Source organism: Centroberyx affinis, unplaced genomic scaffold (genome assembly GCF_046629955.1).
Source record: "Centroberyx affinis isolate AG114_WGS23_722 - 3 ecotype Tasmania unplaced genomic scaffold, CSIRO-AGI_Caff_v1 ptg002220l_1, whole genome shotgun sequence".
Classification (NCBI taxonomy): Eukaryota; Metazoa; Chordata; class Actinopteri; order Beryciformes; family Berycidae; genus Centroberyx; species Centroberyx affinis.
In genome coordinates, this window is record NW_027280520.1 from 1 (window position 1) to 142,500 (window position 142,500).

The window sequence follows — 142,500 nt, forward strand, 5'->3', positions numbered from 1 at the left end:
CACACTGTCACTACTGCTACTCCAGCTCAAACACACACGAAGACAGCAAATATGTTCTGCACACACATATACCTATACCGTTACTGTACATATATACACACACATATAATATATATATACATATACATAAACATGTAGGCTACAGTATACATATACATACTGTATAACCTACAAATACATATAGGGTATCTCTCTCTCTCTCTCTCTCTGTCTCTCTCTCTCACACACACACACACACACACACAATCCTTTTTTGTATGTGTGTGTGTGTGTGTGTGTGTGTGTGTGTGTGTGCCGGGTCTTAACCCTCTATTTTCCTGACAGAGGTTGAACACAGGTAGCCTTGTGGGCGACTCAGAGGTAGATGAGGTGGGACCAGGCAGGTCCTTGTAGCACCATTCAGTCGCTCATCTTTCGCCCATTTCGAGGACCCCGGTCATGCTAATTAAATCACTTATACCTCTTAACTGGGGCAATTATGAGATTTAATTAGTTAGTGAATGCTTGATTAAGGTGGTTAACCAATGCTTGATTAAAAAAGCATTAAGGCATTGTGTGGAGCTGAATGTCTTATGTGCTCAGAGGGCTTGGGGGAGGGGCAGGCCTTTGCTTTGGCATGAAGGAAGCTAAGTAAGATCTTCTTACCAAAGAAACACTGCAGGGTTATGTGTGTATGTAAGATTGAAAGAAAATGATAGGGTGTGTTCCTCTCTGCATTTGTCACTGTGTCTCCGTCAAATGTGTAGTGTACAAATGGGGTTTTCTCTAATCTTTCATTTTGCCGCTGACAGCAGAGACAAATGAAGGAAGAAAGCTTGGCCACCACACAAAGGCGAGGCCCGAGGGACGGAGCTGAGAAATATCTGAGTGTTTCCCCTCTTGACCAAGCTGTTTTGCTTGCGGAGCATTTCCATATTCCTGAGATTGTATTGAACAAATATCCCTCTGCTAAATGCATGGCATGCATGATTAATCATACTTCCAAACGTACAGGTCCGTGGAGTCAATTGCTATTTTCACAAACCCCCACTGAGTATATGTGTGAGCTTGCAGACTTCTCTTTACAGGCATACAGGCCACGGAATAGAGTGCCATATGTTTGCTGGTGGAAGCCGTGTGGGCTGTTAATGTAAACATGACATATAGCAAAGAGAGGTCCTTGGAGAGGATCGCCCCAGGGGAGAAAACCAGCATTGCAGTACAATGGTTACACTGCACTGACTAGGCCTCCCGTTGCCAAGGAAACAATACAGAGGTTATTGACATCATTTCAGAGAGTTCCTAGGGATCCTACTTTTGCATAATATTGTCATATTTCCTTGATGCCTCTATGGAAGAGCAGCAGGAAGCAAAAGCACCTGACACTATATCCGCCCTGTGGACATTATGTTCTGTCATGCAGCATGACATATGGCAGCGAATGAAAATCTCTTGGTTGAGAGTAGAGGTCTGTTTCTCAATTATTCATGTTTTCATATTTTCTTTCTATGTCTGTCTGACAGATCAGTGAAATCTGCAACATACAGGTCTACGTGTCTGTATCAAAAAAACACAATTACAGCTAATTACTAGTTCCCCATCAGCCCCACTGGGTTACTTACCTGACAGACAGACGTATTTATGTGTGCATCCTTTCTATGTGCGCAAAAGTGTGTCTCCGTCTGTCTGACCTTGTCAGCAGTATAGAGTCTTGTTAATTGCCACGTTAATTAGCTTCATCATCAAAGACAACCTCTGTGTCTGCAGATCTGCTGACTGGTGGAGGAGGAATGGGAAGCAGGACTATTTCTGTGGCTACTGTCTGAGCTTAGGGAGGGTGGAGCAGAGAGGCTTCATCATCTGTTACCCATCTGCTGTCAATGATTTATCACTTTGTTTTCCTTTCCTAAAAGCACAAGAACACTACATCGATGTGGTACTGCATCAAGATTATGGGGATCGCCAGATAGTACGCTGGATGTTTATCCTGTTCTGATAGGGGGGAAAGTATTTCCATGGGGGTGTATGTTGGGAGAGCGCGCTTGTGGTTGTTGAGCTATTGACAGGGAGTATTGCAAGATACATGCCTCTGTGAGGGGGAGGATGTGAGCAGTGTTTGTGCATGGCTTTGGGGGATGGTGGAGGGGGGGTGGCTGTGTGAGTGCATGTGTCTCTGCTTGTGTGAGTTTGTGTCTAAGCGGGTGTTTTGCAGTCTGATCTGATGTGATGGATCTGTCTGGAGAGACAGCCCTCAAAGTCTTTAATTGAAAATTGAGACAGTGTTGAGATGATATTATTGATTTTCACACTCTCCCCAGCAACACATGGAAGCCCGTGCCATTGCGGGAAATGGGAGGAGAGGGAACAAGAGCGGGGTCAGCGAAGGACAGAGAGTGCAGCATGGGGGAGGAGGAACAGCGGAGGAGGCCAGAGGAGAAAGGAGGTTGATGAGGCTGGGGCAGGCAGCAGACCAGGCAGTAAAGTGGGGTTGAGAGGTGGATTATGGTGCCTCTATAAAGGTAGATGATGGGCTGGGGAAAGACAGTCGGTCTGAGCTGCCGACCCACCCTTTGTGGCCTTGTACACGTTAAGAGCCTAACCCTAAACCTTTGGCTGTCATAAAGCCAGCGGATGCTCACATCTGAGGGAACATCCTTTCTGGCCTGTGTCTTTTCTTCACAGCATCGATCAGACCGGAGCAAACCAGTCCCCAGGCTGCTTATAAGTCAACATAAACCCATAAACCCTCCAACCAGTGCACCAGTAATCAATAGAGGTGGGAAACATGTTTACTCCTGTGTTTCATGGCCTTTGAAATGTCTCACACGCAGGGACTCATACTCTCCTGCTTTCTCTCTCTCTCTGTCTCTCTCTCTCTCTCTCTCAAACACACACAGAAACACAAACATGCAGACACACACACAAACAGTACTGTATGTCATTTGGTCTCTGGTGAGCTAGTAAAGATGGTTTGTAGACCAAAACAAGTACACAACGATCAATATCTCGCCTCTATCTCTTGCCTCTTATTGTGCGTTCTGTATAGTCCACCCCCCCTCCCCCGCCCTCTTGAGCAACCCTTCTATTCCAATCCGATGCTCCCTAGAAGTAATGACAATCTGGTTTGATCCAGCGTGAGAGGATGCAAACGCTTTATGCAAATGGTGTGAATGCCCCAGGCTCCCCTGTTTACCAGAATGGCAGAGGCTCCTGAATGCGGCTAATGGGAACTTTTTGTTCCACTCGGCAGACTGGTCACCCTTAGGTACACCCAAACAACACCTGCTGCTGCTGGTACATGGAAACTTCCCTCCAGGAGCAAATACACCAGAGAATATAGTTTGGATATTTAAACAGCATGTGGTGTAACGGCGTAAGGACAAACAAGGTGAAGTTTTTCGCCCTGTGCTCACATGGGCTCACCATCACCTGCAGGTGGTCCTCTGTAAGTGGAACACATGACCCAATTGTGACACCCAATGATTCAAGGAATGTTCCTCGCTGTTCTCTGCCATTACACTGAGTGGTGTCATGTCACCAGGCCTGTCACCACCTCCATCATCGTCTTCAACCTCGTTCATGGGCCAAAATGGCTTGCTTCTGGACCATCTATCCTAAACACACACACACACACACACACACAAATATATATAGATACATGCTTGGGCGCAAACGGCTTCCTAAAGTAGCCCTGAGGGAGTGATGAAGACTGAAGAGAATCAAGAGATAGGGAGGATATATGGCAAAGGTGACCACCATCCAATGCCCAGAATGGGAAATTGAAAGAAAGAGGTTGTGTGTGTGATTCAGGACTTATTGGCTCAGAATCAGGGGGCAGTTTGGGGCAAATTACCCCCCTGGTCGTCTACCTTCTCCTTCCAGCCCTTTCTGCGTAATGGTGGACCTGTCAACCTTGACTAAATGACAGTATGGCCCCACTGCCACTTATGATACTGGGAGTAAATCAGGAAACCGCCCCCCTACAGTGGTGGCTTGGGTTTAGAGCAATGGTGAACACTGGCAGGGGGCACTTCAGTGTCTGTGTGGATCTTTAGAAAAGGGATTTTTGTAACTAATAGGCTGATCGTCAAAGCTTGGTGTCGCCTTATTGGGAACAGAATGTCAAACAGCTGTGTTGAATGGCAGTATTGTGGTCAAGTACAGGTGAGGGGACAAAACCAGTAAGTTTTTTATTAGATATGGGCTTGTGTTCCCCTTTCTGCTTCAATGCCTGTGTCTGCTGCTACTGACTGACTGAGATGTATATAGTAAGTGGTTGGACATTCACTGTTATTGTTTATGCATGCATGCACATATACGTTTGTTTTCCTAGCAGTGGGCTGTAGAGAGAAAAGAGCAAAAAAGGTTTATTGATTTGTCCAGGGACTTCGTGCTTGTTCACCCTTGCCCACATGTCCACACAGTTCACCTGAATCTTCAACCTCTTCTCCATCTCCTTCTCTCTTTTTCTCTCTCCAGAGTATATCAAATAAATCATCCTCCAAACCTCTTAACCTGACCACTTAACTCCCTCTTTTCCAGTGTCTCTTCTCTCAGGACTGTGAGTCCTGGAGCTAAACACCTGGGTGCGTATTAGTCAGCACCCTTTGTAAGCAACTGTTTACAATGACACACACTCACACATAAACCTCAAACAGACTCCCACATTCTGAGGTGAAGCACTCCGATGACTACTGCCCGTGGGAAACATTCCTCTAATTTACTATTGTTGATCTGGTTTGTGAAACCACCGCAGGTGAAATATCTGGCAGGGCACCCTCTTATCCTGAGAAATGTCACATCACCCTGGCTGACAGTATCGGGCCCTGCGACCATAGTGCAATACCTCAACACAGACTCTACACGGAAATGCAACTTAATATGTGTGTGTATGTAGCAACCACTGCCTTCCATTGTCTGTATGTGTGTTTGTTTGCACACCCAATTGCTCATAGGTGACCAATGAAACCATTTGTTTTTCCCATTTGCCTCTTCACCACTCTTGTCTTCCAGGCATTCTCTACCTGAGCATAGCAAATTAGCCATAAAGGCCTGTTTACTCTCCCAGCTCTTGCTACTCTGGCCCAATAAGGACCTGACCTTACACAACCTAGCTGTACTTCATACTAAGACAGTGTCATCAACCCTATGATAAGACTGTGGGTGTGATTTTCTGCAGCCTTTGATGTTGATTGAATGGGTTGAAACAGAGGCTTAAGTTCCCGTGAAGCAATGAAGTGCTACTTGATTTGACATGACGAGAGATGGCAGCCTGTGCCCCTGAAGACGTTACCCCAGACAACCCGAAAAACCACATATCACCTGTGCTGCCATGTCCCAGCATGCTAATCTCTCCGGCTTCACAGCCGGAGACTCGGACTTCTGTCTCGCTCGGCTCCATTCTGCTCATAACAATGTACAATGTTCTCTTCATTAGAAAGGCTTTGTGCATAATGTCTCTGTTAGCAAATACGCAGAGACACAAAGCGTTACACACAGTGTTATTATTACACCGCAGTCCTGGCATTGGCACATACACCCCCCCCCCCCCCACACACACACACACACACACACACCAGAAGACTGGCATTGACACAATTGTGCTTTATTGCTGTACAGGTACTTATAAAACATTGGGAACATAATAATTATGAAACAACACATACAATCTTTTTTTCTTTCCACAAACACATATGTATGCAGGTAAAATATACTGTATGTCATGTACAAAAGAAAGAATACAATAAAAAACAACAACAACTATGAAAGGCAGTGAGAGACCCATGTTTTAGGTGCTAAAATATTCAGTGTCTCACTGGACTACTATACATGGACTGGGAACAGTAAAATGCCCATTCTGCACTGGCTGTAGCACCAGAGAGCTGATCTCAGAACAGAGGATTGATAGATTCCTGACTAACAATGATGACTGGCAGTAATTTGTTTGCCGGAGTTTGGTGTTCCTGTAACACACTGGGGCTAGGTCATCAGGGCGTGTGTGCGAATGACTTGGTGCGCAAATGTGCAAGGGCCGGTCCAGTAAAAGGTGGATGTGTAAGGATGACAAGCATTTAGATGAGAGATGGCAGTGGGGGACAGTGCAGTGATTCACAGTGCAGTGGGAAGCAGTTCTTCACATTAGAAAGCCTTTTATATCTTCTGAGCATGAGCAGTTTATAAAGGGTCAGACCCAACGTATGGTCATGCAGGGTAAAAAGCACTGACATCCTCTTTAAAACACAATAAAAACGAATAATCTCTTTTCATGACTTAAGTAAACATGTGATAAATAAGCAAACCATAGCAACACACATGGTTAACCAGAACCCTGTTTTGATAGGAGGACCAATAGACGGGGTATAAACTCTGTGACACTGGGAAAGATGAGTGGCTTGATGTTGGTTCCTGTCAACGTATTTGATCATAACGCACACTGCAGTTGGATAACTGTATTTTAAATCCTTGTGTGAATGAGCTGAACCATACCATGACAAAAACGTTTGACAGCTCTGCATTGCAACAGTACTCATGCAACCCCAGTCACAGCGCAAGGTGCGATGCATTGACCAAAACATTACCTTATCAGAAATGTTGCATTATCATTAGCTTGCTTGATAAAAATGATAGACCGCATACATAATTTCTACAGACAATAATCAGAGTAAGCAGTCAGGTACACTGTTTAGATACAGGCGCATGTTGCAGTAATAAGCTACACAGGGTTTCCACTGATGTGTGCAGGCAGTGAAATAAATTTGTTTGACATTTGCATTTATACATTCACAGTCATTCAGCCAGTTAGTCCAATATGCAGCTCAGCTGACTTGCTGTCTCTGTTGTGCATTTCACTGGCCTCCCTTCTTATTCCTGTTGATTGTAGTGCTCCTCCAGGCACCACCAGCAACTAAGGTCGATGCTGTGATGGTGCTGCTAATTCCTAAGGCCGGATCAATCAGACATATAGTGGGTGATCAGTGGGAATGATAAATCAATCAGAGCTATTGATACTTTGTGGCTGTTACAATTCAGACCAATCTTGAGAGATCAAACATCTTGTCGAGACACACCCAGCCCATTACAGAAGTCAACACCACACCACATATCAACATTGTGCAATGTAAAATCCACAAACCATCCCATATACAGTGAAAACATCTGCCTTGCATCATAGGAACAGAACAGTAGCAGACCTACATATGGGGCCCAGTGATGAAAAACAAATAATGTTAAATAGAGTATAAAGAATTCCATATCCATAGACAATCATTCTGGAAAAAAAGATATTCACATTATAAAATAAACCTCTTCTCTTTGCCTTAGTCATTGCATCTAACCCAAGACATTCGTAAATCTCTTTTGCTTCACCTTCATAGACAATATTATCTACGCTCTTCTTCGTCTTTCAATCTCTGTGCTTTTCTGTCATAGTAAAAGTTAAAACATACAACGCTGGTCACTATTTACAGGGTGGTTACCATGGAAACACCCGTAGAGCCGGTCTTGTCCATTGGGAAAGGGGGGGAAGGGTGGAAGGGCAAGTGGGGAAAGGGGTGGGGTGTTGGGGTTAAGCAGGGAGAGGTGGGGAGGGGAGGAGAGTGCAGACATGGAAGCTATAGGGCGTATCTGAGGACGTACATATGGCGGTGAAATCTGTACAATAATTGAGTTCATCTGTGCGTGAGTTTGGTTCCTCCTGAGCTCTGCACAGTCTCCTAAACACTGAACACATGACACTGTTTAAGGTGTCGATGAGACACAATGACAGTTGAGCCGTTATCTTTAAAATGTTTTTTCATCAACAAGATGTTCTTTTGTTTAATCTATTTAGAAAGGGTTCAATGGATCACCGCTGAACCAATAACTATGATTTGGTCATTTATATTGTTCAGTCTGTATATATGGGAGTATATGGGAACTACTGTATACATCAATATGTTTGGATAACTATACATGTTAGGTTTAGCCGTGTCTTACTGACATTGTGTCACTTTGGCACAGTGTTTCATGTTCAGAACATGAGCTTCATACCTGTCGGCTAAAGCTGTTTTAAGCTTTGTCTTTACAGTACAACCCGAAGCAGGTTTGGTTGGATCCCCATCTCGTGGTAAAGGTAAGTGCAGTAGTGTGCATTTGCCCAGAGGGGTTTGTCCATGCTGTGTCTTTGTGCTGAACTGAAAGGCTGGTGGTAGCAAGCAGTGGGGAATAGAAGTGCACCTTGGGATTTTTCTGAGGTTACCCTGACCCCTGGCCCCTTGTTGCCAGGGCTACAGTAGCACTTGGAGCCCAGCAGTGAGAGGCTGAGTGGGGGCTGTATACCTGAAAAGGTCCCATGACCAAGCCAGAACATTGACACTAAAGACAGGAGGTGTACAAAGGCGTTGGCTGACTTGTAAACTTCAGAGAGGTCTGAGACACGGGGCACACACAAGCACTCATGGGAACATCACGGAACAGCACGCAAAGTATAGTCAGCACCATGTTTTGGGGCGGAGCTCATTTGTGCACAGTAATACAACATGATAGGTGAGCATACAGAGAGACTAAGAAAGCCACTTCATACCTGGCTACCATGGAAAGACTACTACTCTGCTCATTAATCCACCATCAACAACAGCTCCCCACAGGCCTCTACTGTGTCCGCCTTCCACTCATTCTTCGTGGATAATGGTTGTCAATGTCACATGGTGGTAGGTCTGTAAGCCCCTATTGTATGGGTTGGGGCTTTGGAATAGGTTTGTGGAGGACGTCCTTCACAGCCCAGGGCAAAGGCGGACAGGCAGGACATGCAGCCCAGGGATCAGGCTCACGCTCTGGGGACTGGAGCTTGGGCCTAGCCCCTGGACTTGCAAGTTACTTGGTCCACTTTGATTGTGTTTAAAAAAAAAAGCATGTGAGAGTGTGGTTGAGAGGAACGAGGGAGGAACTTTAAAGACTGGACGACACATCCTTCCGTCTGGAACCTCGGTCATGGAGAGGCCTTCCTGTTGGTCCAAAGCAGCGTGGGGGGCAGGGGTGGGGACTGAGGCGGGCGGTGCTTCCAGTCACCCCGCCCCTCACACTGCGCTCGCCGCCATCGGAGCAGCTCCCCCAGGGCGGCGCTCTCATCCCCGCCACACACGCGTAGCCGCTGGAGCACCTGGGGCAGAGACGCAGGGCCAGCCAGGAGAGGGGGAGAGAAAATTGAGAGGAAAGATTATAGAGTGTTCACATTCAAATCACTCACTGGATAATCATTTTCTCCTGGATAGACCAACAAGAAGGCGGCAGAGAGCTGAAATGTCCAGGCAATGATTGGAGGTGACTGGGAGAGGGGTGTTTGGATGACAAGCAGTGGTTTTATGCACGGAGGCGGGAAAAATATCAAAATAATTCACAAGTCAATCTGATCTCATCGGCTTTGCAAACACACCCTAAAAAGAGGTGAATAAAGTTGAAATATATTCCGATCATTATCTGTCTGCATTAGAGCATGACACTAGCGGTGCAAGAAAAATAGGCCACGTTTCTGCCTGATCCATCATCTTGAAAGAAGCAATAATCATTGGGCTGAGTTTCTCTCCTCTCGGTGGGCCAGTTTCTCTCCTGCATCATTCTAATGGAAGGAGAGGAGATGAATCTGGGGCCAGTGCTGAGCTGTCCCATGAGACACTGGGGACAGCAGGAACCAGCGAGGGGAATCCCTTCTCTGACTGGCAGCTTTAACGATACCTCATTTCCATATTCTGTCTCCAAACCCTCAATATATCAACTATAAGAAGGGCAGGAGAGGAGAGGGCAAATGTGTTTGTGAATTAGGGAGCGGATCTAACACTTCCATGTAGGGAGGACTGTCTCACTCTCTCACAGACACTGAGGGCAGATATACACACATTTGCACGCATACACACACACGCACACACACACACACGCACGCACGCACATGCACCGCACGTCAGTCTGTGTAGGGGATGTCATCAGTCATACACCAGTCAATACCCAGGCAAATCAATCAGACAGGAATTCCAATCTCCCTCAGCCAGTAATGCCAGTGATAGGACTGAGCCTGGTGAACCACACCAGATTATGAGCTGGAGGTTTAAATGGTGGGGGATGATGGGCTGCTAAAGAGCACAGGATCTCTTCCCTCACGCTCAGAGATGGGTTTTAACATCATCATGAACAGGGATTAAAACTCGATTTAGGATACGGGACGGGATTTTATTTTCATCATTCCTTTTCTGCAACAATTATTTTTTCAGTGGAACATTCCAACCATAAATGTCGGTGTGAACCCCTGCAAACCACCCACACGTCCACACAGACACACACACTCACACAAACACACACACTGGTTGCGATTTGATGGTGTTTCCCTCCTCTGTTTTCCATCTCTGTTGGAGTTGGAGCACAGAGCTAAATAAAGCCAGTGGGACTCATACTGCAACATTTTCCCTGCATATTGCCAAGCATACAGTACACTTAGTGATGCATTCCAGGAATCCAGGCCACACAGTCACACAGACACTGCCACATAGTCACATGCACACACACACCCAGTCACACAGACAAATATACACACTGCTAACACAGCCAACCAGCTGCGCACACACACACACACACACACACACACCTATGTATGCACACATTACATACATAGACACACACACATACAGACTGGCTTGCGTGCACACATATGGGCAAGAGCACACATGTGAGTGTGCACCCACCCAGCCACACACACCCCCACCAACACACGCACGCACGCACGCACGCACGCACGCACGCACGCACGCACGCACGCACACACGCACGCACACACGCACACACACACACACACACACACACATAGATTGATTGCCTGTACAAGCACAATGCTCAGCGACCTAATCCATAATTTACACCTCCCTGCCAGGCTATTCTCTGCACTGACGCCAGCCAGGAACACCAGCTACTGGAACAGCAGACATGCAGGAACACTGTGTCCTTCTGCAGTGCATGCACATGCATGCCTAGACACACACACACACACACACACACACACACACATAACAGCAAGTGAGCGCCAGATACAATATTGCCACAATACTTGGGCAACAATAACATTGTGATTCTCGATGTTTTGCACTCCAGTAAGTATTGGATACTGTGATATACTTTTCTATTGAAGGCAGGATAAAGCTGAAATAATATAACTTATTCTCCAGTAAATGTGAAATTCAAGGCCCTTCAAACTTTAAAGCACTCAATCAGTGTTTTGGTTTCATTTTCAGTAACATCATCTGATTCATATTTTGTGGGCTTAACTTAAAGTCTTGAAAGTATCAGCACAATATTGTGGGGGAAGGTCGAGGTATTACTGTGTTTAGCACTTATTTTTAATAATAATACTCTGAAGAATTCTGAGTCACAGCTGTACCTGAAGACAGATGCTAAGGCCTTTTTGCCCGGCGGATGAAGTGTCTTTCTCACTCAACAGTGACATCACCCATGTCTCAACTCTGGACTATGATGATGTCACTTATTTACTCCTTCACCTGTCTTCAATCAGCACACACTGTTGATGGAATATAAAGTGACTTTTCTCTTTAGCAATTCAAATGAGAAACATCAAGCAGTTTAATTCACACACACACACACACACACACACACACACACACACACACACACACACACACACACACAAGTGACACCAAGCGTGCCAAAATTGAAAACAACAAGAGATGTATGAACGCACACACACACACTCATATGCACGACCACAAAGGCAATAACCAGGACTCTTAAATGCCTCCTCCCTGGGGAAGAGCCGATATCAAAATCAATATGTTAATGCTATGGTAATGTTATGGTAATGCCACGATAATCTAGGATGACTAGTGGTCATTCCAAACTGTCACTCAGATACTAGGGGTGACCTGAGGCTGTACAGTAAGACGACCTCTGAGCTTCTCCACACAACACACACACACACACACACACAAACACACCTTCCAACCCCCAACAACTACACACATGCTTGCACGCACACACACAGATTGACAAATGTCAGATGGGTGAAACATTTGGTTTCCTGATTGATCCTATCCATCAGCACATGCACATCATATACCTCAGTATGCATAACTAAATTACAGCATAACAGTCCCCCCTGGTAAACTAGACGCCCAATCTCCATCTCATTTACACAAATACTAACACAGGAAAAAAATCAATAACCCTGTCCTAGGTCATCCTCAAAGATGCTGAGACAGAAAGGGCTTTAAATAGCATGTATTTAGTGTCTAAGCCCCCTAGGATAGTTCATTACTACTCCAGCTTAGGGTAGTATGTCATGCAATAGAAGGGTGTAGCCTCAAAGTGCTTTTGCATGAAGTCCAAACTGTGGAGGACAAGGCCTGGTTCATTTCACACCAAGGAGAAACGCTGTAGGAAACAGACAAATATAGTATAGAATGTTCAAAATCATAAGGACCATTTTACACACACAGGTGGATGGGAGGAGAGAAAGAGAGGAAAAGAGTGTGTATGTGTGTGTGTGGGGCCGGGAGGGCTATTGATGACCTGGATGAGCAGCTTCCCTGGCCGTTTCACAGGAAAAGCTTAGTGACATGGGGAGATTTCAGAGAAACCAGCATGATACTCTCATTCCCACATACACTTTAAATCTGGCAGTGAGAACAGGGGACATTCACACATAGACACTAAGGCATAGACACACAAAAACACACACACACACACACACACACACACACACACACATACACACACACACATACTCTCTCTCTCTCTCTGCTAAGGTTGTAATTATTCTGAGTAGCATACATGTAGCATTGTCCCCTGTCCCTCCCCCACCTAAAAGGTCATCCACAACCAAGCCTGGACTAGTCTCTGTCACAAGGGATAAAAATAATTGCTGCACCATCAAACCAAACAGTGGGAAAGTGCAAACAGACAGCCCATCTATTCTTCATATGATTAGTCTAGACTGCCGTTGACTAATGTCTACAGATACCAAAACAAGCCAGTCCATTCATTCCTAACTGAGCTATCCATCCCCCTCTTCTTCATTCATCCTTCCCTTTTCGTCTATCCCCTTAGATCTGCTAATCCTACATCAACACAGTTTGGAATGCAGCTAATTGAATGGCATTCTGGGTCGCAGATTTGTTCCCATCTCTTCAATAAACTCATGGTAATAGAACTGTTCCAGACAACACACCAGATTAGTGAGGTAAGGACCCAAAATGAAAGCGGCCCTCGCCCCTCGTTTCGACGGTAAACAGTGAGCGTACGCAGTTTCTCTCCCATAGTCTCACTGACCAGCTCTAGCACAGAGAGAACAATTAGATGTGTGTGTAGATGCTGGAGGTAAGTTTTGAGGATGTGGAAAGACTAATTTAATCATTGAACAATAATTTCAGTCAGACATAGGACAGGAACAGGAACGACAAAGGCAATATTGGCAAAACAAAAAGGTCTGAGGAAGGTTTAAAAAGGGGATTGTGTGATGGATTCAGCAACATAAAATCCCAGCAGATGAATATACAGCATTAAAAACTGCAGCTCTCCTGTGTTGAAAAGATTCACCCTAACTTCCAACACTCTGTTAGTGAGCGAGAGTGTTGTTTTCGGGAGTGTCCATTAGCACAAACATTCATATGGTATCTGCACGCATGTACCTGTGTGTTAAACTGTGTTAATCCAAAGGCAGTGTCCAAGGACATCTTACAATAAGGCTGGAAATAAGGATGTCCACTGTCCACCCAAACATGCGATTAACATTACCCAAACAGGCCTGCCTTGGAGTGGAGCCTGTGATTAGACACCCCTTCTCCACTCTGGCTAAGCCTCTTACACTGGGGTTAACCTAGGGTCACAGTGCTCGACCACAAACTCTCACTGATCAACTCTTATCTCACAAGAACCCACTTCCCTGCATGGAGATACACTGAATAGATCCACTGAAACCTATCAGCATCTAAGGAATCAAGTTAATGAATAGCAACTGATCCTGAGAGCCTAAAAGAAGAAGAGAGTCAAGCTCAACCCCAAGAGCTGCAGTTTTCAACCAAGAAATGAGGGAAACAAAAGAAGGAAGGTTGAAAGTTATCTAATGTCACTGATTCCAGGATCAGACTTTTTCCATCACTCTGACAAAACGAGGAGTGATGGCAGATATCTAATCTGATTCCAGACCAGTGTTTAAAAGGACAGCAAGCGCAGGGGAGCAGGTAAAGGTGAGACGATGTGCTGAGAAAGCAGTGGTTTTCAAGCTTTTCTCCAGGGACCCACATTTTCAGATTTGTATCTTGGGACCAAACTGATTTTGCAGGCTAGTATGGAGGCTCACAGAACAGAATTCACCTTATTTTTAGGCTATTTATTTACCAGACAGAGCAATTTCATTCAACCTGACAATGCAATGATTTTGGACTACGATGGTGATATAACCTAGCTTTATACACAAATTCTAACTTGTGTTAGAAACCATCAGTTGCCCAGCATTAAATAGGGACCTGGTTCAATATTCCTATGACCTAACATTGGGTCCTGTCCCAGTCTCTGAAAAACACTGCCGTTGAGCCGTTGGTGGAGAGCAGCGAGCATGGGACACACTCACCACATCCCCACATGTGAAGGGGGGTTCCAGCGACCCCCCACCCCCTGCTGTTTTAGAGGCAGCCCCCGCACCGAACGGAGAGAAGTTGAGATGACCCCTCTGGAAGATAAGACAGGCAGTGAAAGCAATAGCCCAACTCAATAGAATCAAGAGAGAGAGAGAGAGAGAGAGAGAGAAAGAGAGAGAGAGAGAGACAGAGAGAGAGAGAGAGAGAGAGAGAGAGAGAGAGAGAGAGAGAGACAGGGAGCAGTGTAACTCACATTTAGGTAAAAGAGAAGAGCTTAATAGCTTGACATATGCCATTATGCTTTGCAGTGTGAAGTGCTAAAGGAAATAAAAAACCATGAAAGAGTCAGAAAAGAAACAGCCACAAAATCGAGGTTTACATATTCTGAGAAAAACCTTGGATGTACTTCGTCAAAGAATGTAAGAAAAACGAGGCCGGTCTTGAACAGGGTGTACTAGCACATCAGTCTTTCACACCGCACACTGAGAGGTGCTTCAAAGATCTATACAGTGAGCTAAACCCAGCTGTCTCTCCATTGTACACTAAACTCAGAGATTTTCAAGAAAAATCTCCCCCTCTCTCTCTCTCTCTCTATCTCACTGTAATGGTGAAAGTGGGGATACTCCATTAGCAAACCCGGGGAGCGGGAAGGCAGCGTGCCTTCTCATCTCTTGTGGGAATATCCTGTGAATGCCATGTCCTGAGCTGCTCTGAAACTGGATCACCACGTACTTGCTTGTTCTTGTGCTCTGTGCATCGCAGACATTGCCACTCAATCACTATAAAATGCAAGACCGATACAATCAGTGATGAATTCCACATGGTGAGGTTTTCTTTTTGGTGTGAGCGGACCGATGAGGACAGGCTCTATCCTGGAATATCCTGACCATGAACCCTGAGAGGGGATACTGGGGGAATCAGATGCACCGTGGCAGCTATTGAATGATTTCCAGGCTAAATAATTTTAGGGGTGGAGCAGCAGTGCAGCAGCAGCACAAAAACCACATTGGCTACATCTGTAGATGGAGATCAGTTATTGTTATGACCGCTGACCCCCGTATTAAACAGTCATTTCCTGTTGTCAGGGTTCATGAGTTCAGTGCTAAGTCTGTAGACTTGATCTTGGCTACAGGAGACAGGGATCTACGCTGAGAAGGAGAAATTAATTTGTGTGTGTGTGTGCTGCTACGGAAATGCTTCCACTGGAAACGTGTGAATGTGTTTGTCTGTGTGTGTATGTGTGTGTCTTAAGAAGAGAATTATAACTGCAAACACTTATGGGAGACTGAGCAGTTGTGACTAGTTTGCTGTCAAGGTGTTATTTGTGTTGAGATCATCTCTCGCAGTGAGGGGTGATTCTGTCCCGCTGAATAATTAATAACAGGTCTAAATTATTTACGTTTTCTAACGCAGGTGTGTGTTTATTAGTTTGTGTGTGTGTGCATGTGTGTGTCTTAATTTTTCAAAAAGGCCCTCTTTGTTCGTCAAGACACTCAAGATGGATTCCACTTGGCCATCAGACTTTTATCAATCTCACATGATGTAGCTATGGGGCTACACAAGTGTGTGTGCACGCGCGCGTGTGTGTGTGTGTGTGTGTGCGGACAGGACATTAAATTCAATCCTGTAACCATAGACCTGTCTTCAGAGCCAGGGAAAGCTCACATGTCATGAGTGATACATTTTGTTCAATGGAGGCCACTTTCCGGCCTACTCAAAAATGACAACAAAACCCAAAACAAAATACAGGCCGTATATATGTTCTGCTTTCAGTGTGTGTATGTGTGTGTGTGTGAGTGAGCGCGCACGTGAAATGAGACACAGGATTTAGAAGAGCTGACAGGTCAGTTTCACTTTTCATAGAAAGGAGGGCAACATTGAAATGCCAGTACATTCACAGAGAAGGTCCTTGTGATTACCTGCCCTTTCTCTCTCCCCTCCCATCTCTCTCTCACTCTGTCTCACCCCCACCCCTCTCTCTCACTCTCTCTCTCTCTCTCTGAGGGGGAAGTTACGTAAGGTGTTAGAAAGTAAAGTTACACAAGGCAAAGGGAAAGGGCGCGTATTGCCATCAGTACAGTGCATCTGACATTTCAATCTTCTATTGAAATGATTACTGCACTAATATTACTTATGGGGAATGTGTGCGTGTGTGTGTATGTGCATGCGGCTGTCAGTGTGCGTGTGAGTTAAAGTGGCTGCATGTGTGTGTTTACCTGAGTATGATGGCTGTCCATGTGTCTGTGCAGAGAGGTGGAGCTGGAGGAGTTTGACTTGCTGTGACTCTCATCCTCCAACGACCCTGAACACACAATAACAGCATTTAAAAAAAACAAAAAAACTAGAAGGGCACTTGGAGAGCGCAGACCTCCACCAAGGCCAATTGCTTGTTCATGAGGCTTGTTCGTGAGTCGGATCCGGATCCGCTCCAAAATTTAATGGGTTCTTCCTTGGCCCATGCTACACCCTTCCATGAAATTTCATGAAAATCGGGCCAGTAGTTTTTCTGTAATCCTGCTGACAAACAGACAAACAAACAAACAAACGGCACCGAATACATAACCTCCTTGGCGGAGGTAATAAAAAGCAAGAGCATCTGACTGGAGGCCTTCCCATACACAAGACACGTATAGACTGAAGGATATTTCTCTCTTCAAGCACTCAAACGCAATGTGGAGGGGGGTTGAAAAATCATTTGTCATGTGCAGAGGGAAACATAAATGAGAGATACTGTAGGCTGGTTGTCAATCTCTCCGAGCTTTTACAGGAACACTGTAATCACTCTCTCGTTGCAGCTGAAAGCTTCAGGATCTACTTTTATGATATCTCTCTGTACGCCCTCCTCCCCTCCCTCCTGCCTATCTTGCCCTGTCTGTGCAGTGCTGTTCGATCAGGCTTCTCCAAGCTAAATTTGAGTGATCATGTGGCTATGGAGCTGGGTTGAACCCGGGTAGGGAGTATCGATGGGACGATATATCGAAATTCTATATATCGCAATACAACAAGATCGCAATACAACAAGATCACAATACGTATCATGGGGCAGGAAAATGAATCGCGAGTAGTAATCAGAATTGAGACAATTTCACAAGCTCTCCACTGAAATTATATTATTTACACTTTGTAATGACATTCTTAAATTGTTGTTTACATTCTAGCAAGCCAATAACATTGCTAGAAAGTGAGATAAACATATCGTCCCATCTCTAGTAGGGAGTGGTACCTTCCTCCGCCTGGCCAAGCTGTTCTGACATGGGCAAAGGAGATAAAGGGGGAAGAACAGCTTGGCCAGGCCTGGCAGACCTACTCTCTTGCCTCCAGAGTTAGGGTCAGTGGTCTAAGCCTCTTTGTAGGACCTCCCCATTGACTACAACAACATCCCATTCTATATTCACAAGCACACTGCCTTTTGGTTCCTTTCAGGTACATTATAAAAAGCCTGACATCCATCATTCTTTCACTTTTTTCCCCTTTAACAGTTAATTTTTTGGTATGGCATGCACTGTCTATGTTCACCTTATGTGGCAACAATCCACTTGGACAACATAGTGGCAGACATTATGAAAAAAAAAAGTGATTCAGATTGTGATTCTAAATGTAGAATACACGTTGTGTTACCGTTGGAGATCTGGTTGCCGTTCTCTACGGGGGCGGGGCTCGGGGAGTGGGGCGAGTGGTTGTTGGCGTTCTTGTCCTGTAGCTGGGGAGATGGGGAGGTGGGGGCGGAGCCACAGTCTTCCCGCCCTGGCAAGTTGATATTTGAATTGAACCCTGGGGAGAAGAAGAAAACACATTACTCGTCAGTGCATATATGATATACAGTAGACATACTGATGAGTATACATCACACACAGTCGACCTACTGTACATTGAATACAGGATATATCCTCTGAACTATCAGTGTGATTACACTACTTGCAGGGTATAGCTAACTCAATAGCGATGCTACCAGTCACTGGTTATGCCTGTTATTAATATTACAAAATAATTAATTGTTGCTATTTCACAGTTTTACAGTAGAGAAAGTCAAACCAAAAATGCAAAACAGATGTTTAGGTTTGGTACACCAATATGTATGGGTGGGAATACATGAAGGGGAACATGTGTACCCTACTATTGTGCTTTTTCCTATATTTTTTCCCCACTTAGTCCCACCTCTCCCTGTGCATCTATCCAAGCCTGGTGTTATACAGAATTCATTCAGCCCTGTTTGGTAAGAAGGTGCCTCCACATGATCTGCCTCTACCCCTGCAGTTACCCCTCAGGGCTCGCATAGCTCTCACACAGGATGCGCGAGTGTGTTTATGTGCACGCATGCTTGTGGGTGCATGTGTGTCTGGGTGTGTGGATGGGAATTCATCAGCTGCCATCCCATGTCGAGAATGTGTGACTCCTGGTCCCCCCATGGTTACAAGAAACCTAAATATAGCCGTACCGCCCTCTACTACAGGTCCCACGGGGTAGGTGGGTGTTTGTGTGAGAGAAAAGGCCTGCTAGTGGGAGAGAGTCAATGCGAGGATTGTATGCTTGAGAAAAGATGAGTGACAATGAGTATTCGGATGTGTCGAATTAAAACTGCAACGAGGAAAGATTGGCCAGCGCATTTGTGTGCTGATGTGGCGGTTAGAGGTGTCTTGTGGCAGCGATTTCTCAAAGCCTGCCAAGACCACCTGCCCTCTTCCCCTGGCGTTCCTGTGGTTTTCCCGTTCCCTGAGGAGGAGGAAGAGGAGGAGGAGGAGGGAAAGGCAGCTGCTCTTCACAGAGATGACTGGGATAGCAATTGTAACCCCTGGCCACCCCCACAGCGTCAGGTATCACACACAGTCATTTAACAGCCGAGAGAGAACGGAAGTAGACCATCCTGTTAAGCCCATCGGCATCCCCCAGCGCTCTGATCTCAGCGCACCGCCCCGCCTTGTCCACTCAAAATAACAGCAAGGTTGCTAACCCCAGTGCCGAGTTCCCCTGTCACACGCACTGTTTCCATGACGCCAGCGCTTTTCCTGCGCAGGTAGGGGTGCTGACGAAGAGTCGACCATAAGAGGTCACGTGAGGCAGATGCATCAGCAAGTGTGCATTTGCTCCCATACCCTCGCTTATAAGGAGTTCACCCACTTGCCCCTTGACCCTGTCCCCGTTATAGCTACATGACACAACTGTGTCCAATACAAAACTATCAGGACCACATTAATACGACCCTGTGGGAAGAGCGAAGAGCAAATACATTCACTTGATCATAATGCTTCCTAGATCTCTAACTTGTCTCCTGTGATTGTCAGGTGTAGCCTGGTGAGCTCTGCTGGGCAGTCTCATTGTCTTCTGTAGAACATGAGCGAGCTGTTAAATATTTCATACTCATCCTCATCATTCTACTGCTCATGTATTATTAACCCAGCCACTACTAATAGACTTCGAGGAAACAGAGAGTTAGACAGAGGAAAACACAGTGGGACAACACGGTTTCTACCTGCTCCTGATGTGCCTGTGCTTTGTCAGGCTGAATTGTCAATGGAAAATTTGAACATTAAACACTTTCCTAAAAGCCTCACAATGTGCTAGAGTAATCTCTCTGTGCACTGGAGACCTCTGACCTAAGACCCTCCCAACTCATCCACTATGTGTGATAAATACCCTTGCCCTCCTTTTGCAAAGGTCAACCTTTGCATCAAAGTCACAGAGTCTGTATGTGCTGTGCATGCAGCGCACTGGGGATACACACCAACACAGCTAGATCATACTTACAGTGCAGCGTGACGCTAAGTGGGCTACGCCAGCTAGCTCATTAGCTAACATGTTAGAAGTCAGCTGCAGTAGCCAAAGGGCACCACACAGGAGACTGTAACGAATGGGCTGCCTCAAGTGGGCCAAAGAGGGTGGCTGGCTACAAGAGCTATATTAATGACAGAAGTTTCTAGGTGTAAAGAATGAGGATTTATGAGAGAGGTCGGTGGGTGCTTCTGCATCTCCCCACCCCCTGGTCAAACTCAGATCATCTGTGCAAACCCACATGCACACACATCCGCACCCACACGCCCAGAAACAGTGGGATATTACTTACTTACAGCCCTATACTCCTTCTGTCCGATAGAAGGTAATCACACAATACCCAATAAATCATCTGGCACAGACCTGGCCGAGACTTTGATCATGAACTCATCACAGTAGATAGAACACGTAATGGGGCTCAGAGTGTGCCTGCACACACACACACACACACACACAAACTAGATCAGGTGGATTGTATGGGACGGTGTGTGAGAAATTACAGCAAAGGTTAACTCCCCACCCACTACACACACACCCACACACTAACAGGCTCACACAACAGTGGTGGGGCCGGGCGTGGCCAGGCTTATCCCCACTGTGTTAATAAATCCTAGTGATGGACTAAGCACACACCAAAGCAACTTTAATTAAAAACAATGTTTAGGGGAAAGGGGAAAGAAGGAAGGAAAAAGGCAGTTTTAGCCTCTGGTGTAATGTGGGACAAGCAGTACATGTGCTCCTTACTGTGTCAGTTTGTGTGAATGTGTGACTCTGTGTGTGTGTGTGTGTGTGTGTGTGTGTGTGTGAGCATGTAACACTGACCTCCGTCTCTCATCTTGCGGCCAGAGGTGGACTTCCTCAGCAGGCTCCGTCCGGAGCTGAACAGAGTGTTGAGCTCATCCAGGGGGCTGGTAAGGGGTCTCCCGTTGGCTGGGTTGAACAGCAGGGGCGAGGAGGAGCACGAGTGGGCTCTCCGAGGCTCAGGACGGGACGTCTTCACCGGAGAGTACGGAGGGGGCTTCCCCAGCGGCTCTCCACCAGCCCTATGTGAAGATGAGGGTTTGGGAGAGTCTGAGCCGCCTGTGACGGACGCCGCTCGTGTCAGAGCCAGGAAGTTGGCCTCAGGAGGGAAGGGGAAGTGGGAAGGGGGCCTGTAGGGGGGAGGCGGGGCATTGGGAGGGGGGGGAGGAGGTGGTGGCGTGAGCGGCGGTGTGGACTTTTCTGGCATGAGGATGGTGAGGCTAGGGGAAGAGTCGGCCCTCTGGCGGGCGTACTGCGGGGAGAGGGGGCTGTCTGGCCCGGCGGCATAGTTCAGGTTGGTCTCAAACACTGGCAGCTTCTTCACCTCCAGGGGGGTGAGTGGCGACTCGTCCGAGGCTGGGGAGCAGGTGACGGGGGAGGGGGGGAACACCAGGAGAGGTGGGCGGTGGGGGAGCAGGTTGGGGAAGGGGGCGGGGATGTCACAGCCTCCATCTTTCCCATGCTGAGTAGTGGTGGCGTTCTGGGAGTGGGGGATGTCCATTGCGGCAGTCACCCCGGCCGCCACCCGTTTGGTCTCCCCACCCAGAGGAGGAGAGGCCACCAACCCCACCAGGCCCAACCCCAGAGCCTCAAGTTTGGCTGCCTTGGTAACCACTGTGGCAGGAAGCCCGCCGTCCTCAGGAAGGAAATACTTCATCTCCTCATAGACGGCTTCTGAGTCAGCCTGCTCTGGGCTGTCAGGGGGCTCCTGGAGGCTCCGAGCCCGGGGCTGGGAGCCCAGCATCTCTATGTACACGTCCTCCTCATCTTGGCCCTGGAACAGGCTCAGCACTGCCCCCTGTGGAGCGTCGACAGAGGCTGCTTTCTGCATCAGGCCACCGAGCCCCCCCAGCCCCCCGGCCCGAGACAGCAGGGCCAGCTTGACGTCAGCGGGGCGCAGCTGGTGGAGGTGGGGGGCTGCGGCGTTGATCTCCTCGTATGAGCCTGTCAGCTTGGTGTTGGGGCTACGCTTAGGTTTGGGGGGCGGCACCTTCCTCATGGTGGTGTAGTCATCACTGTGGGGGCGGGGCTTTGACAAGGCTGAGGAAATGACAAACGGCAATAGTAAGATAAAGACACTGTCAAATCAACATGTACCAGTGTTGAGATACCATAACACCACCATCAACTGGGGAATCTAAATCTTCTAAAGGCCATTACTGTATATACCTGCAGGGTCTGTGGGGGACAGCTGGGTTTTGGGGGGGCTTCCAGCAGGGGAACCGTAGCCCTCTGGAGTCGGGCTCTCTTTGGGCCCCAGCGTCAGCCCCGCGCTGACTGCTTCATACGATGCACTCAGACGAGTGTTGGGGTCCCTCTTTGGTTTGGGAGGAGGCTGCTTTCGAGGAGAGGAGAGACCTCCCCCGCCTGCCCCGTCCTCTGTGGTATGGGCTGCCTGCTGCAGGGCGGGTTTGATGGATGGACTGGCAGCGGAATGGACCATGTTCTCCATGGCGAGGGGGATGGGTACCGAGCTAGAACGAAAGTGGCGAATAATCCGGCTTCCCCCACTGACAGGGCCCTCATGGGCTTTTCCACTTTTCTCCACAACCCTAGAAATGAGGGTGGGACAGACAGAAATACATGTCTAGATAGAAAAGAAAAAAATTACTATTCAGATTCCTTTCTGTATTTGACTATTTAAATTATGTTAGTCCCAATCCTCTCTCCATAGATCATTGCATTATTTTCATTTTCATTTTTATTCTTAAAAATAAAGAAAAAACCCCCCAACACATTCGTATTCCTGTCTACTTATGGAGCGCATGGTTTCAACCGTGCTTTTATAAAAAAGAAGCGTACAAGCTAAAGCCATTGGTGTAATTATTTTCCATCAAATAATCATCTGATCCAGATTAATTTAATTGTATCATTTAGATCATCAGTACGCTTGACTTGAATGTATGCCTGCATCATCTGTCAAGCTGCAAATGTGTGCTAAAGAGGCCAATCAGAGGATAAAGACCAAAAACCAATGGATTATGCCTGCCATTAAGTGAAGTCTAATCTCCTTGCAGTAATTTGATAACATGATATCTCCAGTTTGATATTTCCTTCCCTAATCTGGCCAAGCCATCTGTTGGTTCCACTGATGTAGGCAGGGGGCTGGCCGAGTGTGTGTGTAGTTGATGGGGGAAGGTATTTTAACTACTTGCTGAGAAATGAGGTGTGTGTGTGTGTGTGTGTGTGTGTGTGTGTGTGTGTGCGTGCGCGCGCGCGTGCACACGCCTACAAATCTCCTCTACAATATAGCCACCATGATTCCTCTCCCAGTCCTCCTACCGATGCCCCTCCTCCTGTTCAAAGCCCCCCTGTGCTCCTGTCTCCTGTCCCAGCAGCATATGTCACACAAGGACACATAGAGGATACCAGAATGGTGTGTGTGGGCGCGTGTGTGTGTGTGTTTCTTCTTTTCATCTTTCAGCAGAGAGTGCTTTCTTTCCAATGTTAAACTGCATCTCTCAAAGAAAAAAAAACAAAACATGAATTGATAATTAAATAGAATTGAATGGTGTGGTGTCTCTTTTTTGTCAAAACACTGACACTACTATTGACATTGTTTATTAAATGATTCATTGGAATTAATTCATTGCTTTCACTTTACAGGGGCTGGCAGTATGTGTCAGCAAAACATGAGCATTTTCTTGTCCATTATAGCTGCAAAAGGTTTAAGTTGACATGCTTTGAAGTAAAACATCTGTATTTTGAATTACAGTATGAAAACTACATTATGAAAGTTGCACAAAAGCTTATTTTCCATGTACAATCTTCAAAAATCAATGTCTAGTATACATAAACCTATTAGGGCCAAAAAAATCTGCAGCGGGGCTTTAACACATCTGTCACCAAGCATTACACGCCTGAATAGAAAGTCATTGCTACCATGGCAATAATCAACACAAACACAAATGGCACAATATCCTATGTAATCCTATATAGGAGGAAAGACGCTATGAAAAATTAAAATGCATTTATTATGCTCGCACACTTACAAGGACCAGGACTTTCACAGTTTTATTAGTGCTGAAATGCACAAGTGTGCTCTTTTTTAAACATTATTGGTAGTATGCCACCAAAAGGAAGGCCTTCATTTCTCAAACATTAGCAAAAGTGCCTTTTTTTTTTATCTAGGTCTTTCATTCAGCACCCCCTCTAATGAGCTTCCTCTAGCCTTTTCTTACCCCTCCTAATTCAGGGCTCCAGTCTATTGCAATTTTCTGAAAGCATTATATGTTGCATTGGAATGAGGTGAAGCGGAGATAAGGATACCATTCCATAGGCGCAACACAATACTAATACAATCTGATAGCTCAGCTCATTATCTCACTATCCATCATGATAGTTGCAATTAAAAGCCTCCGGCCCACATGGATACAATGACATCATTAATCACAAATCACATGCCGCACAGTCATATGCACACTTGCACACGTGCATACACACACACACACACACACACACACTTACACAGATATACACACACACACACACACACACTTACACAGATACACACACACACACACACACACACACTTATGAAGGCAATGATTCTTTCATGCAATCATAAATCCTGTGAATGACACTAACTGCTGATTGTTTGTTATTTTCCAGCCTGAGTAATGTTACAGTCACAAAGAAGGCCATCACATTTAAAATTATTCATTATACTGTGGTATACTATTTCACTCAGGCAGGTTTGGATTGGCTGCATTAGTGCGCCATTATCAGCAGTACAGTGGAAACAGCAGTCCATCATCCAAACTACAGTGGAACTTTTTGCTATTAAAGTTAACTAACATTATTTTTAGCAGGCATGAGGAAAAATGACACCAGGAATGGGTTGTGTGCTGTTGATTACTGGGACAAAATCAATAAGGATGACATAAAGGGCTATAACACACCAATATAGGATGAGAAATTACAGTTGGCTAGAATAGAGTTTTTGTTTCAAAATGAGATATCCGCCATTTGAAAAAATGGTAGATATCTTGGATTAAATGGTGGATATATGGTGACTCTTACAAAACCATTGATATCATAATAATAATGTATGGTGCTTTCCCATGGGTGGTAGGCAACTCAAGTCCTTGGTTGGCAAAATAAGAACAGTTTTGTAGAATGGAGCCACTGTATTTCAAATATACTGAACTTCAGGTAATGATGTTCTTCCAAAATGGAAACTCTATCTTCAGAATTGCCCACCTACATTGCTTGAAAATACTGCCCATGTATCATGGCCTTCAGAACTGTATGCAGGGACGTGTGGAGGTCTTCAGTCACTTACCTCCTGGCAGGCTGATCCTCCTCCTTGCCCACTGGTTCAGGCCTCTCACCAAGGGGCGGGCTGTTGCCAAGGCTGTTGCCATGGCAGCGCAGGCGGTCGCTCTCGCGGGCGATGTCGGAGGCATTCTGGATGACCAGCTGGTCGTAGGTTCGCAGCCCCATGTCCTCTGCCCCCTGCAGGAAACGCTGCACACTGCACTCCTCTGTCTGCTGCAAGGACAGCCTGTGATGAACACGCCGCCTGGCCAGCCAGCCACGCACCACTGAAGACAGGAGAGGGAGAGTGAGAGAGAGAGAGAGAGAGTGAGAGAGAGTGAGAGAGAGAGAGAGAGAGAGAGAGAGAGAAAGACAGATGAACCCTAACACCCAGACTTGCCCACTCACACATACCAATCGTATGGTAAAGGGACATTTGTTTGCTGCGGAGGATATTACCTTTCTGACAGGTGATGATCTTTTTATGGAGCTGGTAGCAGCGGTCGTTGAGCTGGTCAGCCTGCCAGTACCTCAGGAACACTTTACTGCTGCCCATCTACACACACACACACACACACACACACACAAAGACACAAATGACCAAATCTGTAAACAAAAGCATTGATTTTTACTACATTCCTTTCTATGTTTATATTTGTTTCTATCTACTTTTTCATCCTCCCTTCTTTCAAGTTAAGGTAATCATCATAATCATCCTACTCTTCATCATCACCACCGTCATCCTACTCATCCATCAATTCCAGGGAACAGCCGGCAGACCTGATGAAGCTGTTTCCCCGACAGAAATCTCAGAAGAGTGTGACTTACTAGTTGAGAGATGTGAAAGCAGTGATGTAGCAATGATGTATGATAATGGGAGGGTGTGGAGTGTGTGCAGACTGTGAGTTTGCATGTTGACACGGCTTTCACTTCCTAAATTGAGGGCGTTTGGGGGCTGACAGAGGTCACGCTGTCCCAGGTGCACAGGGCCATGAGGCTGACATGCTGCCACAGACAGACACTATTCATTCCTATACACGCCACTTGTAAGAGTAGTGTGTGTGTGTGTGTGTGTGTGGAACCCGGGGCTGTGTGAGAAAGTGTCTGCAGGGCATTGTGAAGGAGCGTGTATGCGTGTGTGAGGCAGGAGCTGATGCGACCTCTGAGGTCACACACTCTCAGACACAACAGCAGTCTGGTAGACGAGATAGAGAGGGGTGGAGGGGTCCAGGCTGCTGTGTGTGTGTGTGTGTGTGTGTGTGTGTGTGAGAGGAATGATGATGAGGAGGGACAGCTGGAACGAGTTGACTAAGATTCCATGGGATCTTCAAGATAGAGGGTCAGGGATTAAGTCGTTTGGCATATCTTTTGTTATTGATGGAGACAGAAAGAGCGGCAAGAGACAGAGATTCTGGAGAAGCATATACACACACACACACACACACACACACACACACACCCACACACACACACACCTGCCATCCTTGGAGTTTGGACTGCTGCAGAACAGAGCGACATTTCTCCTCCGGCGACAGTTTCTTCTTGTCTCCCAGAGTGGTGTCCACCAGGTCTTTGTACCTGAGACACACACACACACAGAAAAATGGTACACATCAGAGCAGAGGAGACAAAGATCTTGAAACACTGAATTTAAACATTCAAATGTGTTACTTAGACACATCTAGTAGCCCTGCCCCCTCCTCCTCCTTTTAGAAACAATGGGTTCAAAGGTCACTGGGGTCATAAGGCGGACCAGCCAAACAGCATTTGTTCCTATTGGTGTTGCCCTGGGCAACCGTTGCTACGAGTGGTCAGCTGGACGGAGAAAGTGGTTTGTTTTGACTGTGTATGGGAAGGAGGGGGAGAAAGAGAGAGAGAGCGAGCAAGAGAAAGAGAGAAAAAGACAGAACAGCAGAAAATTTGATGCAGACTTCATGGAGAGACATATACAGCTCTTTACATAATTGTAGATGTTAGATATATGGTGTCCATATGGTACAAAAAGTACCAAGTAATTGTTGAGTCATTGGTATTGATCGACAAACTTACCAAACCCCCACAGATATATTACGGTCATTTTGTGCTATGGGACAGTAAATATTTTACTTAATGCACCTTTAAGGCTATTGGGTAGGGACAGACAGATGCATTAAGACACTTGATATTTGCTACAATTTATGTCACCTAATAGCAACACTGGAAAGTAACTATATACATTTTGGGGGTCTGTAGATTGTAATAGACTCTTGAAGCAATATTTATGTATTCAATATAGAAGAAAAGAAGTTGAGATGTTCTAATTGGGTGGTCGGCAGCAGTAGTCTAGAGGTTAGAGAAGATGGATTGTGACTGGAGGCTTGCTGGTTCAAATTCATGCACCGGATGGAAAAATGTGGGTAGGGAAAATAACGCTCCTCTCTCCCTCAACAACAATTGCTGAGGTGCCCTTGAGTATCAACCTCCCCAAATGCTCAGTGGCCAACAGTGGAAGAAAGTGGTTGTACTGGGCAGCTGCCATGTGTGGGACTGTGTGAATGAGAAAGTGTGCTCAGTCAACTTTTCCTGTATAAATAAAAAAAAACACTCAATATAACAAAATCTTTAGAATTACACATCATCTATAAAAGCTATATTTAGGGATGTGAGCGATGTGAAGAAATAAACTTACTTCACAATTTATGTAATTATATCAGCAAATAAATCATCAATTGAAAATTTAGCAACTTAAGTATCAATAATGGCATACCGATACAAAAAATGGTCTACATGAGTTGGCCGGTGCATTCTGCCAGTCAGCGCTCTGTCCTGTTATCAATGAGAGGCAGAGCCAGGTGATGATGTCACATCTCTGATAACTGAGGCAAGTATAACAAGCAGATGGCTGGAAGCATAAACTACTTGTGTCGTCACTAGAGAGTGTGTGTGTTTGTGTGTATGTGTATGAATGAGGGATGTGTTTGATTTACAGGAGTGGACCCTGGCTGAACTCTCCCTAACCCTCTCTCTGTATGGTAATGCCAGTCCTGCAGACAGCACACGCTGTCCCCCTGGGCCCATAAAACACAAAGGAACTCTGTAAACCCGTGACCTCTCCTATGAGGATATGAAAACCATCGATGGTCACCGCTTTTACAAGACCCAAGGGGGCTCCATGTGGAGTCAAAGAGGTGAAATAGCCCCTTTGATAAGAGTTTAAATGGAGGGCTATGGGAGACTATGAGCGCTAACGTGGTTGTACGTGACCAAAGGGCCATCAGTGACCACTATCACTGAGCATCACAAAGGCAATAAAGGCAGTGTGGCTGGAACTCAAACCGCTCTCTTCCTCTCCAAAGCTCCTGATGGCTCGTCTCAAAGCCCACTGGCTTTGTTAAGTCATTCCACTAGTTTGAAATGATAGATATTCTTCCTCAGGTAACGTTATAGTCTACCAATGTGTGTGTTTATCTATCAGTGGAAGCAAAAAGGGACACACTTGGAACTGCCCGTATTAAAAAAAAAACATCCATGAGCTACTGAAGTGTGTTTGTTACGTGCTAAACGAGCGCTGCCGCCACTTCTTTATCTACTTCCTATCAACAATGGAAGAAGAAAGGGAAGCAGCGCCCATGGAGGGGTCAGATTTACAAAAGCAAGGTTCAAGTGGTATTATTTGACCTTACACATTGGTAGAATATAAACCTGGCCACAAAACACATACTGTATCATAAAAGACAAATAAAAGCAACTATAAAATAGATTTCCTCATAAATCACTCTGGTGACCAGGCTACACTAATGTAATTGGCTTCAGGCGGTCACTATGACTTAGTGTAGTGGCTTGCATGGCTTCAGAGCAAGTGTGTGTGTGTGTGTGTGTGTGTATGTGCCTTGTGTGTTTGTGTTTATGGCGATATAGCAACCTCAAGATCAAGGGTTGATTTATAGGCCTGTCATTTTGATTAGTCAAGGGCCAGGGCCTTTTTTGAAAGAGTGAGAAATGGAGAGGGAAAGGGGAAAATGAAACAGAGAACGGATCGAGATAATGCGAGAGAGAGAGAGAGAGAGAGAGAGAGAGAGAGAGAGAGAGAGAGAGAGAGTGTGAGTGAGTGAGTGAGAGAGAGAGAGAGAGAGAGAGAGAGAGAGAGAGAGAGAGAGAGAGAGAGAGAGAGAGAGAGAGAGAGAGAGAGAAAGAGAGAGAGAGAGCAGGAAAGAGAGAGACTGAAATGAAGTGACTGAGAATGAGAAAGCGAGGAGTGCGCATGTAAAGATCAGGAAGAAATAAGAAGAGGCCGGAGGGTGAGAGGATGCATAGCGGAAAACGGTGGTGAGGAGTGAGGAGGCGAGGGAAAGAATGAGTGAGAAGCCGAGTGAGAAAGAGCTCTGTGAAGACGGCGCTGTAGCCCACCCCCACTCTGCAGTGGCTCCCTCCATGGCCAAGGCTGTGTTCATTCACTGGCCCGGTCTGTGTCGAGACCAGAGGAGGAGAGGGAGAGATATGAATGGCACTTGGGCTGGGCTGAATGGACTCTTTGTGACTGGTAGCTTTCTCTCTCTCTATGTTAAAGTAAACATGGCCATGATGTATAAACAGCGGAACACACACACACACACACACGTGTCAGACAAAGACGCACACAAAGGTCCATGTGCGCAAAACACACACACACACACACGTACTGAATCACACAAAACAGAGGCAGTTTCTGCATTTTATTGTGTTGCATTTGATGTGGCTATGTACTGTTCACTGGCCAAACACAGATGGAAGAGGGCCCACATTTTGGTGCTTTAGCTTTGAATAGGTTCCGATGACGAGAACATGTTCATTTTGAGTGTCAATGAGTGATATGACAGCGTATGGTAATGGCCTCCTTATCACATAAATACAGCGCTCTCATCCTCTCCCCCTCTCTCTACCTGAGTCGTCCAGAGCGATGAATAATATTAACTTTACTATGGGGATGTACAACAAAAGTCATGCAAATGGGCCTGGGACCTCAGACAAGCTGCCAGAGGGTGGTATTACCATCACAATCACCTCAGCCCATGTCTGACCAATTCCCTGAACCACACACACACACACACACACACACACACACCCTTTCGCCCCCTCACACTATGGTTTATGCCCAGCCCAGCAGCAGTCAAGTCCCCCTCTCTTGGTGACCAACTGCCCATTGTGATGCTAACTGATCTGCTGGCCAGACCCACGAAGACCCAGAAAACATCTTACGCCACACAGATGCCTAAAACTACATCATACATATGCACTTATATGTGCATAAAAGGATACGCACGACTGTGCATGCACATAAATACTCTCTCTCTCTCTCTCTCTCATTCTGTCTCTCTGACACACACACACACACACACACCCACACACACACACACACTCACATACACATTGGCTTAACAAACAGCAGTCACAAAACCCCCACCAGGAATCTTTCAATTACAGCTTGGACAATGAGAGTGCTGGCTCTACAAGGTACATCCATCAGGAACACAAAGGAGCCGGCAGCAGCTTACAGACTGACTACACTACGATCTATATTGGATTCACTTCATCATTCGACATGCTCCTGGTCCTCCAGATTCAATTCCCTGCTGAGGTTTATAACATATCCCTCATGCAAATCTATTTTGTGAGTGACTGCTTTACTCTTAGTTAAGTGTAGGATTTTCACTCCGGTAAATACATCACACTCAGACTGTTTCTGACACCAACCACTGGCACAATGCTTTCTATCTGCAGATTTCTTTATTTTGCATTTCTGTTGGTGTGAAGTGTTCAGGAATTCAGGACCAGGAGTTATCCCTGGAGCATGAAGCATAGCCATTGTTTTTGTTAACATTAAGACAACCCAACACACAAAAGACACTGTCTTAATAGACAGAAACTTGATTGATGCCATTGACTCTTTCTTAAATAAAGTGCAGGACAGCAGTTTTGTGTAGTGGTGTGGTTTTCTAGAGACCGCACTCAAAACTGGATGTAAGGAGTTGTGTGTGTGTATGTGTGTGTGTCCTGAACTGGAGGGACCTCTAAAAACATGGTGATGTTTACTGCAGGGTAGTGGAAACTTTTGGGAGGTCATGTGACCAGTTGTGTCCTCTCTCATTATCTGGCAGGAATGTTCATGTTAATCCCTTTATCCTCCGAGAGAGAGGGAAAGAGAGAGAGAGAGAGAGAGAGAGAGAGAGAGAGAGAGAGAGAGGACCTAGAGCTAAATCCTCTCAGTATTATGCAGTGGTTCTCAGAATCAGAAAAATAGAGAAGGATGGAGAGACAGAGAGAGACACAAAGAGAGGGAAAGAGAGAGTGAGAGAGAGAGAGAGAGAGAGAGAGAGAGAAAAAGAGGAGAGGAGGTGTGACAGGAACACATCATTCTTCCCCTTTCCCAAAAAAATGGGAAAAACAAGTTTGTCTCAGAGCAAAAAGAAGCTAGTGTTGTGAGAGTGAGTCAAGAGGAGATGAAAGGAGGGAACAGGGATCTAACTCTTTGGAGAAAAGCCGGGAACACAGTAAGAGAGAGGGGAATAGAGGTGACAGGGAGGGATAATGATGAACATTAAAGTGTGGGACATGGAGACCTACCACTCAAATGGTGTGTGTGTGTGTGTGTGTGTCAGGCTGACCTGTGAAATATGATAGTAGCTTTCATCAGGCAGAATGGACCTCCATCACACTCTAAAAAAGGGTCACTGTGACCCGTCGATGCTTATGTGTAAGTTTGTATGTGAGTGTGTGTAATTGTGTACATGCCCTTATGTACACATGCAGCTCTCAGTTCACTGTGACCTGTTCGCATTGTCATGTACAAATTGACACAGATCACAGTGACCTGCTGGGGGCGGACTGTACCTGAACAACTGAGAGAAGTGGAGACAGAGAGAGAGAAGCAGGGCCATCTATCATCTTTAAGGCCTCTCCTTTAAAGAAGGGGTTTGCAGTGTGTGTATAGTGAACGACTGAGTCCAGAGTGAAGTAGGGGTAGAGCAACGACATCAGAGGGCGAGTTACAATGGCTGCGGCGCTCTTTCTTACAGCACTGACCTGCTGAGGAAGCCGGGGAAGGGCAGGCGAACGGGGTAGCCATAGCGGATCATGCGCACCATCTCAAGCACCCCGATGTACTGCAGCTGGGTCGACACATGGAAGCTGTCGAAGCTGTCCGGCTGACCAGTGGCGTTGGGGCGCACGCACTCCACAAAGTGGGGAGTGCAAGCCTGCAGCTTACTGATCACCTCTGACAGAGAGTTCTGCAGGAGGGAGGTGAAGGGGAAAGGGAGAGGAGAGAGAGTCAAAGGCATTACTCACTGTTACTTTTAAGTGCATAAACAGAATGGAGAGATTGCTCAGATCAAGAACCATTGTTAGATTTAGGGTTGGACGACGCCATTTGGCCGGTCTTTCTACTGTGCATGCAAAGACCTTGCGCTCTAGGAAGAAAGGAAGGCTGTAGGTGCTGTGGCGCCTTGCTTTTGATGTGGTTACTAACGTGGTCAGTGAGGCATGGAGACCAGAGTGAGATCACGTCGTGTGTGTGACAAAGTGGTCTGATTTTTTGGGGTGTGTGTTGGCTCTGGAGGGAGCAAAAACACAAAGAGCTCTTTGCTCGCTCAAAGGGTGTGTGAGTGTGAGAGAGCTTTTCTTCACCGAAACACTGAATTCACAGATGCTCCGCGACCATGCTACACAGACACACACCACTGCACACGCATTCACGTAAACACTTCCATCTGTGTTCCTCACCACTCCTTAAACTGACGTCATTCTATGCTCTGCACGCCCGTAAGGACAATGCGCAACACCTTGCCTCTTAACGTCAGCCGCTTACAGTATCCCAGCATTCAGGCCCCCCCAAACACGCACACACACAGGCACATGTGCACGGCACACAGTGGCTGTTGTTCATTGTCCATTCATTCATGTGCAGTGCTTTATGCTTGGATTGGTACAGCATCATTCTTCAGCCCACTCTCTCTCCTTCCCTGCCATTCCCTGAGGGACCCTTCGACCACAGGCCCACAGCTCCGATGCTGCAACACACTGGCTTCATTCAAGCCAATGCTACCGCCACTGTGAGCTGCACTTCAGCCTCCTTACGTCACCAGCACACATCAAACTGCTCTGCGGTGAGGCTGCTGGCGCATGTTCCCGGCTGCCTTTGCGCTTTCACTGAGAGAGGAAATCTTCCATAAATGAATATTATTGTTTCTTTGTATAGTTATGAATTCACCACGGTCTATTCTCAATAGGTCTCGGGGCAGCATTGTTGTCAAGGCTGCCTGAATGAGAATAGTGTTTAGTTTTATGAGGACTGGCTTAAGGGAGGGGGCGTGTGCGGTTCTGTGAACTACAGCGCCTGCCTGAGCTGGAAACTCATGTCACAAACAGTAGCCACAAAATTACTGATTTTACACATTCCCTGAGGCTTCACTAAGAAACGAGTCAATGGATACCCAATACTGGCAAAATTAACAGAATGTTTGGTTTTATCTGATTGTCATTAATACTGTAAATAACATCTTTTTACACAGCCTGCCTCTCCCATACCGGTCTAGTGCTGCTGCTGTTGTACCTTTGCAAGAATTCAGACAAACATTGCTGAAATCTATTGCAATGTAGATACTGGAGACATTATGGCTTATTTTTTCTGAGCTTTTCTTAGCTAGCAGAAGGAGTGAGTTGATAAAGGCTCTAGGTTTTATCAACAGGCTATAAATTGAGAGCTCATACAAAATGCATTACAGATAATTCTGAAAAAACATGAACATCTTGGCATACGAGACGTCTGGTGGATGGTGGGTAGCGGTTCTCACCCTCAACTGGACGGCCACTGTGATGGGACCGCACCTCTCCAGTCGCTGGATGAAAGAGTTCACTCCCTTCTTCTTCAGGATCTAACGAGGGAACAAAAGAACCACGAGGAAACATTAGACATCTGCACATCTAGCATATTGCAAAAGGCCACTAAGGAATATGGAATCATTATCACATAATCATCACCAATTAGTATCAAACGAGGCCGTATGGCTTTGACTGGTGATCAAAATGTGATAATTAAAAATCTTTTTTTGCTCTCTATCTTTGCTGCAGTGTAGGTTGTTTGCGATGCACACTGAACAGTCCCATCGGGCCATATCTGTATCAGTCCCAATTAACGTGTTTCATAAGATGCTAAATGGTAATGCTAACTCCACTCATGCTGTTTCCGGTCTACTGTAACACTCTGCAATGTTGCCTCACGTTACGTTATGAGGCTGCTGGAACAGATGGGGGGTGGTGGGGAGGTGAGGGGGGTCTTACGTAAGCCTCTGCTCTAGATGGCTAATGAGCCACAGAGACAGGGGGCAGCACCCCCCAGGAGCTTATACAACCAAGACATCACACACACACACACACACACACACACACACAGCAGTACATTACGCTTTCCAAAACATACAGCAGGTAGAGTGGGGAGAGAGAGGGAGACAGAGAGAGAGAAAGAGACGGGAGGGGGGGGAGTGAGGCAGGGAGAGGGAGAGAGAGAGACTGAATATAGAGAAAGGGGGAGGTACCAGCGAAAGTTATGAAATCTCTCCATTGTGGGACACAATGTTTTCATCACGAGGTGTGTGGTTTGTGTTTTGTGTTTTTTATGATCAAATGTCATGAGAAAAGTGTATAATCACTGTCATGACGTGTGTGTGTGTGTGTGTTTTTGTGTTTGTGTATGTGTGCACGTGTATGGGGTTTTTATCTCTTGGCAGGGCCAGACAAACAAATCCAATTCCCAGAGGTTTATATATAGCACTATGGTGGGAAGTAGCCCAAATTGGACTGTTTTTTTCCAAATATACTCTCCCTGTTTTTCCATCGATCAGCACAGCAGGCAGTTTTCCAATTGGAACACCAAGCTTCTGACTGAGTGTGTCACAAAATGCGCCATTTTTCCTACCACTCCCCACTTCCCACAGTTCAAATGTAGGTTTTATAATCTGCCACCTTACAAGAAAAGAAGGTTCGAGCATCGCATTTGCCTTAACCATTGAGCTAGCCTATGTAAAACCAAATGTTTGGCTCTAAATATGACCAAATGATGAAAATATATTTAATGACTAGAAAACAAACATGGTCTTCAATATCAGTTGATGTTCATGTTCTACTTATTGGGACTCAATAAGTAGTGGGATATACTGCAGCTACAGCTCAGCTTGCCCACATGATGGATGGATTCATGTAAAGTACTGTTTTATCACCGGACTGTGGTCACTGTACTGTACCTTGGTGAGATCGTGGTACCTCTGGGGCTGGCGAGGGGCGGTGCAGGCGATGCCAGGGGGGGCCGATGGCATCCTGTGGAGCAGCAAGGCAGCTTTAGGCCCCCTCAGCCCCAGGCGGCCCTGGGCTGCTGGCACCAGAGAACCAGTCTGAGTCAGCTTGGACTGGAAGAGCTGCTGCAGTAGCACACTCTCACTGGCTGCCGGGGACAATGCACACACACACACAGAGGGAGGAAAATAAGAGCGAAAAGGAGGAACAGCATTGGTGGAAACAAGGGGGTGGAGGAGGATAAAGAGAGTTGGGACAGACAGAAAGAAAGAAAGAAAGAAAGAATGGAGGGACGAACAGAGAGGAGGATGGAATGAAGGAAGGAAAGACGCACGGGAGGAGGAGTGAGAGGGGGGGAGGGAAAGAGTTAGGCTGCATGTAAACAATCAGTCAGTCCACAGGAGTGGGCAGAGCGCGCCACTCGACAACACGTGGAGCGGTCCGCAACAACAATGAGCTCATTCAAAGAGCCAAACAACATGTGTGTGAATGTGGGTGTGTGGGTAGATGCAGGCTCTCCTCTGACATGCTGAGAGAGAGAGAGAGAGAGAGAGGAAGAGAGAGAGAGAGAGCGAGAGAAAGAGAGAGGCAGGAAGGCAGGAAGGCAGGAAGGCGGACTGAGCAAGGAAAAACAAACATGAGACCTAGACTCATTTTAGGGCTTAATTACTCACGGCTCCAGGGGTAATTGTCTTTTCATTTAAAGCGATCATTCCCATCACCTATATTGAACAACACAGATCCCTCTGCTTCCCTCAAATGCCCCGTGCCAGCCCAGCAACCTTTAACCTAGAGAGGAGGGGCGATGAGATCCACAAGGAGAAACCGCATTGTGCCTGTGTCAATTATCCATTGGCCAATGACTATGTGAAATGTGTTTTTATTAACCTTGTGTGCCTCTGTTTGTGTTTATGCATACATATGTTTGGGGTAACTGGAGGATGCCTTGGCACGTGTGCTGATGAAAGGGAGTGAGGCATCGAGTCAGTCAGACGGAGGGACAGCAGCCAAGTGTGAGTGAAGGGCTAGCCTTTAGAAGATTAGCCTCATCATGGAAATTATAGCAATTAGGCTGCTGGACGCAAGGCTAGCCTGGCACTCGCACAACGACTGCCTGTGTCCTGCTAACCACAACACCCCACATCTGGCACCTTCTATAGACAATATACACACTGATGGTGCTGTCTGCCGCATATGGGATGGAAACACACACACACACGCGCTAGTTAGTGGTTCTTTGTGCCGTTAGTTTAGACAAGAGTATGTCTGTGTGATCAAGTTAGTGTTCATATGCCACAATGTGCACATATGTGTGTTACGCATGTGAATGATGGGTACTTACATTTCATAGTAAACAACAGATTCTGAGGGAGGGAGTCCTTGTTTCTTGTGAGTGATCCCGTGAGGTCATAAGAAATCTAGCGGGAAACAAATCAGACATGGACGTTCACTTATACTTGTATAGTATGTAGCATGAAATATTCATGAATACCCATCTATTTACACTGACCTATATCTGTGTGGGTGTACAGACTATAGAAATGGATAGAAAGGGTACTATCAAAGTAATCTCCTTTGGCACGCATGAGATAATTGCCATAGAATTTTGATTATGTTGTTATGGAAATTAGAAAAACTCAAATATTCAACATAATAGCCACTGGAATGCATGGTGAAATAAAACCTCTGCCATGGTAAGACACACCAGCTCAGAGTCTCGTGCATTGTAGCTATGCTGAGTTATACTTCCTGGATTTGATGCATTTCTTGTTGAAACAGGATGTTGGGACGGGGCAAAATGCAGTGAGGGATCATTCAAAAGTCTAAACCAATGGAATACCGCCATGAAAGATACTGTATTTTCCAAAAAGTAGAAGTAATCAGAGTTCATTTCATGGGGACTTGAAACAGTGACGACATGGCGAAATAATCTCAAAATATAAACCTCAAGATATACAGGTAAACCGCTGGTATAGACACACCTGTCCCGCATAGTGGCAGACAGTGAATGCTGGGCCCTGGTCTTTGGGCGGGGGGTTTCCGTTGCCATCCTTGGTGGTGAGAGAGAGGCCGTGAGTTGGGGCGGAGTCCAGCTGGGCCGACAGCCTCTTGTACAGGGTCTGCTCTGCCGGCCGCAGGCTCTGGCTCTCCTCATCTACCACACACAGCAGTCCCTGAGGCTTCTGGGGGGTGAGACAGACACACACTCACGTGTCATGATGTGTCAGTCATGTTTACTGAGCGTCCTTGAAAATAAATAACAGCGGACTATTGTTCTGTGATACCCCCAAAGGAGAAATGCTCTTTTAGTTTGCCCACTCCACAGGGAGGTTAGAGCACAAAGGTTAGTGTCTCGCTCAAGGACGTTTTAGCAAGGCTGATGTATGCTGTCACAGGGCTTAACCTGGGCCTAACTATTACTACTCATTATGCAACCCTGCTGCCCAAATGATGTGCTGTAGCTTCCAAAATATAATTACAACAAAAATTGATCCTGAACAAAATTAGCATAATAAGCTTCTACAGTTAAAACATTAGATTTTGAGTTTAATTGACACTGTGAAAACCTACTGTAACTTTCCAGGAATACAGGTATGTTTATGGTCCAGAACTATTAGCATTACCAGGAAATGAAGCTCATTTGGATTTAAAAGCAAACATACATAAATTCTATTCTAGTTCACAAAGTCCGTCTCCTATTCATTTTCAGTGGAGCAGCTCAAAAATATATCTCTTAATGGCATCACATATTAAAGCCTTGGCTCTCGTATGTCCAGCTTTGACAGAGACTTCTTTGTGTTCACAACTTTAGATTGAACTGGATCATACAGAGCTGGGTTAAATTTACTCTCATTTAAGTCAATTAGTATATTATTGTTATATTATTATTCCAAAAACAGTAAATGCTGTAATCAGATGATTACATTTTCAGCAATGTTACGAGCTTGCATGCAATGCCCTTCAGATAGCAAATAACTTCAAACATATTCCATATTGAGTTATATTTTCATTTCAGCAATCATTTTTTAAAAGTGGGTGTCACATTTTTCAAATGGTATGCATCTCATTTTCAATTGAAACACTTCAGGTCAAAATCAAAATACAAACACCACTTCATTTGCCAAAACCATTTCTCATGCTAAAAGTTTCACCAACATTTGAATGTTGACAGCATCCACCTCCTGCAGTGATTAAACTGTCTGTGAACTGAACCCAGTCCTGTGATTTCTAAGCATTTTCCAAAGCTGTGTCCATTACATCAGGAGGGACAGTCTCACCAGACTGGACTGGACCGGTCTGAACCAGCACTGTACCTGGAGAAAGAAGTCCAGAACGGCCGGCTGGTTGCTGGGGGAGCGCAGCGTCTCCATAGTGACGCCCTCCTGCAGACACTCGGCCTGCTCCTGCTGGAACAGCACCTCAGAGACGTACTGCCTCAGCCGCTCGTTGGTCATGTTCATGCACAGCTGGAACACACACACACAACACACTCACACATCAGCCTATAAACACACACTTCACTGCACATGGCAAAGTGCCTCAGAGACACAGCGCTTACATGTTACTTGTTTTTAAAGCACACAAACACACACACACACAAATACAAACTCAAACACAAACAACCTGCAAACAGCTGTGACACCGACAGGGAAGTAAATGGGGCATAACTGAACAGCCACTCATGTAATACACTTGACCCCGACATTATGAGAACTCTTTACAGGGACACTCCACAGTAATAGAGGTTCCTCTCCGGGGCCCGGACCCTTCCACTATTCCACTATAATATGGACACTATTCCTGCTGAGATACATGACCTCTTCCTCACCCAGCAGTCAACCAATCACAACACAGGGAGGAGTCCATTGTCCAATCAGACGTCTTAGTCTGGTGTGTGTGTATGGCCGTGAGGGGGGCTAAAGTGAGACTTCACGTCACATTGATGTAATGAGTAGGAACAGTACAACATGAAATGGAACAATGGGCGAACCCGGGGCAGCAAACCGCAGCAGCAGTTACACTTGGCCTGAACCCACTCAAATATTGCACCGCACTGTAAATGCAGAGCTAAAAACGTCAAGCAGCGGGACAAAAGCTTTCTAACAAAAGCTTCTTACACCAAGTGTTCCATGAAAAAAGACTTGAAGGGGGAAAAAAAGCATGTTGTGGTTTAGGAATGCACTTATCACACTTGCACAGCGGTGGCCCTCAACTAGATTTGCATGGAGATTCAAATGTGACTGCATTCATGAAGTTGCAAAGCAGAATCTGACGCAACTATCCAATTTTGAGCACCTACGTAGAAATAGGGCTTGGATGTCTGGGTTTATCAAGCAAGATATCCACCTGTTTTTTTAACTGTTTTGTATTAGAAAAAGAAATCATATAGGCTTGATGAAATTGAAATTATAAAAAAAACAAAACAAAAAAAATTCAAGAACCCAAAACAGCTCCATAACATGAAAACCTGACAAGGTTGTTTACAAGATCTCCAATGACTGAAAAGACTGGATATTCATAGACTCTAGGCCCTGAAATCACAAATAAACAGGGTTGGATGCTGATGCCTATTACTAATTAAAACCCTCCAGGAGCTTTTCCCTTTGGGCACCGTCCTGTGATCCTGTGATCCACACTTTTGGCTCACAGCCCACTGCTTGAGAAATGCTGATCTAGAGGTGTGTTGTTCTGCAGTGCAGACGGCCGTGGTGCTATTTTTCTTCCATCAGTGTCTGTCTATTCTTTGTCTTCTAGCTAGTCTAGTCCATTAAAGGCTTAGTCCCAGCAGGTGGTTGATTGAGTTAGCTCATTAGCAAAGCGCTGAGCAGGTACAACACACCCCTAACAAACACAGCTCTAATTAACAAGACCGGGCCACACTAATGACCCTGATCACGCTGCGCATGTGAAGTGAGCTTGTGTGCGTGTTTGTGTGTGTGTACTTCAGAGTGTGAGGGCTTGTTTGTCACTGCTGTGCCACATCTACTGTAAGTGATTATCATGTTTGTTTATCCAGCGCTTGCTCCTCCCCTCCTCTCCTCTCCAGTGTGTAATGAGTGTGATTTAGTGATTAGAGCAGGTTGTCATTAACAGGCAGCTCTCAAACGCAGCACCCAACGACAGAGGAGACATGGTGGAGAGGAGGGAGGGGAGGAAAGGAGAGTAGAGGGATTAAGGGACATTTTTAATCACTTCAGCTATAATGCCTGCCACTGAAGATAATTTCTCTCTCTTTTTTCTTCAGTTAGCCCCCTCCCTTCTCTTCTCCTCTGGTGTTTGCTCTTACTCTCTCCATGACCTTTGGAGGAAAGGTCACTCAATCCCTCTCTTCTGCTCAGATTTGAGAACATCCTGAGGAAGGGCAAAGCCACTGACATCTTAGCACCGCATACACACGGAAGGCACAGTCACGCACACACACAAAATACAAAGACACACAGAGTGACATCAATAAGAGCTGGAAAGAGACTGGGAGTTCCCAGGGGGGAGCATAGGTAAGCTCCGAGCAGCAGGAGTAAGCACTTATCTCCTTGAACACCTCCAATGCTCTGATTTACACCCACAGATCACAAACACACACACACACAGAGTGATATACAGACTTGTCTCACTGATCCCTGCTGTTCTTACAGTGGACTAGTCTATCAACGGTGCAGGCTTGATCAGTACATGGCAGATTTACAGCCCATGGAAGCGGAACAACATAGAGCTGTGCCTGATGTACTCTCTGCTCTATGAAGAGTTCAAACAATGTAATCACACACACACACACACAAATCACTGACATACTGACAACAGACAAACATCTTAGACGCACAGATCCATGCATGTACACACACACACGCACAGACAGACACACACACACGCATGGTTCAAGCTGCCCATTACTCTAACTGCTGGCACACAGGCAGTCATTGTGTCAGCAGTCGGTTCAGTTGGGGACAGCCGGACATCACGCCACAGTGAGCCGCCCGTTACACACCTCACCTCATTCATTACAATTACACACAAGAATGTTAAGGCCCAAATAGACAAACAACTCCTAAAATTTTAACAATTTGATCAAGCTCTGTTTAAAACCACATTGCATACTCACATGCTATCCACAAAGATTTCAATGGCCCAGGATGGCCTTGTAAGTCAATGATGTTAATCACCGAATGCTACAAATATCTTTGCCTTTGATAGGAGGAACGATAGAAACAGCCAGATTGAAGGGACCTTGACATGTTTACTGTGAGAGAGTGTGGCAGCATATAATGGAATGACTGCCCATAATGTAATAAAAACCAGCAATTTCACACCTGCTCAAATCCATTCCTCTGAAATTCTTCGAATCCAAAGATGTCCAGGATCCCAATCTCTAGGGCAGGATCACTGGAAGAGATGAACAGACAGGAGGAGAGGGGTCAGAGTACTGCACACACACACACACACACACACACACACACACACACACACACACAGTCTTACTTATGTCACTTTTGGGGTATTTACATAGACTTACATTCATTTCCTGGAGACTTACCCTAACCATAACCACTACTTGCCTAAACCTAACCCTTACCCTAACCTTAACCTAACCCTAACTTTAACCACTGACCCAAAAATCTGGTTTTTACCAATTGGGGACATGGCTTTTGTCCCCAATTCCACAAGCCGTCCCCAATCAACTGGTCTTAAGTCTGGTTTGTGTCCCTGAAAGTGACTTAAGTCATACCCACACACACACACACACACACACGCACGCACATGCACACGCACATCCATCACACAGTATATTGGTTGCAGTATGTATCCCATTACAACACATTTATTCCAGGATCAAGTTTATGCGAGAACTTGTTTTGCTTGCTTGCATGACTCTGACAAGAATTATCATGTTTGTGTGCAGTGTGCGTGTGTGTGTGTGTGTGTGTATGTGCCTGCAACAACATATATTTGAAGGGAGGTGTGGCATGAGTGATAGAGGGAATGTGTTGGTTGAGGCATTTATTGCATTCTGTGGTTGATGCGTATGCAGGGCAAAACACAAACACATTCCAGAAGATAGGGCTCTGGTTATCTGACTGAATGTGATAACAACTCAACAGCATCAACAAGACCAAGGATCCCCTGGCCTCCACCTGGGTGTGTGTGTGTGTGTGTGTCCTCCACATCAACCCAGCTGTGTTTATGTGTGCCTGTGCTCCACATTAACCTTGTGTGTGCGTGTGCATGTGTGTATGTCCTCCATCTCAACCCAGACGTACTTTCCATATTAACCTTCAGTGTGTATGTTTATTTGTGCATGTCATGCAATGTAAACTATTCCAAACCTCCACTCTAAACTATGTATTATGGCTGATAGTATCAGTGTTGCCGCTCCCAGGGCCGTGAGTGTGCTGCCACTCATCTGCGATGACAGATATACTACATTGGTACTGTTTGTGATAACAGTTATCAACACTGTGGGCTTCCAAAGAAATTCTTCAGTCAGTTTACTCTGAAAACACAAACACACACGCACAAAGACAGCCATACCCAGTGCTGTCGTCCTGTCCCTGTAGATAGTCGTTGATGCTGTTGACCAGATAGCTGAAGAGGCGGCCGTAGAGGGCCTTGGCCAGCTGATCCCTGTACTGCTCTGACATCTCCACTGTGTGGCGCCGAGTGATCACATCACCTGACACAAAGGGGATACGGCAATTTGGGACACTTGAAAACTCATGGTTCATGGTGAGTGGTACATGTTTTGCAGGATTGCTGGTTTCAAGCCTATAGTCACCAGCAAGTTAAAAAAGAAAATCAGACAATGGTTGAGGATTTTCCTCTACCTTTATGTTTATAAATGAGTTAAGTTAAGTTTGACCAGTTGATCAGCACTGTGACATTGTAAACCTGCTTCTGTGTGGGGAACTGCGGAGGGCCAAGTGCGGGAAAAGGCCGGTGAGAGGTTACCTTTGAAGTACTGAACATCAGAGGTGAGGGCGGAGCTTAGGTCATCTGAACACACCTGCAACATTCCAGAAACTGGGGACACAGAGAGAGAGAGAGAGAGAGAGAGAGAGAGAGAGAGAGAGAGAGAGAGACAGAGACAGAGAGACAGAGAGAGAAACAGAGAGAGAGAGACAGAGAGAGAGAGAGAAATGAAAAGAGAGACAGAGGAGTAAAAGACACAGAAAGGTTGAGGAGAGGTGAAAACAACAAAATAACACAATAAAACACTGGGATATGAGCCTCAGTAAATGAGTGTTGATAATATCCTAGACCCCCAGTCTGATTCAACCTGCCTGACGATGATATCACACTGCCAGCATGACAAGCTGAGCTCCACTACAGCTCATCGCTGCTTAATTGATCAGTGTTGCTGGCAGCAATTAGTCATCCGTGGATTTCTGGGCAGAATCCATAAACAAGCAGCAGAAGGTGATAGAAACCCAGAATCCCTCTGCTGACATCACTAGCCATGACATCACGTCTCCCTGACAACAAGTTGCTCTGTCCTGCTCCAGCGCTGATGTCATTTGTTTACCATCGCAATAAGGTCAGGGGTCACAGGAGCACATGTGTGGTTGCATAATGAGAGAGCGAGAGAGAGAGATGGAGAGAGAGGAAACACTGACCTCAATATAGAGAAAGCGTGTGTGAGAGTGTGTGGAGAACGGCAGGGATCTCTCCTCACCATGGTTACGCTCTGGCCAAAAATGGGGCTTACCAAACAGGTGACTGGCTGGCCTTTAGCTAGGGCTGGCAAGCTGCCAAGCACAAGTCCAAGGGAGAGAGAGAACAGGGAAACAGAGAGCATACGCGGGAGGAGGAGCAATGAGGCTGAGGTAAACAAGAGGATGGGGAGTGACGCGGTTTCTCCCAACCACCCTTGACAGTCCCTCCCCCCGTCCCACCCCCATGCAGGGTGGAGAAGTGACCCTGGTCTTGTGACAGGGGTGCTGACCTCTCTCCAGGAGCTGCAGGTCAGAAGGGAAGGCTGTCTCGGCGTCTGTCAACGCGGTGAAACGCAGGTCCCCGACATGGAGCACAGCGGACAGCAACGTAAACATTGAGTCCACTTCCTAGCAGAGAGAGAGAAAGACAGTGAAAGACAGAGAGAGAAAGAGGATGAGAATGTTTACTATTAGAAATTGGAGATGAGAAAATTCTTTGTGTAATGAAAAACCTGTATTTTCAATGCCAAGTTACATTACACCTCCATGTATAGAAAATCTTTCATTATTCTGGAACCAAGCCAAACCACTGATAATGGATTGCAAAATGTCAAAAATGCATGGACGTCATTTAGAAAATCCAATGCCTTTTTCCTCAAATCAGAAGTTGATTCCTTGAAGATAGGGTTTTTTTTGTAACAAATGTTACGTGAGCATTCCTTATCCTTTCCTCTTTTCAACTCTCTCCATTAACTCAACCCTCATCCCTCCATTCCTACAGATAACACACATCTCTCTCCCTCTCTCCCACTCTCCCTTCCTCCTCCTCTTCCTTTCCTCTCTGTCCTTGAGTAGAGGACGCTTAATGGAATCCCCCATTACCCATTACACAGACCCACTGAATCTTTGGGAGGGGGATGTTTGAGTGTGTGTGTGTCTGTGTGTGTGTCTGCACGTGCACACTCTGAGGGCAGGATATTGGAGCTGATATCTGGGAGATAAACACATGCATTAGTCTCTGTCTGACACTCTATACATAGAGAGAGTCCCCCCCGCTCAGGGAGGAGAAGAAAGGGAGCGAGGGAGAGAAAAGGAGCGATAGGGAGCGTTAATGACGATTGACCTTTGGGTCTGGGCTGGGAGTCGTCCCCTGATGAGAAGCTTAGACAGAGACCAATGGGTGGTCTATCACTTCCACACCCCCCTCTCCTCCCCTCCCCTCCTTCTTTCCCTCTCTTGTCCAGTGGACACTCGTGCCCTCTGATAATACTTGTATCTATCGGCCGTATCTCTATCCTCTCAGGAAGTGCTAGAGAAGAGAGAGACACCTCCCTCCCCTCTCCCCCTCCCCCTCGCCTGCGTGTATTGACTGCTTCTGGATTAAAAGGTGAGATGGTGGTCACTCACTGCTCACTCACTGCTGACTGGGAATCTAAGAATAGAAACCGATAATGTGCTGGGAACACGCTTGCACTGTACATACGAGGCGCAGTACAGGACGGGCTGTACTATGCTGTCGCGCACGGCGTATGCACGCAATGCCACGCACCCTAAATCAGCCCCGTCGTCCTTTGCATTCGCTCACACTTCACATAATGGCTCAGTGCGTCTTAGGATGCATAATTCAAAGACTAAGAGATTGTTACAGTTAGGTGTTAAGTGTTTTGTATCTGGAGGCGTATATCTGCGTAGCTGGGCCTGTGTATAGCGTAACAGGTAGGAGTATTAACACTGTCGGGGATAGGGGTTCGATTCCCACTGGGGCCACTGGGTAGGCATTCCCTGTACTGTAAGGAAATGGTTGGGTCCAGGCAGCTCCAGAGGGTTTCAAAATGAGTAATAGTTTAATTTAATTTAATTATAATTCACTAGGAATTATCCCAATTAGAAAATGTATAAGAATGACTATTTTAATCACAGGTTTCCCTCTTACTACTATTATCTCCACACATACAGTGGGAACATTTAATCAATTCAATAATGAGTCAATACCTACAAAAATCTTCCCATATAGGGCTCTCTGGGACAGATCTTATCAAATGGTCTCATTTGTCTCTATCTGGGGGTCTGTGACATGAAACCACCTGAGAACCCCTGCTGTAAGGCAGCTTGGAACAAACAGGTTCACCAGAAACTCTATGCTGTGCCATTCAGTACCTGCTTGTTGAAGCCCAGGGCTCGCAGGGCTTGTTTGAGGGCAGTGAGGCGCTCCCTGCTCTGGGTAGAGGCTGTAGCCACTGGAGGATTTTCCCCAGGAAGTCCTCCACTCAGATACCTGGAGCAAAGACAGAGAAACTGGGACTACAGAACGATACTTCAACCGCAAAAACGCATGAAATTAAATAGAGGACTAGGGGAATCCTGGTCCTATGATCAGAGTAAATAGACAGGTCCACCTGTTCAAAATATGTAGCCATGTGCTCAGCAGGAATTTATGTGCATTTCCTTGGATGAGAGAGACGCAAAGCCTAAAGATTTATGAGGTGCTTTTATGCAGAGTGACATACAGCCACAGTCACATTCGTCCACTAGAATGAAAATGAGATTGTGATGAGGAAGTGGTAAGAGAGCAATTTGGGGGAGAGGGGAAAGGGAGGACGGGGGTTTAAATCAGGGGAACTGGATCACGCACACCTAGCAGTGAGACAGGGGGCAATGATGGGTTAGTATCCTGCCAGAGTGACTAGCGTGCTTCTCAGGCTCCAAAACAGCCCAATTCAGGTCAGCGGTTATCCATCCGCGTACAAAGGATTGTTGATGCAACAGTAACACGCAGTCACACTGTCACTTTACAAGTAAGAGCACGCACGAGCAGGAATGTGCAAACACCGCCACTCACAAACACACAGACAGAAAAAACAGACACAAGCATAGAAATGCTCATCCATATACACACAAGTGTGAACACGTATAGCAACTATACTTTCTCATGCTGATTGTGTAAAATCACTGGGGTTAAAAAGGCATGATGTAACTGAGTGAATATTTGAAAACATAGGCTATGTTTGGGTTTAAAAAAGGGGGGTTCGACTTAAATAAGCCGCTCTATTCTCCACTGGGACTTATTTAGCCTATTTCTTACAACATTAGCTAGACAAACATAGGATCTCTCTGTGTTAACAGAAATGAGGTTTATTGCTGTTTATTGCTTGAGGTCTAGAGTAGTGAAGAATGATGGGGTTGAAATATATGAGGAGGATATCAAAAATGTACATACAATACATGATCGATGACCTGGGTTGAATTGTATAGATTTTTGTGAGCTAGTTAGGCTAATTGAGGTCTAAACTGTGCATGTACTGCATGTGAATCAGTGTTTCTTCCAGAATGTTTTCCTGGTGAGGTAGAAAGACCTCTGTAATGATGTGTGAAAATGTGACTGTCAAACTCTCCACTGGAACCCATGCAGCTCCTATGGGCCAGGTCACCCACCACCACCCATAGTCTACAGCTCACCAGTAATTTATTGAACTATCAATATGCTCACTGCAGCCGTGAGCCACGTACCTATGAGCCAGGACATTGTTGAGGTAAAGTGCGCTCTTCTCCTCAGGCGACAGGCCCTCAGCCATCAGATAGAAGATGTTGAAGCTGTGTTGGTGATGAGGCAGGTGGACAAGACGAGACTTCTCCAGCATGTAGGTGTACACACGGGCTTTAACAGCAAATATGTTATGCATTTCAATGTCAGCAGCATGTTAGTAACATTTCACCAACACTGACTATAGCTGCCAATACATACAGTACAATGCAATACACAATACAGCCACTGTTCACTGATAGTCTAATTCGTTGGGGTAAAATGAGGTGAGCATCAGTGGAGCTGTTAAAATGGAGCACAAGTAGACAAACTGTGATAATACACAGATGGAGTCTTAGTGCCCCCTGCTGGTGATACGGTGATATAAACCTGATCATTTCACACGTGTTCTCATGGAAAACAACATCCTATTAGTCAAGAAATTCTAGTATTGCACCTCCAATGGCTCATTTATCATCATATCAAATTTTCAGTGATCCAGATACAGTGTTTCCTAATTACAAGAAACATGAATCATACACCTTCTCTAGTTTAATATTGATTTTTGTACAGACCACACATGCTCAGTTCACATGATAACACTTGAAATATTTTGTTTAATCACATATACAGGAATAATCATATGTGGGATAGAAAGATCTATAGAAACATCCCAAATATTGTAAAACCTAAGCCAGGAAGCCAGGATATGGACTATTTTCCAGAATTAATTGCACTGAAAGCAGCTCTTGATCCTATTCCTATCTTCAACCCACATTTCATATATGGATTTTAGAACAACAAAACAAAAGAAAAAAACAAAACAAAACTGTATGAAAATGCAAGTGTTATTATCAAACAACCAGTCCAGGTCCAGTGCTACAGTGAGGAAAAATGTGTGTTACCTCTGAGCAGTGTCCTCCTCTTCTCACAGTACTGCATGGTGAGCAGCTTGATGAAGCGGCTGGAGTTGTTGTTCCTTGGGGTCTTGGCATGACCAAAGGCCTCCAGAATACAGTTCACCTGAATATCACATACAAAATGATGGAAATTATATTAAATGTGCCACTTAATATTTAGAATGACTTTTACCACAGGTGTACCTTGCTTTTCCAAAACAATGACAGTCTCAAATAAAAAGATAGCTTTTAAAGAAACAGGAACCAAAGCCCTTCTCACAAGATCATGGTTGTCCTGTTCATGGTTCTCTAGAAATGTCTCTGTGTTTTGTCCCATATAAAATTAGTGGCAATAAAAAATGAATCTACTAGTATACCCAAGAAATGGGTGCAATAGGAGTCCTGCTATCATTCCAACTCTCTCCACTAGATGTCAACATGCCTCCGTTATCTTAGTACTCCACATTATTCCTGTCCCGGAGTGATCAGAGAGCGAGCTGACCCAGATATTGACTACATAACGATGACTTCATCAGAACACAGCACTTCTACTCCCAGGCTACACACTCTGCTCTGTTACCCAACTGGAAGACTGGGGAGAGAGCCAGCGAATCATCTGTCAAGCACCGCAGAGCCAGTCATATTCCAAACAGCTGGGAATAGGGAATACAACAAGATCAGGATCAATGATTTCAGTGCTTCAACTTAAATGCCAGCTACTTTTTTCTTCCTCTCTTGAGTAGAGTACAAAGGAGGATACAAAATTCTCATGCACCTTGCTAAAGCCTGATTTTTTTTTTCTTTCATAAAGAGCTGTAGGTTATGTGGTTCTTTACAGTAATTGCTGGTCGTTACCTATTCTCTCAAAATGTTTCATGATTGTAGCGTCTCATCGTTCACCGGTAAATGAGCTATGGATGAGTTATGGATATTTCTTGAGCATGCACCCCCCTCTAAGAATAACACTCAAACCATTTCTCTGCAAATGGTTCTGGAATTGGCATCATACAGAAAGGGTCACCTATCTGGAATATATACCGATACAAACAAACACAATGTCCGAATGCTGAAATGATGTCTCAGACCAATGAAAAGCTATCAAGCACAGAAGAAAAGACTGCTAGCCTGTACCGAGCGAGGGCCCCATACTGTGGCGTGCTAATCCATATATCTATTCTCTCCCCCACCACAGCAACACAGAAGAACAGTAGGAGACATTCACAGAGCTAAGAACCCTGCTTGTCTACATTGTCTGCTATTGGATTTATTTGATCACAGAGACGACAGGGGGAAGGAGCAATAAACACAAGCAGGGGGGGAAAGGAAGTAAGCTGCTGTCAGTGCCTTGCCTTGAAGAACAAACAGAACATTCACAAGCTTGTTGATGAGGACTTTGATGGTGGGAAGGCATGGAGTTTAAAATAAAGCAATAGAGCAGATGACTTTGTTTTTTTTAAGATTCTTTTTTTTTTTGGGCATTTTTGCCTTTATTACGTAGCTCAGAGTAAAGAGACAGGAGACACTTGTGAGAGACAACGGGGTGACATATGAAAAAGGTCCCAAGCCAGATTTGAACGCAGGACATTGCGGTTACACGGCATGCGCCCACCAACCGAGCCATCAGGCCCCACCGGATGACTTGAATTGTAAATGATCTTGTCTGATATATTCAGGGGAGACGGTCCAGACTTACGTGTTTCATTCTGGGTTCCAGAGCAAAGCCTTTGGGGCTGGAGCGGGCGGTAAGGTGTCTCACTATGTGCTTGCAGGCCTCTGTTTTCCCAGAACCACTCTCACCACTAGATAGAGACACAGAGAGGGAGTTAGTATATACTATAATAATAATATATGTATTTCTCAGTTAATGCTGTATATTAGCTGAGTAATACATGTTAACATATGTGCAGATTTTCATCAATTTCTGTTTCTTTTATAATCATTATTTTTAGTTATTATTTTTTAGTTTTTACTGTTCTTTTTATCTTGCTTTCAGCAAAACATCAAATGAACTGAGAGAGAAAGGAGAGACGAGAAAAAGGAGAGAGTAACAAAAATACAATAGAAAGGCTGTTGTTGGGTGGAGCTTAACATCAAGAGTAAAAAGCAAATGTAATGAAATAATTAAATGTTTGTGTGCCTGCATGTGCATCACCTTCCCCTGTATGTATCTCAGAAGAGTGGGTGTGAGGTGTTAGTCATGAGGGTGTTTCCTACATCTGTCACCTCAGTCACACGCCTCCACCCACCTGACATCACCCCCTTAGGGACTCCCTCCCTTTAAACCCACCATCTATTCCTTCTTCCTACTAACACATAACATCGCTCCATCCACCACCACTTTCCATACACTGTTACTGCCACAACTTATCTGGCACCGGAGGCCTGTTTCTAATTTGGCATCTAGTGGATATGGGACTTGACATAAGGTACCTCTACAGTACATGCTCTGACACACACCGACATGCAGAGAGTTGAGACCAGCAGAGTAACACCCAGCAGATGGCTTCAGAAGGTCATAAGCCCTTACTAATGACCGCAATGTACTGTGGTGCGCTGTTTGTGTGTGTATGTGTGTTTTATATTTCCTACTAACAACTCCATTGAGTGCAAAGTCCAAAGGCCTTTCCCTCTCTTTTCATTTACCAGTTTTTATTAGATTTCAAGGGCATTTTGTTAGTGCACTAGCCTCCGGGGATCATGGCCACTGATTGCCTGTAAACGTGCAGGAGTGTGTGTATGTGCGTGCACGCGTATGTACGCGTGTGTGTGTGTCTGTCAGACAGAGGAAAGAGAGAGTGACAGAGAGCATGTAAGTGAAAGAGAAAGAATGAGAGAAAAATAAAGAAGAAAGAGTGTCATACAGAGCAAGAAAGAATAAAAAGAGAAAAACGAGGGAAAGAGAAAGAGACGGAAGTGTGATAGTGAGTGAGAGAAAAAGAAAAAGAGAAAGAGTGTGTGTGAGAACGTACATTGTCCTTGAGGGAGCTGAACATTTTGACTGCCTCCAGCCCATTGGAGCACAGAGGCGTGGTATGTAATGCCGAAGCTGTGTGCATGCTTGTGTGTATGTGTATGTGTGTGTGTGTGTGTGTGTGTGTGTGTGTGTGCGGGTGATGGATAGCCTGCGGCCAGGGTGCATTAACTCTCTGCCAGATTGGTTGCAACTCAGCGGGAATGTCGCTGGAAAGCCGGAACGGGATTTAATTGCAATCAGGGAGCTGCCTCTGTCCAGCCGAGGACAAAGAGCAGGACGCTGCAACGCTCCCAGAGCACATCCATCTCCCTGTGAGCGTTGAACAGGTCTAGAGCCCAGCTCAGGCTGAGCGCTATTAATCTCTCAGGGAGTGTTTAACAGGCCTGTGGGAGGAGGGCGTGGACAAACCAGGTGGCTTGCCTAACTCTGGCATTCACATTTACTGAATTACTCCACTCTGTTGACATTTTGTTCTGCAATACTGAGGCACAGAGTTCAGAGTTTGTGTGTGGATGTGTGTGTGGGTCTGTGTGTGTCTGGGGTGGAGGGGCGGGGCACTTGGGTGTACCTGAGGATGAAACATTGCGGGCGTCTCTCCTGCAGCATCATGTGGTAAGCTCTCTCTGCCGAGGAGAAGATGTGGGGGGGCAGAGAGGAGCACAGACGACCTGTGGAGCTCAGGTACAACTGGCTGACCTGAGAGAGCGAGAGAGAGAGCAAGAGAGTGAAAGAGCAAGAGAGAGAGAGAGAGAGAGAGAGAGCAAGAGAGCGAGAGAGCGAGAGAGAGTTGACAACATTGGATTACAACCTTATGTAACATGGACACAAACCTGAGCCGGGAGTGCAAAGGATGGAGTTTCGGCTACAAAGTGAAACCACACTGGGTATACCATTGCATACCTTGCATACCTGTGTGAGCATGTGTCCAGCTCACTAACAAGGTGTGGTTTACCACTCACTACAACAAAGAAATCCAACCCAGAGTGACTAAGAGATCGATTAGGTGTTAATTGGAACCTGTCAAGCTTTGTGTCCATCTGTTTAAACACACACACACACACACACACACACACACACACACGTCAAAACATAACCCTAAGAAATCTAACTCAAAGTGGCTAGTTTATTTTTAAATAACAACCCAGAAGCCAGTCCATTTGCCATGGTTTAATTCCATGCCATTGGTGCCATTGTAACATAAAATATAACAAGCATCCCTCTGCCTTAACCTTTGCAACCAGTCCAGCAGATGTGTGCCAGTACTGGGTTTGTGGAGATGGAAGAGCCAAAGAGGAGGGGGAGAGGGTGGGAGTGTGGACCCCAGACCAGAGGGGGTGACAGACGGCCAACAGATCACACATGTTGTGACATATGTCCTTCTCACTCTGGCTCCTCCCTGATCCTCCACACACTCTCTCAGATGGGTACTGATGCCTGGAGTAAATCCAGCCACAGGCAGGAATGGGACAGCCAGAGGGGGCTTGGCTTCCCTCTGTCATGGCAGTGGGAGACGTCTCCTCCTAGCCGGCCAACCCCTCCTGGGCCCACATGGGCAAACCTTCAGCTGGCATTAAGGCACTGGGCTGTGTGACAGACACATTGTCACCTCCTATTTCTTTACACAGTGCACACAGCGTGATTGAGCTCCTTTGATGTTAGCTATAATAGGGACTGAGGACATGTATGAAGGGATATCCACCATCTGAAAAAAAAAGTGACGCCTAGTGATACTCTCACTAAATGACGGGTATCACAACACTGAAAAAAATTATGGTGATTTTTGAAGGATAGGAAGTAACTGCAGACAGGCTCCTCTAAATTTTAGAGATATTAAATAATGAACTTCAGGTAATGATTTTATTTTATTTCATTTTTTTTAACCCAAAATGGATATATAGTGCATTTTTTAAATGAATTATTCATATACAGCAAAGTGGTGAGGTAGATACTTTGTGTTTGTATAAAACTGTTTGTGTGTGAGAGGGAGAGAGTGTTTTTGTGTGTGTGTGTGTGTGTGTGTGTGTGTGTAGGTGTGTGTGTGCGTGTGTGTGTGTGTGTGTGTGTATTCCAGCTAGCTAAACTGGATCCCTCTCTTCCCTGGCTGGTGCAGAGTCAGCCTTATGCTGTGTATCACTGACAGGAAGACTCTACATTATTTATCAACCACATCAAGGTCCATTTCATCCATTCATGCCCTGCTAATTATACAGCTAACCTGCCTCTCATGTAGTATAATTTTGCATGTACACAGTACATAGCGAATACAATGCCAAAACATACTTTGAAGCAACGACCTGAAAACCGTATTCAAATTCAACATTCGAAAAGATAAACTTGCTTACCAAAGTGGAGTAGATGGGTAGCTCTTTGTTTGGATTGACGAGCAGAAGGATGTGTCCAATATAGGTCTACAAAAGAGGGAAAAACACACCTGAATTATTCACGCCTTGAACACTGTTATTTCTTTCAGCACTGAGACCAAGACATAAATCAAATACTGTTAAAGGTTTATCTTTTGGGTATGAGGGTGCTGAGCCCAGCTTCATCTAACTGCATTGACATTGGAGTCATACTGAAGGAGGAATGAGGAGGGCTGGGCCATAATTAACTAGTGATTGCCAAGGGCGACCACTAAGTCTACCATCTCCAGAGAAGAAGACCAAGGACAAATGTTGACCTGAAGACAGCAGTTTTTTCCCCACTCTCTCCTCAACATCAATATCACTATTATCATAAGGGTATGCTAATGAAATGGCAGAGAAAGGTCAGGGGAGGACATCCGATGATAACCTGACTAATAACCTTTTTTCCAATAAAAGCAACAAATCTGCACTCCCACATAGTGTACACACAGACCCTGAGGCCATTTAGATAATATCCACCAACCCCCAGTGTCTGACCCTTTCAGCTGAACTGCTAACCCTCTCACACAGCGTCCCGGAGGCTGTTTGAAAGCTAACACTGCGTCCCCTGAGAGAGCGCTGGCAGTGCTAACATTCTCCAACATGCTGCTCTGTCCTCAGGACCTGGCTCAAGGTTAATGTCTTGAACAACTTCCCATTGCCTGTAGACGCTGAGCGAAAATCAGTTTCATCGTCTGTGTCTTTAACTCTAAAACTGTGAGCCACTTCGCCACTGAGTCTGCCGTTTTATCCTGTGGTATGGTTGCCAATCGTCCAGCCATCATCAATGCTTTCTGACTCTCATATCCTTCCCCAGTTCCTTGCTGCTCTCTCCTCGGGGGTTTGGCGGTGCAGTGGTCCTTCTATGCTGGCAGAAGGAAGCAGACCACTCATCAAAGCCCCGTCCCTGACCACCCTGCTGGGAACATATGGACCATTCACTGCCTTTGTCCTCCCCCTACTACTGTCCCTCTCTTTCTCCACATCTTTCTGCTTTCCTCACCTCTTTCTCATACTGTCCTGTATTATGCCTCAGTATGGTCAGGTACATTATCGTTAGCTTTAGAAATAAGACGGTTCAATGGTATGCCAGAGGAGGACACACTCTCTTTGCTTCTTGAAATTGAAAATGAAATTGATTTTATAACCTTTTATTTGGTGAGCTGAAAGGTGTGCTGTGTAATTTGTTTTTGTTAGATGATCATTGAATTCTTGAAATAGGTTTTTGAAAAGGTGGATTCCATGTGGCAAACTTCATCTCTGATGCCAAGGCAAAATAGCAATGTACGTTGTTTGATTTTCATGATACCTGACTGTTTAGGAATATGATGTTATACACAAAATGCAACATAGTGTATGGCTGTGTCCTGTAAGCCTATGTAGGCCAAGCACCTCCAGTCTATGACACATAAATCAAATCAGATCAAGCCTCCTCCTAAGCTCCCACCATCACCTTACTTGCTTTGTCCTCTCCCTCCTCCACGTCTTGCTCATCATTCCCCCTCTCCATCTGGACCGTACCTTCCTCGGTATCCAGCCCTCATTATTGTGGGTTTTAATCGTATCTCTTTTTTCATCCACTTCACTTCCCTTTCTTGTCATCCCCTTGTCCCCCCTCATCTCCATCCCCTGCTGTGGCTAACCGTACTGCCTGTCGCCCATCTGGGCTTCCATAATAATAGACTATTAGAGCCTCTCTACAGAGAAGAGAAAGCACTGGGTAGCTCAACATTGATCTGGTTCCAGTCTTCTTAGAGCTCAGTCCCCATGGAGAGGTATAGACCAGGCTGCAGATTTAGAGGAAAGGAGCAAATAAAAAGAATTTAAAACTGGCCAATCATTGGAGATGAAGGCATTTTACTCCTGAATATAGTTATGGATTTTTCTTTCCCATCGATCAAAATGGTATTGATTTAGCAATTTAGGGAAATTTTCACCAGCGTTCGGCATGTAAGTGACTGAGCAAGTATGTGTGTTTGTGTGCATGTGTGCATGTGTGTGTGTGTGTGTGTGTGTGTGGGTGTGTGGGAGAATTCACTCTCCTTCCTGACCTGGCCAACAGTCTCCTGGGCTCATGCCCTGGGCTCATATTGTGGCTCCTGGCCCAGAACAAAGCACCAAGAGTGGGGGAATGATCTTAGAATGAGGTACCATGCCAAAAATAGTCGGCAACACTGACTTAACTACTTGCACAAAAAATAACTACTAGCCACCAACTGTTGGCTGCAACAGAAATCACAGATATATAATCTTCATCATAGTCTACAGAGGAGGAGGTATGTGCGGTGTGTTGTGTGTGATGTGTGTGTGAGAAAGAGAGTATGTGTATGTTGGAGGGAATTCCTCTGCTGAGCTCAGTTGACTCTCATGGGTATAAAGTATGTGTGATGTGATCCCAACATCACACCCCAATTCCCAGACCATAAACAACACTATGAGTAAACAAGCAGAGTGACCCAGATATGCCTGAGAGAGAATGTGTGTTTGTGTTTGCATTTCTCTGTGTGTTCTAATGCATGTTTAATGTTGAGTGGGATTCTCTATCTTTGTGTACGACGTGGCTGTATATTGAAGCGGTGCGGGGGGGATAGGGGGGTCCTACGTAGATCTGGTCGTTGCCGAAGCGCTTCTGCATCTCGTAGAGCAGGCTGCTGTCGGTCAGCTCGCTGAGGGATGCCAGGTCGTCATTGGGTGCCGGGGGCATCAGCTTCACCTGCAGGATGAGAGTTAGAACTGAGAATATTGAACACTCCTGCGGAAAGATCTGCAACTGTGGCCCAGTGAGTATTTTACGTAATAAAAGTGGATGCTTATGTTATGAGAGAGTTAAATTTAGAACTAGTCTGGAACAGTGGCATCCAATCATGTGCCATCAGCCAGGAGTCTGCAGGCTTTCACTCCAACTAAACACTTCACCAGCTGATTTCTCTATTTGGAAAGACCACTGATCTAGTACATTTTGCTGCTACCAAGTACATCCTTGATTGCTCCTATCATCGCATTACAAATTCCAAATAGAAACTCTGACATCTGTGAAATCTGTCTTTTTTTGTGTAACCCACTTGTTTATCTGTGAAGTGCGTTCTTTGTGCTGTGGGTATTATAGACAGAGGAGTTACCTGTTCCAGTTTGCTGGCTCCAGAGCTGAAGGGCCCATCCAGGCCGTTGTCCTGGGAGGGTTGTCGGCTCAGTGCCCCACCTGCATCTCGGAACATGGCACATTTCTCCAGCAGACTGTCCCGCTTAGAGATGGGGAGACCCAGGGGGTTCCTATACGGTCGGTGGGGGGAGGCAAGGAGTCGGGAAAGAGGTGAGATGGAGGGTGAAGTGAATAGACAAGGAAAGTGGAATGAGGTAATGCGATTTACAAGCTCTCAGTGGAGTAACCATAAGACAATAGCTGAGAAACTCTACACTCACAGGTTCTTGACAGGGGTGTTGAGGTCGTGCGATCCCCCATCGTAGCGCTGGTCTGTGGAGGGCAGAGGAGCGGAGGGGTCCTTCAGTCTCTGGAGCCAGCTTTCTTCTGCCTTCAGCAGCATGTCAACTATGGGCTCTGAAGCAGCAATGTCTGGTGACATGACACACAAGATGGGGCCAATCAGACCAATGAAATTAACAGAGCACCAAATCTTCAAAATGTTATTATATATCTCCCAATTTCTCCTCAAATTTTGAAGCTCAAAAATGTATTCACTAATCATGTGTTTCTGGCAACATTTGAAGGACAAAATTCCATCTGTAATCCTATTGATATAATTGACAATTGAGCATTGCATTGCATTAGATCTCTTGAAAGTGAGTGTTCCCAATTCTTCATCTAAAGTCTATTCTAGACTTCTCTAAAAATCTATTCTTATCTAAGCCACGGTCTTTACAAGCTCTCTGTAACATATCAGTATCATAGCAGAAACAAAAAAAGAAGAAATATATGAGTGAGTTGATTCCTAGAGCCTGAGGTATCAGTCAAGCTCCAACACACATGGCAGGTACCAAAGCATTTAGGGGGTTTGGGAGGCATTAATGTTCTTAAAAATGATTTTACACTGTGAAGTCTCTGCAGATTCCCACCTTTATCTCTGTGAGGTGTAAAAATATTGATTAGAAGACAGTCAAAGGGCAATACTGTTGTTAGCTACAGAGCATAATACTCTAAGCCTCTGAACTCTCAAACACAGCCAGATACAACCCTCTGTTCTCCCTTCTATTGCCCCTGTCAGCCCCCCTCAAAATCTGTATGGATGAGCTGCGCCCGGCAGAATGTGAACCCCACTGTGGATCGATCCAACTGTACTTAAGAGACACAGGGAGTTAAGACCCCCCCTGTCTGTAATGAGGTCTAACAGGGCACAGGGGAGGGGAATGGCTTTATCCTGTCTTTTATTTCTATGTGACCGACAACCCCCCAGACTCCCATCTCTCTCTCTCTCTCTCTGCTTCTCTCCTCATGCGCCTGTTGAAGGGGGGGTTCTAAGTGAAAAAGAGGGGGATTGTCCCAGTCTCTAGGTGGAGTCTCAGTCTTCCCTGAGTTAAACCTACTTCCTAGAATGGGCTATTGATTAGTGAGGTAGTCAAGAGGTGTGATCAAGCCATGGGAGCGGATGCTTGGGAGAGGCAGCCACCATATCCTACTCCACAGTGGAGAGGCTGGAGGGAGCAGGCAAAGCCCTTCTATGAAACCTTTAATCGCTACCAGACGAGAGACAGTGCTTAGAGTTGCGATGATCATGCAGCGCTTATTTAGCATTCAACAGGAGTCTTCCACACTACACTGGTTGCAGGGGAGGCTTTGTCATGGTTTGGTTTTCGAATTGTGTTGCTAAAATACCAACTATTTGAAAGGCTTTATTCCAATACACAGCATATCCATTATGGAAAGATTTCGCTCCTTCAATTCACTAGTTAATACTTCAAAAGCACAGAGGAGTATATCCTCAAAAACAGAACTGTTCTATAAGCCACTGTCTTAAGGTGACCCATAATTACAATAATACAGCATAATGTGCTTTGCTATCATACTAATAATACTTTTATAAGAGCAGGTATAATTTTATCACATGGTGGATATATAATTTTGCAGATAATCTCATCTATTTATTTATCTCTTTACTGAACTGGCCAGTCAAAAACAGGAACCTCTGGTATATAGGCACACATACACCCAACCCACCACAAGTAATGAATCAGGGGCGCATTGTGTTAACTCAGACATGCTCTAGTGGTCTTGTATGCTTCCTGAAATGAAGAAACAATAATGCTCTTGGCTAATGATATTCTACCTTCATGCCCATTAGGAAATTAATCACATCAGCCCCTTATGATTATCGCTAACACCCCAAATTTAATCTGTGCACATGTGCAGGTATGTGTGCACCGGCATGTGTAAGGTGTTAGTGTTATTTTTCATTAATTAATGAGTTTCCTCTCAGGAGGCTAAAGCTCACAGATACACACAGATGTGCACAGACAGACTCACCAGAGCCAGTGGTCATGAATGAGCCTTATTCACTGTGTATTGTGAGTGTGTGTGTGCGTATGTGTATGTGGGTGTGTGTTTGTGAGTGTTTGTGTGTGTGTGTGTATTTCATATTATCACAGCGATTATTGATGCAGTTGAAAAAGCTCAGCTGAGCAAGTCAAAATCCATTTTTCTGCTTCATTACCACATGCTTGGTGTGCGTGTGTGTGTGTGTGTGTGTGTGTGTGTGTGTGTGTGTGTGTGTGTGTATGCATGTGTGCATGCGTGTGTGAATGCCTAAATGTGTTACCTGAGGGTTTGTCCTGGTTGCAGTTCAAGAGAGTAGGGTTTGCTCGGTGCCTCAGGAGCTGGCTAACGATGCTTGTCTGCAGAAAGAGATGGGAAAAACACACACACCCATTTTCATTAGATCCTAGAAAAATCCAAACATATCTAGGTCACTCTAAAACAGCACTAGCCATTTCCTATAAACTAAAGATTCTCAAACCATCAATACAAAGAACAATCATTTTTTCCCATTGGTGGTGGGGGAAGAAAGCCTTTCACGGCAGATTTCAAATGCTTTTTGAACATCAGCAGATATAGGTCATAGGAGACGTTATTCCGATATTTATTGCTAGAATGCGCATGTGGATAAGATGTACAGTGACACAGTGACACAGAGGCAGACTTTAAGCTCAAAGCAGCAGGTACATACAGTGTATGTGACAGATGATAGGTCTACAGGGCTGCTATTGCTGACAGGAGAGGTTCTTTAATGACCAGCCTAGCTATCCTCCATCACGTCACAGTGGAGGACCCCCGTCGATGTCTATCCTCATTATGGCACACAATGTCATGTGATGGCTGTCATCTATGTATATTGTACCGCAAATGAATTCATCCTCGGTTTTTCCCATTGATCTCCCCCGTCCCACAGGCTCTCATTCTCTGAATTCTCTGACTAGTGCTCCTTTCCTTCTCATTACCCCTTCATCTTCTACTCTACACCCTCTTTCCCACCTCTCTCTTTGTCTCTATCAGGGAGTAATGCCTGTGTCGCGTATGATCTGAGAGGTGCGATGCACTATGTGATCTGTGAAGGCTGACGTGTGTGATGCTGAGTGTGTGTGATGTGTTGAAGTATCTGGAGTGTGACTGAGTTTGTTGATAAGGAAAAAGGATCTTCCACACTGCTTGGTGAGGTAAGACAGAAGGCACGACCCAGAAACCGCCTTAGCAGCTCAATAAATGCGAAGGCCTGCTTTCCAGATGCCCAAAATTAAAGTGAGATCAATATGAGTGAGAACTGTGCACAACAATCTACCCAACCACAACAAACCATCCCGGGAAACTAAAACTATCACCTCACACTGTTTTCTGTGAGTTTTCAGACTGCTAAATTCAGCTGAGATGCAATACCTCTAGCCAATATCCAACAGTCTAGCAAACTAATCCTCCTGCAAAGTCTAGCAGTAAGGAAGAATGTCATTTATGACTTAGTCCAAATGTTTTCTCTTCAAAGTTTTAGATGTAGGACTTATTGGGTGGTAAAGACTGTGGTATTTGCCTGCAAGCAACGCTAACTGTCCAGTCCTTCTGAAGCTGAATATCAACTGAACAAAATCCATGTCATCATTACTGATTCCTAATAGTCTGCTGCATCAAAGTGGCTCCAGTAAAAATATTTATTGACATGTATAAATAAACACCAGACTCTTTCGTGAGAGTCTGAGCTCAAAGAGATCAAACAGCTTTGGAGGAATGTATGTTAGCAGAGCTTCTTTGTAGTGGAGTAATGAGGGCATCTTCTACAGTACAGAAGAGAGTGACTCAGCACATTCAGCTAACTGGCTCTGGTCCACGCCAGCAGCTGTTAGACTATAGTGAAAAGCATGTCCACCGGCCACACACACAGTCAGTCGCACTCTCACCCTATAAATACTCACTAACACGTCACTAGCGCTACAAGCTATGAACCCTTGGATGGGTCAAAGTTCACATGAGGACCAGCGAAAGGTCGCCAGTCAGCAAAGAGGCAGTAAGAAGTAGATTTGATCCCCGTTTTATTGCTGCGACATAAAAAGGGTTTTATTTTCCAAAGTATGGTCAGGACCCAAATGTGGGTCACCATAATAATACTGAATGAACCTCCAAATTATTCTTAGGATTAACATTAAAGTGCTTTTTGTTTGGTAAATTTAAATTTCATATGAGGCTGCTGGTTGCTATGTTGTCATAGCCTTCACAAGTACCTTCAATTTAAAATGGACTGAATTAAACTGAGCAGTTTTATAGTTTAAGACCCTGTCATTTCTGTTAGAAAATCCTACACAAAAATATGCAAAATTCATCCCCCAAGAGAAGAAAATTTGAAAAGCACTAGCTCAGGCCAAGGGAGCTTCAGGGCAGGGTCTAACTCGCCAGAGGATTGAGAAAGGGAAGTTTAATTAGCTATAGTAATAGGGTCGTACATGTTCTTAAAGGGTCAGTCTATTACGTATTCTGTGAAACACTAGCCTTACTCTAGGTTTAATGTACCAGTTAGTGTTACAGTTACCCAGCCAGTGTTTCCAGGCAACAGTGGGCTTCTGCCTCGTGACAGTAAAACCTCTCATTATTGGGACCAGTGATTTACATGGTTACATACAAAGACACGATTTGAGCCCATAATGCCCGGTGTTACTGACATGTGATTGTCAGGCTGGCGTGAGGGAGTGGTGAGAGGGAGTCAGTGGTAAGAAAGGCTGTGCCTCAGTGTCTAGTTGGTATGCAGGCAGCAAAGCACTGGCACCTCTGAAGTAAGCAGGGAGTAAAGTGTTGAGGGCTGAGGTGATTTAGCACTGCAGAGGAAACCTAATCGATTCGCCACTCCTCTGCTCTGCCACTCTTAAGTCAGGTGCACTTACACATACCACACACACATACACGTATGCATAGGCATTGCTTATGCAGAAAGTCTGAAACACAGAGAAAGAAAGAGAGACACAGAGCAAGAAGGCTGACATTCCATTTAGAAGATTCCTGTCCAGAGGATTTTTACATGCAGACCTGTGTGTGTGTGTGTGCGCAAGATTGTATGCTAGCATGTGTGTGTGTTAGCATACACATTTATTCTTAAGTCAGAGGGTGGCAGCCAACAATAATTGGATGAAGGAATCAAGGAAGAAACAGCAGACTTGGGAAGAATCATGGTAAGAATGAAACAGAGAGAGGTTGAAAGGTAACCGAGAGGAAGAGAGAATTTTTAAAACACAGTCTAGTGGAAAAAAAAAGCATGGCCTCAAGGAGGATGAACCCAAGAAGTAAAGAGCCATTCTAAACACTGTATGAATAAATTCTCTTCGTCAGCAGTCAAGCACAGAGCCCCAGAAATGTAATTAAATATCTGGTTGGGTCAGCAAGATTTTAACGTGATCACTTCCCTTCCTTCATAGCTGGACCCCTCCCACCCCAGCAGACCCCATCGCTCCTCGCCCCAACTCAGCCCCATCTGGAAATCAATCTCCTCTCCTCTAAGAGAGACCATTAAACTGCTAATCTAAAATGCAGTAATGAATGCATATGCAGTGCTGCTCCGTGGCAGCACTTTGATTCTGTCTAATCAATAGGCCCAAAAAGGGCAGTTTATCAGAAAGTGGGGAGGGTAGTTGGAGGCCAGTCCCTTAGGATAACAATCCTCCTATCAATAGTCTCCTCACTATTTCAACAACTTTCATTAATGGCTGAAATCACATTGGATCAATGCAGCTAGATGGTCTGGGATTAGTCGACTACTTAATTAATGTCAACAATTTGACTGTTGTGCGGTTGTGCAGTGACAGTTACCTGTCCATATTTGGCAGCCAGGTGCAGAGGGGTCCAAAAGCTGTTGTCAGAGGGCTGGGGGTCCGCCCCACTCTCCAGCAACACACACACCACCTCTCTGTAGCCACTGGCACACGCTATGTGGAGCTAGAGAGAGAGAGAGAGAGAGAGAGAGAGAGAGACAGAGAGAGAGAGAGAGAGAGAAGAGAGAAGAAGAGAGCAAAGCAAGAGTAAAGATGACAAAAAAGAGAAAGGCTGTTATTAGGGGGGAACAGAGTTTAAGGAGAGAGAGAATGAGACTGGAATAGAGGGGGAGAGAACAGAGACAACACACAAACACACACACACACACACAGAGTAGTATGATAGTAAAGATGCTGTGCCTTACGTACCAGAGTGACCCCATCACCATTGGGCTGGTTGAGGCTTCCCCCGGTGGCTATCAGCTGCCTGACGTCAGACAGCATGGTGCTGGGCCTCTGAGTCCTCATGGTGTGCATGGAGGACACATCCACACCTAGAGAACACACACAGGCACACGGTGAGTGCTGTGCACACACAACAGCTGACACAGTGTCCTGCTGAAACCTTCCATCTCCGATTCAACTGTTCTGGAATTAAGACAAACTGGTTAATATATTGATTATCGTAATAATAGTTGAGAGGGCACTATGCAGTATGAGTAACGGCTAAGTACATCGCTCCTGCACACTTTCCACTTCAAAATTTCTTGACAGGATTTGGTTGGTGTTCAGTATGGTGTATGCTGATAGTGGCTGAGCAGCATGACTAGGCCATATCACTCAGCGCGCACAATGTCAGTGTTGAATTACAGAAAAATTTGGGAATGTGATTTCAGCAGCACATTGACTATGTGTACAGCACCCACAGTGAAAACTCCTACAGCCCGATGTATAATGACATGTGGCCATGGGAAAGCGTCCCATGCTTATAACCTAAGTCTAGAAGATCAATGCATGGCCACCAGCCATCTTAATACTGACGATGTCTCTGTACAAATTCAGAGAGTTATTCAATATACATACAGCGCCCCCTGTCTCTGACCTGAACGATCCCAGGTTGTCTCCTGGGCCGACACAGGTGGAGAGAGGTCTACACAGCCAGTCTATCCTGCACTATGAAGATCAATGCTCTGCTCTGTACTCACATATACACAGTGGACATGAGTCTTGGTTGCTGTAACGACATGGATTGATTATAGATCAATCTATGTTTCACTCTGATAAGCTGTAGGGCGCTAACTAATGGGACTTTTCCAAATAGATTGGTTGGATCAGCTAATCAATGAGTTTGTCTTTGCAAACAAATGAGAGCCTCGGGGTTTGTAGCTATGTCAGACATGCCCATAGGTGCATTACCCTGGCAGAAGGGAGTCCTTGTTGTCTGTGGTGCCGAAACCAGTAACAATCCTGTATTATATAAAACATGATTGACTTGGCAAGCTAGAGGAGTTAGTTTCTGTATTTGGGGTAGTAAAGTGCCACAAGGGAAAGAAAAATTCTCCAGTAACACAACCTTTTCTTTATCTCTCTCTCTCTCTCTCGCTTTCTCTCTCTCCCTCTCCAAAAAGGGAGCGATGTAGAGACACATGGACAGTCTGTCTTTTCCCCGCAACCACACAGACTTGATGGGGATGAGAGCATGTCGCCATGTTGCTATAGCAACAGAGACCCAGTGAGACTATGCGAGTAAAGAGTGTGTTTCATGGTGGCACAGCTCAGTGTGACAGGGGTATCAGGGGAGCTGGAGGAAGGCAGGAGGGGAGAGATCACCGTGGGGGCTGGCAGGGGGAAGCAAAGAATAGTCTTACAATTTCAATGGCTGGTGGGTTGGAGAGTGTGTGTGTGTGTGTGTGTGTGTGTGCATGTATGTGCATGCGTGTGTGTGTGTGTGTGTGTGTGTGTGTGTGTGTGTGTTATGGGGTGGTCTGAGCTGTGATAAGCTAGCTGTCAGCAGTCAGAAGCTTGCATCTGTCATGTGATCCTGTGTAGGCTCATGTGTGGCCAATGACAGATGGATAAGAGAAGGCCCTCCATCATTGTCTATATCTGTCTCTGTCTAGCTTTGTCATCACCATTCCCCTTTCTCTCTCTGTCTCTCTGTGTTGCTCTCTCTCACACTCTTGTTCTCTCTCCCTCTGTCACATTCTGTCACTCTCTCTTTGTATATCTATCTTTTTCTCTCTCTCTTTCTCACATCTCCTGTCCTTTCTCTCTCTTTCATTCGCTGTTTCTGTGCTGACCTTCTCCTTTCTCTGCGGGAGTGTGGCACCCCAATCCAGTGCACTATTGTTCAGCCTGCAGGTGTACTTCACCTTCATGCACACACACACACTCACACACACACACAGATGCCTCACTGGGCGAGTGATGATCACAGCTCTTTTGGATATGAAACTGGGTCAGAATGATTAGGTAATAGAAACAACAATTACATGAGTAATCTTGTTTAGCATACACTGGTATCTCACAGCTCTAACAGCCTCATACTCTAATGGTTAAACTCAACAGGGACAGAATGTGTAAAAAACGGTATATGTGTTTGAATACATTGAACACATTGAGACCACTTGCTCATTGGCAGAGTGAGGCTAGCAGTTAGGTTGATGGTGGCTAAGCTGGGTGGGTGGGATGGATGAGAGTCAGTGGAACTCTCCACACTGATGATATATTATCTCTGTCTAATGCTGCTTATGTGATAAGGATCGAGAAAGGGAAAGACAGGACAAGAGCAGGACAAGGGACGGATAGCAGAACTCCTGGACTTGCCTGGAATGGATTGGACTGGACTAGCCTGGGCTGAAATGAGTCGGGCTGAACTGGAGTGCACTACAACAAAATGAAATTGAATGCTATGGGATGAGTTGACCTGTACTAGATAGAACAAAGTTGCCATGGCCTGGACTCTACTTTTTAATAAGATAAGATAAGATAAATCAGATATTTTCCCTGAACCAGAATAAGATTGCTAACCATCCATAGCACAATTTCCTATAATTATGCACCCCCCCCCCCCCCCCCCAGGCTCCCCCTCATGATGTAACTGCATGTGGACATGACTTATTAAATGTTCACTGTCATATTCTCACATTATCCCAATATCTCCTAAATGGGGCAAATGGAAAATGTGCTTTCACTCATTTAGCGTAATTTTTCTCCCTCTGGAAGGGCTGTGATAATATGTAAATGAGCAGCACATTTCACTGAGGCACAGTTAATTGAGTTTATGGAGAATGGAATGTAAAATGTCAAACTCAACTCTCTCTCTCTTTCTCTCTCTCTCTGCCATGTAAGTTCCCTTTCAGCCTTTTCAGGAGCCTCTCAAACGAAATCAACAAAAAAAACAAAGAGTTACTATGACCTAACTCATCCCATCCTAACCCAACCCTACCCAAATGAGAGGTGTGCTGCTTTACCGTTTTCCTCCAGGTGTTTTCGGAGGATGTAGCTGGTCTCAGTTCCCTCGGAGGCGTAGTCGAGAGGAATGTTCCCATTGACATCCTGCAGCAGGACGTTAACCCCGGCCTTCCAGACGCACGGCAAAGAAAGCAGAGGAGACACAAACAAATTGAGTTTTAGCCAGGGCCATTCATCAGACTGGAATCGATGATAAAGTGGGCCCAATTATCAGTGCCTCCCAGCAGCGTATACCTGAGTAGAACCATGGAGACATTAACAGACAATAGAGTGAATTAAAGAACTCATTAAATAACGGCCTACGGGGGGCACTGTAGAATGAGGGTGTCGGTGAATGTGACCTGGGGATCATCGGGGTGAGCGCGTGTGCGTGTGTGTGTGTGTGACAAGATTAATGTGTGTTTACTCACCAAGGACCCTGCCACAGCAGTCTCCTGTTATGGTGTGAGATAACATGGGAGACCTTCCCCCAGGCTCTTTTAATGACTTTTACTCTGACAACAGCACAGTAGCTGGTCACAATATGGTTATGATTGATTGCTTCTCTTCGCAGGAACTCCACTGCAGTCAGTATTTGTAAGAACCCTGCAATGCTTCACCAGCAGAGCAGAAATGTACACAAGCTCTGGGAAATATATCTCATTTACCTATGTGTTGCCTTTGTCCCTTTCATTTTATCAGCCCTCCTTTAGGCTTAGGTGCTAAAAGTAACACACATCCTTTCAAGTGGCGAATGTCAACATCCAACCATAAATCGCCGCCTGTTGTTTGACTAAACCATAAAAGACAAGCCGGTGTAACGATCGTAGCTGGACCAGGTCTGATAACGGGGACAGGGGACTTTAAGTGAGGATCCTTATTGAATATTTACAGCTAATAGAATTCTAACGACCCAGTTGCGGTGCGCCAAGGAGATTTATGGCCTAGTCTTCAGGCAGACAGAGAGAGGGAAGAGGCGGGGAGAGCGAGAAATGGGAGGAAGAAGGCTGAAAACTGCGAGAGAGAGAGAGCCAGCTGACATAGCAGCATGAAAAACATGGCGCTCTGAAAACTAATCAGCAAAACCACAAGGACACTGAGGCTAAAACCTTACAACTTATAAATTAGACAATTGCATTTTTTTTGGTCAATTCAGCAAAATGTTTTGCAGATATTTAGAGGAAACATCTTTCATCCTTCAATGGCAAGCAATTAAAGTGTGATAAAGACAGAACAATGCTGTCATTTCCAATTATCAGAGAAGCTGTCTGGGTGAGGTTTGCAGTTTTGGTCAAACATTGTACTGTGGGGTTTAGTGTGCACCCATCTGTGTTGTCTATTGGGAGCTGTTGTCACTCACTTTTCAGGGTTAGTTAGGGGTTAATAAAGGAGATTAATTAACACTAACTATCAGCTGCTGCTTTGTGACTATTCATGAGAAAACAAAACCCTTATCACGAGGAGGAGAGCTTGAAGACTAAGAGATACATAAAGAGATGATGGGTGACTCACCAGCAGACAGAGATAGTGCCTCTTTCTATCCCCCCACCCCCAACTTAAAACGGCCAAATGTAATGGTCCTATGTACCCTAGACCTGAGCTTGGCCCCCAGACAGTAATCAACTTACCCATAAATCTGATAGCCACTCTCAGTGCATTTCTGTTAATATTTGTGTGGGTGTGTTTGAGCGTGCACATGTGTGTGTGTATACTGTGTAGTGGATAGTAAGGGGGTGTGCTAACCCAGACAAGGTCCAGTAAAAGTCAATAGGAGTCTGGCTGGATGAAGTTATCAGCTGACAGACAGATATCCTGCTGTGCCTCACCACTGACTAGCCTTCACTTAGCTGTCACATACCAAAACAGTGGTAAAATCCTTGAAATAAAGAGTCATGCACAGGTAATTAGTGCTCGTAAAACTGTATTGTAAAAATGTGAAATATAAAGAAAGTCAAATTTAAAATTCTACAGAATAAGATGGGCCTGATAGTTGCTGTAGTGAAATAGATAGGTATGTTATTTACCCCAGAGGGAATTCAATTGTCAGGGTAGAAACAAACCTGAGGCACAGTAAACTACATAAAAAACACTGTAAAAAAAAGTTAATAAAAGATAGAAAATGCTATACTTTCCCTCTGAGTGAAGTAATAGCCACCTTACATTTAAAGCATTTACAAGTATATGATGTATGATTGCTGTTATGGCACAGATCTCAAAGACCAAGAGACACAGATTACGGCACAGAAAGCATGATGTGTTAGCGTGGGCCATCGATCAAGAGACATTAATCATGTGTCTGAGTGCACGTGATAAACGCTGACAGATATAAACGAGTTGACGCCCGCCGGCAGCCACGCACGCTGCGAGGGGTTAACAAGCCGACCTCTGACCCCGACACACTCCCCACCACAATATGATGAATCTGCCTCGGTCGTCCTGGCGACAGCAATCTGTTAACACCACCCTGCCTGCGGTTCATAATAGGTGTTGTTGGGCGCAGTGACCTCTGAGGAATCAATAACAACAACGACGACCAGGAGACGTGTGAGGAAGGTTTTCCCTAAGGCGGTCACCACTGGGCTGGAGCACTCTGGAGGGGAGAGCTGTCACAGCACAGCGGACTTCTTCCCAAAGCTAGATGAATGAGCTTAGAAGAGGGTTCCCACACGTTTTCCATTTCAAGAATCTATACTCTTGTATTCAGAGATAGTCATTATTTCAGTCCCAAGCCTCTGGAGCCACATGTGTGCCTAAGGTTCAAATCATCCCAAAGCTTTCTCTGCTAAGTCTCACCTACTTTGTCTCCCTTGCTGCTTTGTCATTGTCTAAATAGAATAAGAACAAAATACTACAATATACTGGCCAACTAATACTAATACTCCAACTAATCTCCACATTTTTTCAAAATTTTGCTGGTCAGGATTCGACACAAGCTGACAGTGGCTGGGCAATATAAGTGTAACATACAATAACATACCACTCTATAACTGAAGGCAGTTCTTCACCACAACATAAAATATATACTCATATGTGTGTTGGGAACAACAATATTTTGCTATACTTAACCAGAATTTTGTGCAATTCCCAAACTTTGCATGACCTGGAAATTGGCAAACTAATTTTCCATATATTATCAGACATTCCAGACCTGTATAGGAGCAGACTAAACTCTATAAGTATGTGCAACACTTGCCTGTTGAACCATTGTCTTGTATGAAGGAGTGGGAGCTCCAGTATCAGCAGCTAGACCAAAAATGGATTCAACTAGTGTGCGGAGTGAAGTGGAGTTGAGTGCAGCCCGGGGCTCGCTGTTAATCACTTGACTTCAAAGGGCTTGGAGTTCGGAAGTTTCAAGTTCATCATTTACAAGCGTTGAAAGTGGGTCAATACACAACTGTATCCCCACTGGGTTTTGAACTGTAAGATGGGAAATAATGTTTTGGAACAGAGCTCGTCTCCCAGGGATTACGTTATCACAAACCTACATCTTCCACAGTGAGAGTTTAGAGATTGAGGGTCAATATCTCATGGGGAACTGCAATATGACTGAGCATCAAATACTAAAACAAAAAAACAGAGGCAAAATAGCACACACTAAAAATTTAGGGCTCCATCCAAGGTTTTTAAAACAAACAGAGTTCAGTTGAAGTGCACTTGGTGGTCAGTACATAATTTAATCTTCTTTGCATTCTTACAGTACCCACATTCAACTGTTCGTCAGGAAAACAGGAAAAAAGAAATGGAAGCTCTCTCTGGGAGACACTGGAAGAGAATCAGGGCAAATCTGCAATTAACTCTAATCACTTACCACATCTTTTCCTGGCTTTCAAAAGAAAGGCCAATAAGAAGACATAATTGGCCTGCTTAGAAGAAATCAGATGTGATAACTGTTTAGCGGGCTGCGGCTTTGAATAGAAAGCCAGCTAAAATGTCACACATGGAGATTATGGCGATCGAGAGCATCTGGTGAGCCAGCTTTATGCACATATTAGCCAGGCCTAATTATAACTATCTAATATTGTTTTTGGCTTTGGTCATCTTACGTTGAAACCAATATGAAAAGGGTGAATCCTTAAAGAAATTCTGTTCCATTGTGTTATTCTATCCTTTTCCACCAACGTTTCCTTTGAGGTGTCATTTTTTTCTGGTATCATTCATGAAAAGACTACAAACCCTGTCATGTTTTTATTTGCTAAATGAGAGTCCGCTGAGTCTCTGACCAGAGTCCACCGCTTATATTGTGTTAATCCTGCCAGGGGCATGATGAGGAACATTAAGCAGAGCTGGAGTGAGGAATAGCTTTAGGAGTGGGTTTGGAGATGGGTCGAGAATGGGAGTGTTTAGAGATGGCTTACTCCCTCTCCCGCTGTTTGCAGGCAGGAGATAAGAGAATTAGCATTGCTGCTGGCCCGGACACAGAGCAACAATGCACCCAGACCCTCATCAACCCCCTACTTTCTCCACAAGACAAGCTTGGTAATGTCTCTGTCAGCAGAAAACCCTCCACTTCTCTGTGTAGGGACTCGGGACAGGAAATCAAAGACAGAGATGTAGAGGACGAGGGGAGGGGAATGGAGAGAGAAAGAGACAGAGGGGGAGGAAACAATAGATATTAACAGCAATATTCCTTCCTGTGCCAATCAAAGATAAGACTGCCAGTCAAGCTCCTCTGGCGAGACACCCTGTTCGACTTCTCATTAAAATGGGAACCCAGCACATTCTGAGGGAAAATCTCCCACTTACAGCCATGATAAGGGAGCAGCTTGAGAACAGAGCAGAGTGACTGGGCATTGGCAGACTCTGTGGTAGAGGAGATGGGTGTCAAAATGAATGAATAGAAGAAAAAGGATATTGCGTCTCTATCGGAAACATGGCTTCACTGAAGCTATTTTTACCCTGGCAAGCAGGCAGTGCCTTGAGCTCCCCTTTCAGAAACCCATCCTCCCCGCTGATAATGCCGGGAAAAGCAGCTCATGTATGTATATCTTGCCCTAAAGAAAAAAAATTCACTCCATGCAGACATGCCCCACTTGGAAAACATGTTATTTTAACTATCCTAGCTTACTTAGCTAGTCACACTCAGAAGCACGCACAAGCGCGCGCACACACACACACACACACCAGCAAAAGTATATGCACTCTAATAGATAAGCACTTACTATCAAAGGACATTCAAGCCGTCCTCTTTTGCATTTTACTAGAGGGAAGATGTTTTTTTCATGTTGTTGGAGTAAGCTGGAAAAATGTTTGAACTTTTCACACTGTTGAATCGCACTCCTCGCCCTCTCCTCTTCCTTCACTCCTTCCTACCCTCCTCCCTCCCTCCAATGGGGCTGAGGTCTGTGTGTGTAAATGTGACCTCATTAGCTAGAAACTGGGTCTATCTTGGCGGTGAATGGGAGACATTTAGTTACTGCCTCCCAGGGAGCAGTATTAAATCTCTCTCTCTCTCCCTCTCTCTCTCTACATCTCTCTCTTTCACTGTCTCGATCACTCTCCCTTTCCCTGCAAATATATTGCCTAGCATGCAAGCAGAACGCTCTGGATAAATTGTGTTTGGCATATCTATATCACACCCTGCTGTACTGACTAGGCAGCCTGCATGGATCTCTGCTTCGGGGGAAATTAAATGCACACAAATACACAAACCCACGTACACTCACACTCACATGAACACACAATCACACAAGCTGACAAACACATATACACACACGCGCGCACGCTCTTTCCCTGGCAGCTCTTCAAACATATCCCCATTCCTCTCGGGAACATCTACTGCCCGCCCCACAGACAGGCAGCCAGCAATCACTCAGGATCCAATCAGCGGAACCGGCCCAGACAGGACTCCCAAGCTCCAGACTCCAGTCAACCCTCCCTGGGTCTAATCAGCGGAACCACAGCAGACCCGGCCCACAGCCCAGCGAGTGACTGGGCTGGATGTGCATGCCCTCCCCTGCAGCTGGCCCTGCTCTCGCTCTGGACCTAATCAGCACAACCACAGGACTCACTCGGCGCTCCGCAGATGGACCTGACAAGAGCTGGGAGCGCTCTCCACAGAACAGGCTCTCTCTTTGATATCATGCTAATGCTGAATTTCTGGATATTCTCATTTTCAATAATTCAGCTGGGTTTGTGACAGAATGTGGAGTCGTGTGATGTGGATGAATACTGTGCACCAGAACCCCGGTAATCCAAAACCCTCGTGAATGGAAGACATTCCACTTAGTGAAAATTTTGGATGACTAAAATGAATACAGTCCCTGGTTCAAAGCTAAATCGAAACATGACGCCTGCATGAGAACCCTTTCCAAAACACTCTGCACTAATCTAATTTGTAGCTGACATGCTTGGAACTGCAGGGATCAACCAGAAAATTCCAACAACTGCACTCAATATGTGTGTATGTGCATGCCAGTGTCTGTCTGTGTGTGTGTGTGTGTGTGTGTATAATGATACTCTTTTCCTCCCGTACATGTTTGCATGTGTGTTTCTCACCAGCAGCAGCAGAAGCACCACGTCTGCATGGTCACACACACATGCTACGTGCAGCGCCGTCCACAGGTCCTCGTCCTGCAGGTTGACATTTAGGCCTCGCTCAATCAGGAGCTCCGCCGCAAACACGTTGTCATGGCGGGCACACTGTGGGATGCAAAGACAGTCGTTTTCCTTTGGTAGCTATTTTATTACACAGCTTGCTGATTGCTTTTACACAATTTCATTTTCCCCAGGCGTTGCTTAGCACAAACAGTGTAGATCTGTGGTTCAGTGAGCATGACATAATAATTGAATGTATGAGAAAAATATATTGTATAGCTCCTGTGATTAAATTCTTATATTGCCATGGGGGTAACTTGTGCAAGAATGTGCAAGAACTACGAATGTAATGCTGATGATACATGCATGTAAAAAAAATCAATAGTGGCCTGTTACAGACGCACCACCATGTTGGAGACTGTAACATTAATGACTCTTCCTTCCTGTTCCTTCTTGCCCTTTTATAATACAGTTTGAACACCCTTCCAATGCAAAAGAAACAGGCATTTTCTTGTTAATATCTTGCCAATATTCCAGCACTGTGGCATTTCATTGATTGTGCATATGTACATATGTGTGCCTGTGTGTGTGTGTTTGTGTGTGTGTGTCTTACCAAGTGTAGCAAGGATCCTCCAGAGGAAATGGGAGTGTTGGGGTCCGCTCCCTCCTTCAGGAGACGCAGCACTGCAACACAACACAAGGCTGTAATTTACCCCCATCCATATGTTAACACCTGCTGTATGTGAGGACAGATAGGGTGCTTAGGGCATGTACAGAAGGCATGCACACATACGCACACATACACACACACACAGCCTTTGATCTCTGCCACTCAGTATTAAACCCGCTATTGCGGTGTGTCCTCTGAGTGCCCTTGAAGAGTCAATGTGGATCAGTGTAAGTGTGTGTGTGTGCATGTATGTATGTATGTGTGTGTGTGTGTGTGTGTGTGTGTGTGTGTGTGTGTGTTGCAGTGGCAGGTCTGAAAGCCTGTGGGTTACACACGTTCCACTCAGTTCACATCACATCAGCCCCAGTCAGCTGCACAACCCACTCACACACTGACACAGATCTGCTGAAGAAAACACAAACCATTACAGAGAAGGAGACTCAGTCAGCCATATACAGATGAACACAGATAGTTGTAGGCTACATGAGGTCACTGGTATATTCAAATGGATACAAGTATTCTATACCAATAAAACTATTTACTTAAAATCTGTAATGTATCTGACAAAAAAAGAAAGAAATATGAAATGAATAATGGGAAAGGGAGAGAGAGAGAGAGAGAGAGAGAAAGAGAGAGAGAGAGAGAGAGGGCACTGGAGTGTGTGAAAGAGAGTGATAGTGAGAGACAAATAGAGTGAGATGGACAGACGAGGGAGGACGAGCAGAGTGGTTTGAATATACAGTATATGTGATCTTACTGACACTGACAGCACTAGATGGATAGTGAGTAAAACCCAGGAAGACCTTATGCCAGCAAAACAGCCACCACTGTCACGCAAACCCAAGACACACAAACACACACACACACACACACACATACACACGCACACACACACACACACACACACACTGGAGTCTTTGAGCAAAGCCAACAGCTCCAAAGACAGTAACCATGGTAATTACCATGGTGATAATTCCATCTCATGAATCCTGTTGATGACCCCCATGAGGTCATTTGACTTAAGTGGTCATTATCTAGATAGACATGTTTAATTAACACACACACACACACACACACACACACACACACACACACGCATAGGGCAGCTGGAATGGCATGTTTTCTTAGTCCTGCACTTGTCTGTTCATACAACAAATAATATTAACAACTAATATACTTGAAAAGCACTTTTCTTAACAAAGTGATGTGAAGTGTATATACTATACTACTATACTAGCCACCAACATGATCAGCAGTGTTAGCATTAGCTTTCTAATGTCACTGGTTAACCATCATTAACAAGCTACAGTAACTGTTAGACTGATTCATTCATTTCCCTACAGGTCAAATATCAAACTTTCTCCTTTTACCTGAAGCCACAACTCTTTAATCATTCATGGGCACACGAGCATGAGCATAAATGTGTGTCTATACATATCGGTATGCACTCATCTCACTCACTCACGCACTCACACATACACACACACACACAATTTCCCATTCTTGTAATGGCCCTTAGTACTTAATGGCCTTTAAATGGTTGAGGAGAAACAAACCGGCCAACCTCAGAGTCAGTCAACGCAATTATCTCTCTACTTCACAACATACAGAAGGAGCAAACCAGCAATTAGGGCTCATCTAGAGCTAAACTAGTTACCAGGGAATAGATAATGCACTCATTTTCCTGTCTATCCAACACAGAGGAGGCAAGTATCATCATTATAAGTATCATCATAAGTATCATCAGATTTGCCACTAGATGAAACTGCAGTAAACAGTAACAGATTTAGAGTTTGAGGAGTCAAATCCTTCCACGCAGTAGTCAGCAGTCAGGACTCAGGATGGTCTCTGGTCTGTAACGCCTCCCATCTGTTAGCCCTCCTTACTGCCTCTTTGATGGAGGCAGAACAACTTGCCTGTGTTTTATGGGACATTATTGAGCATGTCTAAAGAGAGGTCAAGGGTCAAGAGCAACATATTGACCCTCAGGGCAATAAAAAACAAAGACGTGTGCCTGGCAGTATGGCCAGAAGTAATCAATAGCACTGTTGTACTATTGGCGGGTGCGTCACCACCATGTTTCCAGTCTCAGTATCAGGCACATGTATCAACAATGTCCACTTTTGGTCCTTGAATAAATGGTGAATGTATCAGCAACATCAGGCATACATTGTCAATTATTTTCTTTGAAGATTAGTGTACATTAACTGTGTACATAGTGTACGTAGCTTGACAATGTAAATCAGTTCTTCCAATAATTTCAAATCGTGACAAGCCAATTCCAGAACGGAACCAATTGGCAGCCATCTTGTCTTGGTACAGGTCTGAAAAAGCTGCTGGAGTTGAATCTTAATTGCAAAGCAGTGTTTTAAACGACGTGTCAGCCAAACAATCTGATTGGTCAAAGACATGACACATTCCAGCCGTAATGTTAAATCAATAAAGCAAGGATAGGCTGCTACTCTGGTGGTCACAAAGGGGCTAGTTAGCTCAGTGGTGCGTTGTACCTTTTGCATCACCGCTGTAAACATAATCTAAATAAAGAATACCATCCCAGGTAGAATCTGTACAGCATAATCTGTTTTCATATTAAGCTTTAACTATTACAGTCTTTACAACTACATTTTAGGCAATTGACTGAGGCTCTGGGTGTTGTAGGGATCAAACATGTTTCCTTTTGGTAATGGGAGAAGTAGAACATGTGCTGACATTTCATTAAGTCCTTGTTGAACTGCCATGTCTGAAGTGCCTGTAGTAGAAGCCTTTATAGGCCACCTGATGTTCATTTGTAGTTTCACTGGAAGATTGTTTTTTCCATTTCACATTTCTCTGCAATTAAAATTGCTTGTGGGGTTTTGCAAGCTGGAAGAAAATTCAATTAAAGTTACCTGGTTTCCTGATAATGTAAGTCATGTCATTTTACAACATTAGATTGTTTGATTTAGGTTTTGCGTGTTGTTTGTTGGACCTCTTTGTGAGCTTAATCCTTTGTAGAGGAAGCAACATTAGAGTAAAAGGCCTTTGTAGTGTATGTTAGGGTAACATTAAGTTGTTAAGATATAGTAGTGAAGTATTATTGGATTTGATTTTATTACATTATTTGGCAAGACACTCACAGCTAGCAACTATGTAAATAGCACCAAACTAGTTTTCACTTGCTGCTATAACAGCCCTTTGTAAAAAGATTTCCTAGTTGGCCTAAATCCACTGCTGTCAAATTTAGCGATTTAGTGACTTCAAAAGTGACTAGCAACAAATCTAGCAACTTTTTACAACCATAGGGAACAATGTTAATGTGTTGACCTCCAAAGCATTTGGCAACATATCTATATGGTTGATGCCGATTTGTCTATTCCAAAGAGATCATATGATCACAGCAGGCAATCAGAGCAGGGGCTGTAGCAAATATACTGATATGCAAAGTAGCGTATGATATCATCTGGTGACTTTTAGTGACTCTTTTAGCAGCCAATAGCTACTTTCCTTGTAAGAGAGTTGACAACACTGCCCATATCTCACTCACACACAGACCTGATGGCACAGTACTTGGCACAGAGTTATGTGACTTGCTGATCAAGATATGAAAAGTTTTGAAAATTTTAAATTGGTTGAACAGTAGACTTATTACCCAAAGTCACATGACTGCCGTTACACTTACAGTTGCATTTTATTCAGTGATAAACTAGAAAAAGTAATATTGCTCAAGAAACTACATGAAGGGCTGAAAGAAAGCATCTAAATTAGGTGTTACATTTAATTTGTTTCATAATGTTTCTCTCCTTGTTCTAGCAAAAGAAAGAACTCTGCTGCTGAGGAAGCAATACTCCAATTTATGTCCTGACAATGATTTACCTATAGGTTTGTCCCACAGCAACAATGGTAATTTTCTCTCTATGATACATCACTAAATTGTCAGTTGGTGTTTGATTATATGTTGATCTCAATCTTGCGACTGTGTGTGTGTGTGTGTGTGTGTGTGTGTGTGTGTGTGTGTGTTAGCTCTTTATCAAGAGGGAAGGGGAGAGTGGGCGAAAAGCACAGTCGGCTGTCATTTTGCAGAAAATTGCGAAACAGCTGTCAGAGACATATGTGGAGTTTCCATGGCAACAAGATAGGAACTGGTAGAGAGAGTAGGAAAGAGAGAGAGAGAGAGAGAGAGAGAGAGAGAGAGAGAGAGACAGAGAGAGAGAAAGAGAGAGAGAGATAAATAAGGGTAGATTGAGAGACTGGACTTCATCAAGAACCAAGGACTTCCTAACTAGATTCCTAACTGGATGCCCACTCTGCCCCCCACCCTAAGACACTTCACCAGCCCCCCAGTCCTGAAACGATGACATCATTCCCTTCACAACACATTACAGCTTGTCAAAAGATGACCACATAATATTACCCAAGGCCTGTATCCACAGCCAAACTGCAGCCAGAGAGAAACACCAAAAGCCATGTTACAAAACAGTCTATTACCAAACTCTCAGACTCCTGATGACTCAAACGGTTGGCCTCCATACCTAAGCTTTGATTCAGACTCAGAGAGTTAATACCTGAAAAAGCCACTTCAGGGTCTCTTGCATAAGGAGATAATTACCGAGTGCACTTGACAGTTACACCAAAAACATTAGCACTATTTCACTGCTGAACAAAGACACAAATATTTCTCTCATACACTAAGAGATGATCTCATTACCTTTCAAAGTAAAACACGCAAGCGACATGAGGACATTGTTTTTACATTACAGTCTTTTCTCTTCTTCTTCTTCTTCATTTTGCACTTTAACTACTGCATTTACGTTCACTGTTGCACTGAAGTTGCTGAACTTGAACTTGAACAAAGTAGATACAATATAATGCACATATTGAATGGGCACATCAGTGCAAGATCCAATGTACTTTTCTTCAACCATCCCATTTCACTTCTCCACCTCTCCTTCATCTCAGTGGATCATTATATTCCTCGACTTTGATCAAATCCCTATAATGCATTTTCCATAATATGACACTTACAGGAGTATTGTCATTTTCTTCATCCAGCTACAAGCTACATTCTTCCCCATATAAAGCATTATTCCCCAACGGCCCAATATGAGATTCTGTTCAAATCCCTTACCCTTGTAAATGCTTCTGTCTCTTGGGTCCTTATCACACATTCATAGTCACAAGAGATACCGTCTCACCTCACTGCCCCGTGTTTCTGAAATGAGCTTTGAATTTTTTTTCCTTTGTTTCTATCCTTGAAGAACAAAGGGACCTGTACTGTTCTCCAATAATACCGAACTCTGAATGCAGATTACCATATGATGTGTTCTGTAAGATGGAAGATGACTTCTCATGTCCCCTTCTCCAGAGAGGAAGGGATTTGGTGGATTTCAGGTATAACACTCTCTCTTGCATTTCCAGTAGTATTCATGCATTGGTTTGCCATTTGTACTGTAGAATGTCACAGACAGCATCTGCCATGCTATTTGAAGGAACTAAGGCAAGGACTAACCTGTGAATTCCCTCCAGAAAAGCTCATTCACCACTTTTCACCACTTTTTATAGTTGATGACATATCAACACAAAATGAAGGGGTTTCATTCCAAATACTGTATATATATTTTGGAAATAAATTTCATGCAGTTTCAGTTTTGAAGTAAATATTCTATCCTCCAAAACACAACTATTTTGTAAGCAAAGGTCGTATGATGAATCATAACATAATTAGTGACCCATAATATGTTTTACTTTCCTGCCATCATTAAGTAAGGGAGTGCATATCTGATTTTTAGAATCAAACTCTTGAAATACACTCCTTATTCTTATGTTTTGCTGATGACTACTTGAGTAGTCTCCTCAGGTTATCCAGCCCAAGGACCGAGTAACAGCTTGTAATTGTTCATTTGTGAGCAGTAGTGGGAAGAAAACTCCAAGGACTGCGGACAAGTGGATGTGTTTTAATCCACTTTCTGGGCCGGCCAGATTTGGGGAATCAGCGTCATTACACTCTTCTCTTTAAAATTCCCCTGGGTGTCTTAATCTTAATTGGAAAACTCAAACATAGACAGAAAATATCTACATTGAATTTCAACTTAAAATTGAGCACTGTGGGCCTCTGAGAGAAAATGAGTTCACAAATGTACTTTTGTTCTTTATTGGTGTTACATCCTCTGCTCCCTCTTATATTAACCCATAAAGTCTAAAGGAAGTATAATGACTCACTAATCAATGCAAGCCAAAGAAGGCTTTAATGCAGAAACATTAAAGCTTAGATAAACAGCAGTAATCCACACCGCCAATGAAAATGATTTTCAATATGCTGCATGATGATGCAGTCAACATTAAAGAGCTCCCTACTGTATCAGAGCGAGTGATGTAAGGTTCTAAATTGGGTTCCAGTAGAAAGCTATCATGACATCTTCCTCCACCACCTGCCTGGGTCTAGGCCCCGTTCTGTCAAAAAACACGACAGGTGTCTGACACGCCTTTAATCCCAGCATGCTCTGTTGCAGAGAAATATCACTGTCTTCTTCTCTCCCTATCCCCCTGTTTCTCCTTCTCTCCTCTCACCCATCTCTCTCTCTCCCTCTCTGTCTGGTTGTGTTTTATCATCTGGGGGGATTTGGCCGGGTGTCGCGGTGTGACATGTTTTCTCCACCGCAAAGCGCCCCTGGCTGCTGGATCGATGTGGGGCAGAGCAGAGACGGCCAGCTCTGTTCCCTGACTGATAAATGAAAGACAGCTAAATGTCCAGAGGGTCCACCGCTACATGACATCACCACTACTCTGCAGCAGCCGTTTGATGTCCAACAAACACCTAATGCTTTGTCTCACAACCACAACAGGTGTCCTCTGATGAGCCATGTCCATACACGCTGGGATACCACTTACTTAGGAAAACATATGTCACACAATACCAGGGGGAGCAACCGTTTAGCATGTATGTGAGTATCTCATCCGTAGTATGATTCAATTTTCCACAATCTTGTAAGTGAATTATGTCTAAGACAGAAAACCACGCATGAGAGTGGAGGCTATTACTAGGCTATTATAACTTCTTCTGCCTTCACTACAGATAACTGATTAGAGCCTGTGAGTCCTTGTGGTGAGCCTGCAGCCTGGATCTATATGCGCTGATCAATAAGGGTGGGTGGAAATTCAGAGGAGTGTGTGTGTGTGTGTGTGTATGTGGGGAGGGAGGGGTTTCTCCTATACAGATGGGGGCCGACATCTCAACCAGTCCCACATGTAATTACACTCCTCTAAAGTGTCAGGATGTCTCAATCTCCTGATGTGATTAGTGTGATGCATGAACACACAATTTTTTGGTTTACGATGAACTCTGTTTATCAATGTTAAAAGCGATAGATAGCCTATATGAGATTCAGACTCAGCCGACCAGCAAACTTGGAGCAGGTAGATGTTCAGTGTCTTGCTCAAGGATACTTGGTCAGGGATGGACACATTGGACCTTGTGGCGAACTAACCAGTAAAATTTGGGTTACAAGATGGGCTCATACAGGTGGTATGACATGATAATACTACATGATAATAATGGTGATGTGACGATAGTGATAATAGTTAACTGACTCAAATGGTTTGTGATGTCAACAATGCAATTTCTAACGCTACACTGTCAACAGTCAATAGGTGCGCTGTCTTTGGCTGACATCCGCAGCTGTAGTGACAGGTGACAAGGCTCTACAGACAGACAGAGGAGTAAACATGGTGATGTCACGTCCCGGCAAGTCCCGGTTCTGGACTGGAGGACAAAACTGGTGGAGCTGTGGAGAGAACGAGAGTTGATCTCTCTCTCTGCGTGTTGTGCATGTGTGCTTTGTTGTATGTGTGTATGTGTATGTAGATGGTGGAGGAGGGGGATGTTGTAGCTTCATTCACATTCAAACATCATAGTCCTTTATCAGTGTTTTGAGCCTGTATAATCCTTCACATGCACTGAAAACCTGCATGATGCAAGCAAGGAACTACTACGAAATCTCTGTAAAATCCTGCTGGAGTCTGTTAATGTGTGATGCTGCATGATTCTCAGTCTAAACAGAATATTAAACTAGACTAAAAACTCATAACTTGAGACAGATTGTTGTTAAATGTGAGAATGTGTCAGACTAAATGTCTGTTCTAATGTATGGTAGGCATAAGATAAGAAGATAATAAGATAATTGTTGGTCATAGCACAATAGAATCATTCAAATGGACTTAAAACCATCACTCAAATTGTGTTTGCCAGGCACCAGCACCTCAGTGAGAACCACAGAACCCTGGATGAAATATTCCATACCATTATCCTGTTGTAAGGGAAGACATGATGGGAATTGATTGTGGGTTCCATGGCTCTCAAGGGCAACAGCTGCTGCCGTTCCACTTGTGTCTCGCTTTGATGAAGTTAAGAGATGAGTTTGGGAAAAGCAATTTCACCAAATGTCACAACGCAAGTGAGCCACATGTTTGCATATGACAGATAGGAACGGAGAAGGGAGATGAGGTATGGTGCGCGTCTCTCTTTCTATAGGGTTGTATTCTATTGGTATTCTTCCACCTTAACCCTTTCATTTCCTCCCTGACCCGCTGCTTCTTTCACACCGCTTTTCAATTTCTTTAGCTTTCAGGTTTTCCATCTTCTCACCTCTTTCACCCCCTCCTCGTTTCTCCATCCTGTTTCTCTTTATTTCCTTCTCAATCTGATTTCCTGCCCACGACAACCGATAAGAGAGAAAGTTCTTGTGTGCATGAGCGTGTGTGTGTGTGTGTGTGTATGTGTGTATGTGATATCTCTGATTACCTGGCTGCCTCGTCAGCAGAGTGAATTTCTACTTTATCTCTGAATCAGATCCTGGAGCCGGCTCCCGAAAAAAAAGGCTTTAATTAGGACATACTGAAAAAGGCTTACTCTATCTCTCTCTCTCTCTCTCACACACACACACAAACTTTTCTTCTCTTGCTGTCTCTTTCTTTCTCTCCCACCATCTGTCTCTTTCTCTCTGCCTCTGTGCTCTCTCTCTCTCGCTCTCTCTGTGTATATATATATATACACATATATATACTTGTGTATATATATATATATATATATACAAGCACGCTGTTCTTTCAATCTATTTTGTCAGTAATCATTACCATCTGAGGGCCACGGTGCTGAAAATTGAAAAGAAAACTAATTAATTGAAGATCAAGATGAGAAGAATGCATGCAGTTAATTTGAGATAACAGCAATTTTAAACCTATCAGTGTCCATCAGCTAAGAGGCGTTCATCTTTGTTGGCCCCATATGCTGTTTGGACACAGTCTATCACTCCCATTTCATGGTTTCACACTTCAAGGGAGATCCACGAGGTATAGGCTTAATGAGACAAATGAGAGCAGAAAATAATCAACAATTCATCAAGCAGAGTTTTTCTGCTGATCATATCTGATATAGAGAAGCTGACTGCATCATTTATAACACAGTAGGGATCCCTGGGGAGAGGAATGAGCACTCACACATCCTCGTCTTTTTTCAGGATTTCCGTTGAGGCCAGTTTTCCAGGCAAGAGATTTAGTTAGCTTGGCAAAGCCAACGAGGCAACCACAAATCCAGATCCCTCTCCCCCAATTACTCCATTACCCCTCTCCACCAGATTAACCCCTAGGCCTTCACTGCAACAAGCACGTTTACACATTTCCTCTGCTCTTATAATGATTCTGTGGTGGGGTAAAAAAAAACCCAGAAATGTTCCCACATTACTCTAGGGAGGGTACAAGGCTGAGGCAAACATTTTCACTCCATACAAATGGAGAGGGGAGCGGGCTAAAGACAGCAACATGGTGTGAGAAACTGTGCACTGTAATTTCACAGCACCGCGGTAACACTAAGGATGCTCAAACAACCGCTGTCAGGAAGTAGCACATGCTGATCTATCCAACCTAGCATTACTTCAAAGTGGCTGAGATGGACCCACGCGCCCTCGGTGACGGATACAAGGCACAGACACAAGACTACAAGGTAGTCAGACGAAAAAGACAAGCCAACACAAGGTTAATAGATCATAAAGCTTTCCAACAGTACCTTGACAGAATGAGACTGTCAGCAGGGAATTCATCCTTCGTACCAGTCTACTGTGTCTGAGTCTGCTATTTTGTTTGGTCTAGCTCCAGGTTTTGCTTTGCTCAACGTTGAATGGTCAGGAGGCCTTCCCATTGCAAAAGCCAATGGTAGCCTGGTGCCAGCCTGGTGCCAGTCTGATGCCATGGCGGAGCCTGGGTGGTAATTGGGCATTAGGCGGAGGAGTAGCGGAGCTGATTCATGCCCAGCCAAGGAACCCTGGTTTCAGTCTGGCAGTTGCAATGGCACACCAGCTGCTCCCAAAACCCCCAGCTGAACCTCATTGGCAGCTAGGGAGCAGAGATTAGCAAAGTGACCTGCAATGTCTGCTGGTACGGCTGACACAGATACACTTGGACAGCTGGGTAAACGACTGGCAAGTGCATAGGTGAGACGAGAGACGGTGGATTTGGGGGAAGCTCAATGGCCCTTCAGAGTAGAACTTGAAGTCCTCTATGTCCTGTGAGCTCACTGACTATCTGATCTCATGAAAAAACTGTTTGAGTGTTTGAGGGTGTTTTTATCGGGAGCCAGGCTGTGGCCCTGCTCAGATCCCGGCCCGAGGGCAGATATGATTCACTGTCTGCCTGAGAAAAGCTCTCTCAGTCCTTCTGGAAGAGCCACCACTGAATCCCTAATGAAGAGTCACTCTTTGGAATGGAATCTGGCAATGGACAAGAGCATAAACATGCACACACATACACTGACAGACACAGAGAGACATCCTCAGACATAGATATGGACACAGACACACAGACACACAGACACACACACACACACACAGTTTTCTCCATGCTCACCATCTCTCCTGAGAACAGTTGCAATAACTCAACCGTCACAAAGGCAGAAATAGACGGTCCTTCATGTCTCTTTTTCATTGCATTACTTCTGTCTCTTAACTGTTCAATCTCTCTCTGAATACCAGCTTTTGACTTCTGTATGTGTGTGTGTGTGTATGTGTGTATGTGTGATTGCGTATGTGAGCATGCTCATCCTGACTGACCTATAATCAGTGTGAAGAATGCAAACCTAATTGTCAGTCCTGAACCTCACCAGATCAATTTCTCCTTTAACATCTGTTTATCAGACATGCACATACCCATACACCCACACACACACACCTTCTTTGTCGTCATGGCGAATGATGGCGTCCTGTATGACATTAGCGAGGCTGAAGCGGATGCGGTGCTTCTTGCGGTGGCTGGGCAGCACTCGGGCCTTGACTCCACCCTGCTGGCGCTGGAGGCTCTTCTCTCTCTCGTAGTATGCTCTTATTTGGTCGCAGCGCATCCTCCTGACCAGCCGCTGGCGCTGGCCAATGGGGAGAGACTCCAGCAGACACTGGTCTATCTCCATGTTCTGACGAAAGACGTTACATAGCTGGAAACAACCTGGAGGCACAGGGAGAGAGGAGGATTTAATGGTTTAAGATATGGAATTGATAGTTAGTCTGCTCACATATTATTATACACATTGTATACTTGTTTTTTGTTTTGTTTTGTTGCCATATTTGTTCCTATTCAAGGTCTGGTGGCAAATTGTCCATGTGTTGGTAAGAGTGAGAGAGAGAAACAGATTTGCTTAAACAAGAGAAGCCACTGCTGACCATAGTGCTTATTCTAATACTGTTTGATACTCAGCTGGCAAGACGAGGCTCAGATGATAAAGCACACTAGCGCTGTCAGCTTCACCTCCAGGCAGGACTCTGTGTGTGTGTGTGTGTGTGTGTGCGCACGTGTATACATGGGCTTCCTTTTGTGTAAGTGCCGCGCATGTGTGTTTGTGTGTGTGTGCATGTTTGCCCAACTGTGTGTGTGTGTGTGTGTGTGTATGTGTGTGTGTGTGTGTATGAGTAAGCATTTAGCATTTGGAATATTTACAGTGAAGTATATTTGCTGTGTCTGTTTAACCCCGGGGCGAGTTGAGGAAAGCGTCGTTGTGTTTTGTGTGTTGTCTCCCCCGTCCCAACAGTGCGCAGTGATTCTCCTGACTCTGCATAATAGCTCTGCCTCTCAGTGGAACTCAGCCAAACGAAAAAAAAAGATCTCATTGCTAAGCAGCAGCCAACCTTATTATGGTCTGCTGGGGTGGTTAGCGACTACCTCTGCAGTCGTGGGCCCAGGCTGAGACTCATTGAGTGTGCTCAGGTAAAAAAAATCCACACCCACATTAGGAAAAAACAACGTATTACACAAGGTACGTTTTGGGAAAAAAAGGTTTTTAATCAGAGCCAGAGCTTCAAGGCAGTTTGTGTGTATGTGTGCGTGTTCTACAATGAGTGTGCAGTGCAAGACAACAGCGATTATTTGACTAATTCAGGTCACAGCTAGCCCACAGGAGAGGGAAAAGGAGGGCTGGAGAGGATGCCTTTGCAGATAAATAAGACACAGTGTCTTTTTTTGCTTCTCTTTCTGACTCACCCGCTCCTGCCCCTCCTCGGCCCTCCTGTCTCCTTCTCACATGTACTCTTTTATCAAACTCAACTCTGTCGTTCCCTTGTTTCCACCTCGTCTTGTCCTCTTTTGACCATTCTGTCTTTTATTTCTCCTCTCCCCTCAGCATCCCCGTCTCTCCCTTGATCTGCCAGAAAGATGCTCTCCATCTTTTTCGGTCTCTCTCTCTCTCAGTGGCTCTCTATGTCTGCCTCCTATCTCCTCTCCCTCTGTGTGTTGCGGGTGACTCAGCACAGTGCTATATCAGTCTGCTAGTCAGCTTTAAACCACTGGCAGTGGGACGCCTTTGAAGTCCCACAGCTTCTTCCCCCATCACCCTCACCCCTCTCTTTCTCTCTCTCCCTGTAATACTTTCTCAAGAGGGCCAGAAGTAACTTGCTCTGTGTTTGTCGTGCAGACATGGAGATGAGAGCGCTTGTGCGCCTGTGTCGCCCTTTAATCTCTTTGCATACCCAGAGAACGAAATGCAAAACTCTTTGAACAGCGCTCACAACCCCGCAGTGAAAAACAAACATAAAAGAAAAAAACACCATAAAAGCACACACACGTGCTTTTCAACAGTCTTCCAACAGACATGGCTGTGCTGTTGCTGTTGATGTATTGTGTCCACTTTAAATATTGCCGTTTCCCATCTGCAGGGGCCAATGTGTGTTTTGACTAGATCCTTATCAGGTAGAAACAAAGCCGTGCTGCGGGCTGATGAATGAAGCTGCTGTGTCTCTACGTGCTTTTTGCATTCGATAGGCATCTACACATTCATTCAAACACCTGCCCCCCCTCCGCCCCCCTCCACCCCACCCCCCCACCCCCCCACCCCCCTGCACAATACACCAGTGCCATCTGCTTGGGTTGCACATGTAAAAAAGGTTCTTTTGTGTTCAGGTTCCACACAAGAGAGGTCATTATTATCCTGTTCATGCCAGGTGTCTGCTTCAACTGTATTTCAGTTTGGGCACTTGGCCTCAGGGCTGAACAAACACACGCACACACACACACACACACACACACACACAAACACCCTCAACCTACTGCCTTTTCCAATCTTCTGTTACTCCATCTCTCCATACTGCAGCTTTCCTCGCCCTTTCAATTCCCTGTTCTCGCCTCCATTCACCTTCTCCTGTTGCATATTTCTCCTCCTCATCCTCTCCTCTGCTCAGCCTCTCTGCTGTGTGACTCAGTGGCTGAGATGTGTGCTAAGTCTGAGTCCAGATTAGACACCTTTTAGAGTGGGTGCAGTGAACTAAGTTGCTCTGCTCTCCAGTCAAAGAAGCCCGTCAGTCTGAGGCGTAACTGTGCGGCAGCCCACTCTGATCTGAGTATGTACCGACCCACAGCCTGCGGGGGAGAGCACACACACCGAATACTGCTCACTGCAGGGCCATAATACACTCCATCAAGAAGCAGATCTCCTAACCACTCCCGGAGCATTACATGTACACACAGAAAAATAAAGGTGCATACTAGAACTGAAAATGGTTCTTCAGAGTGATGCCATAGAAGAACCATTTCTGGTTCCACAAAGAACCTTTCAAGAACCTTTTAATATCCCAAATAACCATATAACCATAACTAAACCCCTCCATAATATATATTGTGCAATTGCAAATGAGGCTATACAAGGGCAGAAAAACAAAAACATGGCATCACTCTGAAGAACCATTTTCGGTTCCAGTTCACACCTTAATTTTTCTGTGCGTAGACAGGCACACACACACACACACACACATCATATTGCATATTGCTTGTACTTCTATCCTTATGAGGACCTTCCAATAATTACATTAATTTCCTCACTAACCCTAACATTAACTCTCACCATCACATGGCTCACTGTAACTCTTACCCTAACATAAACCTAAACCTAAACCCAAACCTAAACCCAAGTCCTAACGCTAAACTAGCCTCTTGAAGAAGAGCCAAAATGACATCTTGACACTTGACAAAAATGTCCTCAAATGTCCTAAAACTCAAAAAAGGTTCTCACAATGATAGTACAAGAACAGACAGACACACAGACACACACACAATGCCCAGAATGACTGGCCTAGGCCGGTATGTCGGCCTGTTGGCCAGAGATGGATGTATCGTGAGCAGCAGGCTGGGTAAGTGTGTCGAAGTGCCTTACACAGAGAGCGGGCCAGGGATACAGCTAAGGAACAACAAAGAGTCCTCACTGCAGGAAACCAGCTCACACTGGCACCGGCAAGAGTGACTGCAGAGGGATGGGGCACTGTTCTGGCTTTGCTTCAATGGAAGCAAATATGATGGCATAAATATGATGGCAAATTGTAAGAGTGCGCTTGTAAGAGCGGGGAAGAGAGACAGATTTGGGCGAACAAGTGAAATCACTGCAGACCATAGTTTTTATTCAAATGCCGTTTGATTCGTCGCTGGTAGTACAAAGCTCAGTTGATAAAGCATACGAGCGCTGTCAGTTTCACCTCCAGGCAAGTGTGTGTGTGTGTGTGTGTGTGTGTGTGTGTGTGTGTATAGGAATTTGTTTCAGGCAGAGACAATGACAATGTTCAGAGAGTAGACACAAGAAAGTAACAGTAGGTGACTGAATAAGAAGTATCATACACTGAGTGAATACAGTGTGTGTGTGTGTGTGTGAGTGACTGTACATCACACAGAATGGGGTTGTATGAACCAGTGGTGAACTCACACTGCACCCAGATCTCTCTCTCTCTCTCTCTCTCTGTCTCTCCCTCTGTCTCTCCCTCTCTCTATCTCTCAATCAATTTCAATTCAACATGCTTTATTGGCATGAATGTCATAAGAATAATATTGCCAAAGCGTCTAAGAACAATGAACTATGAACTAAAAAAAAAACTCTCTCTCCATCCTTTTACTCTGTATTCATCCCTTTATGTATACCTTTGATCCTTGAGTCTTTGACTACAAACCCATGTCAAGCTGCATCTCTTCATCTCTGTCTTGGTTTGGTCATCTTTTTCCATCTGTGTCTCCTCATTCACCCTACATTCAGTCTGCTATTTTATATGATAGATATATTTATTCTCCATGCATCCTCTCCTCTCCTCTCCTCTCCTCTCCTCTCCTCAGCATGTTACCAGTTGTTATAGCTGCATCATAAAGAACAGAGGAAGTGCTCATAGCTGGATTTATGGGAGAGATACACAAAACAGATTTCTCATTCATCTGCCCGCCCACCCTCCACCCCCCAACACACACACTAGGGGTGTAACGGTACGTGTATTCGTCCCGAACCGTCACGGTACGGACGTTACGGTTTGGTGCATGCAGTCGTACAGAGAATACGCGGTAGGTGCGAAGATTGATGAGCGTAATGCGGAACCAACTTTCACAAGCGCCAGTTCCACCCGGAAACCTTAAGCTGTAAGCCAACAACAGTTAGCAACATGCCATGCTAAGCTTAGCTCACGCTACTACTGAGTCAGTCACACTATGGCGAGTGCAAATGAGACACAGGAGCTAGAAGACCCGCCTGCTTCTTTCAAATCAGCTGTGTGGGAAACTTTCGGGTTCCCAGTGAACTACGACAGCAATGGAGAGCGAGTGGTGGATCGGACGAGGACGGTGTGTCTGCGTTGTTCGGCAGTTGTACGGTATGTGTGCGGAAACACATCGAACATGCTAACGCATATTCGACGGAATCACCCAGATGTGCCAATCACCGGAGCTAGGCAAAAAAAACAAGAGTCCAACTACTTATCCCTACGGAGCCCGGGAGTGGCCATCGGGAGAAAAATGATTTATGTCGTGGCCATGATTTACTGTAACGTTTTTTTGTGCGCACAAGATACAATTTGTTCCCTCGATCTGGTTAAGATGAGCCCTCGTTTTGGTTTATTCGTGCGCACAAGATACAATTTGTTCCCTCGATTTCCTCTTTACGTGCGCACAAATTGCCAAAACGTGCCCTCGAAATAGTGATATATAATACATGCGCTCTTCACAAGCTTATAAAGAGTCAGTGCACATACTGGTGATAATGTTGCAATATTTGGGGGGGTATGCCTATTCAGTGTAGATACCTTTTAAGTTGCATTTTTTCCTAAATTGCACAGTTTAACGAGATTGAGGGAACGAATTGTATCTCGTGCGCACCAATGGACTAAAACGTGTGCATGTTACAGTAAATCGTGGACTCAATATAACTTTTTTTCTCTCCCAATGGCCACTCCCGGGCTCTGTATATCCCCGCTGCTTTTAAGCAGCCTCTAGATGCGAAAGCAGACAGGGCCAAAAACATTACCGAAGCAACTGGCATTTACCCCGGCTTCAAGTATTTATTAAAAGTGCTCGAGCCTCGTTACAACGTTCCATCCCGTGCGCACGTAAGCCAATCCGTGGTCCCTGCCCTTTACAGGCGTACACGAGCGGTGAACGAGCACGAGTTGTCCGCTGCACTCACTGTTGCACTAACAACCGATGGATGAGGTGCATAATGGCCTTACAGTAGTCACAAGTTAATCACAAATGTGATACATTGCTCCTAAAGGCACAGGTTTTATTTTATCTTATATTTTATTACATTGTATTTATTTTGAATTTTCACACCAGGAGATGTTATTCAGTTCTGTATTGCCTTTTATTTTGCATCAGCCTTAGGCCGAAGTAATTGAAACACTCATTATTATTATTTACTTTGTAGTATTTTCATAACATAAGAGATGCTTTTCAGTTTTGTAGCCGATTGTGACCTATTGCCTTTTGTTTTTTATCAGCCCTACATAAAAAATATGACCTATGCGAGAGTGTATGTTCACTGGTTACATTTTACATTTTACTGCTTAATACACTACAGGCTGTACCAACTACCTCAGGGGGGACTATACAACACTAGGTGGAACAATCTGTAACTTGCACTACTGTCTGTTCAAAATAAATGAAAAGAAACCTAGCCTTATGCATTTGGGGTTTTTTGTTGCTTTTTTCCCGTTGTACCGAACTCGTACCGAACCGTGATGTCCAAACCGTGGTGTGAACCGAACCGTGACTTCTGTGTACCGTTACACCCCTAACACACACCCAAAATCTCTCTCACACTCTCTCTGTGAGCCTTGTGAATCAGATATTAAACATGCAGTCAGGGCCACAGACACATCTTCCTACCCATCAACTCTCAGAGTATTACAGCACACGACAGACGTCACACAACATCGCATGTTGGTGCCGACACGTGTCACCCACAAGACAGACTGAGGGTTAAGGAGTGTATGACAGTTTTTTTTTTTGCAAATTATAATGTGTCAAATTAGAAGAGCTGAATGGAAATGGTAAAATTCTATAAACAAAAATCCTCATTATCACAAAAAAGTTTCTTATGCTCACTTGAAGCAGAATTTATTGTTGTCCATAAAGAAATTACACTATAAATAGTGATGGATATGCATTTGTCTAAAATACAATGAGGTAGGCTCGGCATGCAGCAAAAAACAACTGCAATTTACCTAATACTAATCAATTCTTCACAGACTTTCCATTTTTCACATGGATGTGTGAATTCACTTCAACCCAGCTGAGGAAAACCTAATTCCTATTTTATGTGTTTGCGACAATTTAAAAGTTTACATACAATTTGCTTGACAGTTGGATGCAAATGTATCTAATAGCACGACATCTGCTCTGGGCTCTTAAACAGCCATAAAAATAAATTAGACCGTGTAAACCAGAGGATGCTAGAGGAGTGTGATGACTAGCTGTGAAGGGATAGATGGAAAGTGAATAAGAGAGAGAAAGCATGGTGGGATTGAGAATGAAGGGCAACAGGGCTGAATGAGTCTGAGGAGAGATGGAGGGAGCAGAGAGAGACAGAGAGAGAGAGACAGAGAGGGAGAGAGAGAGAGAGAGAGAGAGAGAGGAGAGAGAGAGAGAGAGAGAGAGAGAGAGAGAGAGAGAGAGAGAGAGAGAGAGAGAGAGAGAGAGAGAGAGAGAGAGAAAGAAAAAGACAGGATGGGAGAGGTAGCTGTCTTGTCCTGCCTTCCCATCTCCAGGCTGTCAGGTTTTGATTGAATGTGGAGTTATCCCGTGTAGGCTCCAGCTAATAACACTGACGGCACTGCAGCAGCTTATAAATTAGAAGATAGCAAACAGACACACATGTACACACACACACACACACACACACACACACACTTGCTGCAAACTGCATTCATATGATATAGATATATGCTTGTGGTAACTGCTTAAGAGTGAGAGAAAGAGAGAGACAGTGGGTGGAGAGTTTCAGACCAAATAAGAGACAGGGAGAGAGATAGACAGGGAATAAAGGGAAAGACAAGGGAGAGCGAGATAGAGAGAAAGAGGCAGGGAGAGAGAGACATCCTCTCCGACTCTATGACAGCCTTTAGCACCTCTATCGTAGTTATCACCCATTCGCCCTCTATCTTACCTACCTCCCTCCTCCCCCTCCCTAACCTCTTCAACATGCAGTGTCTGTCACTCTCATTCATTCCTCCCTGGGTTTGTCCATCACTCTCGGCTCCACTCTGTCTCTCTCTCTTCATATGTCACTCATCCCATCCTCTCCTCCTTCCCGTTTGCCAATCCTGCTGTTCCTTCTCTCTTTCCATCCCTCCTCTAAATCACCCTCAGTTTCTTCCTCCCGCTGTCCTCTCTCTGAATTACTTAAGACTCAGTCTGTCAGTGTATTATGAACATGACAGACTCTCATGAGAACCGCATCTTTCTCTCGTTCTCTCTGTCGCTACCTGCCGCATTCACCGGTCAACTTCACACATCTGCAGCAGCTCTCTGCAGCAAGCGCACACACCCACTCACTGCACTTACACACACACACACACACACACACACATATACGTGCAAGCGTAACCCTCCACACACATACCTATACACAAACTCGCTACCATGAAGATGAGTTCAGATTGCAGTCAGGAACAAGTTTATTATTCCTGTGCATGTAATTGACGGTCTGGAGCAGCAGACCAGAATCCAGTGAAACACACTGAGAGAGCATGTAAAACTCATACAGTATATGACACCCTGCAGATGCATGAGGTAATACAACGGGCACACACCCATGGCTGAGGCATGCACAAATACACATGATGCACATACACACACACACACCTGCCATTATAGAAAGACAAATAAAGAGATGCTGATTGGCTACTTACAGCATTTGATGAAATGGTAGTGAGACATTTTCTGGCTGTGTGAGTTAGTCAGCCAGTCAGCCAGTCAGTCAGTCAATCAGGCTGGCAGGCAAGCAGGCAGGCAGGGAGGGAGTCAGTAAGTCAGGCAGGCAGACAGGAGGCAGCTACAGGTTCCAGCTAAACTAACTAACGCGGCGCTAGAGCTAGTAACCCGGCAGGATGCATTATTCATCTGGCTCCCCACACGCTATCCACGCTCCGCTCCCCTGTCTGCATTATTCACCAGCACCAGCACCAGCAGCAGCAGCGGCAGCGGCAGCTCCGGTTGCAGCCCATGCAGCACCTACACACACACACACACACACAGACCCAGACACACGCGCGCACACACACTCCCTCGGTCAGTCACACACACGCCGACGGCAAGAAAGCGCTGTGGCTGCTCCTAGCTCTCCTCGCCCACAGCCAGATAACCGCCACACAACGTCTTCCCAGCCATGACCGACGCACGTGCTCCGCTCACGTCACTGACTGACAGCCGGCTCAGCCCGCCCCCCCGCGCAACACACCCCCGCTGACGCAATGCTCTTCACCTCCTTACACACCCCCTTCCTCCCTCCCTCCCTGCCTCTCTCCTTCTCTCCATCACACATACATACACACACACACACAGATACACTGACTCACACAGATTCACACTTCTTTCTACTACCCTCTTCCTCCTGAGCTGAAAGAAGAAAAAGGGGGTGGAATTAATTGTGCCTCCTCATGCTGGAGATGTGCCGGTGAGAGGGAGAGGGAGAGGGAGAGAGAGAGAGAGAGAGAGAGAGAGAGAGAGAGAGAGAGAGAGAGAGAGAGAGAGAGAGAGAGAGGGAGAGAGAGAGAGAGAGAAGGGGGGGTCACTGGAGAGAGATAGGAATGGAAAAATGGAAGGAAACACAGATAGATACAGCAGGGGGAGCAAGAGAAAGAAAAATAAGCAAGAGATGGGCAGAGAGAGGGAGGGGGGAGCATTAAATTGGATAGGAAGAGGGCAGCCAAAGAGAGAGAGGGAGGGAGAGAGAGCGAGGGAGAGAGAGAGAGAGAGAGAGAGAGAGAGAGAGAGAGAGAGAGAGAGAGAGAGAGAGAGGGAGAGAGAGAGTTAAGCTGCTGCAGTGCGGCTCTTGGTGCGGTGACAGGTTAAGTGCTCACCGAGTCTTAAACTGGCCACAAATTAACTGCAGATTAGAACCCTGGTTCACTGGAATGGTAGGACATAAGACCAACACACGTGCACACATATGCACACACAAAAACACACACACACACACAAACACACAAACACAAACACACACACACAGATGAGTGACACCTAGTGTGTATGTGCTTGTAGCCTCAGTGTGTCTGTAGGGCACTCGCTGCTGACTTTGTGCTTTAAGGCTGATTTACATATATGAATACCTAAGCCTGGCATTAAAAAGAGAATTTGCAGAAGGATGGTGACATTGTGTGTGTGAGTGAATGAGAGAAAAAACGGCAGAGAAAGAGAGAGGGAGGGGCAAAAGAAGAGAGAAACAGCAGGCTAAAGAGAAACAGACAAAGATACAGAGAGTGAGAGAGAACAAAAAAGACTAGCACACACACACACACACACACACACACACAACGTGGATGAGTGTGAAACAGCTTAACAGGGTGTGCAGAGTGTGACTAAAGCAGGGTTTTGACACACATTTCAAATCTGTGCCACAGTGCTCACACATCTGCAGGTTAAAATCATAGCATGCTGCATTTCCTATGGGAGATTTTGTGCTATTATATCTATCTGTGCTGTCAGTGGATTCACTTCTCACCCATATCTACACTGGAGGATGAGCATGGGGATTGGAGGGATGGAGGGGAGGAGGGGAGGAGGGAAGGGGGGGTAAAAGAACGTGAGAGGCAGGTGAGGATGACTTAGTGACGACACTTAAAGGAGAATAGCAGGAGAGAGAGAGAGAGCTTGAAAGGGAGAGCGAGAGGAAGACAGAAACCGGGAGATGGATGCTCGAGTAAATCCTGTCATAGGAAATCAGGTCACAAAAACAACTCTCTGCCTCTGCTGCAACACGCAGCCAGAAATGCTTCCAACATCTCTTCCAACATCCACCTGGATAATATAACACATCAGCTCAGTGTGTGTGTGTGTGTGCGCAAATGTGCATCTTTGTCAGAAAATAATTGTGTCAAGACTCCTTAGGATGTTCTTTCCTTTTTCCTATCAACACTGTGCTGGAGAGGTCATTCGGTGTGTGTCTATGTGTGTGTGTGTGTGCGTGTGTGTGTGTGTGTGTGTGTGTGTGTGTGTGTGTGTGAGAGTGCTTGCAAAGGTGTTACAATCAATACCTACTAAGTCACATTGCTTAATACCAGCCACGACTTGTCTGTGTGTGAATGCTTAAACTTGTGAAAGTTGTTACATGTGCACATGTGCACACATGCACAAAACACACACACACACACACACACACACATACACACACACACACACACACACACCTCTGCTGTCCTCACACTGCTGGGTAGGGTAGTGTTTTTAGGTCAAGGATAACACACTGACTCCCACATTAACACTTTACCAGTCACATACAGACCTCACAGCGGTAGATCTGACAAGAAAATGTCTTGCTTTTCCATCTGAACGTCGTGAGGCATTAATGGCTCATGCAGCATCTTGCCTCCTCTGCCCAGCAGCGATAGCAATGTAACATGCCATTTCAGGGAACGGTGACACAGTGGAACACAGGACAAATGGTGACACAAGGTCTCAATTTAAAGCACCTCGCTAGAAGGCAAGTCAGCTCATCACTGGCGCTGTGTAGATACAGCTACGGGATAACGACTTTGAGTCACGTTCTAATAATGTTGAGCTCTCCGCAGCTGCAATTAGGTCAAGCACTGAAACAGCACGGTACACAGAGAGATAATGATAGAGTGAAGGAAACAGAGATACACAAGAGAGATAGACTTCATTATATACGATAGATATACATGTTTAAATGTGACCAAAAAAATCCCTGATTTCTCCCCGTTAAGAGAGAGGGAGAAAATCCAAATCCTCCTCGGGCAAGGGAACACTTCAGGCCTAGCCGCTTAGTATGTGTCAGGGTGCCATAGCCGGAGGGACAGGGACAGTAACATGACTGAATTATTCTCAGCTCATATAAAATACTCTTAGAATTCTAATCATTATCAACCGTTGCCGGTTATACCACAATTAGTCTAATCATTTCTCTCCCATGCTTCGATAGGATCTCTGTATTTTAATCGGTTTTAACAATATTGTTAATTTTTAGCCATGTCAGTAAAGCATCTTTGAACTGAACTGAGAAAGAGGTGTAGTCGCTACTGGTAAAATAAGTGTATTAATAAAACACTAGGACATTTTTTTTCCATGATATCACAAGGAAATATAGGATTTGAAATGCCACTGAAACATATTCCAGTTTGTTAAAAGTCCACACACATTTCTCAATGTGTTTGCTCCAAAGTCTGGATGTGTGCAACAGTATGTCTGTGCATGTTTGCATATAGTATTAGAAGAGATGTAAAGTGTTTGGAGTGTGTGCTTCCCTGCTTCTACACAGCAGTGACAAACTGACATAGTAACAGCTTAAGTCCCACAGGATATGACAAATGTTATTCTATTTGACACAACTGTCAATCTGCCATTGACACCCTCAGGTGTCAATCGATTCTGCGACAGCCTTACCACTATTGAGTGTGCGTATGTGTGTGCTCGGGTGTGATCTGTTTAACTAACGCTGAATACAGCGGGATGTCTGATGCAGGAAATGTTCCCAATTACTGCAAAGCCAAAGGCCCTAGGAAAGTTTGAGGGTGATGCATTAAATATGAGACGAGATCTCTATGGATTAATTATTCATCTTATGTGATATATTTACACTAATAAATATTTATTTATTTTACTAGCCAAATTTTAAATTTTGCATAATATTAGCATATATTATGTATGACTTAATGTTGACGAGCAAATAAAGACCCTGAAGACTAGCTGGCTTTGAGATCCTCCGATGTTATTCAGCCCATAGACTTGTTTCTTCACAGTTTGCTTGGGAGGACATTATGGTGAAATGGTCTGTCTGCCCTGCATTGCTTCATGCATTGGACACAAACACATACACATGCACACAAGTATGCACACACACACACACACACAAGCTTCCTAGGCAAGCGAACATAGGCCACACAAACCAGAAACTAGAATCCCACACAAGTCCCAATGGGCCACTGGACTGTCTGATTACAATCTCTTGTTAATGAGAAACTCTAAGCACACACACACACCATCCACGTTAATCCAGTGCCTTTTTATTCACTGGATTACACATTATCTTCCAAGCCCCTCTGTGTCTCTCTATGCCTCCTCCTCTTTCTCTACACCTGAATGGTGAAGGTCATTTGAACTTCTTATAGTTATTTTCCAGCAGCATCGATTTGTCCACTGATCTGTAATCTCATGCTCTCAGTATTTTCAGCTTTACAAGCACTGTCACTGACACTGTGGCCTGTGCCTCCAGGTAGCGTAGCATCACACACACACACACACACACACACACACACACACATACACACAAAGGCTCTTTACATCTAAATATGGAGACTATGTCATTTGTTTAACTGCACTTTCAATGTACTTGACATGAGTCATTCTTGGAGGAGTTAGTTAAAGCAGATGTTAGGAAAACTAAATTACTAGGTTTCATTGTGTGAGCAGTCATCTAATAATAAGGGCTTTGAGATGCAGACAGCCTACACTTCATGACTAACTGGTGGTGGATGGAGTGTGTGTGTATGAAAACACAACGGATATGACATTTTTATGACCAAATGCAACTGAAACGGTAAAACGACAACAAATATCCTTCAGCAACACAAACGGCAACAACCTGGGAACACAAGATCTAGAAGGTGGTTTATCTAAAGCTGTGTCCAGTTAAACTGCTCAACGGCTGTTAGATTTTGCTGCATCCCGGTTCAACATGCCTCAATGGCGATGTGTGCCCCAATCTGCCCAAGTGTACCGTGTATTTTATTTAGCCGTGTCTGTGTGTTAAACACAGCCAGGCTGGCCCTCTGACCGCTGTATGGTGCTGATGTCATGATGGTTTCCTGGACAACATGCTGCTGAGGTTATGGGAGTGACGTGCTGATGTCATCCGCCACTGGGACCCTGCTGTTCCACGCCTGATTGTTACACAGGATTAGAAGGCTAATTGAGTGTTGCTTCCCTCCCTCTTCCTAGATAGCATTATACAAGCACTTGTGTGTGTATGAGTGCCTGTTTGTACATGCATATGTGTGTGTTGGAATGTCGGTGCACTGTTTAGCACACTCCTTTCTGTGTGTTTTGCTTGGGGTATGAGGACGGGAGCTTAGCTAAAGGATTGATATTTTCTCCTAGGCTCAGATGAGGGAGAGTGAGTTTTTATATCAAAGTGTACAACGCTCCAGAGCATTTGCTCTGCTCTCAAAAAGCAATCTAGCAGAGCAAAACTAGCAACACTATTGACTAGGGAAGGATTCAAGCTAATCGAAGGCAACATGCACAAACACAAGTTTTCATGTACCAGTACAAACACACGTACACACAGGCACAGGCATGCACACACACACACAAACTTTAAAGGGATGCACTGATGATTTTAACTTTTTGGCTCATTTCCATCATGGCGCACCTATTTTTACCATACCCATAGGCTATTTTACACTGCATGGCTTTGTTGTTATGAATTGGAACAGGTCCCCTTTAATAGAGGTGAGCAGGAGCACAACAGAATTAAGCATCACATATGAAACACACGCATCCTGCAGTATGAGCGGAAAATGTTTAGAGCAAATTATATTTTTCTGACCGGGTTCTTAAATTCTTTGCTCTTTCCCTGCAAAGACTGCATACAGCATCAATGAATTTGCAATGATGGACTATGGCTTTGAATTCACCAGGATGTTTGTCAGAGATATTTTTTATTAAATTTTGAGCTGAATGCAATCCTATGAGCAGTGGAAGGCTATGTGACTGTTCTGATGTACTGACCAACAGTCAAGGTGGGTCTAGGAAGTGGGGAGTTGATATAGAGATAAATGCAAAACACTATTACACCAGTGTTTTCCTTTAAATCCACAGATCTCCATTTGTACGTATGAAACCTGCTTTAATCAGAGTATCACCCTGTAGGCTGGATTATACTGTAATCCTACCATCTTCTCCTCCAAAACACCAGCTCAGCACAGGGTTACACTGAACAGCAGGCATTAATATATAATATTCATAATACTAGTTAATAGCCTAGTAATGGTGTCGGAATACTGGTGCATTTCCAAGATGGATCTTCGCCAGCAGTGGGAGGAATTAAACGTTTCTCTGCATGATGTTGCAGTGGCAAGAAACTTTTATGACAACTGCTATCTAATTTGAAGGTTTTCTTTGGTCCAAGGTTTCTCTTCTCTCTAACCATTATTTATCCACTGAATGTTAATTGAGCATGCATGTTCTTTTTTATCAGTGCCCTTCACATTCATACACATTCACATCTGGGAGCTGCACAGTAAGCTCCCAGTGCCGTGCTCAAGGGCTTCTTGATGGTAGTTGCTGAGGGAGCCAGTCCAGGGTCCAAATCAGCGGCCACCCGGTCACAAAGCCCTCTTCACTAACCTCTAGTCTAATGCCGCCCTCACTGAAATCTCAGAGGTTAGCATGAAGTATTCATCTAATGTAATTTGCATGGGTTTTAAGGGCATTAAACTACAATTTCAGATATACACAGAAGTCAAATATCACACTACTGCAAAAAGATGACGAACAACAATGATCAAGGCAAGAATGGCATACAAGGCAAGGCCGAAATCTATTGAAGTATATAGTATTTTCTATGGAGCTAGAATGTGCGACACAATTTTTCTTGCATCTCTCACAATTTTTGGTGTGCGTTACCTCTCTGTCATGCAAGAATGGCATACATGTCAAAAGCAGTGACACTGTCCTTCAATACAGAGGAGATACCGTACTCTTGCCACAGTAGCTCAATCACATACTTAAACCACAGTGGTTAAAAAGCCAAGTGGCACTTTGAGCGGCACACAGGCGCTGATGGAAAAGGCTACAGAGTGAAGCATTTCCCCCTCACAAATCCGCTTTCAGTTTGACATTCAACTACAGCTATGCCGCACATGCGTGTGCTCACAGCAACCCAGCACTCAGCAACAAGCACTAGCAAGCACAAGCACAAGGCAAATCAGTCAGCTGCTCGGCAAACACACACACACACACACACACACACACACACACACACACACACTGTACCTCTCACCTGATTGCCCACGCCTCAATGGAACATCACAGGAACCAATTAGATGTGATCTGCATGTCAGAGAAGACAGGGCCTAAGGGGGCCAATGGAGACAGACAGGCTGGACTGCCACTGAATGTTTGATAAAGCCTCACTATTAGCAAAGAGATAGAAGGACCAGAAGAAAGAAGAAGAGCAGTGATCGACTAGAGATGGCAGCGCTGAGTGGAAGTTTAGTAAGGAGGATAGAGGAAGTGGGGAGGGGATATGATCCTAACTGAGAGTCAGTCGTTAATTGGCAGCCTGATTCAAGTCAGATATCTACATTATGTGTGTGAATTATTTACTGGCTGTGGTACGTCTCTAGAAATAACTGAGAAGCATCCACTGACAATAAGCCCGAGGTACAGTGCAGTATCTCTCCCAGATCGTGGCATACAGCGGCATCTGTCAAAGTCTAATTCCTGTAATTTCAGAGTCGCCCTTATAACAGTCTATGCTAGGAAGGAGGAGAGAGATAGACCATCTGTAGAATCTTCCAGTGGGGAGATTGCAGCAAATGGTAGGGTGGGCGACTGATTCAGCTCATTATGACTGTTGGCCAAGGGGAGGAAGAAACAGACAGGTTGAGGGAGAGAGATGGGCGAGAGAGGAGTGATGAGAGAGGGGGAGTAAAGTGAATATTCAGTCGGAGTCAGGAGAATTTTAAAGACAAATGGAGAAAATTAGTATGTGACAAAGGCGGAGAGAGGAGTGCTATAACAATTAATAACTTATGAGCCAGTCAGTTTCTCTCTTCTCACAAATTCCTCCTCTGTCTGCCTTCTCCCTACAATTATCGTTTTACTTCTCCCGCTAAAATCTCTCTCTCCCCTTTCGTTCTCCTCTCTTCGCCACTATCCCCAAACCATCAACAAGTCTATCTCTCTCTGCCTTTGTCTACCCTTTACCACTCTCTCTCCAGGCTTCCAGCTCCAAGCAGCTGGCACAATGGAAATAAAGGACGCCTGGAAGCTTCAGCCCGAGACAATCAATAACCAGACACACAAAAGAACAGCGCAGTCCAACAAGCCCCAGCGCAGCCCCTCGGTAAAGCAGCACTCAACACAGAGGCAGCGTCCTCCTCTTACCTTGTTCTGTTCCCGACTGACTGGGACTGAAAACCATGACTGCTGTCTGACATATGCACAAACACACAAAAACACACACACACACTCGGTGACTCACAACAAGCTAAAAGACTGAAGCACAATTGGAGCTAACTACTAACCCACAAAGTCTCATACTTAGACACACAGACAAGCAGGCAGACCACGCTGCTTATGTTATCAAGCCACACTGACAGCTGTCCCTGAATTCCCTAAGCTACCTCCTGACCCCAGTGTATGTGGCGCACACACACATACATACACACACACACACACACACTCATGAACATATAGATACACAGACCCTCAGCTGTTCTGCCCTGGGCAAGGCCTGGAAAACTGACTCACCGCAGCACAGATAGGCAGTGGTGCAAAAGGGCAGATTGAGGGAGGGCTGTGAAGAGAGAAGTGAAAGAGAGGAGGAGGAAGAGCAACCAGGACAGAGAGAGGATTGAATAATTGAATTGAGAGTGAGAGAGATTGAATAGAGAGTGTGATTGAATAATTGCAACTTTCTATTGTTCAATTATCTTTGTTGTTATTATTGCTACTTTTTCTTGATTATCACTGTTCTGCTTTGGCAACAGATACTGTTGTATTTAATGCCAATAAAGCTCATTTGAATTGAATTGAATTGAATTGAGAGGAAGAGAGCGATTGGACTGCACGAATATGGCTGTAATGATAATTAAACGATTAAAACGTTTGAATGATTTGAGGAACAAAACAATTTTTCTGCATTTCTACTTCTATCGTACATAATATGGTGACTATTTTCAACTACAGTGGGCATTCTACATGAAATGAAATATTGAGATTTATGCCAATATGCCAATATTCAACAATTACTGACTGTAGAACTAAAATTGTTACATATGATTAGACAAGATTAATTAAGCAGCACGAGAAAGAGAAGAAAAGAGGAAGAGAGTAAAGTGGGGACAAGAGAGTGAAAAAGAGATGAAGCCAGAGAGAAAGACTGAGAGAAAAATGGAGAGGTTAAGAGAAAGAAAGTGCCACGAGAGAGTAAGAGAGTTATAAGAGAAGAGCGATGGTGGAGAGGCTCTAAGAGAGATAAACAGAGAAAAGGTGCTCGATAGAGATTAAGAGATGAAACAGGGAGAGAGAGACAGAGTGAAAGAGATAGTCTGCTGATCCTGTAGATCAGTAGAGGATTGTCCAGGCCGCTGATCTAATAATTCAGTGTGGCCAAGTAGTCGAGCCACAGCTACCATGTTATTCCACAGCATAACAACCTGCAGCTTTACTCTGCTTAACACTTAGTGTCCACACACCTCCCTGCACACACACACACACATGTAAAGCCACACTAAAAGAACATACAGTGAAGCCCCAGTAGAAGTGCCATTGATTGATAAAACCAATTTTCTCCCATTACCATACAATACCACTTCACATATCCCATAAGATAGACCTACAGTGTGTGTGCGTGTGTGTGGGCATGTGTGTATAAATGTGTGTGAGTGTGTGTGTGCAGGCGAAGTCCAGCCGACCCATCTGACCACAGCCTTGCCAACCAGCTGACTCCACCAGGAGGGAAGACAGACTGCAAGCACACACACACACACACACACACACACACACACACAAAGGCCCTTCCAGCTGACTTCAGCATGGTGTAAACACATCATCAGGTCGCTAAGCAACCTCCTTGAAACGCCTCCTCCTTTCCAGTAGACTTGGAGAGAGGACAAGAGAGGGAGAGAGTGAAGAGAGAAAGAGAGAGAAAGAAAAAAAAAAAGCCTAATTATGTTGCGGCACAAATAAGCAAGAATGCACTAATGAAAACAGGTGTAAAAATAGTAAAAAGCTAAAAGGAGAAGAGAGACCCAGAGTGAAATGGCTTCGATTCAAATCATTTACTTACAACTTTGCGGCTCCGCTGAAAATCCACTGTGCAGAGTTGCGTGTTGAGCTACAGAGCGGTTCTGCTCTCACAGTGGACAGAGCTGAGACAGGCTGCACAGAGAGAGAGAGAGAGAGAGAGAGAGAGAGAGGGAGAGAGAGAGAGAGAGAGATTGGACCTGGCATACCACTACACTACTGACCCATTTGTGCCCCCAACCATGCCATCCAATAAGCTGACAGACTTACACTTAGTCACTCGCTTGAGCTTTTTTCACTGACTTAAAGACACATGAGCCCGGCTCTACATCGCCTGTACTGGATCCATTTAACCTCCGCCCTGATTTGCATGCAGCATGCAAACAGGTTTGCTTGTGTGTGTGTGTGTGTGTGTGTGTGTGTGTGTGTGTGTACACAGACATGTAAACACAGAAACACACACACACCTACCTATCATTGGCAGGGACATTATCCTTCAGCTTCAAATTAAACTGTCTGAAATGGCCTCATGTATATTCATCCATTCCCTATTTATAATTGATGCCCTGAGCCTTGGGACCAGGCTGAGGCCGGACAGATTGGCCTCTGTCATCTCACTCCGTCCCAAAGACACCTTCACCGCACCAAGGCTGCTCCTCTAGACTCTGCCTCACAATAACAACACAGCCCGACCTTGGGGAATAAAGCACAGCGCTGAGGGATATTAAGTGTACCTACCTGATCATTTTACAAAGTAATTGAATTTATATTTCCCCTTTCGCATATCTTCCTCTTCTAGTACAGGAATATGTGTTATATGTCAGGGCATTGCACTCGTTACTTGCTTAAGTTAAGCTTATATATAAGCTTAAGTTGCTATAATGTCTGTGATCTGGGCATTTAAGCTTATAATACTATGAAATGCTTTGTAAGTCACTGAATGAAGAACGTCAGCTAAAATGCAAATGTAAATGTGTCTCTTTGCATATCTTCCCTAGACACAAACACACAGCACTCTTCACATATGCCTGTCTTTGAAGGCCAGAACACAGCATTGCCTGCAGTGCAGTGCCTTTGAAGCAGTTAGGACCTCAGTGCCTTGCTCAAGGCCACTTTGGCGGTGATGGTGGCCACCGAGCGAGATGTGATACCAGCCACAATCCAAAATTCCAACCGCACTGTGAAACATGACAGACAAAACAGATCTGTAAACCAATGGGCAATCATAGTATTGGATAATGCTTTCCATATCTAGAATAAATGTTGATCCTTTGATCCCTAGCATAATCTGTTTCCCCATTCAGGATGCTGGCCAAAGGGAAGAGACTGAGCTGAGGATTTTGATTGGCTTTGCCATGACCTCTAGCCCCTAGCCTCCAACTCTGACTGTCTGTCTCTAAGGGGTCAATGCAGGTCAATTCTATCATTAATCAGACCAGATGAATGGCAGGGTCTCTGCCAGTGAACTCACAGCAGGGAGACCACCATGCAGTCGGAGGACCCAGGTTCAAGCTCCACTGAAGTGTCCTTGAGCAAGACACTGAACCCCTACCAGCTCTCCAAGAGTGCTGTTCAATAGCTGACACCATGTGTTTTCATATGCTTTTTTCCCTGCAGGGATCAATAAAGCATCACATTATTATTGAAAGCAGCAGGAGACCAAGTTGCTGTTAGACAACACGCCAACTAGACAGCCAGTCTCTGTGTCTCCCTCACACACACACAATCACAGCATATTCATGTTAAGTGTGACGACCTGAACTCTCATAATTCATGTTACAAGGAGGGTAAAAGCAGTATTCTTTCAACATTCATTGTACTGAAATCATTCTTACACAATCAGTTGGACATTCCCTGCCACGCACACACACACACACACACATGTGCGTGCAGAGACACACGCATCCCACACTAAGCATTTCATGGTATATTTAGACTCATGACAACTGCACAGCACATCTGCCTTTTCCTTTCATTCCCTGTGGCTGGCCAGGAGCGCTACATGACTTCCATGCACATTAACACACTAACACACATGTCCTCTCTCCTACGCGCTCTCGCTCGCCTCGCATGTTGTCAAAGACCTGGGAAGACTCGGGAGAGAGAGAGAGAAAATCACATCTACACCAGTCACCATGCCTGGTCCAAGCCGCAAAACCTTTACCTTAAAAAAAAAAAAAGAAAGGAGGAAGAGAGAAAACGCAGAGCCTTACCGGTGAGAGCCCGTCCACGGGGGGGGAACAGGGGACGGAGCGGGGAGAGAAACGTGTCTGTCCGATGAAACCCCAACGAGCGCTGCCTCCCCGTGCTCCTCCACCAAATCAATTTCACACTCTCTCACCTCCCCGCCACTGTGATGTCATTCATTCATTCGTTTCCCCGTAGCCATGGCAACTCCGCCGCTTGGAGCGCTTCATTCTTTTGCATCTCTCTCTCTCTGTCCGTCTCTTTCTACGTCCCTCCCCCTCTCCTGACCCCAGATATCCCAGCCCACTTACTCCATCTGAGGGGTACAGTTACACCCCCCAGCCCCAGAGGCATCCGACCCCCTCTTCTTGACACTTCTGTCCTGTCCCGGAGCAGGCGTTTAAAAAAAAAAAAAAAAAAAAAGGATAGGGAACAGAGAAAGGGGAGGCGCCTCGCTTCACCTCATGTAGCATGCACACCCAGAAGAGTTTGAGGTCAAATCGGAATACTTTTATTATGCTGGTTCATAAAGACAGTAGGGCAGACAAAGAGAACAGGCAGACAAGGCAGACACAACAGAGACTGAATAGGTACTGTATGTCTGGAAATCCCTTGTTTAGATGGGAGCCAGCTGTCTCATCTGCACACAGACGCACCGCAATGTTTGTATGTAACACAACCCCCCCCCCCCCCCCCAACACACACACACATACACATACACACACAAGCACAAACACTTGAAAGTGTGCAAGCATACCCAGCAAGACACCCAAACCTGCAAACACACCCACCCACACATAAATAGAGGCCCTGTAGCGTAGTGTGATCAGAACGGCAGGTCAGTCCAGCCCAAGTAATGAATAGTTAATGACCACCGCCATCATTACTACTCTGCTTCCCTGTTAATAATCCCCATGTTGACCTTGGGAAAGGGGAGGGAAACCCGGTTATTGAGAGACAAATCAAACAAAGACACACACACACACGCACAGACAAATACTTACACACACCGCCGCCCTGTCTGAAGCCTCCCCCTTTATTCAATTAAGAGCCAGGCTCTTCCCCCTTCCCCCCTTCCTTCCCCAGCCCTCTCCCCACCCTCCACTCCTCTATGATGTTCAGCGTTACCTTCCATCTACACACCCCACCCACCTCACCTCACACACGCCGCCCTGCTGTCTTCATATTTTAAATCGCAGGCCACCTCTTCTCTGCCTTTGCTTCCCCCTTTCCTCATCTCCCCTCCTACCTCCTCTCGCTTTCGCTTGTAGGCCTGAGTGGTTCCAATGAAGGGTATTCAATCAAATGGAGAAAGAGGAGCAGAGATAGAAAAAAGGGGCAGAGAGACACAGATAGGAGGGTGGAAACAAAACATCCACTTGTCAGACAATTATTGAGGAGGCTACAGCCTGGCGTGGGACAAAGGACAAGGAGACGGAGAGAAAGAGAGGGTGGGAGTAGGGAGAGGTAAGGAAGACACCACCAGCTAAATAAAGAAGCACCGGAGGAAGAGAGAGAGAGATCTCTGAAAAAGAGAGGGATCTCCTCTCAGTCTGTCACGTCTCATCGCACTTTGTCTTTTTTATAATTAGCTTCTCTTGCTTTGCTTCCATCTCAAAAATCCCTCCATCTGTCTGTACCAATCTCTACACTCCCCCACATCTCTCTCTCTCTCTCTCTCGATGTCTCTCTCTCTCTTACTCTTTGTGTTTTCTCTCGTCTAGCTTTTCCGTCTTCCCCAACCACCATTAATCAATCTGTCTGTGACAGATTATGTGTGATCGCTTACTCTTGATGTATCGCAGTCGGGTTTACAGCTTCCTTTAACTCCAGCAGCGTTTTCGCATGAAGACTCACTAAGACTCCAGTAATGCCAAGAGCACAGACAAACTGGTCACTAATCTTAGACTTATCACACTTATCTGCTCTCAAGATATATCAGCCCTGTGTTACACTGAGTTATAAGCATGTGGTGTAGAAGTTGAGGCTAACTCACCCTGCAGCGGTAGGAAGCCAATTGGCAAAGGTAAGAGGGAGGGATGGAGTTGGGAGGAGGAGACAAAGAAAATAGAGGAGAGAGGAGAGAGAGGTGAGGGAGGTTCAGGGCTGAGTGGATATTTAACCTTGGAATGGGGGTCCATCAGAGGCATGAAATTACTGGACGTGGTTCAAATCGCACACAGACACACACACACTAACATACATAGCAGTGCACACACACACAAACATAGAGAGCAGGGGACCTCTAATCCAACACTAACAGAAGCAATTCCCTCCACAGTGCGGTCTGAGGTGTTGCTTCACCTAGAGATTATCTCTCTCCTCAGAACTCTTATCTGCACTTCCAGAAATAAGCAGAGAATACCTTGAGATGATAGACAGCCCTTTATCGCCCTTTCATCCACACCCTCTTTTTCTCTCACGCTTCCCCCCTTTTTCATCCCTCTCTTCCTCCCTCGCTGCTACAATGTTCCATCATCACCCTTTCTTTTGCTGCCTCCCACTCTTTCCCTCTTTCAGTCACCCTCTATCTCTCTTATTCTCTCTGTTGTAGACAACAGTTTAACAGGGAACTATGGTTTACTATGAACAGTTTATCATGACAGTACGTGGGAGGGTATCATAGCATTGTCAGAGGGGGGGGATCATGCCCCATTAAGCATTGACCTAATTTGATTAGGGTCGAATGTGAGAGATGACATGTTTGAAATCATGCGCAAAAACATCACAGCCAGACGTTATCTTTCATCTCAGCATAAAGTCCCCCCACGGCTCCTCGGATAGATCAAAGCAGCGCTTTTAAAGGGAATGCTTAACCGCTCCTGTTCAAATCATTAACATGGCTCTGCAGCCGGGCTCGTACTCAGCACTCTAATATACACTGTTTAGATGCAGGCCAGAGCCAATAGTAAGAACCTGGTGGGTGGACAAGTGTTTGTGTGTAAGGGACAGGGAGGGCGTGTGTGTGTTGTCTGTGTGTGTGAGTGTGTGTGTGTGTGTGTGTGTGCAACAGTCTTGCTTGCGATGGGAGCAGTGAAGCGGTTACATTTGGTGCACCTGCCCTCACACATTCCAGAATAGGGAGAGAACCAGCTGCTTCATGAGCACCATCTCTCTCTCTCCCTCTCTCTCTCTCTCTTCTCCACAACAAACACTCCTGGCACCCCATCACCATCCCCGCCATCTCACACAATCTAGTCGTTTCAACACCCCCTCCCAAACGCTAAACCACTTTCACAACATTCGAGTATTTCGCGAGTCCTCTCATTCACTCCACACACACAGACACACGAAATCCAGCGCTGCCTGTTCTACAATACCTTAGGCTTACTTCTCACCTCTCCACACAGGCATAAAATGCAGCTCAGCCCACCTCTCCCATTCCAGTTCAAATTCCAGTGGTCCTGGGAGTATAAACAGGTGAGCAGAAAGACATGTTCGCGTGCAAGCACACACACACACACACACATACACACACACAGACAAATACACAAATGCAGCAGGAGCAAGTCCTGGCTAGCCCAGACATTGACCCTGACACTGATGCCCCCAGTTGACATAGTATCCAATAATAGTCCAGGAAAGGAAACAGACTGCAAGGCCACCAGTCTCATGCCAGCAGCAGCATGCCAACATCAAAAACAAGGAAGTCTTCTATAGATCACTGAGGTTACATAGGGAACAAAGACCACTGTCATGTAGGGCTTGGTCAGCTTTTATGTCAGTGGGTGTACCTGTTTAGTATTGGACCCAGACACCGCTCTGCTTTGATGATATTGTACTCAACAGAGGGAAAAAAGCCTTAGACCAAAGGCTTGGATTTAATCTTGGCCTCCTGGAAGTGTTCCACTCCCAAATAACATGTTGCTGCTGCTGCCAGCCGTGCTCCCCACCACCTGTCAATAGCTTTAGCTTCTGTTGGAATAGGCCAACTACTCAGTCCTAGGGGCTGCACTTACGAGAATGATCTTGTATTTCATCCACTTTCAACTTTAAATCATTTTTCAACTTGTGCACACACATGAATTAAAGAGCAAAGCTGAGAAAAGCTGTGGACGTGCCTCTGATTTATAAATTACAACAGCTCTTTTTGGAACTCTAAAGAACTAGTCCCCACTGACTTCAGTTTTGGAGAAGGCTGCTACAGAGTTGTGCTGGCAACCTTCCTGTGTGTTATATGGAGAAACAAACTTCACCTGTGTTTCAGCTGGATGAGGGTGAGTAGATATTGACAGAATTTCATCTTTGGATTAACTATTCCTTTAACTGCAACTATCAAAATCTCTTTTTATTTTGCAGCATGTGCTGTACAAATTACAGTTGGCTCAGTTCTACACCCATGACACCCATCACACCTTTTACAGATGATGCACAGTAGGATACTGGCACAGAGCCCACACCTAGTTCAACAATTATAAATAACATGTACTGCTGTGGATTCCGACTTGCAGTCATCAAATTTGTTTGGGAGACAGTTCTATAAATCTATGGCATCCCCAGATGAACAGTACCCCTCTTTATCCCCCCACCCCCACTCCCTCTTCTGTCTGCCCTGTCAGCTGTCTGCCTTCTGACGTCAGGCACATGTAATGGATCCATCTCTTTGGTGTCCGTGCGTGCGTGTGTGTGTGTGCATGTGCATTTTTCTGAAGAGGAGGGGGTGGGGGGGTGGGGCTGTCCCTCAGAGGAGTTGAACAGGAAATCCAGTAAGCGTGGTAACCCGGCCAATCCAGTCTAAGAATAGACCCGCTGGTAGACAGACCAAAGGTTAGACTTCAAAAAGGTAGACAAAGGCTTTTGCCCGACAAGAGGCCTACAATCAGAGGTGTGAGCCAACAGGAATTTCTCCAGCTGGACTTGACTGACAGACAGCGGACAGAAATACTCCAGCGACCAGATGATGAAGATTGTCTTTGCTAGTTCTTCCTCTCTCAGTCTTACGCAGCCATGACAGTCATAAACACCACACTTCCTAACAGACCCTAGACCTCTGTGAAGAGCAAATGCTCACCTCTTTAATCATGCATAAAAGGTCTCATTTAAATCCAGCGTTAACCACGGGACGTCAGCATCCCGACACAGCGCGGGGGGGGGTGCTACTTTACATGAGTGTCTCTACGGGGGGGGAAACGACTTTCCTTGAAAACCTCCGGAGCTCTGACAGCAGCAGATCCATCAAGGACCTTTCTTGGGGAGAAAACTCATCAAGCAACCATCCTGATCTCACTCCTCCCGCTCCTCCTTGTCCTATCCTCTATCCATAATTATCAGGGAGTGTTGTGACTAAGTCCTGAGAACATGTGGCTCAACAGCTGACCGCAGCACAGGGGACTGGGCTGTGTCCTGACTCAGACCAACAGACTGCAGCTTTCAGCCATTAGCTTCATGCCAGCTACACCCACAGACCAGCGCAACACACCGGCCATGATCAATGACAGTATGACAGAAGGAGGAGAGAGACCGGTATGCGTGTACTAGAACATGGCATTTAGGGAAAATATGGTGGAGGTATGGAATCTGTTCAGACAGACAACCTTGTGAGAGAGACAGAGAGAGAGAGAGAGAGAGAGAGAGAGAGAGAGAGAGAGAGAGAGGGAGGGGGAGAGGGAGAGAGAGAGAGAGAGAGAGAGGAAGAGGGTGATGCCTCCATGCTGGGCTGCCAGACACGGAGGCCCACAGTCTGGGCTGAGCAAGCGGACAGATGGGTGTAGCACACACACACACAGACACACACCCACACCCACACACACAGCCTCTCTGTCTCACACACACACACACACACACACAAAAACACACCCTGTTGAAAAGGGTCTGTGACTGAAATGGCTGGTCCTCCTCCTAAATCAGGTTACCATGATTGATTTGTTACACAGTCTTTAACAGTCACAACCCCGCATCATATCCTCCATTACCATGGGGTTTAACACCAACAACCCCAACACACACACACACACACACAAACAAACCAGGGTGTGTAGGCCCTGGACCATCTGAAAGAGCCCATCTGTGAGCTCCTGTGAAACAAAGGCAGAGTTTTGTGGGGTGACACAGCCAGAGTTATGGTCAACTCTGTTACTCCGCTACATTCTGTCACACACAGCAGAAAAGCTCTACAGACAGTACAGTGTGTCCTCCTCTCTGTCTCCTCACTCCTCTTTTCTGTCTGCCTACTACTATGTATCTCTTTCTCCGTTGCTGCCTCTCTGTCTCCCTCCCTCACTCTTTCTCTCTCTCTCTCTTTATCGCTCTCCTGTCGTTCTCTCTCTCTCTCACACACACACACACATATGCACACACACACAAATCACATCACACAACCACACAGCATCTGGGTGAAAGCCGCCCAAGGTCCTCTGAAACTGGGACGATTCCCAACTGCCATCCAGCACCCCAAAGGCTTTTGGAGGAGTGTGTGTTTGTGTGTGCAACATGCATGCCAACAAACCTGTTTCCCTTTTTCTGCTCTGCCAGCCGGCACACGGGCAACATCTCAGAGCAAACATGAGCACACAAGAACAAAAACGAAAAAAAAAAAAAAAGAAAAGCCCGGCCTACGCTAGACAAAGACAACGGCCATTTAAGAGAAAGAAATTGTCTATTCTGGGAAAATTATAACAAACCGATTCAATGCAGCCTAAAGCAAACCAGCTCAGTGACAGCAGCAGATATTTGACTCTATGTGAGATTTATGTTCAGTTATGGAAACACAGTCATGCAGAGGCTAAAGCATTCAAACTCACAGTGGAATTGAATGGCCAGTGGCCTAACACTCTGCCTTCAGGCCTTGTTTGATTGGTACACACAGACAGAGAAACACACACACACACACATACACACATAGAAACACACACACAGACAGACAGAGAACACACACACATAGGAGATAAGTGGTACCATACCTCATGGTAACATATGCCTGTACTTCTTGATGCTTTCTTTCCAGGTGGGAAATAAAATCCAGAGACAATCTGGTCTCAGCTGCAAAGATCTGAAATGCTCTTCTCAGAGAGAGAGAGAGAGAGGGAGAGAGAGGGGGTAAGGGAGAGAACGATAAAGAGAGAGAGAGAGAAAGCAACTCCCTCAGTAACAGCTATCTCTACATCTACACCCATAGGCTAAGATCCTCCACTAACAACCCATCAGAGTCCCTCGCTCTAGAGAGAGAGAGAGAGAGAGAGAGAGAGAGAGAGAGGGAAAGAGAGAGAGGAGCGTGCAGGTTTGGGTGAATGAAGGGGGGGTAAGTCGCAAGGGAGAGAGAGTGTGAGTGAGTCAGTGAGAGAGAGAGCAAGAGAGAGATTTAAAAGTGGGAGGGAGTGTGTTGTGTGTTGGTGAGAGAGAGAGAGAGAGAGAGAGAGATGAGGGAGTCTAAATCTCTAATTACAACTGCTTAACACAAGCCCATAAGCAGCTGGTGGGAATGAGTGACACAGAACTTCCAAACATATATGCTGTGTTGTGCATGTGTTGCTGTGCGTGCACATGCAAACATTGTGCTAGGGTTGTGTGTGTGTGTGTGTGTGTGTGTGTGTGTGTGTTGGGGTTGCTGAGGGGCTGTCATTAATATGGTGTCTCTAATCTGCCTTCTTGACACACTCGAAGAACTGAACAGAGGCAGGCTCAAACAACTGACTGAAAGTGAAACCCAGTCAAAATGGGAGGACAAAAAAGCGGTGCAGAGTGGAGGCGCAGAGCCAGAGGAACTCTCCTATCGCTGAGCGTTCTCTCCTCCTTCCTGCTGTCTCCCCAAACTCCTCCTTTTATCCTCCCCACTCCCCTTTTTTAAGAGCCGTGTGTGTTTCTCCTCCTCTCTGTTGGTGCTGTTCTCCTCTGCTCCTCATCAGCATAACAAAGGCTGGCTGCTCATCCTGGTGTGTGGAGAGAGAGAGAGAGAGAGAGAGAGAGAGAGAGAGAGAGAGAGAGAGAGAGAGAGAGAGAGAGAGAGAGAGGCATACAGACAGAGAGAGCGAGAGAGGAATCACATCTGTTCATCTGGCTTTTTGGTGAGATAGGTTAAATATGTTTATATGTGTGTTGTCTTCATCAAGCTTTGGCAGTCTAATTGCACTGAACCATGCCAATACAGAACGTTTTGAACTGGGCTGAACTGAAACACAAGTGGATAAGCATACAGATACATTTCTTTACAGTTCATATTTAAAGTATACACAAACACCACACTCAGTCCCACCGCACCTCGCCAGAACGGGGGAAGCATTTTAGCACAACACAGAAACAGAGCTAAACAAATGTTGCTGGCTCTCTGTGTGTGTGTCTGCCAATGCTCCATCTTGGAGCCATAAAGCAGAGCAGAGAGTGGGAGTCAGGAGATGGGGAGAGAAGGGGAGGGGGGGGGGGGGGGGGGGCAGAGTTGTGGCAAACCAAAATCCTTCTCTCCTCTCATCCATTTGATTTTGTTTTCCTCTCCTCTGTAATAGGCTAAATGCCTTGAGGAAAAGGCCAGAGAAAAGCATTATTTATCAAGATGAGCTGGGACAGTGACCACTTTCAAATCTGCTCCTACTTTTCTTACACACACACACACACACACACAAATACATACACACATGCAGACACACATGCAACTTGTACGCCTGTCGTTTCACCATGGTTTGATCCCAGGCAGAGGCAGAACCATATGAATAATAGATCAGCTTATACACCAGCAGATCCCATGTAGTTTGTTGTCAGGGGGGAAAAACTAAACCCCATCAAACGTAACGTGATGCTACAAAACAGCTCACAAATAAACCTGGCATCCCACTGCACACATCACGTTTTTCTGATCATCAACAACAATTAGCGAGAGTTATCGAGATGAATCGATTCAAAATCAACCGGATGGCGAGCAGAAAACGTGTTTAGAGTAACGCGTGGTACAAGCCAGTTTGTTGGAGCCCAAATCCCCACTTAAATGAGAAATCCATGCCAGTTCAGCTGGAGGGCTCTGGATCAGCCTGATTACTTTGGGCTGACTGCAGCAGATCAAAGTAATCCCCAAATACTGGAGAAGTACATGGAACAACCATGTAGTACACTGCAACATAGTGAGACGGCGTGGGTGCTGCGCATTTTGTTAGTGTTTGGGGGAGGGCAGTGAAGGTGCATGTGTGTGCATACTGTATATATGTGTGTGTGTGTGTGTGTGTGTGTGTGTGTGTGTGTGCATGTGTGTGAGTGTGTGCATGTGCAAGACATTCTATGTCTGTTTGCAAAAGCCATAGTGTGCATGTGTGAGTGTGTTGGTGAGTGGTTGTGTGCTGCAGAGGCAGAGCATGCTGGGTTTTATAATCAGGATTCAGGGATCACCTTTAGCCCCTGTCATCAGTCAGACCTGTCCTAACAAACAGGGGGGGGGGGGGGTGAAGAGACAGATGGGGACATAGAGAAGGAAGGGTCCACATGAAAAAAAAAAAAACAAGCGGTGATGCAACTTGAAAAGCAGGAGAGACACAGAGCGACTGGGATGATTCCCAGGCTAGTGTGTCACCCCTATGTGTGTAATGTATGTGTATATGCATTTTTGTATGTTTTTACATCAATATGAGTGTGTGTGCTCATAACGTGTGTGTGTGTGTGTGTGTGAACTATACACAGTGCCAGCATGTGTACACAGCAGGTCTCATTTCCTGATTTCCCCCGGTCAGACGCTGGTTTCTCTTTGAGAGCCGAGCCCACAATGACATCAGCTTCCGCCAACACAGCAGCCGTCGCCATGGCACCACACAAAGACATTTCTGACCCAGAGGGAGGGGGAGCATCATGCTTGACACATTCACCCATTATAGGAGGGATCGGTCCCCTGCTCGCCTCTCCTCTCCCACCCTTCTCCTCCTCCTTCTTCTCTTTCTCGATTGGTGTTTGTACAGCCGCCTGCTCTGTTTACCAGATCATCAAAGAGCTTGCCCGACTCCCATGGTTGTAGCTCCCCGGCCGGGCCTGCTCTCTAAATCTGTTTTAGCTTCACAGCCTCTCTCCCTCTCTCTTCCTCGCTCTCTCTTCCTCGCTCTCATCCGCTCTCTCTTCCCACTAATGGCTACTGCTGTCCATTTAGGCAATTTGAAATCTTTCTTCCTCAGTCTTCTATTTCTCCAAGACTTTTTGCTCCCTCCCCCCTCTCTCTCTCCCTGTCTCCCTGTCAAATGGAGCCATGACTCCAAGGGCAAAATGCCCAGCAAAGAAGTGACCACCCACTGTGCTTTGTCCCACTCTGTGCCCTAACGGACAGAAGGCATGTGTGTGTTTGTGTGCGTGTTTCAGTGTGATTCAGTGAGAGACAGACAGACAGACAGACAGACAGACAGAGAGACAGACAGACAGATCAACTGATCGAACATGTCTGGAGTATAACGGGTAGGGGAAAATAAAAGTTGTCCTTATACATACCTACTGCATGCACCACACAGTGCAAAATATTTGAATATCCTTGAAGTCCTTCAAATTGAACAAGTTGTTACAGATCTGGTCGTACTGTTCCAAAGAAAAACTTAGTGTGATTCCCCCCCTACTGTTTTTGACTGGATCTTGATGTGTATTTACAAAGACTTCCCATGTATTTGGGTTACTTTGACTCAGCTGTTAGTTACATCCAGAGACTACCTGTCCATTCTTCACTCTTGACCCAATGCAACAGTTCCTGTATGAATCAATATTCTCTATGATCCGCCATGAGAACAGATCAAGTTAAGTTAGTGGGATGCTAATTTGTGACCATAATTACTGTTGAAGCAACTGCTAAAATAACCCTCTCCTTTAACTGTGGCCACTGTGGCGAACACTACAAACACTGCCAATCAGACTGAATTATTCCATCTTAATTCCCAATTTTATTAGAATAATTGGGTCACTTGGCTTGGTCAAGACAGTTTTAGATGAATATGAATGTCACAAGATATATAGTTAAGGAGTAAAAAGGCCAAGTAAAACTTTACAAGGTCTTGCAGCAGTGTCTTCAGACTCCACTGCAAAAAAAAAAGTGACCACTTTGAAAAAATCAATACAAAGTTGAGAAAGAGAGACATTAAAAGGGAATGATCAATATATCATGCTCAACATACAATTTGCTGCGTTTTACTCGGTAGCCTTTTTTTTTTTTTTTTTGAGAAATGTCTCAATTGCAAGCTGGTGTTTGCTTGACACATTTTGTACAAATACTGTTTGTGGCTACAGGCCTAGACCATGTTGTTCTCTAAGGCAAAAGAAAAAACTCTGAATTCTAAAGCTTAACGGGCTTGGGGGATGTTTGGGAAGGATGTTTGAGAAAGGTGCTACCATTAGTGTCTGTAAAGAGATCCCCCAGGTGTAGCCTAGCTTAACCGCCTCTAAAACTGAATATAATCTAGGAAGAATTATCCAGCGAGGATTTGTGTTTCCCCAAACGTCCTCACGCATTACGCATTCAGTCTACTATTCCCTTTATTGTGCAGACAACGATACCGTCTACTGTGTATAAATCTTAATCCTGGCTCGAAGCTAGAACCGTGGCTTTTACCTGCTTCTCTCTGTTCCTGCTCATCTTTACACAACTTGAATCCCTCTTGCTGGCTGAGAGGTTTCTGCTCTGTCAAACTCTGTCCTTCTAGTGGCTGCAAGTGGAACAACGACCTCCGCTTAGATTGGAGATGATGTCATCTCCTGTGCAGGATTTGTCACTTTATTGCGTCTGAATTGTTATATCAGCAGGAAATATACAGGTAAACTGAAATCACACTAGCATTCAGAGGATAATATAAGTCCAGGCCACTCGTATTTGTGTTCCAATAGCAAAATAAAATAAAGCATATGAAATGGATAGACCTTATAATTCTATGACACACTGATGCTGCTGCTACATGCAGGAGGAAATAAGAAATCATCACTATATTCACTGATTATTGATAATTTAATTTAAAAGAGTACAGCAATGATTTCACATGAGTCACACATCTCTTACAAGGCAGGCCTTCGGATATGAGTAAGTACTTGACTTTGCAGCTGCTTTTCTTTAGAGGTTGTTGAGCGATTAGCAATATTTTGTGTTATACGTGGTAGAAGTGAACATAAAAAGCTGTAGCTAACAAGAAGTATGCATTTTCTATGAACAATGCCGATGCCATCCCCTCATACTCCCCTTCATATCATGCCATGCAGATCAAGCCAAGGCCCCAAAATAACCACCATCACCAATACGTTCAATAGCCACACAGTCTATCTTGCTGCCAGTGCTAAAACGGCTGCTTCTTGTATTCTTGTAACAGCATGCAAATTCAGACAGAATCACCAGCACTGTGCCTTGGTATATTATTTCCTCACACCCTTCCCACCTCTCTCCCACCCCGACAGCGTCCCCACAGTAGCGGCCCAAGGTGAGGTGACACAGTTCAAGCCAGCTTGACAGCCCCCAGGAAGGTGGCGTCTCCTGCTAGGACCACGTTGGCTGTGGGGCGGGGGATCAGCAGCTCCAGGCGGTCCCCTACCTCCAGCTTTACAATACCTGAAGGGGGGGATGGAACAACACTTGAGACCTTGAACTGGCATTTTTTTACTGTCATACATTAGAGAAAGACATTTACAAACCCCATCATAGACATATACAACTATACCACAGGCAGGCATACACACTTTAGAGTGTGACTGAAGGGGAAAACACACAGACTGACCTTCTGTAGCAGCTGTCGTAAAAAGGACGAACATTGTTGGAGATGCACAATAACACAAGCTCACCCCCTGTGTAGCAGGTGTTGAAAGGGTAATCAGGGTTCATGCTCTGGATGCAGCGGAACAGGACAACATTTGGAGGGTCGCCCCCCACCACGTTCCTCTTCCTCCAGTTCACCACGTGACCCATGGTAAAGGTGCTGTCCGTGTAGTACACCTGAGCACAGATGGGACCCAGCCATCAGAAACATCTATGATCGAGGGCTGACCCTGACGTGGCTTTTATACTCTGGACACCATGTTTAGCATCAAATACAGTTCAGTTGGGTGATATAGTGCAAATCACGTTTCATTCAATACATATGCATGAATCATCTCTATTTTACCTTTTATTTATCTGACATCATTTGAATGTCTGTCAGCGGGCTGCAAGCATGGATAGAGCACACCCTGCACTGCACTGTATTTAGACATGTTCCTCTCCTATGTAAAAAGTCTGGTGATTGGCACGCAAGCCAGCAGCTCCCCCCTGTGGAAAGACCATGAAATGACAGCAGAGGAACCCACCTGACTGTAGACAAAGTAGAAGCCCTCCTCTCTGACTAGCATGCTGTCTCCCTCTGCCTCCAGTGCAGAGCCTCTCATCAGCCCCACCTGCCAGGGGATGCCTGTGTACTCCTGCGAGTCAAGTTCTAATCAAAGACATTACATTATATTAGCTAACAAGTCAAAGCACCTAAAGTCAACCATCTGCCCCAAGAGTTGGCCTGTTGTTGTTTTTTTTTAAACTAATCACTTTGTTGCAGCTTGGGGTTTCTGGACACATGTTAATAGAAGTTCTTAAATTCTTGGGACTGTGGGATATATTCTGATTTTCTAAGAGCAGAAAAAGGGCAGGAATGGAAGATTTTTGATGAAGGGTGATGAGGGGTGCAAAAACTAGCAAACCCCATCTGAAAACTAATTTGAAATAGTCTGAAACTGAAGTAAAATGTACATGTTAATGCAAATCACTTAACAATTATAACCCTGGTGATGGATACTGTACCTTTGTTGAAGGTTTTCCCGCTGCTGTTTGCCAACATCTGCAGGCAAGGCTGAGAGACTGGGACAAAATAACAGAAAAGTTTAGAGGTGTTGAAAGATCAGTCAACAGTTCTCCAAGGTTCTTTACAATGTGACTTTTGTTCATTCCATAGCTTCTTCTGACTCCTTCTCCTCCAACTTTCCCTTTCTGTATGATTACAGATTACTTGGAAGTTGTCAGCAGGAATATGAATATTGGTCCCTGAACACCCCAAGCAATGCTAAGATGACTGTTGTTCTGATGGTGTGCATCTTCACACCATCAGATCCAGCTAAAAACAGCAGCGTTAACATGGAGCACTCATGCACTGTACACATGCACTGTGTAGTATTATCTTACCACACCATCTGAATACGTCAAACAGCCGTCGGCAAATAAACCCAGACAAATTACACATAGCCTCTGACATATGACTTGGTTATCACCACAGCTGAAGAAACTTTCATTCTTGGTTCATCGTTACAGCTGGGAACAGTGGTATGAGAAACATAATAGCAAGAGGAAATGGGTTATGAGACCTTAGTCACACTGTTTAAAATTGAATCACTTTGTTGGGATTACTCAGTCTTGTCACAATGTAAACAATGGTATTGCTCTAAGAGTCCAACCAATCTCACTCCAGCCAGACTATCGTAAGCTAATAACTGCTGCGCTGTTTCTTACCTAACCTCTCTGTTCCAGATACCACTCTCTTCTTCCTCATCAGAGGAATGGCAGTCTGAGACTCCGGTCGGTCCGGGGGGTCTGGGCTGCTTCTCCTGATTCTCATCTGCTCCAAAGTCTGGACAAGCAGAACACAGTCCTCAGAAAAAAAAACAAACAGTGCTAGTAAATGCAGGTGTGGTGTTTGTTGTTCTGTCCCCAGGGGCTAGTTGTGCCTCACCTGGCCTTCGTGCCTGGCCTCTTGTCGCTCCTCTCTCCTGCGACAGACGTCTGATTTGAGCCCCTCCACCTCAGCCCTGAGAGCCAGCAGTTGGTACAGGGACAGGGCTGAAAGGGAGGAGGAGGTGACAGCAGCCAGGGTCAGCAGCAACACTAGCCACGACAGCCTCCCTTCACCTGGCTTTTGTCCAGTCCCAGGCTCCACACCTGCCAACACTGCCATCGCAGGGCCCATGCAATCTCCCGAGAACTCACACTGACAGCATGACCAGGCCTACTTCTACACTACACAGCCTCTCCTCTTACAGACTTAGTCCTGGGCTGGGGATGCTGGATGTTTGCTTTTCTGCATCAATGTGTTTTTCATAGATTGTAGCTTAATTCCTGTCTTTAACCTCTACTTATTTCCTTAACTCTCGTTTTTGTCTTTCTGTGCCCTGTTCCACAGTTTAGTCAGAGTGACTGCGCACACAGAATACAGTACATAAAAGGGCAAAGCAGCTTCCCCTCTAATGTTCCGCTCAGCTAACCGCACACACAGTTTCCTGCTTGACCGACGGCCCAGGCAAGCCTCTCTCTAATTCTAATCTTGCTCCTTCGAAAACCATGCAATACTGTAGTTAAACCAAAGTCACAGTGAGTACAGCAGAGACAGAGGCTACACAATAACTCTCAAAGAGAAGTACGGGGCGAGATTTCACACTGAAGGGGAAATAGACATTATTAATGAAACCGTTGCATTTGAATTAGACAGCTAGAGAAGCCAAGGCATACTGAAAAAAGGAAGTGCAACAATTACCAAATGTCAAGAGCGACATAACAAAGCAAAACAAACAGAAAATTACCAGAATATAAAAAGTGAAGTGGTGGTAATGATCAAATTTAGCACTACGTGACTCAAATTTTTTTGAACTAGACAAATGGTACATAAAATAAGCTTTTTTGTACAAAATAAATAAATAAAACAACAAACAAGATAGCTGAATTTAATGTATTAATTTATTGCATGTTACTGTACAGAAAATAGAAAGTGAAAATGTGTGCTTAGAAAAGAAGTTGTTGACATTGTTTTGAAATAGAAAAGAAACACATCAACTCTGACATATGGAAAATTACTTAAACTGATTGCTTCATAATGAAGAAGATAACGATTGACCATTCAGATGTTAGAAATCCCATCTACATTTCCAGTAAGTCTTCAGTGTGGAGTGCGAGTTCTCATCCCATTATCTGATTCGTCATGACATATTGCTATCAAGCTCTAGACAGTGTTTCAAAATAGACTGACAAGTCACTGTAGATGTACACGCATTATTTCAACACTGTAGGGGATCATTATAGTAATGTGACTCCCAGCATGATTACATGCCACCTTACAAATGCAACTTACAAAATGCAAATCATGTCATCACACTCCAGCCCCTAGTTCTTAACAGCATTCATTCCACTCCATTCACAAACATGAACAAATAAATATATGTGCCATGGTTCATTTGCACCATAACTAGCAAAATGATTTTCTTTATGAAAAATAGAACAAGCAAGACACATTCAGTTCGGTCCCATTTTTTTCTACAACAGGGCCTAGAAGATTAACAATGCATTTGGCTATGACAAAAATCCAGTATTCTATCAGTAAAGTATTATCAATTTAGTTTTTAGGTCAGCCACCCAAACAATGCATCAAGTGAATGATGTCTAGTCCCTCCATCCTTTCAGTAAAAGAGAGATGGTGCAATGCAAGCTAATGTCAGAAGATAAGAGTGTGTAAAACAAAACGTGCAAAATGTTTAAAGCCGCATACACTCACATGGTCAGTTTCAGACTGTACAATGGGCACTACCAACGTATGGGAGGGTGGAAAACCAAGAAAATGTATGATCTATTCTGCTAATGCATTTGATATCATACATAAAAGCCTGAAACTGCTCAAGTTGCTGTTGGCTCAGACTATAGACTGAAAAACTGTGCCACCAGTGAATAAAAAGTCACAGGAGAAAGGGAAAAAAGACAATCTATACATCATTTCTCATAAAGCACACTGGTTAATTTATACCCACACTGTACATTCATGTAGTAGCCTTTAGACTGTAGTTTAAGTTGCTATCACATTGACAAAATTGAATTTGGTCTTTAAGTGTTTGTTGTATTTTGTTTAGCATACAGTATCAAATATGGCTGCTGATGCTAAGCAAATCTCTGTTGAGTGTGTTTGAATGGCTTTGAGACCACTGCAGTGCAGTGTGCTGCATTTGGAGAGCGAGAGCAGATAACAGTGTTTTGTTCCTCTAGCTCTGCTCCACCCCCTGGAAGACATGCAGGAAAGGTTAATTAGCTCGTTAAAAGCCCTCCAAGTGAGTAAAGCCATTTTGCCACATAAGCATGGAGTGAGACGAGAACCTAGCATCATTGACTTAACAATTATGATGCTGATGATAATAGTTAACAAATAATCCTAGCATTTTGAAAAAACACAACTCGCATATAAATCCTTAACTACAAACCACACACAGTGCAAGTGCTCCATGCCAAATTCATTGGGGGAGGTGAATCTGCTCAAAAGCAACTCCAGCCCATGGCAAGAGTTAAGACCAGCTGGTTGGCTAACTGTGTTTTGTCAGAAGATGGTACTTGGGAGAGTAACTCTGTAGTTCATTCCAATAGTATAGAGAATAAAAGGCTGATAGGATAAGAAGAACTCAAGACATAACTTTATATGATTTGTCATAACCCAATTTCAAACGGTCTAGAACAAATAAAATTTGCTAGGGTATAAATAGAAATCACTACATTGTCAAGACATGCCAAGCTGTTGCAGGTACTCAATATCACTGCCCCCCCTGAAAAGAACCTGAAATGTCTGATGCTCTTCTAAGCATAGCTCAAATATCTTAGCCTACATGACTCAACACTTAAGTGAACCTGAACACAATAGTGCAATGCATAAAAAAAATATCAGTTATCAGACATCAGTCTTTGATTTTCATCTTTTTATCTGACAAGTACTGCTTTCATTGAAATACTGCAGGTCCACATTACATGAGCAAATGTTTTAATGATTTCAATTACTTTCAGTAAACCTTCTACAGCAGATTCTTTTGTGGTTGTGGTGTCTCTTACAGTGTGAGCGTGCACTGTATGCTCCTGCATCATTCATAAAAGGCCATAGATACATGCATTCATAGCTGCAACACAAAAAACCAATGAAGGCAATGTTACCCTCTCCATACCCTCTCAATACCCTCTCTCAAAACCTCATAAATACTCCATTAAATCTGTCCTTTTTGTTCAATATGATACATTTCCAGAAAGGTAAAAACAGTGAAATAAAATACAAACCCAGACAAAAGCTTAAAAAATTTACATTCTGTCCAAACTCAATTAAGTCCATCCAATTAATGTCACTGACAGCCTTCACTCTTTCCAGCCCATAACCTAGTCAAGAGAATTATTTCCCTGACTCTTTCTTAGATAATGGTGACGCTGGCAGAGGACTGGACACTCTCCTCGCGGGCGTGGCTCTTCAGCAGGTCTTTAATAAACTGCTCCAGGGCAGCGAAGTAGCCCTGACACTGCCAGGTGTCGTTGTGTGTGCCCTCTGGGAAGATGGCCAGGCGTTTAGTCCGTGCAGGAGATAGCTCATACAGTTGTTTCATCATTACTGGTGGGATGAGTTGGTCTGACAGACCAGACACAAACAGAGAGGGCATGCGGCACAGCGCCACCTGCCGGTAGGACAGGAACTGGTTCCTGTAGCACAACAAGGGCAGCAGGCGCATGGGCAGGAAGGAGAAGAGCGTGGATGCCATGTGAGGGATGCTGAGGAAGGTGTTTTCTACGATAATGGCCGCTACGCGGTGGGGGTTGGCTGATGCCAACCGCACTGCCACAGCTCCACCTAGTGAGCGGCCAAATAGCACCACCTTGGTCTTGTCCAGATCAGGACGGGTCATAACATAGTCCAGTGTGGCCTCCGCATCCAGGTACAGCCCATCCTCACTGGGCTCACCCTCACTCTTCCCATAGCCACGGTAGTCCACCAGCACCACGTTGGCTTTCAGGTTGACTAGCATCAGCAGGGCGTTGGGCACCCTGTGCCCAATATTACCTGCATTACCATGGAAATAAAGAATAGTGGGTGGAGCAGAGGAGGTGGGGCTGGTTTGATTGCCGGGGGTGACTCCAGGAGGGTTGTCCCCTCCTGTGTAGCGAAGCAAGATGAGGTTGAGTTTCACACCATCCTTGGTGCGAATGTACACATTCTCATGTGGGATTCCTGTTGGCATGGGAACATAGAGGCGAGAGGAGGAGGGTTGGTCTGGGAAGTAGAGGAGCACATCCTGGAACTTGTAGAGGATGCCCGCCACGGAGGCCAGGATGAGAGCCAGGAGAAAGAATCCTCCATAGAGATGGAAGGTGAGGATGAGGGCCAGAAGGGAGATGCGACAGGCACCCCAGGACCAGGAGGCCAGAGCCAGGGTGCAGCGCTCCACTGCCCCCCACAGCCTCCAGGGCTTCTCCATGGATACACACCGAGAGCTGAATCACGCCACACACACTCTGTAGGAAGGACAGGAAATATACAGAGTACAAGGAAGAAAAGAGAAGAGTGGTGGAGAATGGATGTGAATGCAGTTTTAGCAACAAAAATAATGTATTTTAAAAATTGTATCCATGGCAGACAGAACATTTGACCATTATGCTGAAGAACTGAAAACATTCATAACACCAAGAGAATAAGTTATTTGTTTAAATAAAATATTGAATCCCATTTCTTCAAAATAATTTTCTGCACCAACCAGTTTCAGGGTTCTAATAACCCTGGTTTAATAACATGTTGGTGGAGAGGAGACACTGAAATTAGACCTTTTTAAATAAACGAAAAGACTGCGAGGAATACCAACACATTTTTGCCTAAATCTCAGGGCTAAATGTCATGAAATTTGGTTGACTTTGGCAGATAGCACTTAAATCACTTGACGAAGTTTGTTAATGAATGGTGAATGTGAGCTCACCCACCACCAAACAGAGTATGAGTTACATTTAGTTCACACAATGGCTTTTTATCACATATTATCGAATGTGATACAAGTCGAACAATAAAAAGATAGTACCACTTACAATTTCAACTCAGTGCCAATTTAATTGTACCACAAGGGAAATTTGGTGTGCACACGGGGCTTAAAAACACATAGTAAAAAGCACGCAATAAACGTGGCTGCCAACTACAATTATGCAAAACAGATTTATGAAAAACATAAATTATCCCCTTAAAGCGGCAGCCCTTACATAATGGCCTTGCAACTCTTGACCCTTGACAGCCATACATCTTTAAACATCCTCATTCAGGCTTGAACCAAACGCTACTCAAAGTTAGTTATTACTCTGCATTTGCAGTCTAACCAAACAGGCCTTTAGTGGTACTAGTCTTAGTTATAGCCCTCAAGCCGTTCAGCTACTAGAAAAGGGCGCTTCCATTTCCATCCTGTGTTATGGCAGACTTTGGCCTTAATCTATCCGTCCATTAAACGGATTAGGACGAAACACTACACAACACTGTCTCTGAGTACGCGACGGGTACAAATTGCACAATCGAGTATCACTGTGTGACTTTGTAATGCCAAACTGCCTAGCAAGAAGCGTGTCCAGTGTGTAAGGTAGCAAGTCATGCCCAAGTCTATGTAGCCTATTGCTGTGCAGGAAATAAGGAAGACTTCACAAGTAACATTGGATAGAAAAATGTCTTGACCCCACCCACAAGGAAATGATAGTGGCAACTAACATCAGTATTTGCTAGCCTAAAGCAAAGCACAGTGGGCTAGGGATGCTTTAACGTTACCTTGCGTATGAACCAGCAATCGACGTATATAGTCAAAACAAGCTGTCGAAACAGTTATGGCTAAGCTATCTTGCTGCCAGAGAAGCAATTGTTACCAATAAAACCGAACTAAAGCCACTTATATTTGACGTTTGTTGTGGGTCAGCTCGGAAACAGGCGGCTAGCTACGCTAGCTATCAAGCTAGCCTTTTCTACTAGCCTGCTAGTACTATACGCCCTGACATAACGTTAAAGCCAGCTATCTCATCAATAGGTAGCAAGCTAGCCACAGACTTACCCTTCTCTCATTTTAGCGCTTCAGCTGCATGCAAAGAAAGAAAACAGTGACACAGATGGCTCCGTCGCTGTCATTCAGCTCTGTAACTATTACCTGAATTACAGAGAGAATTTGCTAAGTGGTGAGCATGCAAGCTGAAAGGTGTATGACTGTCAGCGAGAACCGGCGAAGCTAGGGTGCTTCGCTGGCTAGCATTGTTGGTGTATCCGTGAGAAGTTCCGTCTTGAGCTCGGTACAGAAAACAACGTTCCGGACTTAACTTTCCGCACAGATTCGTTCCAGTTCTGTTGCAGCGCACTGGCATGGTAACTGACAGCACCACTAACGCCCCACATCCCTTATATTTATAATGTTATGTAATTCGCAGTATCCATGGCGTTCATAAACACAGCGGTCTAATTTTCTGTCCAGCACAACACAACACCACTGACAACTGCATGTGCTTTTCTATTATTGCCCACCAGGTGCTGCTCTCAGAATGAACATTAATCCACAAGACTCACCACCTGGACGTTAATTTTACAGGTTAAGTAAAATCCATAATAAAAGTTGCTGATATAAAGACAATTTAAGACTCCCATGGGATTCTTAATGAACCTACTATCATGTTATGCTGCATTGTGATATGAAGTCATAACATACTTGTACATACATGCACTGTATGTACATAGGAAGAGTTTTTATGTGCTTAGTGTTGTAGTACAAAACGACCAAAACAAGTCCCTGAGAAGTAACATTGCTCAAATCAGAAGTAAAGACTATTGCAAACACATTCATTCATTCATTCATTCATTCATTCCCTAACCCCTGATCCTAACCTGACAGGATTACTGATACTATGTGCTTAACCTTAACCCATACCCTAACAATAATCAAACCCTCATTGTAATCCAAACCTAATCTCTAACCTCAGTGGCTTTCCAACATGGACAGCAGCAAAACCTCCCCCAAAAGTCTCCTGCCCAGAACTCAAACAGTTTGTCACAAGTATATACACACACACACAGACAGACACACACGTACACACACATACACACACACATGCCTGTGATCTATGGAGGGAGAAACATACGGCAAGCAGATCATGAGCACACAGATGAGCACATTAGCGTGTTCTGTCAGTAGTCCTGTGTGTTTGCTGCAGTCAGAATTGACGTGTCTCAGAAGCTACAAAACTGGGTCATATTGTGGATGTAAGAGCCACAACGCTCTGTGCTGTTGACATGCAGTGTACCAACAGAAATGACCCTGTGACCTTGGCAATGAAAGAACAGGCGGGGAAGGAAGCAAGTCGATCTGCACAGTGCACACAACACTCACCCCTCTTCCTGTTTATTTAGAAGAATAACTCAACCTAGACTCTGAGGTTTGCTTTTACATGGTTACCTCAACAAAAAGGGAACTGAAGCAAAACAACAGAGAATTTGACCTGGTTGATTTGATTGTACTTACCAACCGTGACAATGAATGTATTAGCATTCAAATGATGAGCTACTTAAAATATACCGAAGCAATCCGAGAAAAACATGACAGGAAGAATAGGTCACTAAAGACATATGATTAATAATACACATTTAAATATGTAGCTAATCGTGTGTTGAGGTTTTCCCCCCTTCCCAGGTAGCCTTTGTGGTTTTGCTGTATTTAACATCTTGCTCCCACTCAGTGTGACCTTGGAGGAGACAGACAGATTATGTGCAGACCAGCACAGCTGTTGGCCACTCAGCTCTGTCCTTGAGCTTGGTTGATTTGATTCTGTGGTGTTGAAGTCAGCATCAAAACCTTTAAATGGGGCATGTTGTTTTCTTCTGCTGTAACAGGAGCTGTATGCAGTAAAAGAATTCACTTAGCGTAAGGAGGCATGAGTAAAACGTACATAAAAGTAAAAGATTCAAATACAGTTAGGTTAATTTGTATAATTGTCACTGAGACAGAAAGCAGTGGCATGGTGCTTGGTGAGGGGGAGATACAATGTGACCCCGCCATCCAATATATGCATATGCTAATTACCATATAGGTGGGTAAACTCTGTTATCCCCAGAGAAAGATGTGGGTATAATCTGTATACTGTGATTGCACTACTGCCTGAAAGCCTTACAGACAATCTACCAGTCAAAACTGCTGGATTTGATGTGTAGGCATGCCTGTCGGTGTTTAGTTGAATTTTGACATTGCTGACATTGAGCCCAAACCCCTGAGCCCTTGTCATTCTGGAGTGACAGCTGATAACCTGGCCCAGCCCAGGGACCTCATTGCACTGTTGTTTGTATCATAACAAGGAACAAGACATAGCGGCGTGACTCATGTGCATAGAGAGTTTTCAGGTCAGTCGTTTTTCATTTATGTGGGTAAAACATGCCACTGCACTCCATGTTTTATGTAAGAATTCACCTGGCAAACCATCTCTGAAGGGATGAGAAAGATGTCATTGAACTAAATAATCCAGACTTGCATGAAGAGGTATATTGTTGGAGTACTGTTAACAGGCTGAATTTAAGATTATCTCCAATTTTCAAGTGCCATTCATTATTCAAACTCTATTGTAGAGAGCACTCACTGCCAGGAAAGAAATATAATCAACAAGAATGAAAAGATTATGATTGTGGCTTCGGATGTGAGGAAACATGGAAACATAGAGCGCAGTGGCCCTGGGTGGAAGGAGTTACAATATTTATTGACGTGAATGCAAGGTGTACACACACACACACACACACACACACACACACACACACGCACACACACATTTGTCTCTCTGGGTTATAGGGCATGCTGCATTGTGATGGATTCAGCTTATATGAGACTGACAGCTGGGCAAGTTCACTCTCTCTCAGCTACGACTCAATGTCAGTCAAAACATCTATTATACACACACGCGCACACTCCCTCACTTGCACGCACACGTGCACGCACCCACACACACATACATGCAAACCACTCACACACACATACACGTGCGCACGCACACACACACACTCCTCGCTTCACTCTTGCATCCCACGACTCAATTACTTGAGATGTGGCAGTCTAAACAGCCGGAGGGCCCCAGCTCAATAACACAAAGTCAGCTGCTATAGGACGAGGAGTGACTGTGATGGCCTGGCTGGGGATATCATACCATCACGCCAAGGGACATGCTTGTCATTCACCTCACGCCACTCTGCACACCCACTGGCCTCCTAGGGACATCAGACTGATAGAGCACGATCCTACACAGGGAAAGGGGACCTATGATTCCCATTGATCGAACGAGAAACACACTTATGCAAGAGCCAAGTCACTGATACCCACTGATTTTTCTATCACTCCACATCTGTTGTCACCGGTCCTACGACTTTCTGTCTTTTTATGTAAGAGTTGTTGAGATGTATTGCAGCGCTGGGTTCGGGAAAGACATAGTTGAGTTTGCCTGACATCGTCGCAGGCAGTGCCTCTGATTTGCAAGTCAGTGAATGCAATGCGCAAGGTGATAGATGCGGTGTCCATGACTACAGTACAATAAATGTGTTGTCACCTTGGAGACAGAGAGGACAGCTACATACTAGAAACGCCTCATTTTAAACTCTCTCTGACCTGCTATTTCCATCACTCTGTCTCCACGTTTCTCTGAATGTGTCTTGGTTTCTCTCTCTCTCTGCTTGGTCCTACCCCCCCCAACCACACACACACACACACACACAAAGGGCCAAACACAGCCAAAGTTGATACGTAAGTTACCTGTCAGGGCAGTGGAGCATTAAAGTGTTTTCATTTTTTTTTTCATTTAACGCTGATTCATAATTAAGAAAGTGAGATCCGTTGTGACTCCTATGTCTCTGTTCCTAACACCAATCAACAAGGTTTAATGGGAATGTACATTGTATAGTGACAGGCCAATCGGCTAAGTGTAATAAGCAGGCCTATCTGGAGCTGTGGGCATGCAGCAAGAATACCCTACACCATGCCTGCCAGGAATAAACTGGGTGGAAATTGCTATATGTCTCAGGCAGCAATTAGGAGGCCTCCTGTGGCGAAGAGGCAGACATTAACTAATAAAGGCTACATTTTCCTCATTTCCCTTGCAAATGAACCCCCCTTTCACACCCATGAAGATATCTATCATTCTCTTAACCTGCAGATACAAGCGTGTGTGTGTGTGTGTGTGTGTGTGTGTGTGTGTGTGTGTGTGTGTGTGTGCGTGCGTGCGCGTGCGCGCACGTGTGTGTGTGTGTGTGTGTGTGTAAAGTTTGAGGGGCTTGTCTCAATAAAGTGCAGGGAGTGATGAGGATATAGTCACCCTAAGGTCAAATAAGAGCCACTACCAAACTTTTAATGACTGATAGACCACATGTATCTCTGTATCACTGAACTTGTTGTTTCCTTAACTGTAGTAACGGTGTAATAATAATGCCAATGATGAAGGAACCCCATTTTTACGGGACTGTGTTCCCCTAACTGAGCTGGGTTTGATTCATGTAAATATGGGGTGCTGGGGTTTGTGTAGTGGTGTGCAGGGTGCCACACTCACAGCTTCACTGGCCTCTGCTCACGTGCCTGTCTCATTTTAGCACACATTGTCACCATGATAGGTGGGACATTTGTGGACAACAGAGTGTCCACTCTCCCTAAAAATGATACAATGATATCTCTGGCATCTTTGGAGTGTGAATGATGTTATCCCAAACCGTCATTGATCTCCCTGTCTCTGCCCAACCTCCTCTGACGGTAGAGATAGATATCCACTAATTAGCACATTTGGCCATTGGGCCAAAAATATAGATGAAAAGGGTTTCAAATAAATGACTTTTAGAGAAGGCTTTCTTTGACTCTCTAGACACTTGAACAGACTCTATGGTGGTAACATCACTTGCCAGAGCAGCTAAATCAAGCACCCTCGAGTGGTTTCAAATATTTGTAACTCATCCAAGTGCTGTTTTTTCTCACATTGATTTTAGGCCATTAGACACACCAGCCTTTGTTATTTACCATTTTGTGATTTGGTACAACCATCACAATGTTAAAGTTAGTGTAGTTACTACCACCACCACCAGAATCATCATCATCATCATCACTATTATTAATCCCAGATACGGTAACATTAGAACAGTCCCCAAGTGTTGGAAGTCTGTCCTGTTTTGGGGAAAGCCAAAACATGTTCTTCTGTGAAGGGCATCCTCTCTTTAGAGGAGGCGGGGGCTATGAAATACTGTGAGAAGCAAACCCTGTTTGAAAAAAAGTGCAATTTCAAGGGCATGCTGTAATTACAATGTGTTCAGTTTAGCCTGTGGAGACTTCACTCTCTCTGCAGAGGAACAGAACCTACTGCCCTTGAGAAAGACAGCCCCATTGTCTGAGTGAAGTTAAGGGGTTTCTCAAGGTGGGGTAAACTGTGGGAACTTTAAAGCATATAGGGTCATCTTGGTTACCGCTATCCATGTAAAGGGCAGACTCACTCAATTTAGAGAGGGCACAGTCACTTTGCGAAGGTCAGTCAGCCCAGTAATAAGTGATTGTTTGAGTTGTTTTGGGAGATCACTCCTGACTGAGCTGATTCCAGAGGACACGCAGACTCTGGTCGCCAGTAGAAACAGACAGGGTTGTGGTCCAGATTAAAGGTTACTGTTTTATCCTGTGGAGAAAGAAAGGCCATCTTTCATTTCTCATTTCATAAGTGCGCGTGTGTGTGTGTGTATGTGTGTGTGTCTGTGTCTGTGTGTCTGTGTTGTGCAGGAGGATGGCAGGCTTGTATAGGACATAGAAAAAAAACTGTGCAAGGTTTTGCACATTTTAGTTTTGTTCCAAAATGAGATATCTGCCATTTGAATAACCTGACCTGCAGTTATAAAATAATAAGTAACAAATAATTAACTTTTTAAACAATAGTATGGAAGTCGAGTCCTTGGTTGAAACAAGACTAAGAGTCTAATAGCCCCGGGACATTGGAATTTCATTCCTGCCAGGAATCAAACTCAGGTCTCCCGATTGAGAGTCTGCAGTCTAACTCCCTGTGGCACACTTTCACCCACGTGACCCATGAAGTGATGAACAGAGCGACCAACCGACCAACCAACCGACTGAGCGACCAACCAACTGACAGTGCGATCCATAGCCAAAAATGATAACAACATTTTAGAGACTGAATTAAAGGAACAAAGTAATGACTTTTTTTTTCTTTTTAATTGATACATGGCTACACTGGAATAGAAGTTTACAGTGTTGGTGTATGTGCACAATTATTGTGTCTGTTACAAACCTACAAAAGGTATAAAGGTTCTTGTAAATACCTGTATACACACTGTAATGCCGTAATGTACAGTATGGGGCATAGTCATTATAAAGTGGGGAAAGACTGCATGTTGGCGTTCCCTTTCCATTTGACCAGCGTTTACGCTGTGCGTAGATGAATGAGTGTGCTCCTGTGTGTTTGTCAGTACTGGTGAGCATGAACTGGAGGCAATATTGGATTTCCTCCCTCTTTCATGGTGATGAGATACAACCCATTTATCTGAATGAAATAATTGACTACAGTATAATTGCTGTTCTACATGTGTTCTGCACAATACTACTGCAGGGCTTTTTGTACAAATTATAAATGCAAAAAAAAACCTGAGTCAGAGCACTGGTCATCCTCTCTATCTGATCATAGCCTTTAAATCCTCTAAACGAAGGCTTCACTGATGCACGTTGGAGAGGAGGGCACCTATTCATCAATGTGTGTCACCAGGGCATGCCCCAAACAGAGCACCCAGCATTGTGTGGTAAATGAAGAGTAATAGCCTGGTAGGGGGCAAATAAGTAACTAACTCCAAACATTGCTTCTAAACCATTATGCTGATTTATTTGTTGAGGTTGTTGATGTAAGAGGTGACAGCGGCGTTTAATGACAAAGGAATAGAACATGCAGTCAGTGTGTCTGAACTTATGTGAGATGAGCGACTGACTGAGCTATTAACAAGCTGCTCAACCAAACTGATGAGCTGGGTTAACCATTAGCCATCCAATTAAGACCCTCAGGCAAACAAATCGCTGGAGCAACTGACCAATGAGAAGAAAGCCATGAAATAAACCACCATTCATAAGGCCATAAAGTACACAGCCAGTCGCAGAAAGCTGCTGCTTAATAAATACAGAGGAAATTACCTAGGCTTGAGAGTCATACAGCACAGCATGTGTTTTTCACAGAGTGACATGTTTACCCATACACAGTCAGGCCTCAGGGGAGAACGGCTATGTAGAGAAAAGGGGGGGGGGGAAAGAAAGGAGAGAGATTGTGTGAAAAGTGATTTCAGGAAGCGAGTGGGAGAGGGAGAATGATGAAGTGAAGAGAGAGGAAGGGCCAACACACAGGTCCATCTCCAGAGCGATCCATTCTCTTATCACCGGGCTTTGCATAGTGATATATCTGGCGTCCTACATCTCTCTCCCTCTGCAGCCATATGACCCTGTATATGACCCCAGTGTAATAGCCATTGCCCCGGGAGCCATGTGATTTAAAGACAAGACTTTAAACCTATAGATCTGGATGATATATCACTGCCTCACCTCCTCATCCTCTTTATCTCCACGCTTTGCTCTCGGTTATTGTCTGTTTCAAGCTGTTGCTCTGTTGTTCTCTCTCCTTCTCTCTGTCTGTCTTTCTCTCTCTCTCTCTCTCTCTGTCACACACACACACACACACACACAGACACACACTCCCAGACACCTCCCCTCCTTGCCCCTGAGGCTCGCACAGTAAGAGCTTAATGAAAAGGTACTTTACACTGGCTGCTGTGCACTAGGGAGACATCTTTAAATGTCACTGTTAATGGGAGGAATCAGCAGAGTGCAGGATGTTCTGAGACTGTGTGTGAATGTGTGTGTCCTGATGACAGTGTATGTTACCTTGGTTATGGTGGGAATTTGAGCTAAATGAGTTTTAGTTTACTTGTCATATTGTGTGGTGTGTGTGTGTGTGTGTGTGTGTGTGTGTGTTATCACCGCTCACTGGTATATAGCGGCAGTTCATGCGGTTGATTTATGTCCTCCAGGCCTCCCCTCTCCGGACCCTGGCTTGATTACAGAGTCTCACTGCTGCAACGGCCATGACCCCGCTGTGACCCCATAAATTAGCCCCGCTGCATGATGGGAGCTCGCAAAGTCAGATGATGCCGATCTTCACCGGCTGATTGATTTAACTACAGACATAATTTCAGCATATCATTTATTCTCCTCTAGTCTCCTTCCTGCAAATCGAGCCTCTCAGTGGTGCAATGTATCACAGCGCCAGCGAGCCTAGAGGACCATGGTGAGTGGGATTGATGTTTTTCCGGGGAACATTGCTATGGGGGTCTTTTTAATGGTTACGGTAGTGGTTTACATGCTTGGTGGAAAGGTGTTAGAAAAATGAATGCGTATCATGTTGTTCTCTATGGTGCCTGCCGTGTTTACCTTATCGTCTCAGCTTATGAAACCATAATACAGTGAGGTTGAACGCCGGGCACTCCCTCGTGCTCAGGTTTTTCATTCAGCCACAGTAGACAGGACCAAAGCAGAATTTATCGCTTTTGACCTTTTTCCAAACTTTACTCAGTCTGCAGCAGATATTTACAGAGCCTCACGGAGAGGGGCATGACTGATGGAGGGAGAGGGATGAGTGTCCAGGAGAGAGAAGGATGGATGTTTAGCAAAGAAGGAGGTCATGAGCGTGTGTTCTGTGACTTCGCCGTAGGGGAGGCAAGCCTCATTCACATCAAAGCTGCATTTAGTTAGCAGTTAGCAGCATCAGAGACGCACAGCAGGTAGCAACACAATTCACAATGACACAATCTTTATATTTAACATGGTCCCAGGTAAACTGAATTTCTAGCCTTGCGCCTAAAAAACAACTTGTGAGGACTAGCTGATGGTTCGCACTTCTCCTGTGATTGTCTCACTCAGCCGTAGATTTTAGTTTGCCAGGAGAGCTACAGATGTGTGCTGTGATCAGAAGTAGAGCAGGCCACCACAGGGAGAGAGGGAGAGGTTTGCACGTGACTGGTAGACTGCAGAGTGTGTCTGCAAAGTCATCTGAGGTCGGCCAGTCTGTGTGATGAGATAGATGACGCAGAGCAAGGGCTTGGGCCGAGTACAGCACAATGCCACACAGGCTCAGGCTCACACAGAGAGCACACTGCCCTGCATACCAGATCAGATAGCTATTGAACCTTGGCTTTCTTTGCAAACAACACAACCACCCAGAGAGAAGTGAGCGAGGCGCTAAGCTAAATGCTAAATGTATAACCAGGTAGGCCGTTCAAAAGCAGACTGCCAAAAATGCTGCTATAGCACATGTTGATATATCTGATCCTTGCTAGTTCCACTGCAGATAATTTTTCACAAGGACAACATGGAGAGGACACTGAAGATATGAATGAGAAAGAGATTGTAGAGAAGGGAGGAATTGGCATGGGCCACTGCCATTAGCCCTGTGGGCTGTGTTTGAGTGGAGTGGCAGGAGCTGGTCGGTGACATTCTGAGGCTCAGCATATTAACACTCCAGGCAGGAGAGGAGAGGAGAGGAGAGGAGAGGAGAGACGAGGCTGGGGGACTGGAGCAGAGCTACGCTGGCCTCGCTCCAGCACTGGCCCAAGCACAATTTGGGAACTAGTTGTATGTTTATTCCTGCGAACACCACTCCTACTGGATGGGAGGTGACTGGATCTCGGCACCGAGTGCGGCTCAGAAGCCGTGCTAGCCAGGATTTGACTTCACTCCCAGTTCTTCAAAGGCTGCACCACAGTTTTTTTTCCCACTTTCCTGCTGGATCCAGGGGCAGACATATCCCTTTCACCAGGACGTGCTTTTCTCTGACAGCGCAGATTAGTGAGAGGCGAATGCATTTAGAAACGCCAGACTCATTTTCCCTGCTCACACATTGAGCTCTTACCATGCTTTGCTTTAATAAATGGTTCATTCAAGGCATTATTTGTTGTCTGTTGCCCCATTGAATTCAGCATATGAAAAATCTATGTTTGTTCACATTATGGAGGAATGCAATGTGCAAGTGATACCAACAACCTTATGCAGGCGCAGAAAAACTATGATTGTTTTGATCTGCCACCTGTTTGTTATAATTCAGTAGGATTAAATGTAAAGAGAGAAAATACAGAGAGGGAGCTATGGATAGAGAGATACAAAAAGAATAAGAGAGAGAGAGAAAGATTGCCTGTGCATGGTTATGTTTGGCCAAGTTCATGCCCTCTGTCGGTATGATGCTCTCCTATTGGCAGGCCCAGACCAGGCTGCTGCTCACAGTAGGAGCGCTGGGTGATGAGAGCCTCAGGCTGGGCTTCAGCTCTCTCCACTGGAGTGTGGAGCCTCAGTGTCAGCCCCGGAGCTCCTGAAGATCCTGCCTTCTGCCGCTGTTTACACTGGGGTTAGAGCTAATGTTACCAGGGGTCTGCTCCCTCCATCTGGAAGAAAATGGAATGAGAGAGGGGGAGCTGGGGGGAGCAGGGGTCTGTCTGGGGGTGTGTGTGTGTGGGGGGGGGGTTGAATGATGGGTGTTGCTGCTCTGGGAGACATGAGGCCTCCTGGGGTGTGAGAAAAGCAGCTTCACTCACACAGCAGACAGAGTGTTAGCATGTGCAGTAGGGGCAAGAAGTGTGCTGCATATGTGTATTTTGAGAAGACAAACAGAGCTGCAGAAGGGTTAACAGAATGCAGACTTAGCCAGTCTCCATGGGTTTGGTGCTGATCAAGAGACTCCTTGAACTGAAGACCTCTTCAAAAGACTGCAGGCATCTCTGGTCAGACTGATCAAAGATCTCTCAGCAAATGAAATTACTTTTCTTAAAGGAGAGAGGGCCCTCCAGTTTGGTACTGTACCTTGGTGCAAATATTTTAGATTTCAAACAAAATAGACAGCAAGTTTACAGATATTACCCAAAAAATTCAAAACCCAGCGTAGCATTAACCTAATCTCTAACCTAATATAACCTAATCTCTACTATTCTATACAAAATGCCACTTGTTTATATTGTTCCTTCTTTATTCTCCTCCTCCTCTGCCTCTCCCTTTTCCTACTTATCATCATCATTAACATCATCATCATCATCAGTGATGATTATATCAGCATAAATATGGCATAAACAAAATCACTGTGGCAAAAGGATAAGTAATTGAGTTTTCTGTTCCATGTTTAATTAAGGTAATTTCATCATTATACAAATGTAGCGCAGACAGCATCCTTTTTGGTGCTCACAGAAGCAAAGCCTCTCCAAAGTTATATAATGCTAATCGAAGTAAGAAGAGTCAAAAGAGTTAAACCCACTGTTTGATTATCCAAGTCATTTCAACAGCCCCTCTGGTCCTTTCCCAAAGAGAGCAATCATCTCCATGAGATTCTGTAGAGGCTGGGAGAGCATCAGGATGCAGACTCAGGCCATCAGTGATGTAACATCAGGGTAAGAGAGGAAGAAGGTATCTTACAAGCATGCACTCAAACACACACACGCTCGCGCATATACACACATACGCACACATGCACTTGTGCATGCAAACCCACGTACATGCATGCACGCTCGCACACAAACATGTAGTGCACACCCACACAACACCCATATATCCACACATACATATGTTATGTACACATTTAACTATGTAATATACATACTATTATTTACTACTACCATATTTTTTTTCTATATGAATAATGAATGAATTAAAGATGATATCACAGGGAGACATTCTTTACAAAAGAATGCAATAAAACATACAGAAAATATAATTTTGATTGTTATTAATATACAGTATTAGAAATTCAGCATTACCAGAAATGCATAGGAGAATATAATGTAAAGTTCTGTGTCTAAATCCCTAGATACATGAAACAATCCTAACAATGTATGCCCTGACTTCAGGGCAGATTGTATTCCCACACAAACAAATCCCCTCCATCCTTGTATTTGTATTCTGTATGTTTCTTTGGCAGGGTAAAAGCTGTGTTTCCCGACAGGCACATCTCCTTGAAGCTGGGGGCTGGGTGTACATGGAGATCCAGATTGCACTGTGGGAATATAGGCCAGAAAGCATCATGGATATGGGAATAGGCAGCATCCCTGGGATAGGAAGGTGGTGGAGATAAGCTGGGGAGGGATTCCTGGAATGGTAATGGGGTGAGCCAATCGATCATGGGAGTAAAATCCAGGGGGGTGGAGGTTGTGTGTGTGTGGTGTGTGTGTGTGTGTGTGGTGTGTGTGTGTGTGTGTATGAGTGTGTGTGTGGGTGTGGGGAGTGTGTGTGTGTGTGTGTGTGTGTAGAGGGGGAGTGGGGGCAGGGGTGAACTGTAGGATGGCATCTCCCTGATCCCACTCATTTCCCATGACCACTAGAACACTCTGAACAGTCTACATATGTTTCACCAATTCCCCCCTCACACACATGCAAGCAAACATAAGATACAATATTAACGCATCTACACCTAAACACATCTACAAAATCACATTCTCTATATGCATAAGCACACACACTATTTCTCTCTCATATCAGGGACTTTATAATGGAGCGGGGCCGTTCAGACTCCCTTGAGTGTGTGCAGAATGTGGATTGTATTGCTGTTTGAAGCAAATATGGCGTATTATAATGCATTTAAAAAAACAAATACATATCACTACTGTAAGGCTTGTAGTCATGAATGCACAGAGGTGTGATATGCAGCGGGCAGGGGAAAGTGGAGTGAGATGGAGAATATTTCACAGCCTCCATGAGAGTGTCAGACCATAGCTAATGAGACCAACCCTAAATCACACTTCCCCTGTCACTTCCTGACATCCACTTCGGACAGCACGCCAAGGCAGAGGGAGTCGGCCCCCTCTGGCCAATCAGAGACGCCTCCGTCGAGCCTGGCTCCGCCTCTCTACTTCTTCCCTTCTTCCTCTCTGACGTCAAGCAGATGAGAGCACAGAGTGGGAAGGAGAGAGAGACTGAGAGAAAGAGAGAGAGATTGTGAGCGAGAGATTCAGAGACAGAGAGAGACAGAGAGAGAGTCAGAGGGAGAGGATCAGTTGAGTGGGAGAAGAGAGGAGAGAGTGAGAGAGAGGAAGAGAGAGAGAGAGGGGGGGAGAGGGAGGCTGTGGGAAAAAGGAAAGGCATGCTAACAGGTCAGTGTGAGGAGGAAATGGAGAGCAAATTAGCAAGAGCTGCAGAAAGAGTGAATGTGGAGGGGGAGACAATGAGAATGGAGAGAACGTGCAACCTAAAGCCAGCAGTAAAGAGCAGACAAGAGAGGGAAAGAGATAAAGTGCTAGGTCTACTTAAAGAGGTCCATTTCCATGCTGACACAGTGCGTAGGAGGTGTGAAGGTTGTGGACTTAACACAATTGGCAAATGGCCATGTGCGCAGTTGAGTGATGTCACCCGTCCCGTCTCTCCCTCCCTCTTCTCCTCCCCCACCCCATCGGTGGTAGGTCCAGTCCCTCCCTTGCTCCCTGCCTCCCTCCATCAGGCAGATGCTGGAGGGTGGAGACAGAGACACATGAGGATGGAGAAGGATCTGTGACACACAAACCTGAGAAAATGCTCTGGGGATATGGCTTGTCAAAGAACCGACGTTCTCAGCATGAAATTAAGTTTCTTGTAGGACTGACTGGAGAAAAACAATGCAGGATGTAGTTGCGTTTTCTATATTTAATTCAATCACTGAAAGGCTTGAAAGTACCAAAAAAGCAGAGTAAGAAAAGGCACTGAGGCTTCCAGTTGGCTGTTTTTGACATGTTGATAAAACATTTTTAAATAGATTTGTTGAGCTAAATCTGAGTGGCACAAATGCACTTTCTGTTCCCTTGAACAAACCAGACAGTACAATGATATAAAAATAGATATAAAAGGGATACTGATATTGAATGGCACACTCATTGTCTGTATTTGAGTTCCTAGAACTGAAATAGAAAAGAGGTAATGCCCTCACCAGTGCAAATTACCTTTGATTTAGCATGAGCTATCAGTACAATCCCACTATCAATCCTGCACACGCACACAAACCTATTTTAGAGAGCTCTCTCTCTCTGTCTCTCTCTCTCTCGCCCCAGCATGGATGGTGGATGAGTCATGTCTGCCAGCCCTTACTGTTACTGTGATGGCTCCAGATTGGATGGCTAGAAATCTGCATTCAACTCACAGACTGAGAAATTCTCTCTCTCTCTCTCTCTCTCTCCCCCTCTCTCTCTTTCACGCGCACACACACTGACACACCCACTGACACACACACAACTTCAACAAACACTTTTCTATCTCTCACACACTCACTCTCTCTATCTCTTTCTTTCTCTCTCTATTTCTCTCTCTCTCTCTCACACACACAAACATACACACACACACACACACACACACACACACATCAGGTGGGAAAGCGTAGGGTGTGGTGTGAAACAGACAACTCTCTGGTGTGCCAGACACACATATGTTGTTGATTGGCCACCTCTCAGGTGCTTCCACAAGTCAGGCGTCCAGCGTGGACCAATCAAATTGCAGATCTGGTAAAGGTGGTACGAGACTCTTGGCGGGGTCCCGATGTCCATATGTCTACCAACAGAGCGGGAGGAGGCAGGCACACATATGTGCAAATACTGCATCCCCAGAACTCATACATATGCACACAGCGGGACAACTAATAGACACACACACACACACACACACACACACACACACACACACACAGCCTAATACATAAATAAACACACAGTTAGGGTCAAAGACAGAGCATGAAAGTGAGCGGCTACAGTGAAATGCAGACTAGACATTCCCAGTAGAAGTAGGACATCTATCCCTGAGAGGCATGATCACAGCATCTTGCAGTGACATAATATGTGAGAGCACTGAGTGATGAGCATACAAGTACCCCTAGCAACGGCACAACAGATGTTTGCCATAACACCATCCTTGGCTGCAATACCAGGGCATGCACTCCCTCTCTCCTTCCAACCAAAATTCAGGCCAAGGGAAGTTTCAGTTTCCATGACTATCAGAGGTGAAACAGAGGTTGGTGTGGGGGGGTCAAAAAAATAAAGCAAATTGAGTTTTCTTATGTGAGAGTCAGCACTCACTTGGTGATAAAGCAGCAGGTAGTGGCATCATTTGTTCCCTTTACTCAAGGCCAGGTGGAAAAAGTAGCACACATTAGTGGCTTGGTCCTTGAATGGCAGTTTAATTTGAAAAGATAGAAACAATTTAGCTATTTAGTTGTGTCTGTCATCTAGAACACACATTATATAAGCTTTAACAGAACAGGTGCACACTCAAAGTACAGTGACATCCACATCACCAACTACAGGGACAATAAGCCTCTTTTGCTGGAGTGTGTGTTAGAGGGCAGAAAGGCTAGTTTCCTAAACCTCTGTGACAGGAGACTGGGACTACAATATGTGGGTCCAGTGTGCGCTATCCATGGTGCTGAAAT

General features: G+C 45.1%; 3 protein-coding genes across 3 annotated transcripts; all 3 read right to left on the reverse strand.

Annotated features, from left to right (window-relative positions):
- Nucleotides 1–8,620: 8,620 nt before the first annotated feature.
- myo16 (myosin XVI) lies at nt 8,621–93,935 on the reverse strand. Its single transcript, XM_071532598.1, has 35 exons — nt 93,908–93,935; nt 85,449–85,718; nt 74,202–74,272; nt 73,550–73,693; nt 67,075–67,183; nt 64,031–64,155; nt 63,660–63,785; nt 60,142–60,217; nt 57,794–57,944; nt 57,493–57,643; nt 56,976–57,086; nt 54,314–54,379; nt 52,540–52,667; nt 50,691–50,796; nt 49,004–49,121; nt 48,086–48,233; nt 46,736–46,853; nt 44,869–44,986; nt 43,875–43,946; nt 43,458–43,599; nt 42,239–42,311; nt 39,248–39,400; nt 37,916–38,116; nt 37,276–37,351; nt 35,885–36,081; nt 34,439–34,519; nt 32,670–32,875; nt 27,107–27,209; nt 26,091–26,187; nt 25,657–25,918; nt 22,542–22,924; nt 21,174–22,412; nt 18,204–18,356; nt 16,802–16,887; nt 8,621–9,115 (listed from the first exon to the last, which is right to left on the reverse strand). Exons 1-35 carry the CDS (start codon nt 93,933–93,935, stop codon nt 8,945–8,947), a joined length of 5,859 nt encoding a protein of 1,952 aa, XP_071388699.1. The 3' UTR covers nt 8,621–8,944.
- Nucleotides 93,936–118,263: 24,328 nt separating this feature from the next.
- Nucleotides 118,264–121,548, reverse strand: tnfsf13b (TNF superfamily member 13b). The gene is made up of 6 exons (XM_071532600.1): nt 120,998–121,548; nt 120,778–120,895; nt 120,076–120,132; nt 119,595–119,719; nt 119,094–119,244; nt 118,264–118,863 (listed from the first exon to the last, which is right to left on the reverse strand). Exons 1-6 carry the CDS (start codon nt 121,229–121,231, stop codon nt 118,751–118,753), a joined length of 798 nt encoding a protein of 265 aa, XP_071388701.1. The 5' UTR covers nt 121,232–121,548; the 3' UTR covers nt 118,264–118,750.
- Nucleotides 121,549–121,977: 429 nt separating this feature from the next.
- On the reverse strand, nt 121,978–127,282 carry abhd13 (abhydrolase domain containing 13). The gene is made up of 2 exons (XM_071532599.1): nt 127,113–127,282; nt 121,978–125,556 (listed from the first exon to the last, which is right to left on the reverse strand). The coding sequence occupies exon 2, from the start codon at nt 125,517–125,519 to the stop codon at nt 124,464–124,466; it is 1,056 nt and encodes a 351-aa protein (XP_071388700.1). The 5' UTR covers nt 125,520–125,556; nt 127,113–127,282; the 3' UTR covers nt 121,978–124,463.
- Between the last annotated feature and the right edge of the window lie 15,218 nt (nt 127,283–142,500).

Coding starts and splice junctions, on each gene's coding strand:
- myo16 (XM_071532598.1), bottom strand. CDS start 93,935: ATGTCTCACTACCATTTCATCAAATGCT. Junction 67,184..73,549: donor TGGTGCTTCTGCTGCTGCTG/GTGAGAAACACA, acceptor TGCGTCTGGAAG/GCCGGGGTTAACGTCCTGCT. Junction 22,925..25,656: donor GAGGATCAGCCTGCCAGGAG/GTAAGTGACTGA, acceptor CCTCATTTCTAG/GGTTGTGGAGAAAAGTGGAA.
- tnfsf13b (XM_071532600.1), bottom strand. CDS start 121,231: ATGGGCCCTGCGATGGCAGTGTTGGCAGGTGTGGAGCCTGGGACTGGA. Junction 119,720..120,075: donor CGGGAAAACCTTCAACAAAG/GTACAGTATCCA, acceptor GTCTTTGATTAG/AACTTGACTCGCAGGAGTAC. Junction 119,245..119,594: donor TCTACTTTGTCTACAGTCAG/GTGGGTTCCTCT, acceptor ATCTGTGCTCAG/GTGTACTACACGGACAGCAC.
- abhd13 (XM_071532599.1), bottom strand. CDS start 125,519: ATGGAGAAGCCCTGGAGGCTGTGGGGGGCAGTGGAGCGCTGCACCCTG.